Source organism: Microtus pennsylvanicus, assembly GCF_037038515.1.
Source record: "Microtus pennsylvanicus isolate mMicPen1 chromosome Y unlocalized genomic scaffold, mMicPen1.hap1 SUPER_Y_unloc_3, whole genome shotgun sequence".
NCBI classification, from domain to species: Eukaryota; Metazoa; Chordata; class Mammalia; order Rodentia; family Cricetidae; genus Microtus; species Microtus pennsylvanicus.
In genome coordinates, this window is record NW_027460881.1 from 6,528,969 (window position 1) to 6,673,147 (window position 144,179).

Consider the following 144,179-nt stretch of genomic DNA (forward strand, 5'->3'; position numbering starts at 1 on the left):
TTGTGGACAACTGAATCCATTGAAAGCCTGAGAAAGCTTGGGAAAGAGTAAAGCATGTTTTCTTGGTAGCAGCGATTTCTTTGTCTGCTCTGCTTGCTAGAAGAAAGCAAGGGCTCTCATCTAAAAGAGGCTTGCTGACTCAGCTTCAGCTGCAAAACCCTGCAGCCCTTAAGAGGTCCTGCCACAAAACATTTAAATGGTGTTGATAAAAGCCAACTGAATGCTTGTATGTTTTCAGCAGTAGCAGGGAAAAAAACTGTGTTGTTTTAAAATGCCGACTTTCTGGGCCATCCTGCCTGGGCAAACTCTGACTGTTTGAGGAAGGAGGGCCAGCTACAGAAAGAGGGCTTGAGTGTTGTCTGTTGCAGCCTCTTTGATGGCGAGGACCTTGAAACACTGTAGACTTGTGGCACTGAATGCGGCTCTGTTCGGTACCTCAGCCACAAGGTTGGAATGGCAGAAAGCTAAGGAATGGGCTACATCTGGCCAGCAAAGCCACGGCTTTAGTCCTACTGAGATTGCTTGGTAAATGAAAGACTCATGTGGTCAGAAAAACAGAGAGAGAAATAGAGTAAAGAGAGATTCAAAGACAAAGAAAATTTTTAAATGATTTACAGTGTGTTAAAAATATGTGCAGGCTAAAATTTGAAGTTCTTAAAGTTAAAAAAAGGAAGAGAGTTGTTGGGTGTGATAGTACACACTTGTAAACCCAACACATGGGAGCCAGAGGGAGATTGACCTCTGTACCTTCAGGGTGAGGTAGCACACGCCTTTAATCCCAGTGCCTTGAAGGCAGAGACAAACAGATCTTTGTGAGTTCAATGTGTAGTAGCATACACCTTTAATCACAATGCCTGAAAGGCAGAGAGAGGCAGATCTCTGAGACTTCAAGGACAGACAGGTATACAGAGTTATTCCAGGTCAAAGATACAGAGAACCTGTCTCAAAAGGCAAAAAATAAAAAGGAAAAATAAACAAAATAGAGGTTAAATTGAAGCGCACAAAGATGCAAAATTCACAGCGAATTTTGATATTGTATGCTATTATGCTCTTTTTGAATCATTTGAATTTTGAGGCAGTAGCAATAGCTGCTAAAAGATGTTTCTTTATAAAAGCTGCTGAAATAATCCAACATAGATATTTTGAAAATGCCTTGACTTTGAAATTTGGATCTAAGGACATGATGCTTTGGAAAGGAGTTTCTATTTTGTTTTCACGGAGGGTAATAGTCTGTGGATGCCTCTATCCTAATATGGTAGGATGGACCATGCCCTACTTAAAGGTTACTCTGAACACCTTTAAAAAATTGCTTCACTCAACTGCCAACTGAGATAAATCAATAATGATGCCACCATTCAGCAGGAAGCATTTTGGAGAGAAAAAACTGCACCCACATTCCCAAATATGGCTTATAAACGTTCTTTTACATTTAAAGTGGGATGTGATATAGATATGAATATTTGCATTAGTATAGATTTTGCTTTACTGATAGAGATTTTAGGTCAATTGTGTTATATGTATATGCATTTTTGATCTTAATTAAGGTATTGTGATTGTGTAGTTCATTTAAAAATATAATGTATATAGGTTATTAATGGATAATCATTAATAATAGTCAAGTTTGTAGTCATGTTAGTTAGACTTTCTAGCTACATAGATATATATATTTCAGTTAGATAGGCATTATTCATATCTCTCTAGACTACAAAATATGCTATTTAATGTTTTAGTACCTTAGGGTTTTTCATGACAGTGAGACACTCTACTCTTGGCAGCACATATCTACTTCAGGAAGAAGATGGGCATCACAGAGGATCCTTATGGAGTTTGATAGCCATTTGGGGAAGAAACTGCTCTTGCCTGGATTGTTGCATAAACTGTACACAGAAAACACTCAGAGAGAGGACTACTGAACTTGCCTAAAGGTGAGATGATCTTTTCGTGTTCCTGATTCAGGAAAGGGTCAGCAAAACATTCTTCCAGACAAGCAGATAGTGACTGCCTTTGAAATTTCCTGCTTCATGGAAATGTCTGCTGGAAACTATGGGCCTGTAGGCTGATTATGGAAACACCAATGGTACAGAGGAACTTTGGGTGACTGTCCAGGCAGCGAGATGTCTCTGTCATTTCTAGAGTTTGAAAATGGCTTACTTTTTGTTTGCTTAGGTAATACTGTATTATTCTGGAGTCTCTGATGGAGTTGAAGAATAGATAGATAGTTATAGTTTTCCATTGTTATGATAAAAGATAAAATAGATATAAATATTGTAACTGTAATTCTTGCTTGATAACTGTTTTGTTATATGTAATTTTGCTTTGTTAAAGTTAAAGATTCCGTTCTTGTTTAAACAGAAATAGGAGTAATGATGGAGTATAGGTCATTGGTTAATTAAATAAAGAAACTGTTTGGCCTGAAAGGTTAGAACATAGGTGGGTGGAATAAACATAAGAGAATGCTGGTAGGAATAGGAATTGAGATTACGGATGCCATGCACCTCTCCCATGGGCAGAAATGGTAGCTCTGCACTCTGAGGCAGATGGCGATACAGCCAGCCACCAAGTCAGACATGCTAAATCTTTCCTTCTAAGCGCACCTCGTGCTGCAACATACATTATTAGACATGGGTTAAGAGGCTGAAAATAATGGGGCAGGCAGTGTTGAAATGAATAGTTTTGTGTTGTTATTTCGGAGCATAACCTTACAAGGCGGCCCCATGGGGATGCAGCCCTGCTGCTCAAATTTCTACAATCAAGGGGGAAATGGAAGAAGGGAAGAAAGAAGAGAGAGAGACAAGGAAGAATGGATGAATTCAATCATTCATTGGAAAAATGAGTGAACCAATGAATGAGGAGACCTAGTAGGAAAAAATGTGCTGCATTCCCTCAGAGAGTCAGGTCAAATTAAGGATTGACAAGGTTTTCCACTAAGGAGGAGGCTTATTCCATTTTACCTTCTTTGTGCTCCAGGCCCACCCACAAGAGTGATGATGAGGACAGGGAGAAGAAGAGGAGAGGGTGTACCAGAATTCCCTGGTACAATTTCTCACCCAAATTGTAGCCAAATCACCTGACCTGGGACAGCTGATCTACATGCTGGACCCTAACTCCCAGTTTGACAACCCTAACATTTTAACCAAGTTTGTGAAGATGAAGGAACCAAAAATAGCCCAGTTACAGGACGGCAGGTTCCTTACAGGATGGGAGTCAGACATCAGTACCATACTGGTATTTGGCGGTTTGATGGGTGTGTGGGGTCTTTGCCAGACTCCACCTAGCATCATAGATTCCCTACTTTACTGATATTATGGAGTTCGGTGCATTCATCATATGTGTGCATGTCACACACTAGTGGGCATCATATGTACATGTTTATCCTGTGTGTGGGTGAGTGTGTTCATGAGTTTTATAGCCCAAGTACTACAGAACATGATCAATGAAAGGGAACACTGTTTTCCAGATATGGCAGGGCAATTATTTAAATGAACTGACAAGGGTTGGATGGCATGGATAAGACCTATGAGAGTTCAAGGCATACCGAATCCAGGCATGACAAAGTAGGTGGCAGACAGAATTCTGGCAAAACTAAGTAGGTAGCTTGATGTCCAACTTACTGGAGAAGAGCAACTGAGCGGAGACACTTTTCACTAAGCAACATGCTCTAGTGGAGATCAAACATCCTTTGACTTACAGCCAGTACGAATTAAACCATTCATCAAAGAAACATAATTTTCTCTGATTTTGAGTATACATTTGTGTCCCTTCCTGATTAATCTACTCTTTATCCTCTTAAGTCCCAATACCTCACGCTGATATCGGTCACATCTTTCCATTTGACATGGTTTTCCCTCAAGCTTCATACCGCCCCGAGATCATACAACTTTTTGTCCCCTCTCCACTGCTTCCTTGACAGCCATCTTGTCCTTTACCACACCACGCATCCCCAGTCCTTTACTCTCCAAGGGGAAAAGACCATAAATCCTGCTTTGTTTTGAGGCATGTATTTCTGTGATGCCCCATCCACCAAACACAATCCATCATTGACCAAATAACACAACATGTTAACAAATTTTTATTCTTTGAGAAAGAATAATCCATTGGAAAAGATACCAGGATTCATAGAAGACCTGAAGTATCTCTGAAAAAACACATTCCCAAAGAGAGAATTACGTCTGCCCCTCAAAATTTGAGAATTTCACTTTAACAGATCTTCACCAAATCATAGACATAGATATGGAAGTCATTATCAAACTTGATGAAATACACAGAAGGTTTGTTGGGAACTTGGCAAATAATTTTACCTATCTCTTGGGTTCCATCTTTTTTGTTGTACTGCACTCTTTTGCCCTCCAAGGAATCCCTGTCTAATTCCACAGTCACCTCTACTGGAGGACATTCAGGCGTGATGTGGAGGTTGCCTTCAATGGAATCATCATGATGGTGGTAAAGGTACAGGACCGGATCATTCTCGTTGACAGTGTAGAAACAGGTCTTTATGGTCTGCACCTCATCTGGGACCACGCCACTCCACTCTTCCTTAGAGCCTGGCATGATGTGGAGGTTGCCTTCCAGGTAGTCATCCAGGAGGTGGTAAATGTACAAGACCGGATCTTTTTTGTAGGTAATATAAAACCAGGTCTTCATGATTGGCACCTCTTCTAGGACCATCCCGTTCCAGTCATTCTTAGAGCCATTTGTGCCCATGAAAGTATGTTTCACTGCTCTGCCAACTATGGTGTTTGAGAGATGAGTGTCTGTCACCTGAGGAAATGGCACATTATTAGGCAGGATCTTCAGGTTTAAAATCCTTTCATCACTATGAAGCTCCAAGCCATAGACACAATCAATCCCATCATATTTCAACAAATAGAGAGAGGGATATGTTGGCAGTTGATCTAGAATGATGGCTTTCCAATGGGTGACTGGTTCATTGGCTTCCTTCCAGCCATGAGAAATTCTGCGGCCAACAATATTCTCCAGGGCCTCAAAAGGCTTACTAAGTTTTTGCTTCTGGAGCGATGGCCCATTCTTCTTCTGGAGATGTGGCATGCAACTCATACTGAGAGGCATCTTCATCATGACGGGAGACTTTCTGAGATAGGCCACAGCACTCCTGTTCCACTGTCTCTTGGCTCTGTTTCTGTGCTTGGGCTTCATAGCTGCCAATCTCTGCATAGGAAGAACTCTTCAGTTTAAATCAGACACAAAGTGGTTTCCTCCACCATAAGTGCCTGCAAGGATAAGAAGGTGAGGATGTGAGGTCAAGGCTCTTTTTAGGAATAACTTTGGAGCAGGTGAAAAAGGCAGGGCTGAATAGATTTGGATACCTAAATGGAATATGTTCTTAAGAAATTAATAGGAAAATTATCAAACTCTTGTCTACAGCTCAGTATATGTGTATCAGAGACATATTCCTGCTGCAAAATGCAATTGACCTCTACTGAGAAACCTACTTCCTGACTTACTATATCAATGAGAGAGGAAGCTATGCCTATACCTAAAGTGAGAAAGAAATATCTGAACAGATGGCAAAGAATTCAAAGAACAGCCACTCCTCTCCTTACCACTCAAGCTACTGGTTAGTTGGCTGATCTATAACCACCTGCCCAAGGTCATGGCACTCCAGTCCACTGGCTCTCTCTATTGTGTCTCCTGATCCAGATCCAGGTTGATTACATAAAGATATTCTGTATCTTCATTAGAGAAGTGAGTACTGTGAGTCAAACTGCCAAAAGAAAGAAACCTTAATCTGTGCAACAGCACCTATTAGAAATAATTATCTTTTAAAACACATATGGACGAAGAGGATCTTTGCCATTTAAGTGGACTGAAATTGGACATTTTTAGCAAAGATAGAGTGGGGAGAATACCCGACATTTACCGTCCCCCAGCTATCAAATATAGGAGCTGTTAACGACATAAATTTTGGACCCAGAGCAGATTTGAAAGAAACCTTTCTTTGACTACAGAGGTCCTAGTTGCTTCCTAAACATATTTACCAAAAGAAAATACCTTGGTTCTCTAGATTCCAACTTCTGGAAATTCGGTTGAACAGTTGTGGTGCCCAAGAGCTGAAATGACCTCCTCAGCCACCGTGAAGATAGTAAGCCCACCTTCACAGAAGACCAGTGCTTCATGTGGAACAGAGTTGAGACACCCAACCAAAGCTTTGTGACATCATCAAGGCTCTACTTATGTCATAGAACTCTTAATAGCCAGGTTTCTTCCCTACTAACCCCCAGAAATATCCAGCATACAGGTCCTAAAATGCTGCTCATACAGCCCCAGGAAGACCCAAAATAAAAACCCCAATCTTCTTCCCAATTCTTGAGTCATATTTTCCACGTAACTCAACCCCTTTATGTGTTTTTTTTTTCTGTAAAATAATTTTTGGTCTGCGTCAACAACTCACATGAATGTTTTTTTTTTTTCCTATCTCCAATGTCCTCATTGGTTATTTCTATTACTTCATAATAATAATTATCAAACTTTCCACTTCTCTTCCTCCTCCCACATTCTTCTTGCTCCGCAAATAAACCTCTCCACTCAAACACCAGTCCAAATAGAGGGCAGGGTACTTTGAGCTGTGGGAAGTCCAAGCCCACCCTTCATCCATCCAGATTTAGCAAGGTATGCATCCACAAAAAATATGATCACAAAAAGCCAGTGTATGATATGCAGACAATTGCAAGTGCCATTATCTTTGGCTTCTCCGTCTGCCCCAATTGTCAGCCACATTCAGAGCTTCCAGTTTGATCCCATGTTCTTTCATTCCCAGGTCACTGGATTAGTTGAAATCCCCTTAGTTCAGGCACAGTGTCTCATAGTGTGGACCAAGCCCTTATATTCCTGACATCCTTGCTCTTTTTCTCCATCCATCTGCTCTTCCACTGGAGCTTGGAAGCTCCATCTAGCCTTCTGATTTTGACCCTGACTTGATCTCCATCATTTGCCAAACAAAAGTTCCATGGTGGTTTTCAAGATAGTCAGTCATCAGTCTGACTATGGGACAAGGCACACATAGTTCCTAGGGACATGTCACAGTGCGGTCAAATTCTCCTCCCTGCTTAAGTACCTAGAGAGGGTCACCCTATGGCCTTCTGAGAACCACTCGAGAGATATCTATCTTGACATCCCCAGAATGGCCCCATAAATTGAGATATCATCAGTGTATGTGCATTAACTTGTGTGTGTTTGTGTGTGTGTATTTAAATCACAATAACAAATGGATTGTAATATTGAAGTTTCTTCTCATCTTGAGAAGAATATTTGCTACAGAAACACTCTCACAGTAATAGTGAGAGTGTAAACTATCTAAGAAAGGAGAAATAACTGGAGGAATCCCCCAGGAGTTAGGCTCAGTGTCCCAGGAATTACCCCCAAGGAAAGTCAATGAACTCAGTGATGGAAGATAAAACCCAGCCTAAATAGAACCCTAAATCATTTAGGTGGAACATGAGATACTCTTACAACAGTTACAAGAGGTCTAAAATGCCTGGACTGGAACCTAAGGGGAACATAATGACGTGGAGCTGAGAGTGCATGGCAAAACTGATTGGATCTTGCAAAAATTAGGTAAGCATACCAAGGAAACCACCAGTGGGACAAAACCCTAAGAACTCTGTATGACAACATATCATGTGAACATAATGAGATTTATAGACAAAGGAAAGATCTTAATTATGTCACTGTCACACAGGTGATGATGAACCAGTTCCATCGTAGAGTGACTCCCTGCTGTGTTTAAGATAACCTGTCAATTCTGTCTAGTGAGTTACAAGGAAATTTGCATTAATTGCACAGATTAACTATCAGCATCATTTACTGCACAATCAAAGGCAAGGCAAAGAAATCATAGACATGTTGTTGAATGCTGATGATGTTATTGGGAGTTTTGATGGGTTTTTTTCTTAAAGGGAAATCATCGGTGACTCTCATGCATGAAGCAGATCCTTTCTCTGTGATGTTTCCTGAATAGCCACTGAGATACCAGCCCATTGAGTTGTGGTCTCTCTCTCTTTTAAAAATCGACTTCTACCTTCAGCTTGATCTCTTGCTTGAGCTTCCCTTCCGGCTACTAGGCTCCTTTTCTGATGCTGCAGAGGGCTTTTGTAAGGGATTGTGATCTCTAAGTTTTTCCCCTTTCAAGAACTAATCATTCTATTAATCACAATTCTAAACTGCTGTGGGAGTTTGTTTGTGACATATGCCTTCACATGTGATACAAGCGACCTGTGTGTATAGGGTCTTCTCTCTGTTCATGTGGGGAAGGCATGGCATCAGGAGTAGATGGCTGCTCATTCTCTGTAAGGAAATCAGTAAACAGTGGGGACCAAGTACAAGGATGTCCTGAAATATTAAGTCTTGTCCTTTCAAGGCCCCAAAGCCTCCAGCTAGGTTCAGGGTCACGACAATCTCCAAAACCCACCGAGCATGAAGTATTCAGAACCAGAAGCCTGTGTGTGCCATATCACATAAATTCATCGTGAGTACACCAATCTGTTTTTTTTTAATTCTAAATTATTTTGTCCCATCAGAATGATCTATATTACCAATTAACCAAATTTGCTGCATCTTTGGTGTTCTAGAATTGCTTTTAATTGTTGCTGGGACAGTCTTACAAACCTTCCTGTGCTGTTATGAGACCTTAAGGGGACAGCACTTATTTCAGAAATCAAAGGCAGTTGGGTTCAATCCTATGGTTAGCTGTTAGCTAGACACTGGAAGGATGGATTTGACTAAGAAAGGGAGACAGCATACATGGAGGCAGGTAACCTTTCCTTTGCAAAATGACCCATTTTGAGGCCTTACTTCAGGCTCTTCTCTTCTCCAAATCTTTGTTTCTTTATTAGTTTAGGAGAAGAATTAAAACTCCATTTACAGTATCTGCGAACTCGAATGAGTTAAGTATGTGTGACCAACTTGATGTCTGCCTGTCTGTCAACAGGGCCAGAGTTCAGGGGCATCTGATGCACAGGAATGTCATCATCAATCTCTGGTCCACCTAACTCTACAGCATTAGAGTTGTCATGGTTGCTCATCTGATCTTCCTCATATGATCTCCATCCACAGAGATGTCAGAAAAATCCTCCCCTGAGAGTGCAAGTTCTTTACAAATGAAAGATTATACAACAGAAGACACATGGGAGATTTATATGGGCAAGCTGTTGAAAGTATAAAGTGACAGAAGAAGTTTATTGATTAATTAAAGAAAGAATCCGCTTCAGCTGATAGGTTAGAACATAGGTAGGTGGAGTAAACAAAATAGAATGCCGGGAGGAAGAGGTAGTGATCTCAGAGAAGCCATGCTCCCCTCTCCCCGGAAGATGCCATAGCTCTGCTCTCTGAGGCAGATGTCAATGCAGCCAGCCACCATGTCAGACATGCTGAATTTTTCCTGGTAAGTGCACCTCGTTATACTACACTGATTATTAGAAATGGGTTAAAATGCTGAATCTAATGGGCCATCAGTGTTTAAAAGAATACAGTTTTGGTGTATTTATTTCAGGCATAACCTTCATGCGGCCGTGGTGCTGGGGACACAGCCTCGCTGCTCAAATAACTACAGAATGGCTTGCAGCCTTGTGGACAACTGAATCCACTGAAAGCCTGAGAAAGCTTGGGAAAGAGTAAAGCATGTTTTCTTGGTAGCAGGGATTTCTCGGTCTGCTCTGCTTGCTAGAAGAAAGCAAGGGCTCTCATCTAAAAGAGGCTTGAAGACTCAGCTTCAGCTGCAAAACCCTGCAGCCCTTAAGAGGTCCTGCCACAAAACATTGAAATGGTGTTGATAAAAGCCAACTGAATGCTTGTATGTTTTCAGCAGTAGCAGAAAAAAAAAACTGTGTTGTTTTAAAATGCCGGGATTCTGGGCCATCCTGCCTGGGCAAACTCTGACTGTTTGAGGAAGGAGGGCCAGCTACAGAAAGAGGGCTTGAGTGTTGTCTGTTGCAGCGTCTTTGATGGCAAGGACCTTGAAGCACAGCAGACTTGTGGTACTGAATGCGGCTCTGTTCCGTACCTCAGCCACAAGCTTGGAATGGTAGAAATCTAAGGAATGTGCTACATCTGGCCAGCAAAGCCATGGCTTTAGTCCTACTGAGATTGCTTGGTAAATGAAAGACTCATGTGGTCAGAAAAACACAGAGAGAAATAGAGTAAAGAGAGATTCAAAAACAAAGAAAATTTTTAAATGATTTACAGTGTGTTAAAAATATGTGCAGGCTAAAATTTGAAGTTCTTAAAGTTAAAAAAAGGAAGAGAGTTGTTGGGTGTGGTAGTACACACCTGTAAACCCAACACATGGGAGGCAGAGGAAGATTGACCTCTGTACCTTCAGGGTGAGGTAGCACACGCCTTTAATCCCAGTGCCTTGAAGGCAGAGACAAACAGATCTTTGTGAGTTCAATGTGTAGTAGCATACACCTTTAATCCCAATGCCTGAAAGGCAGAGAGAGGCAGATCTCTGAGACTTCAAGGACAGACAGGTATACAGAGTTATTCCAGGTCAAAGATACAGAGAACCTGTCGCAAAAGCCAAAAAATAAAAAAGAAAATAAACAAAAGAGGTTAAATTGAAGCGCACAAAGATGGAAAATTCACAGCGAATTTTGATATTGTATGCTATTATGCTCTTTTTGAATCATTTGAATTTTGAGGAAGTAGCAATAGCTGCTAAAAGATGTTTCTTTATAAAAGCTGCTGAAATAATCCAACATAGATATTTTGAAAATGCCTTGACTTTGAAATTTGGATCTAAGGACATGATGCTTTGGAAAGGAGTTTCTATTTTGTTTTCACAGAGGGTGATAGTCTGTGGATGCCTCTATCCTAATATGGCAGGATGGACCACGCCCTACTTAAAGGTTGCTGTGAACACCTTTAAAAAATTGCTTCGCTCAACTGCCAACTGAGATAAATCAATAATGATGCCACCATTCAGCAGGAAGCATTTTGGAGAGAAAAAACTGCACCCACGTTCTCAATATGGATTATAAACGTTCTTTTACATTTAAAGTGGGATGTGATATAGATATGAATATTTGCATTAGTATAGATTTTGCTTTACTGATAGAGATTTTACGTCAATTTTGTTATATGTATATGCATTTTTGATCTTAATTAAGGTATTGTGATTGTGTAGTTCATTTAAAAATATAATGTATATAGGTTATTAATGGATAATCATTAATAATAGTCAAGTTTGTAGTCATGTTAGTTAGATTTTCTAGCTACATAGATATATATATTTCAGTCAGATAGGCATTATTCATAACTCTCTAGACTACAAAATAGGGTATTTAATGTTTTAGTACCTTAGGGTTTTTCATGACAGTGAGACACTCTACTCTTGGCAGCACATATCTACTTCAGGAAGAAGATGGGCATCAAAGAGGATCCTTATGGAGTTTGATAGCCATTTGGGGAAGAAACTGCTCTTGCCTGGATTGTTGCATAAACTGTACACAGAAAACACTCAGAGAGAGGTCTACTGAACTTGCCTAAAGGTGAGATGATCTTTTCGTGTTCCTGATTCAGGAAAGGGTCAGCAAAACATTCTTCCAGACAAGCAGAGAGTGACTGCCTTTGAAATTTCCTGCTTCATGGAAATGTCTGCTGGAAACTATGGGCCTGTAGGCTGAGGATGGAAACACCAACGGTACAGAGGAACTTTGGGTGACTGTCCAGGCAGCGAGATGTCTCTGTCATTTCTAGAGTTTGAAAATGGCTTACTTTTTGTTTGCTTAGGTAATACTGTATTATTCTGTAGTCTCTGATGGAGTTGAAGAATAGATAGATAGTTATAGTTTTCCATTGTTATGATAAAAGATAAAATAGATATAAATATTGTAACTGTAATTCTTGCTTGATAACTGTTTTGTTATATGTAATTTTGCTTTGTTAAAGTTAAAGATTCCGTTCTTGTTTAAACAGAAATAGGAGTAATGATGGAGTATAGGTCATTGGTTAATTAAATAAAGAAACTGTTTGGCCTGAAAGGTTAGAACATAGGTGGGTGGAATAAACATAAGAGAATGCTGGGAGGAATAGGAATTGAGCTTAGAGATGCCATGCACCTCTCCCATGGGCAGAAATGGTAGCTCTGCACTCTGAGGCAGATGGCGATACAGCCAGCCACCAGGTCAGATATGCAAAATCTTTCCTTCTAAGCGCACCTCGTGCTGCAACATACATTATTAGACATGGGTTAAGAGGCTGAAAATAATGGGGCAGGCAGTGTTGAAATGAATAGTTTTGTGTTGTTATTTCGGAGCATAACCTTACAAGGCGGCCCCATGGGGATGCAGCCCTGCTGCTCAAATTTCTACAATCAAGGGGGAAATGGAAGAAGGGAAGAAAGAAGAGAGAGAGACAAGGAAGAATGAATGAATTTAATCATTCATTGGAAAAATGAGTGAACCAATGAATGAGGAGACCTAGTAGGAAAAAATGTGCTGCATTCCCTCAGAGAGTCAGGTCAAATTAAGGATTGACAAGGTTTTCCACTAAGGAGGAGGCTTATTCCATTTTACCTTCTTTGTGCTCCAGGCCCACCCACAAGAGTGATGATGAGGACAGGGAGAAGAAGAGGAGAATTCTGGTGTACCAGAATTCCCTGGTACAATTTCTCACCCAAATTGTAGCCAAATCACCTGACCTGGGACAGCTGATCTACATGCTGGACCCTAACTCCCAGTTTGACAACTCTAACATTTTAACCAAGTTTGTGAAGATGAAGGAACCAAAAATAGCCCAGTTACAGGATGGTAGGTTCCTTACAGGATGGGAGTCAGACATCAGTACCATACTGGTGTTTGGCGGTTTGATGGGTGTGTGGGGTCTTTGCCAGACTCCACCTAGCATCATGGATTCCCTACTTTACTGATATTATGGAGTTTGGTGCATTCATCATATGTGTGCATGTCACACACTAGTGGGCATCATATGTACATGTTTATCCTGTGTGTGGGTGAGTGTGTTCATGAGTTTTATAGCCCAAGTGAAGGGGTTAAATCAGCTCCCTTTAGAGGGCGGGGTTTGCCTCAGGCGAATCCCTGCCAATAAAGGGTGCGCGGAGAGGCGGCTCGCCCCTTTTTTGTTCCTCGCTACCTGTGCTACGCTGGAACTTTGGTTCAGTAAGTTTAACAATAAACTGGTAAATATTCTTTGATATCTGCATTGCCTTTATTTTGTGCGGGAACATCTGGCGCCTGCCCCGTGGGGCTTTGCCGAGAACCGGCCCCGAATCGGAGTCTCTTGCACCCCAGGTCGCAGCGGCCGTCTCTCTGGGCGCGCGCGGAAGAAGTTGAGATTCTGAGCAGTCTCTCTGGGCGCGCGCTGAAACAGCTGAGATTCTGAGCGACTCGATTTTCCCTGCTGTTTGTTAGAGTATCAAGCAGTGAGTTTGATATCGACAGAGCCTTTTTAACAGCGCCTAAGCCTCTGTTCCGAGCCGCCCCGGCCAGATTTCCCGTGCCCGCCCGCCGGCGCGCGTGCTGCCTTTGTCTGCTGCTCCCCCTCCGACCGCCGCCAGCGCTCAGGTCACGTGACAGCGGCCTGAGAGCCCCGGCAAAAAATTCTTATCAGCCTGGTGTCTGTTTCAATTTTGTTTTTGAGTCGTTTTATTTCAGATTTAGGACACGTGGATTCAACTGGACTCTTTTGCCACCACTGGCAGGAACCAGTTATTACAGGTAAGAGAACTTTTTCTTTTCTAAATAATGTCTGAGAACGAGACCGCAGCCTATTTCAATAGTTCTTTTGAGTGCACCATTTGGGAGATCTTACAAGAGGTGTCTACCACACCACATATATGGATATTCCTGGGATTCTTAATTTTCCTTAGCACTATTTGGTTTGATAATAGGAAAATGATCAAATCTCTTAAGGCAGAGGTTGAACGTTTGAAAACTATTGAGAGCGACAACAATCTTCTCAAGAATCAGTTTGAAGTTCTCCAGGAAGAAAACAAATCTTTGTTTAACATGACTTGGTTAACTGAGCAAAATCTAGAAAAAGTACAGGTTGATGTTAAGGAGAAATTCATTACTATGGAAGAAGGAACAGCTGAATTAGATCGTAAGTTTCAGCAGTCCCTTTCTGATGTTAAGGAGAAATTCATTACTATGGAAGAAGGAACAGCTGAATTAGATCGTAAGTTTCAGCAGTCCCTTTCTGTAGGAACTGAAACGTTAACTGAGAGAATCAAAACTGCTGAATGTGACAATCGAATTTTGTCTAAAGCTTATGACAGATTGGCGGAAAGATTGTCAATACAAGAAGGCACGGTTTATGCCATAAAAATTATGTCCAAAGATGACAAGTTATCTCTACTGGACAAATTTCATACTCTAGAATCCTCAATGAAGGCTTTAGAACATAATTCTGGGCAGGAGATTCAGACATTACAAAAAGCAATGGTGAATAGAATTGAAAAGATTGAGGAATTTCTAAATTCTGATGAAGAAGAGCAAAGGGTAGAAAGGCAAATTTTAACTACATCTGTGGATAAATCCCTCCGGGAAAATTTTCACAAAGCTCTACCTACAGCTCTACATGCCTTTCCTGTAATAACAACAGAAAAGGTGGTTGGTTCCAGAAACCCTAGGGTCATCAAGGAAGATACATGGGAGCCTGTCCGTATGAATGATCTCAAAGAAATTAAACAGGCCATCATGTCTTTTGGGATGCACTCCCCTTTTGTTAAAGAGATGCTAAAATCTTGGGCCACAACAAGCAAAGCAACCCCCTTGGACTGGCTCCAGCTGAGCTCCGCGGTCCTTGAGAGTGGACCGCAATTAAAATGGAAATGCTTATTCAGGCAAGAGGCTAGACTTTTAGAACAGCAGGAAAAGGCGAAGGGAATTGACGTTTCCCTAGATAAAATTCTAGGTGAAGGGCTCTTTTCAGACCCTCAGGAACAAGCTAATTTGGATGAAAACATACTCTCCATGTGTACTACAGCAGCCTTAAGGGCTTGGGACAGAGTACAAGACCCAGGACAGAGAATGGAATCATTTGTCACAGTTAAACAGGGTCAGAGAGAACCCTTTAGTGACTTTTTACAAAGATTAACTAAGGCTGTACAAATGGGGATACCTGACCCAGAAGCAAGACGTATAATAATTGAGTCTTTGGCTTACGAAAATGCTAATGTGGAATGCAAAAGGATCTTGAGGCCTTTAATGTTCAGATCAGCGTCCTTGGAAGAATGGGTCTTGCATACACTAGATGTTGACACATTTGACTATGGCACTGAAGCATGGGTAGAAGAAGCAATTTCCAATGGTAAAAGGAGACACCAGAATACCAAATGTTTTAATTGTGGCAAAATGGGTCATATGAAAAGGAATTGTAAACAACGGGTTTTCAGAAATAATAATAATGTGTCTTCTAGAAATAACAGGAATAGAAGGAATCAGCCTTCAGGTTTATGTAGAAGATGTGGGAAGGGCAGACACTGGACGAATGAATGCAGGTCTACAAGAGATAGACAAGGCAACCTGATACAGATGGGAAACGTGAGAGGGGGGGCCTCTCAGGCCCCCATGGCAAACATGGTTCAGACACTCCCAGTTTCTGCAGAGAACATGCCTCGTCAGGACAATTAGAAAGCCACATGCCTGCTGTTACAAGCAATAGTAATCAGAAAGATGAGTTACGTGTGTTTTGGCAAACTTCTATAAATGATCAAAGACCTAAGCTGAGAGTGTGTGTAAATGGCATTTTTATTACTGGCCTACTGGACACAGGTGCTGATGTAAGTATCATTACCCCCAGAATCTTGGCATCCATATTGGCCTCTTCAGAATGTAAATGTTCAGCTCCTGGGAATTGGAACCCTATCTCGAGTAAGGCAGAGCACGAGATGGGTTGAATGTATAGGGCCTGAGGGACAAATAGGAAAATTAAGGCCTTATGTAGCCAATATTGCAATGAATTTATGGGGTCGTGACCTATTACAACAATGGAATACTCAAATTAACATTCCTGCTACTTCTAGAGCCCATATTTCTGAAAGGAATATTAAAAGTTATTACAAAAGGACAAAACCGGCCATTAGGGCTGTGCAGGAACAAGCAATTGATGTCCCTTCAGAAATACCAACAGCCTTGCCTCTAAAATGGTTGACTGAGAAACCAATATGGACAAAGCAATGGCCTTTAGCTGAGGAAAAGCTACAGGCTTTAGAACAGCTGGTACAAGAGCAACTAGATGCTGGACATATAGAAGAATCTACCAGCCCTTGGAATTCTCCTGTATTTGTGGTTAAGAAAAAATCAGGTAAATGGAGAATGGTGACAGATCTCAGGGCCATCAACAAGGTTATTCAACCTATGGGCCCTCTGCAATCTGGAATTCCATTGCCCTCTTTATTACCAAAAGGATGGCCTCTCATAGTTATTGATTTAAAGGATTGTTTTTTCACTATACCTTTGCAAAAAGAAGATAGAGAAAAATTTGCCTTCACAGTGCCTACTTATAATAATTCTCAACCTTCGAGGAGGTACCACTGGACCGTCCTCCCCCAGGGTATGTTAAATAGCCCCTCCCTGTGCCAATATTTTGTGAACCAACCATTGCAAATAATACGCAAGAAATTTCCCAAATCTATTGTATACCATTACATGGACGACATATTGTTATCTGATTCAAACATAGATACCTTGAACAGACTGTTTGAAGAAATACAGATACTGTTACCTAAATGGGGATTGCAAATTGCTCCTGAAAAGATTCAGAAGGGAGATTCTGTTAATTATTTAGGTTATAGAATAGGTTTGCAAAAAATTAAGACACAGAAGGCACAAATTTGGAGAGATCGCTTACGGACTCTTAATGACTTTCAAAGACTGTTAGGAGACATTTCCAGTTTACGACCAACTATTGGGATAACACCTGATCTAATAATTCATTTGAACAAGACCTTGGATGGTGATAAAGATTTAAACAGTCCCAGAGAATTAACAGCTGAAGCAGAAAAGGAACTGACAAAATAAAGGCAATGCAGATATCAAAGAATATTTACTAGTTTATTGTTAAACTTACTGAACCAAAGTTCCAGCGTAGCACAGGTAGCGAGGAACAAAAAAGGGGCGAGCCGCCTCTCCGCGCACCCTTTATTGGCAGGGATTCGCCTGAGGCAAACCCCGCCCTCTAAAGGGAGCTGATTTAACCCCTTCATCTCCCCCTTTTGTCTAAATAAGACACAACTAAACCAAATATAACTATAACAATAATAACAAATGATAAATATAACAAACAATATTGAGAGCAAAAGTTTTGCTAAAGAGTAACTACAATTAAATAATCTTCAACTCCATCAAAGATCTGAGAAGGGAGTAAATATTACTTAACAAAAAAGAGATATCCAAAATGTGCAACAAATGACAGAGACAACTGACTGCCTGGGCAATCACCCAAAATCTCGTTTGCAATGTTGAGTCAACCAACTTTGGCTAAGGCCTAACATAACTGACATACCATTCTCAAATGCAAGGAACTTTCTTAGGATTATCCTACCCTGTCTTGGCAAGATAAGACAATCCTGTTTATATCTTAGTCAGTAGTTGAGGTATGGGTTTTTCTTAACCCAAAGGCCAGTTCTGCCAGGAAGACAAGCTCCCAGTGGAGTGTCTTTGGTGCTCAACGTTCTCTCGGGAGTAGAGTGGTGTTTCCAGGAGTAAATTGTGTCTCAATGGCACATAATTTTAGGTTAGATTAAAGGCCATTTTCTACAGCTCTTCAAAGAGGCTGAAGATTATACTATCTATACTGAAAATAATCTCTATGTATCTAAAAAACCTGATTAACCTAAAAATAATATGACAAACATGTAATTCTCAATACCTATCTAATTTGAAAACTAAGGGAATAAACAATTGTGCAATGTATGAAGACAATGATCTTCACCTGTAAACAATGTCATTACTTATCAAATGTAAACAATGTTATTACATAAATAGTACCAGAGGTAGAAATGTACATTGTGATATGATAGATGTATCCATACAATATAAGCATACTCTTATACCAAAATAGAGGTAGGAACACTCACATTCAATATTCAATATATCAATATACAAGAAACAGTACCAACATAATTTTCTAAAAACAGTAAGTCACAAATACCAATCATCCCATCAACCCAGTTAATCCCCCTTTTTTTCATCCCTAATTACATACAATATCTCCCCATCCCCTCACTCCTAAACCAACCACTAAAAGATGTCCCTAACCCTGTGGGCAAACTCTGTTGGGAGAGGGGACGTCGTCCTCTTAGATTGCTTCTAGCTGACATGGGGGCGACGTTCTTCTTAGGGGCCCCTGTGAAAGCAAACGATGGTAAAATTCCCAAATTAACCTTTGACTTAAGAAAATTATAACTAGTCTCTGTGTGTTTCGAGAAGGTCCGGCCAGAGCGTTGTCAAAAATGTGCATCATATGAAATTGTCTCTTGCAGTTGGTAACAAAAAACAGGTCTAAAATTAGTGCTTAAAAAAAAAATTCATGACGTCATAAAAACCAGATTGAGTTGATGTTGTGGGGCCCCATCTTCATCCTGGAAACTTCAAAAATTACTGTAGGAAAATATGTTGCTTGTTATGGGAAATTTAAACATTAACAACAAGGACTTATACTGACATATAAAGAAAGACACAGATGTGAGGGAAGGCAAAGAAAGTTTATCAAGTATAAAATTATTCTTATTCTGTCCCATTTCATGGCTCCTGACCTGAGACAGAAAATTTGAAATACCTCTTATCAACAGGCTTGGAATTGAAGAAGGACTGAGCCATAGTCCAACTCCAAAACCAGCTCTACACATTTATAAAGAAGTGTTCAATAAAACATATATATATATATATATATATGTATATATATATATGAAATCAATACTTACGATATGTATAGAATTTTATTGTTGATGTTTAATGGGTCGTAACTATTTTCCATCCATCAGTAATTAAATATTCAGGGTCCCTCAAATTCTTTGGAGATGAATATTTTCCTGTGGAGATAAGAAAAGAACCCTGCCCCCATCCTATTAGTAATCCTTACCATCTGTACGTCGGTCATCCTTGTGAATGAATTGTTATTTATCTTTTCCAAGTGACTTCCCTTCCTCAAACCGAACCTTTATTAATTTTGACGGTATCCATAATTTTTCCTCACCTGTGGAGATAAGAGCAAAACCTCTTCCCCAACGCAGCACATCTCCTGGCTTCCATTGTGAGGTCAGTACATCCTTGAAATAAACTGGTTGATTTAGTTCAGCAGACTTTTCCATTATCCAATGTCTTTCTGCAGCCGTCGTTCCCTTCTGATTAGCATTGAGAAAATTCAAGGTTAACAAAGCATTATGTAACCTATTTCTAGGGGTGTTTTCCACTCCTTTCTGTTTGTTCAACATATCCTTTATAGTTCGATTTGATCTTTCTATGACTGCTTGACCTGTAGGTTTGTATGGTATACCTGTAACATGCTTGATATTGTAATGATCAAAAAACCGTTTCATCTTCCTAGAGACATAAGCAGGACCATTATCTGTCTTTATTTGTGTAGGTATACCCATGATAGCCATGACTTCTAATAAATGAGTGATTACTGAATCAGCTTTTTCTGAACTTAAAGCAGTTGCCCACTGAAAGCCTGAATAAGTGTCGATGGTGTGATGAACATACTTCAATTTGCCAAATTCTGCAAAGTGGAACACATCCATCTGCCAGATTTCATTTCTATGAGTGCCCTTTGGATTAACTCCTGCTGGCAGTGGCCTTTGGTTATAGAAAGAGCAGGTAGGGCATTTCTTCACAATCTCCTTAGCTTGTTGCCATGTAATAGAAAACTCTTTCTTCAAAACTTTGCTATTAACATGATGTTTTTTATGATATTCAGAGGCTTGAAGCACACTACCAATCAATAATTGATCAATTTCTGCATTACCTTGTGCTAGAGGACCTGGCAGACCCGTATGGGATCGGATGTGTGTTATGTACATAGGGCAAAGCCGGTTTCTTACAGGATGGGAGTCAGACATCAGTACCATACTGGTATTTGGCGGTTTGATGGGTGTGTGGGGTCTTTGCCAGACTCCACCTAGCATCATGGATTCCCTACTTTACTGATATTATGGAGTTCTGTGCATTCATCATATGTGTGCATGTCACACACTAGTGGGCATCATATGTACATGTTTATCCTGTGTGTGGGTGAGTGTGTTCATGAGTTTTATAGCCCAAGTACTACAGAACATGATCAATGAAAGGGAACACTGTTTTCCAGATATGGCAGGGCAATTATTTAAATGAACTGACAAGGGTTGGATGGCATGGATAAGACCTATGAGAGTTCAAGGCATACCGAATCCAGGCATGACAAAGTAGGTGGCAGACAGAATTCTGGCAAAACTAAGTAGGTAGCTTGATGTCCAACTTACTGGAGAAGAGCAACTGAGCGGAGACACTTTTCACTAAGCAACATGCTCTAGTGGAGATCAAACATCCTTTGACTTACAGCCAGTATGAATTAACACTTTCATCAAATGAAACCTAATTTTCTCTGATTTTGAGTATACATTTGTGTCCCTTCCTGATTAATCTACTCTTTATCCTCTTAAGTCCCAATACCTCACGCTGATAGCGGTCACATCTTTCCATTTGACATGGTTTTCCCTCAAGCTTCGTACCGCCCCGAGATCATACAACTTTTTGTCCCCTCTCCACTGCTTCCTTGACAGCCATCTTGTCCTTTACCACACCACGCATCCCCAGTCCTTTACTCTACAAGGGGAAAAGACCATAAATCCTGCTTTGTTTTGAGGCATGTGTTTCTGTGATGCCCCATCCACCAAACACAATTCATCATTGACCAAATAACACAACATGTTAACAAATTTTTATTCTTTGAGAAAGAATAATCCATTGGAAAAGATACCAGGATTCATAGAAGACCTGAGGTATCTCTGAAAAAACACATTCCCAAAGAGAGAAGTAAGTCTGCCCCTCAAAATTTGAGAATTTCACTTTAACAGATCTTCACCAAATCATAGACATAGATATGGAAGTCATTATCAAACTTGATGAAATACACAGAAGGTTTGTTGGGAACTTGGCAAATAATTTTACCTATCTCTTGGGTTCCATCTTTTTTGTTGTACTGCACTCTTTTGCCCTCCAAGGAATCCCTGCCTAATTCCAAAGTCACCTCTACTGGAGGACATTCGGGCGTGATGTGGAGGTTGCCTTCAATGGAATCATCATGATGGTGGTAAAGGTACAGGACCGGATCATTCTCGTTGACAATGTAGAAACAGGTCGTTATGGTCTGCACCTCATCTGGGACCATGCCACTCCACTCTTCCTTAGAGCCTGGCATGATGTGGAGGTTGCCTTCCAGGTAGTCATCCAGGAGGTGGTAAATGTACAAGACCGGATCTTTCTTGTAGGTAATATAAAACCAGGTCTTCATGATTGGCATCTCTTCTAGGACCATCCCGTTCCAGTCATTCTTAGAGCCATTTGTGCCCATGAATGTATGTTTCACTGCTCTGCCAACTATGGTGTTTGAGAGATGAGTTTCTGTCACCTGAGGAAATGGCACATTGTTAGGCAGGATCTTCAGGTTTAAAATCCTTTCATCACTATGAAGCTCCAAGCCATAGACACAATCAATCCCATCATATTTCAACAAATAGAGAGAGGGATATGTTGGCAGTTGATCTAGAATGATGGCTTTCCAATGGGTGACTGGTTCATTGGCTTCCTTCCAGCCATGAAAAATTCTGCGGCCAACAATATTCTCCAGGGCCTCAAAAGGCTTACTAAGTTTTTGCTTCTGGAGCGATGGCCCATTCTTCTTCTGGAGATATGGCATGCCACTCATACTGAGAGGCATCTTCATCATGGCGGGAGACTTTCTGAGATAGGCCACAGCACTCTCGTTCCACTGTCTCTTGGCTCTGTTTCTGTGCTTGGGCTTCATAGCTGCCAATCTCTGCATAGGAAGAACTCTTCAGTTTAAATCAGACACAAAGTGGTTTCCTCCACCATAAGTGCCTGCAAGGATAAGAAGGTGAGGATGTGAGGTCAAGGCTCTTTTTAGGAATAACTTTGGAGCAGGTGATAAAGGCAGGGCTGAATAGATTTGGATACCTAAATGTAATATGTTCTTAAGAAATTAATAGGAAAATTATCAAACTCTGGTCTACAGCTCAGTATATGTGTATCAGAGACATATTCCTGCTGCAAAATGCAATTGACCTCTACTGAGAAACCTACTTCCTGACTTACTATATCAATGAGAGAGGAAGCTATGCCTATACCTAAAGTGAGAAAGAAATATCTGAACAGATGGCAAAGAATTCAAAGAACAGCCACTCCTCTTCTTACCACTCAAGCTACTGGTTAGTTGGCTGATCTATAACCACCTGCCCAAGGTCATGGCACTCCAGTCCACTGGCTCTCTCTATTGTGTCTCCTGATCCAGATCCAGGTTGATTACATAAAGATATTCTGTATCTTCATTAGAGAAGTGAGTAATGTGAGTCAAACTGCCAAAAGAAAGAAACCTTAATCTGTGCAACAGCACCTATTAGAAATAATTACCTTTTAAAACACATATGGACAAAGAGGATCTTTGCCATTTAAGTGGACTGAGGAATTGGACATTTTTAGCAAAGATATAGTGGGGAGAATACCTGACATTAACCGTCCCCAGCTTTCAAATATAGGAGCTGTTAACGACATAAATTTTGGACCAAGAGCAGATTTGAAAGAAACCTTTCTTTGACTACAGAGGTCCTAGTTGCTTCCTAAACATATTTACCAAAAGAAAATATCTTGGCTCTCTAGATTCCAACTTCTGGAAATTCGCTTGAACAGTTGTGGAGCCCAAGAGCTGAACTGACCTCCTCAGCCACCGTGAAGATAGTAAGCCCACCTACAAAAAAGACCAGTGCTTCATGTGGAACAGAGTTGCCACCCCCAACCAAAGCTTTGTGACATCATCAAGGCTCTACTTATGTCATAAAACTCCTCCTAGCCAGGTTTCTTCCCTACTAACCCCCAGAAATATCCAGCATACAGGTCCTAAAATGCTGCTCATACAGCCCCATGAAGACCCAAAATAAAAACCCCAATCTTCTTCCCAATTACTTGAGTCATATTTTCCAAGTAACTCAACACCTTTATGTGTTTTTTTTTTCTGTAAAATAATTTTTGGTTTGAGTCAACAACTCACATGAATGTTTTTTTTTCCTAGCTCCAATGTCCTCATTGGTTATTTTCTATTGATTTTTCCATTACTTCATAATAATAATTATCAAACTTTCCACTTCTCTTCCTCCTCCCACTTTCTTCTTGCTCCGCAAATAAACCTCTCCACTCAAACACCAGTCCAAATAGAGGGCAGGGTACTTTGAGCTGTGGGAAGTCCAAGCCCACCTTTCATCCATCCAGATTTAGCAAGGTATGCATGCACAAAAAATATGATCACAAAAAGCCAGTGTATGATATGCAGACAATTGCAAGTGCCATTATCTTTGGCTACTCCGTCTGCCCCAATTGTCAGCCACATTCAGAGCTTCCAGTTTGATCCCATGTTCTTTAATTCCCAGGTCACTGGATTAGTTGAAATCCCCTTAGTTCAGGCACAGTGTCTCATAGTGTGGACCAAGCCCTTATATTCCTGACATCCTTGTTCTTTTTCTCAATCCATCTGCTCTTCCACTGGAGCTTGGAAGCTCCATCTAGTTTTCTGATTTTGATCTCCATCATTTGCCAAACAAAAGTTCCATGGTGGTTTTCAAGATAGTCAGTCATCAGTCTGACTATGGGACAAGGCACACATAGTTCCTAGGGATATGTCACAGTGCGGTCAACTTCTCCTCCCTGCTTAAGTACCTAGAGAGGGTCACCCTATGGCCTTCTGAGAACCACTCGAGAGATATCGATCTTGACATCCCCAGAATGGCCCCATTAATTGAGATATCATCAGTGTATGTGCATTAACTTGTGTGTGTTTGTGTGTGTGTATTTAAATCACAATAACAAATGGATTGTAACATTGAAGTTTCTTCTCATCTTGAGAAGAATATTTGCTACAGAAACACTCTCACAGTAATAGTGAGAGTGTAAACTATCTAAGAAAGGAGACATAACTGGAGGAATCCCCCAGGAGTTAGGCTCAGTGTCCCAGGAATTACGCCCAAGGAAAGTCAATGAACTCAGTGATGGAAGATAAAACCCAGCCTAAATAAAACCCTAAATCATTTAGGTGGAACATGAGATACTCTTTCAACAGTTACAAGAGGTCTAAAATGCCTGGACTGGAACATAAGGGGAACACAATGACGTGGAGCTGAGAGTGCATGGCAAAACTGATTGGATCTCGCAAAAATTATGTAAGCATACCAAGGAAATCAGGAGTGGGACAAAACCCTAAGAAATCTGTATGACAACATATCATGTTGAACATAATGAGATTTATAGACAAAGGAAAGATCTTAATTATGTCACTGTCACACAGGTGATGATGAACCAGTTCCATCGGTGTTTAAGATAACCTGTTAATTCTGTCTAGCCAGTTACAAGGAAATTTGCATAATTTCACAGATTAACTATCAGCATCATTTACTGCACAATCAAAGGCAAGGCAAAGAAATCATAGACATGTTGTTGAATGCTGATGATGTTATTGGGAGTTTTGATGGGTTTTTTTCTCAAAGGGAAATCATCGGTGACTCTCATGCATGAAGCAGATCCTTTCTCTGTGATGTTTCCTGAATAGCCACTGAGATAGCAGCCCATTGAGTTGTGGTCTCTCTCTCTTTTGAAAAGCAACTTCTACCTTCAGCTTGATCTCTTGCTTGAGCTTCCTTTCCGGCTAATAGGCTCCTTTTCTGATCCTGCAGAGGGCAGCTTCCCTTCCGGCTACTAGGCTCCTTTTCTGATCCTGCAGAGGGCTTTTGTCAGGGATTGTGATCTCTAAGTTTTTCCCCTTTCAAGAACTAATCATTCTATTAATCACAATTCTAAACTGCTGTGGGAGTTTGTTTGTGACTTATGCCTTCACATGTGATACAAGCGACCTGTGTGTATAGGGTCTTCTCTCTGTTCATGTGGGGAAGGCATGGCAGCAGGAGTAGATGGCTGCTCATTCTCTGTAAGGAAATCAGTAAACAGTGGGGACCAAGTACAAGGATGTCCTGAAATATTAAGTCTTGTCCTTTCAAGGCCCCAAAGCCTCCAGCTAGGTTCAGGGTCACAACAATCTCCAAAACCCACCGAGCATGGAGTATTCAGAACCAGAAGCCTGTGTGTGCCATATCACGTAAATTCATCGTGAGTACACCAATCTGTTTTTTTTCAATTCTAAATTATTTTGTCCCATCAGAACGATCTATATTACCAATTAACCAAATTTGCTGCATCTTTGGTGTCCTAGAATTGCTTTAAATTGTTGCTGGGACAGTCTTACAAACCTTCCTGTGCTGTTATGAGACCTTAAGGGGACAGCACTTATTTCAGAAATCAAAGGCAGTTGGGTTCAATCCTATGGTTAGCTGTTAGCTAGACACTGGAAGGATGGATTTGACTAAGAAAGGGAGACAGCATACATGGAGGCAGGTAACCTTTCCTTTGCAAAATGACCCATTTTGAGGCCTTACTTCAGGCTCTTCTCTTCTCCTAATCTTGGTTTCTTTATTAGTTTAGGAGAAGAATTAAAACTCCATTTACAGTATCTGTGAACCCGAATGAGTTAAGTATGTGTGACCAACTTGATGTCTGCCTGTCTGTCAACAGGGCCAGAGTTCAGGGGCATCTGATGCATACACAGGAATGTCAGCCATCAATCTCTTTTCCACCTAACTCTACAGCATTAGAGTTGTCATGGTTGCTCATCTGATCTTCCTCATATGATCTCCATCCACAGAGATGTCAGAAAAATCCTCCCCTGAGAGTGCAAGTTCTTTACAAATGAAAGATTATACAACAGAAGACACATGGGAGATTTATATGGGCAAGCTGTTGAAAGGATAAAGTGACAGAAGAAGTTTATTGATTACTTAAAGAAAGAATCCGCTTCAGCTGATAGGTTAGAACATAGGTAGGTGGAGTAAACAAAATAGAATGCCGGGAGGAAGAGGTAGTGAGCTCAGAGAAGCCATGCTCTCCCCTCTCCCCGGCAGATGCCATAGCTCTGCTCTCTGAGGAAGATGTCGATGCAGCCAGCCACCATGTCAGACATGCTGAATTTTTCCTGGTAAGTGCACCTCATAATACTACACTGATTATTAGAAATGGGTTAAAATCCTGAAACTAATGGGCCAGCAGTGTTTAAAAGAATACAGGTTTTGTGTATTTATTTTAGGCATAACCTTCATGCGGCCGTGGTGCTGGGGACATAGCCTCGCTGCTCAAATAACTACAGAATGGCTTGCAGCCTTGTGGACAACTGAATCCACTGAAAGCCTGAGAAAGCTTGGGAAAGAGTAAAGCATGTTTTCTTGGTAGCAGGGATTTCTCGGTCTGCTCTGCTTGCTAGAAGAAAGCAAGGGCTCTCATCTAAAAGAGGCTTGCTGACTCAGCTTCAGCTGCAAAAACCTGCAGCCCTTAAGAGGTCCTGCCACAAAACATTTAAATGGTGTTGATAAATGCCAACTGAATGCTTGTATGTTTTCAGCAGTAGCAGGAAAAAAAACTGTGTTGTTTTAAAATGCCGGCTTTCTGGGTCATCCTGCCTGGGCAAACTCTGACTGTTTGAGGAAGGAGGGCCAGCTACAGAAAGAGGGCTTGAGTGTTGTCTGTTGCAGCCTCTTTGATGGCAAGGACCTTGAAACACTGTAGACTTGTGGCACTGAATGCGGCTCTGTTCGGTACCTCAGCCACAAGGTTGGAATGGCAGAAAGCTAAGGAATGGGCTACATCTGTCCAGAAAAGCCACGGCTTTAGTCCTACTGAGATTGCTTGGTAAATGAAAGATTCATGTGGTCAGAAAAACAGAGAGAGAAATAGAGTAAAGAGAGATTCAAAGACAAAGAAAAATTTTAAATGACTTACAGTGTGTTAAAAATATGTGCAGGCTAAAATTTGAAGTTCTTAAAGTTAAAAAAAGGAAGAGAGTTGTTGGGTGTGGTAGTACACACCTGTAAACCCAACACATGGGAGGCAGAGGGAGATTGACCTCTGTACCTTCAAGGTGAGATAGCACACGCCTTTAATCCCAGTGCCTTGAAGGCAGAGACAAACAGATCTTTGTGAGTTCAATGTGTAGTAGCATACACCTTTAATCCCAATGCCTGAAAGGCAGAGAGAGGCAGATCTCTGAGACTTCAAGGACAGACAGGTATACAGAGTTATTCCAGGTCAAAGATACAGAGAAACTGTCTCAAAAGGCAAAAAATAAAAAGGAAAAATAAACAAAATAGAGGTTAAATTGAAGCGCACAAAGATGGAAAATTCACAGCGAATTTTGATATGGTATGCTATTATGCTCTTTTTGAATCATTTGAATTTTGAGGCAGTAGCAATAGCTGCTCAAAGATGTTTCTTTATAAAAGCTGCTGAAATAATCCAACATAGATATTTTGAAAATGCCTTGACTTTGAAATTTGGATCTAAGGACATGATGCTTTGGAAAGGAGTTTCTATTTTGTTTTCACAGAGGGTGATAGTCTGTGGATGCCTCTATCCTAATATGGTAGGATGGACCACGCCCTACTTAAAGGTTGCTGTGAACACCTTTAAAAAATTGCTTCGCTCAACTACCAACTGAGATAAATCAATAATGATGCCACCATTCAGCAGGAAGCATTTTGGAGAGAAGAAACTGCACCCACATTCCCAAATATGGCTTATAAACGTTCTTTTACATTTAAAGTGGGATGTGATATAGATATGAATATTTGCATTAGTATAGATTTTGCTTTACTGATAGAGATTTTAGGTCAATTTTGTCATATGTATATGGATTTTTGATCTTAATTAAGGTATTGTGATTGTGTAGTTCATTTAAAAATATAATGTATATAGGTTATTAATGGATAATCATTAATAATAGTCAAGTTTGTAGTCATGTTAGTTAGATTTTCTAGCTACATAGATATATATATTTCAGTCAGAGGGGCATTATTCATAACTCTCTAGACTACAAAATAGGCTATTTAATGTTTTAGTACCTTAGGGTTTTTCATGACAGTGAGACACTCTACTCTTGGCAGCACATATCTACTTCAGGAAGAAGGTGGGCATCAAAGGGGATCCTTAAGGAGTTTGATAGCCATTTGGGGAAGAAACTGCTCTTGCCTGGATTGTTGCATAAACTGTACACAGAAAACACTCAGAGAGAGGACTACTGAACTTGCCTAAAGGTGAGATGATCTTTTAGTGTTCCTGATTCAGGAAAGGGTCAGCAAAACATTCTTCAAGACAAGCAGATAGTGACTGCCTTTGAAATTTCCTGCTTCATGGAAATGTCTGCTGGAAACTATGGGCCTGTATGCTGAGTATGGAAACACCAACGGTACAGAGGAACTTTGGGTGACTGTCCAGGCAGCGAGATGTCTCTGTCATTTCTAGAGTTTGAAAATGGCTTACTTTTTGTTTGCTTAGGTAATACTGTATTATTCTGGAGTCTCTGATGGAGTTGAAGAATAGATAGATAGTTATAGTTTTCCATTGTTATGATAAAAGATAAAATAGATATAAATATTGTAACTGTAATTCTTGCTTGATAACTGTTTTGTTATATGTAATTTTGCTTTGTTAAAATTAAAAATCCGTTCTAGTTTAAACAGAAATAGGAGTAATGATGGAGTATAGGTCATTGGTTAATTAAATAAAGAAACTGTTTGGCCTGAAAGGTTAGAACATAGGTGGGTGGAATAAACATAAGAGAATGCTGGGAGGAATAGGAATTGAGCTTAGAGATGCCATGCACCTCTCCCATGGGCAGAAATGGTAGCTCTGCACTCTGAGGCAGATGGCGATACAGCCAGCCACCAGGTCAGACATGCTAAATCTTTCCTTCTAAGCGCACCTCGTGCTGCAACATACATTATTAGACATGGGTTAAGAGGCTGAAAATAATGGGGCAGGCAGTGTTGAAATGAATAATTTTGTGTTGTTATTTCGGAGCATAACCTTACAAGGCGGCCCCATGGGGATGCAGCCCTGCTGCTCAAATTTCTACAATCAAGGGTGAAATGGAAGAATGGAAGAAATAAGAGAGAGAGACAAGGAAGAATGGATGAATTCAATCATTCCTTGGAAAAATGAGTGAACCAATGAATGAGGAGACCTAGTAGGAAAAAATGTGCTGCATTCCCTCAGAGAGTCAGGTCAAATTAAGGATTGACAAGGTTTTCCACTAAGGAGGAGGCTTATTCCATTTTACCTTCTTTGTGCTCCAGGCCCACCCACAAGAGTGATGATGAGGACAGGGAGAAGAAGAGGAGAGGGTGTACCAGAATTCCCTGGTACAATTTCTCACCCAAATTGTAGCCAAATCACCTGACCTGGGACAGCTGATCTACATGCTGGACCCTAACTCCCAGTTTGACAACTCTAACATTTTAACCAAGTTTGTGAAGATGAAGGAACCAAAAATAGCCCAGTTACAGGATGGCAGGTTCCTTACAGGATGGGAGTCAGACATCAGTACCATACTGGTATTTGGCGGTTTGATGGGTGTGTGGGGTCTTTGCCAGACTCCACCTAGCATCATGGATTCCCTACTTTACTGATATTATGGAGTTCGGTGCATTCATCATATGTGTGCATGTCACACACTAGTGGGCATCATATGTACATGTTTATCCTGTGTGTGGGTGAGTGTGTTCATGAGTTTTATAGCCCAAGTACTACAGAACATGATCAATGAAAGGGAACACTGTTTTCCAGATATGGCAGGGCAATTATTTAAATGAACTGACAAGGGTTGGATGGCATGGATAAGACCTATGAGAGTTCAAGGCATACCGAATCCAGGCATGACAAAGTAGGTGGCAGACAGAATTCTGGCAAAACTAAGTAGGTAGCTTGATGTCCAACTTACTGGAGAAGAGCAACTGAGCGGAGACACTTTTCACTAAGCAACATGCTCTAGTGGAGATCAAACATCCTTTGACTTACAGCCAGTACGAATTAAACCATTCATCAAATGAAACCTAATATTCTCTGATTTTGAGTATACATTTGTGTCCCTTCCTGATTAATCTACTCTTTATCCTCTTAAGTCCCAATACCTCACGCTGATAGCGGTCACATCTTTCCATTTGACATGGTTTTCCCTCAAGCTTCATACCGCCCCGAGATCATACAACTTTTTGTCCCCTCTCCACTGCTTCCTTGACAGCCATCTTGTCCTTTACCACACCACGCATCCCCAGTCCTTTACTCTCCAAGGGGAAAAGACCATAAATCCTGCTTTGTTTTGAGGCATGTATTTCTGTGATGCCCCATCCACCAAACACAATCCATCATTGACCAAATAACACAACATGTTAACAAATTTTTATTCTTTGAGAAAGAATAATCCATTGGAAAAGATACCAGGATTCATAGAAGACCTGAGGTATCTCTGAAAAAACACATTCCCAAAGAGAGAATTAAGTCTGCCCCTCAAAATTTGAGAATTTCACTTTAACAGATCTTTACCAAATCATAGACATAGATATGGAAGTCATTATCAAACTTGATGAAATACACAGAAGGTTTGTTGGGAACTTGGCAAATAATTTTACCTATCTCTTGGTTTCCATCTTTTTTGTTGTACTGCACTCTTTTGCCCTCCAAGGAATCCCTGCCTAATTCCAAAGTCACCTCTACTGGAGGACATTCAGGCGTGATGTGGAGGTTGCCTTCAATGGATTCATCATGATGGTGGTAAAGGTACAGGACCGGATCATTCTCGTTGACAATGTAGAAACAGGTCGTTATGGTCTGGACCTCATCTTGGACCACGCCACTCCACTCTTCCTTAGAGCCTGGCATGATGTGGAGGTTGCCTTCCAGGTAGTTATCCAGGAGGTGGTAAATGTACAAGACCGGATCTTTCTTGTAGTAATATAAAACCAGGTCTTCATGATTGGCACCTCTTCTAGGACCATCCCGTTCCAGTCATTCTTAGAGCCATTTGTGCCCATGAATGTATGTTTCACTGCTCTGCCAACTATGGTGTTTGAGAGATGAGTGTCTGTCAACTGAGGAAATGGCACATTATTAGGCAGGATCTTCAGGGTAAAATCCTTTCATCACTATGAAGCTCCAAGCCATAGACACAATCAATCCCATCATATTTCAACAAATAGAGAGAGGGATATGTTGGCAGTTGATCTAGAATGATGGCTTTCCAATGGGTGACTGGTTCATTGGCTTCCTTCCAGCCATGAGAAATTCTGCGGCCAACAATATTCTCCAGGGCCTCAAAAGGCTTACTAAGTTTTTGCTTCTGGAACGATGGCCCATTCTTCTTCTGGAGATGTGGCATGCAACTCATACTAAGAGGCATCTTCATCATGGCGGGAGACTTTCTGAGATAGGCCATAGCACTCCTGTTCCACTGTCTCTTGGCTCTGTTTCTGTGCTTGGGCTTCATAGCTGCCAATCTCTGCATAGGGAGAACTCTTCAGTTTAAATCAGACACAAAGTGGTTTCCTCCACCATAAGTGCCTGCGAGGATAAGAAGGTGAGGATGTGAGGTCAAGGCTCTTTTTAGGAATAACTTTGGAGCAGGTGAAAAAGGCAGGGCTGAATAGATTTGGATACCTAAATGGAATATGTTCTTAAGAAATTAATAGGAAAATTATCAAACTCTTGTCTACAGCTCAGTATATGTGTATCAGAGACATATTCCTGCTACAAAATGCAATTGACCTCTACTGAGAAACCTACTTCCTGACTTACTATATCAATGAGAGAGGAAGCTATGCCTATACCTAAAGTGAGAAAGAAATATCTGAACAGATGGCAAAGAATTCAAAGAACAGCCACTTCTCTCCTTACCACTCAAGCTACTGGTTAGTTGGCTGATCTATAACCACCTGCCCAAGGTCATGGCACTCCAGTCCACTGGCTCTCTCTATTGTGTCTGCTGATCTAGATCCAGGTTGATTACATAATGATATTCTGTATCTTCATTAGAGAAGTGTGTACTGTGAGTCAAACTGCCAAAAAAAAAGAAACATTAATCTGTGAATCAGCACCTATTAGAAATAATTATCTTTTAAAACACATATGGACAAAGAGGATCTTTGCCATTTAAGTGGACTGAGGAATTGGACATTTTTAGCAAAGATAGAGTGGGGAGAATACCTGACATTAACCGTCCCCCAGCTATCAAATATAGGAGCTGTTAACGACATAAATTTTGGACCCAGAGCAGATTTGAAAGAAACCTTTCTTTGACTACAGAGGTCCTAGTTGCTTCCTAAACATATTTACCAAAAGAAAATATCTTGGCTCTCTAGATTCCAACTTCTGGAAATTCGGTTGAACAGTTGTGGAGCCCAAGAGCTGAACTGACCTCTTCAGCCACCGTGAAGATAGTAAGCCCACCTTCACAGAAGACTAGTGCCTCATGGGGAACAGAGTTGCCACCCCCAACCAAAGCTTTGTGACATCATCAAGGCTCTACTTATGTCATTAAACTCCTCCTAGCCAGGTTTCTTCCCTACTAACCCCCAGAAATATGCAGCATACAGGTCCTCAAATGCTGCTCATACAGCCCCATGAAGACCCAAAATAAAAACCGCAATCTTCTTCCCAATTACTTGAGTCATATTTTCCAAGTAACTCAACCCCTTTATGTGTTTTTTTTTCTGTAAAATAATTTTAGGTCTGAATCAACAACTCTCATGTATTTTTTTTTCCTAGCTCCAATGTCCTCATTGGTTATTTTCTATTGATTTTTCCATTACTTCATAATAATAATTATCAAACTTTCCACTTCTCTTCCTCCTCCCACATTCTTCCTGCTCCGCAAATACACCTCTCCAGTCAAAAACCAGTCCAAATAGAGGGCAGGGTACTTTGAGCTGTGGGAAGTCCAAGCCCACCCTTCATCCATCCAGATTTAGCAAGGTATGCATCCACAAAAAATATGATCACAAAAAGCCAGTGTATGATATGCAGACAATTGCAAGTGCCATTATCTTTGGCTTGTCCGTCTGCCACAATTGTCAGCCACATTCAGAGCTTCCAGTTTGATCCCATGTTCTTTCATTCCCAGGTCACTGGATTAGTTGAAATCCCCTTAGTTCAGGCACAGTGTCTCATAGTGTGGACCAAGCCCTTATATTCCTGACTTCCTTGCTCTTTTTCTCCATCCATCTGCTCTTCCACTGGAGCTTGGAAGCTCCATCTAGTTTTCTGATTTTGACCCTGACTTGGTCTCCATCATTTGCCAAACAAAAGTTCCATGGTGGTTTTCAAGATAGTCAGTCATCAGTCTGACTATGGGACAAGGCACACATAGTTCCTAGGGACATGTCACAGTGCGGTCCACTTCTCCTCCATGTTTAAGGACCTAGAGATGGTCACCCTATGGCCTTCTGAGAACCACTCAAGAGATATCGATCTTGACATCCCCAGAATGGCCCCATAAATTGAGATATCATCAGTGTATGTGCATTAACTTGTGTGTGTTTGTGTGTGTATTTAAAGCACAATAACAAATGGATTGTAATATTTAAGTTTCTTCTCATCTTGAGAAGAATATTTGCTACAGAAACACTCTCACAGTAATAGTGAGAGTGTAAACTATCTAAGAAAGGAGAAATAACTGGAGGAATCCCCCAGGAGTTAGGCTCAGTGTCCCAGGAATTACGCCCAAGGAAAGTCAATGAACTCAGTGATGGAAGATAAAACCCAGCCTAAATAAAACCCTAAATCATTTAGGTGGAACATGAGATACTCTTACAACAGTTACAAGAGGTCTAAAATGCCTGGACTGGAACATAAGGGGAACACAATAACGTGGAGCTGAGAGTGCATGGCAAAATTGATTGGATCTGGCAAAAATTATGTAAGCATACCAAGGAAACCACCAGTGGGACAAAACCCTAAGAAATCTGTATGACAACATATCATGTTAAACATAATGAGATTTATAGACAAAGGAAAGATCTTAATTATGTCACTGTCACACAGGTGATGATGAACCAGTTCCATCGTAGAGTGACTCCCTGCTGTGTTTAAGATAACCTGTCAATTCAGTCTAGTCAGTTACAAGGAAATTTGCATTAATTGCACAGATTAACTATCAGCATTATTTACTGCACAATCAAAGGCAAGGCAAAGAAATCATAGACATGTTGTTGAATGCTGATGATGTTATTGGGAGTTTTGATGGGTTGTTTTCTTAAAGGGAAATCATCGGTGACTCTCATGCATGAAGCAGATCCTTTCTCTGTGATGTTTCCTGAATAGCCACTGAGATACCAGCCCATTGAGTTGTGGTCTCTCTCTCTTTTAAAAAGCAACTTCTACCTTCAGCTTGATCTCTTGCTTGAGCTTCCCTTCCGGCTACTAGGCTCCTTTTCTGATCCTGCAGAGGGCTTTTGTAAGGGATTGTGATCTCTAAGTTTTTCCCCTTTCAAGAACTAATCATTCTATTAATCACAATTCTAAACTGCTGTGGGAGTTTGTTTGTGACTTATGCCTTCACATGTGATACAAGCGACCTGTGTGTATAGGGTCTTCTCTCTGTTCATGTGGGGAAGGCATGGCAGCAGGAGTAGATGGCTGCCTATTCTCTGTAAGGAAATCAGTAAACAGTGGGGACGAAGTACAAGGATGTCCTGAAATATTAAGTCTTGTCCTTTCAAGGCCCCAAAGCCTCCAGCTAGGTTCAGGGTCACGACAATCTCCAAAACCCACCGAGCATGAAGTATTCAGAACCAGAAGCCTGTGTGTGCCATATCACATAAATTCATCGTGAGTTCACAAATCTGTTTTTTTTAATTCTAAACTATTTTGTCCCATCAGAACGATCTATATTACCAATTAACCAAATTTGCTGCATCTTTGGTGTCCTAGAATTGCTTTAAATTGTTGCTGGGACAGTCTTACAAACCTTCCTGTGCTGTTATGAGACCTTAAGGGGACAGCACTTATTTCAGAAATCAAAGGCAGTTGGGTTCAATCCTATGGTTAGCTGTTAGCTAGACACTGGAAGGAAGGATTTGACTAAGAAAGGGAGACAGCATACATGGAGGCAGGTAACCATTCCTTTGCAAAATGACCCATTTTGAGGCCTTACTTCAGGCTCTTCTCTTCTCCTAATCTTGGTTTTTTTATTAGTTTAGGAGAAGAATTAAAACTCCATTTACAGTATCTGTGAACCCGAATGAGTTACGTATGTGTGACCAACTTGATGTCTGCCTGTCTGTCAACAGGGCCAGAGTTCAGGGGCATCTGATGCATAGCACAGGAATGTCAGCCATCAATCTCTGGTCCACCTAACTCTACAGCATTAGAGTTGTCATGGTTGCTCATCTGATCTTCCTCATATGATCTCCATCCACAGAGATGTCAGAAAAATCCTCCCCTGAGAGTGCAAGTTCTTTACAAATGAAAGATTATACAACAGAAGACACATGGGAGATTTCTATGGGCAAGCTGTTGAAAGTATAAAGTGACAGAAGAAGTTTATTGATTAATTAAAGAAAGAATCCGCTTCAGCTGATAGGTTAGAACATAGGTAGGTGGAGTAAACAAAATAGAATGCCGGGAGCAAGAGGGAGTGAGCTCAGAGAAGCCATGCTCCCCTCTCCCCGGCAGATGCCATAGCTCTGCTCTCTGAGGCAGATGTCCATGCAGCCAGCCACCATGTCAGACATGCTGAATTTTTCCTAATATGTGCACCTCGTTATACTACACTGATTATTAGAAATGGGTTAAAATGCTGAATCTAATGGGCCAGCAGTGTTTAAAAGAATACAGTTTTTGTGTATTTATTTCAGGCATAACCTTCATGCAGCCGTGGTGCTGGGGACACAGCCTCGCTGCTCAAATAACTACAGAATGGCTTGCATCCTTGTAAACAACAGAATCCACTGAAAGCCTGAGAAAGCTTGGGAAAGAGTAAAGCATGTTTTTTGGTAGCAGGGATTTCTCGGTCTGCTCTGCTTGCTAGAAGAAAGCAAGGGCTCTCATCTAAAAGAGGCTTGCTGACTCAGCTTCAGCTGCAAAACCCTGCAGCCCTTAAGAGGTCCTGCCACAAAACAGTTAAATGGTGTTGATAAAAGCCAACAGAATGCTTGTATGTTTTCAGCAGGAGCAGGAAAACAAACTGTGTTGTTTTAAAATGCCGGGTTTCTGGGCCATCCTGCCTGGGTAAACTCTGACTGTTTGATGAAGGAGGGCCAGCTACAGAAAGAGGTCTTGAGTGTTGTCTGTTGCAGCCTCTTTGATGGCAAGGAACTTGAAACACTGTAGACTTGTGGCACTGAATTGGCTCTGTTCGGTACCTCAGCCACAAGGTTGGGATGGCAGAAAGCTAAGGAATGGGCTACATCTGGCCAGCAAAGCCACGGCTTTAGTCCTACTGAGATTGCTTGGTAAATGAAAGACTCATGTGGTCAGAAAAACAGAGAGAGAAATAGAGTAAAGAGAGATTCAAAGACAAAGAAAAATTTGAAATGATTTACAGTGTGTTAAAAATATGTGCAGGCTAAAATTTGAAGTTCTTAAAGTTAAAAAAAGGAAGAGAGTTGTTGGGTGTGGTAGTACACAGCTGTAAACCCAACACATGGGAGGCAGAGGGAGATTGACCTCTGTACCTTCAAGGTGAGGTAGCACACGCCTTTAATCCCAGTGCCTTGAAGGCAGAGACAAACAGATCTTTGTGAGTTCAATGTGTAGTAGCATACACCTTTAATCCCAATGCCTGAAAGGCAGAGAGAGGCAGATCTCTGAGACTTCAAGGACAGACAGGTATACAGAGTTATTCCAGGTCAAAGATACAGAGAACCTGTCTCAAAAGGCAAAAAATAAAAAGGAAAAATAAACAAAATAGAGGTTAAATTGAAGCGCACAAAGATGGAAAATTCACAGCGAATTTTGATAATGTATGCTATTATGCTCTTTTTGAATCATTTGAATTTTGAGGCAGTAGCAATAGCTGCTCAAAGATGTTTCTTTATAAAAGCTGCTGAAATAATCCAACATAGATATTTTGAAAATGCCTTGACTTTGAAATTTGGATCTAAGGACATGATGCTTTGGAAAGGAGTTTCTATTTTGTTTTCACAGAGGGTGATAGTCTGTGGATGCCTCTATACTAATATGGTAGGATGGACCACGCCCTACTTAAAGGTTGCTGTGAACACCTTTAAAAATTTCCTTCGCTCAACTGCCAACTGAGATAAATCAATAATGATGCCCCCATTCCGCAGGAAGCATTTTGGAGAGAAAAAAACTGCACCCACGTTCCCAAATATGGCTTATAAATGTTCTTTTACATTTAAAGTGGGATGTGATATAGATATGTATATTTGCATTAGTATAGATTTTGCTTTACTGATAGAGATTTTAGGTCAATTTTGTTATATGTATATTCATTTTTGATCTCAATTAAGGTATTGTGATTGTGTAGTTCATTTAAAAATATAATGTATATAGGTTATTAATGGATAATCATTAATAATAGTCAAGTTTATAGTCATGTTAGTTAGACTTTCTAGCTACATAGATATATATATTTCAGTCAGATAGGCATTATTCATATCTCTCTAGACTACAAAATAGGCTATTTAATGTTTTAGTACCTTAGGGTTTTTCATGACAGTGAGACACTCCACTCATGGCAGCACATGTCTACTTCAGGAAGAAGATGGGCATCAAAGAGGATCCTTATGGAGTTTGATAGCCATTTGGGGAAGAAACTGCTCTTGCCTGGATTGTTGCATAAACTGTACACAGAAAACACTCAGAGAGAGGACTACTGAACTTGCCTAAAGGTGAGATGATCTTTTCGTGTTCCTGATTCAGGAAAGGGTCAGCAAAACATTCTTCAAGACAAGCAGATAGTGACTACCTTTGAAATTTCCTGCTTCATGGAAATGTCTGCTGGAAACTATGGGCCTGTAGGCTGAGGATGGAAACACCAACGGTACAGAGGAACTTTGGGTGACTGTCCAGGCAGCGAGATGTCTCTGTCATTTCTAGAGTTTGAAAATGGCTTACTTTTTGTTTGCTTAGGTAATACTGTATTATTCTGGAGTCTCTGATGGAGTTGAAGGATAGATAGATAGTTATAGTTTTCCATTGTTATGATAAAAGATAAAATAGATATAAATATTGTAACTGTAATTCTTGCTTGATAACTGTTTTGTTATATGTAATTTTGCTATGTTAAAATTAAAGATTCCGTTCTTGTTTAAACAGAAATAGGAGTAATGATGGAGTATAGGTCATTGGTTAATTAAATAAAAAAACTGTTTTGCCTGAAAGGTTAGAACATAGGTGGGTGGAATAAACATAAGAGAATGCTGGGAGGAATAGGAATTGAGCTTAGAGATACCATGCACCTCTCCCATGGGCAGAAATGGTAGCTCTGCACTCTGAGGCAGATGGCGATACAGCCAGCCACCAGGTCAGACATGCTAAATCTTTCCTTCTAAGCGCACCTCGTGCTGCAACATACATTATTAGACATGGGTTAAGAGGCTGAAAATAATGGGGCAGGCAGTGGTGAAATGAATAGTTTTGTGTTGTTATTTCGGAGCATAACCTTACAAGGCGGCCCCATGGGGATGCAGCCCTGCTGCTCAAATTTCTACAATCAAGGGGGAAATGGAAGAAGGGAAGAAAGAAGAGAGAGATACATGGAAGAATGGATGAATTCAATCATTCCTTGGAAAAATGAGTGAACCAATGAATGAAGAGTCCTAGTAGGAAAAAATGTGCTGCATTCCCTCAGAGAGTCAGGTCAAATTAAGGATTGACAAGGTTTTCCACTAAGGAGGAGGCTTATTCCATTTTACCTTCTTTGTGCTCCAGGCCCACCCACAAGAGTGATGATGAGGACAGGGAGAAGAAGAGGAGAGGGTGTACCAGAATTCCCTGGTACAATTTCTCACCCAAATTGTAGCCAAATCACCTGACCTGGGACAGCTGATCTACATGCTGGACCCTAACTCCCAGTTTGACAACTCTAACATTTTAACCAAGTTTGTGAAGATGAAGGAACCAAAAATAGCCCAGTTACAGGATGGCAGGTTCCTTACAGGATGGGAGTCAGACATCAGTACCATACTGGTATTTGGCGGTTTGATGGGTGTGTGGGGTCTTTGCCAGACTCCACCTAGCATCATAGATTCTCTACTTTACTGATATTATGGAGTTTGGTGCATTCATCATATGTGTGCATGTCACACACTAGTGGGCATCATATGTACATGTTTATCCTGTGTGTGGGTGAGTGTGTTCATGAGTTTTATAGCCCAAGTACTACAGAACATGATCAATGAAAGGGAACACTGTTTTCAAGATATGGCAGTGCAATTATTTATATGAACTGACAAGGGTTGGATGGCATGGATAAGACCTATGAGAGTTCAAGGCATACCGAATCAAGGCATGACAAAGTAGGTGGCAGACAGAATTCTGGCAAAAGTAAGTAGGTAGCTTGATGTCCAACTTGCTGGAGAAGAGCAACTGAGCGGAGACACTTTTCACTAAGCAACATGCTCTAGTGGAGATCAAACATCCTTTGACTTACAGCCAGTATGAATTAAACCATTCATCAAATGAAACCTAATTTTCTCTGAATTTGAGTATACATTTGTGTCCCTTCCTGATTAATCTACTCTTTATCCTCTTAAGTCCCAATACCTCACGCTGATAGCGGTCACATCTTTCCATTTGACATGGTTTTCCCTCAAGCTTCATACCGCCCCGAGATCATACAACTTTTTGTCCCCTCTCCACTGCTTCCTTGACAGCCATCTTGTCCTTTACCACACCACGCATCCCCAGTCCTGTACTCTCCAAGGGGAAAAGACCATAAATCCTGCTTTGTTTTGAGGCATGTATTTCTGTGATGCCCCATCCACCAAACACAATCCATCATTGACCAAATAACACAACATGTTAACAAATTTTTATTCTTTGAGAAAGAATAATCCATTGGAAAAGATACCAGCATTCATAGATGACCTGAGGTATCTCTGAAAAAACACATTCCCAAAGAGAGAAGTAAGTCTGCCCCTCAAAATTTGAGAATTTCACTTTAACAGATCTTCACCAAATCATAGACATAGATATGGAAGTCATTATCAAACTTGATGAAATACACAGAAGGTTTGTTGGGAACTTGGCAAATAATTTTACCTATCTCTTGGGTTCCATCTTTTTTGTTGTACTGCACTCTTTTGCCCTCCAAGGAATCCCTGCCTAATTCCAAAGTCACCTCTCCTGGAGGACATTCAGGCGTGAGGTGGAGGTTGCCTTCAATGGTATCATCATGATGGTGGTAAAGGTACAGGACCGGATCATTCTCGTTGACAATGTAGAAACAGGTCGTTATGGTCTGCACCTCATCTGGGACCACGCCACTCCACTCTTCCTTAGAGCCTGGCATGATGTGGAGGTTGCCTTCCAGGTAGTCATCCAGGAGGTGGTAAATGTACAAGACCGGATCTTTCTTGTAGGTAATATAAAACCAGGTCTTCATGATTGGCACCTCTTCTAGGACCATCCCGTTCCAGTCATTCTTAGAGCCATTTGTGCCCATGAATGTATGTTTCACTGCTCTGCCAACTATGGTGTTTGAGAGATGAGTGTCTGTCACCTGAGGAAATGGCACATTATTAGGCAGGATCTTCAGGTTTAAAATCCTTTCATCACTATGAAGCTCCAAGCCATAGACACAATCAATCCCATCATATTTCAACAAATAGAGAGAGGGATATGTTGGCAGTTGATCTAGAATGATGGCTTTCCAATGGGTGACTGGTTCATTGGCTTCCTTCCAGCCATGAGAAATTCTGCTGCCAACAATATTCTCCAGGGTCTCAAAAGGCTTACTAAGTTTTTGCTTCTGGAGCGATGGCCCATTCTTCTTCTGGAGATGTGGCATGCAACTCATACTAAGAGGCATCTTCATCATGGCGGGAGACTTTCTGAGATAGGCCACAGCACTCCTGTTCCACTGTCTCTTGGCTCTTTTCTGTGCTTGGGCTTCATAGCTGCCAATCTCTGCATAGGAAGAACTCTTCAGTTTAAATCAGACACAAAGTGGTTTCCTCCACAATAAGTGCCTGCAAGGATAAGAAGGTGAGGATGTGAGGTCAAGGCTCTTTTTAAGGAATAACTTTGGAGCAGGTGAAAAAGGCAGGGCTGAAGAGATTTGGATACCTAAATGGAATATGTTCTTAAGAAATTAATTAGAAAATTATCAAACCCTTGTCTACAGCTCAGTATATGTGTATCAGAGACATATTCCTGCTGCAAAATGCAATTGACCGCTACTGAGAAACCTACTTCCTGACTTACTATATCAATGAGAGAGGAAGCTATGCCTATACCTAAAGTGAGAAAGAAATATCTGAACAGATGGCAAAGAATTCAAAGAACAGCCATTCCTCTCCTTACCACTCAAGCTACTGGTTAGTTGGCTGATCTATAACCACCTGCCCAAGGTCATGGCACTCCAGTCCACTGGCTCTCTCTATTGTGTCTCCTGATCCAGATCCAGGTTGATTACATAATGATATTCTGTATCTTCATTAGAGAAGTGAGTACTGTGAGTCAAACTGCCAAAAGAAACATTAATCTGTGCCACAGCACCTATTAGAAATAATTATCTTTTAAAACACATATGGACGAAGAGGATCTTTGCCATTTAAGTGGACTGAGGAATTGGACATTTTTAGCAAAGATAGAGTGGGGAGAATACCTGACATTAACCGTCCCCCAGCTATCAAATATAGGAGCTGTTAACGACATAAATTTTGGACCCAGAGCAGATTTGAAAGAAACCTTTCTTTGACTACAGAGGTCCTAGTTGCTTCCTAAACATATTTACCAAAAAAAAAAAATCTTGGCTCTCTAGATTCCAACTTCTGGAAATTCGGTTGAACAGTTGTGGAGCCCAAGAGCTGAACTGACCTCCTCAGTAAGATAGTAAGCCCACCTTCACAGAAGACTAGTGCTTCATGTGGAACAGAGTTGCCACCCCCAACCAAAGCTTTGTGACATCATCAAGGCTCTACTTATGTCATAAAACTCCTCCTAGCCAGGTTTCTTCCCTACTAACCCCCAGAAATATGCAGCATACAGGTCCTCAAATGCTGCTCATACAGCCCCATGAAGACCCAAAATAAAAACCGCAATCTTCTTCCCAATTACTTGAGTCATATTTTCCAAGTAACTCAACCCCTTTATGTGTTTTTTTTTTTCTGTAAAATAATTTTTGGTCTGAGTCAACAACTCACATGAATGTTTTTTTTTCCTAGCTCCAATGTTATTGGTTATTTTCTATTGATTTTTCCATTACTTCATAATAATAATTATCAAACTTTCCACTTCTCTTCCTCCTCCCACATTCTTCTTGCTCCGCAAATAAACCTCTCCACTCAAACACCAGTCCAAATAGAGGGCAGGGTACTTTGAGCTGTGGGAAGTCCAAGCCCACCCTTCATCCATCCAGATTTAGCAAGGTATGCATCCACAAAAAATATGATCACAAAAAGCCAGTGTATGATATGCAGACAATTGCAAGTGCCATTATCTTTGGCTTCTCTGTCTGCCCCAATTGTCAGCCACATTCAGAGCTTCCAGTTTGATCCCATGTTCTTTCATTCCCAGGTCACTGGATTAGTTGAAATCCCCTTAGTTCAGGCACAGTGTCTCATAGTGTGGACCAAGCCCTTATATTCCTGACATCCTTGATCTTTTTCTCCATCCATCTGCTCTTCCACTGGAGCTTGGAAGCTCCATCTAGTTTTCTGATTTTGACCCTGACTTGATCTCCATCATTTGCCAAACAAAAGTTCCATGGTGGTTTTCAAGATAGTCAGTCATCAGTCTGACTATGGGACAAGGCACACATAGTTCCTAGGGACATGTCACAGAGCGGTCAACTTCTCCTCCCTGCTTAAGTACCTAGAGAGGGTCACCCTATGGCCTTCTGAGAACCACTCGAGAGATATCGATCTTGACATCCCCAGAATGGCCCCATAAATTGAGATATCATCAGTGTATGTGCATTAACTTGTGTGTGTTTGTGTGTGTGTATTTAAATCACAATAACAAATGGATTGTAATATTGAAGTTTCTTCTCATCTTGAGAAGAATATTTGCTACAGAAACACTCTCACAGTAATAGTGAGAGTGTAAACTATCTAAAAAAGAGGAAATAACTGGAGGAATCCCCCAGGAGTTAGGCTCAGTGTCCCAGGAATTACGCCCAAGGAAAGTCAATGAACTCAGTGATGGAAGATAAAACCCAGCCTAAATAAAACCCTAAATCATTTAGGTGGAACATGAGATACTCTTACAACAGTTACAAGAGGTCTAAAATGCCTGGACTGGAACATAAGGGGAACACAATGACGTGGAGGTGAGAGTGCATGTCAAAACTGATTGGATCTGGCAAAAATTATGTAAGCATACCAAGGAAACCACCAGTGGGACAAAACCCTAAGAAATCGTTATGACAACATATCATGTTGAACATAATGAGATTTATAGACAAAGGAAAGATCTTAATTATGTCACTGTCACACAGGTGATGATGAACCAGTTCCATCGTAGAGTGACTCCCTGCTGTGTTTAAGATAACCTGTCAATTCAGTCTAGTCAGTTACAAGGAAATTTGCATTAATTGCACAGATTAACTATCAGCATTATTTATTGCACAATCAAAGGCAAGGCAAAGAAATCATAGACATGTTGTTGAATGCTGATGATGTTATTGGGAGTTTTGATGGGTTTTTTTCTTAAAGGGAAATCATCGGTGACTCTCAGGCATGAAGCAGATCCTTTCTCTGTGATGTTTCCTGAATAGCCACTGAGATACCAGCCCATTGAGTTGTGGTCTCTCTCTTTTAAAAAGCAACTTCTACGTTCAGCTTGATCTCTTGCTTGAGCTTCCCTTCCGGCTACTAGGCTCCTTTTCTGATCCTGCAGAGGGCTTTTGTAAGGGATTGTGATCTCTAAGTTTTTCCCCTTTCAAGAACTAATCATTCTATTAATCACAATTCTAAACTGCTGTGGGAGTTTGTTTGTGACTTATGCCTTCACATGTCATACAAGCGACCTGTGTGTATAGGGTCTTCTCTCTGTTCATGTGGGGAAGGCATGGCAGCAGGAGTAGATGGCTGCTCATTCTCTTTAAGGAAATCAGTAAACAGTGGGGACCAAGTACAAGGATGTCCTGAAATATTAACTCTTGTCCTTTCAAGGCCCCAAAGCCTCCAGCTAGGTTCAGGGTCACGACAATCTCCAAAACCCACCGAGCATGAAGTATTCAGAACCAGAAGCCTGTGTGTGCCATATCACATAAATTCATCGTGAGTACACCAATCTGTTTTTTTTTAATTCTAAACTATTTTGTCCCATCAGAACGATCTATATTACCAATTAACCAAATTTGCTGCATCTTTGGTGTCCTAGAATTGCTTTAAATTGTTGCTGGGACAGTCTTACAAACCTTCCTGTGCTGTTATGAGACCTTAAGGGGACAGCACTTATTTCAGAAATCAAAGGCAGTTGGGTTCAATCCTATGGTTAGCTGTTAGCTAGACACTGGAAGGATGGATTTGACTAAGAAAGGGAGACAGCATACATGGAGGCAGGTAACCTTTCCTTTGCAAAATGACCCATTTTGAGGCCTTACTTCAGGCTCTTCTCTTCTCCTAATCTTGGTTTCTTTATTAGTTTAGGAGAAGAATTAAAACTCCATTTACAGTATCTGTGAACCCGAATGAGTTAAGTATGTGTGACCAACTTGATGTCTGCCTGTCTGTCAACAGGGCCAGATTTCAGGGGCATCTGATGCATAGCACAGGAATGTCAGCCATCAATCTCTGGTCCACCTAACTCTACAGCATTAGAGTTGTCATGGTTGCTCATCTGATCTTCCTCATATGATCTCCATCCACAGAGATGTCAGAAAAATCCTCCCCTGAGAGTGCAAGTTCTTTACAAATGAAAGATTATAAAACAGAAGACACATGGGAGATTTATATGGGCAAGCTGTTGAAAGGATAAAGTGACAGAAGAAGTTTATTGATTAATTAAAGAAAGAATCCGCTTCAGCTGAAAGGTTAGAACATAGGTAGGTGGAGTAAACAAAATAGAATGCCGGGAGGAAGAGGTAGTGAGCTCAGAGAAGCCATGCTCCCCTCTCCCCGGCAGATGCCATAGCTCTGCTCTCTGAGGCAGATGTCGATGCAGCCAGCCACCATGTCAGACATGCTGAATTTTTCCTGGTAAGTGCACCTCGTTATACTATACTGATTATTAGAAATGGGTTAAAATGCTGAATCTAATAAGCCAGCAGTGTTTAAAAGAATACAGTTTTTGTGTATTTATTTCAGGCATAACCTTCATGCGGCCATGGTGCTGGGGAAACAGCCTCGCTGCTCAAATAACTACAGAATGGCTTGCAACCTTGTAAACAACTGAATCCACTGAAAGCCTGAGAAAGCTTGGGAAAGAGTAAAGCATGTTTTCTTGGTAGCAGCGATTACTCGGTCTGCTCTGCTTGCTAGAAGAAAGCAAGGGCTCTCATCTAAAAGAGGCTTGCTGACTCAGCTTCAGCTGCAAAACCCTGCAGCCCTTAAGAGGTCCGGCCACAAATCATTTAAATGGTGTTGATAAAAGCCAACTGAATGCTTGTATGTTTTCAGCAGTAGCATGAAAACAAACTGTGTTGTTTTAAAATGCCGGCTTTCTGGGCCATCCTGCCTGGGCAAACTCTGACTGTTTGAGGAAGGAGGGCCAGCTACAGAAAGAGGGCTTGAGTGTTGTCTGTTGCAGCCTCTTTGATGGCAAGGACCTTGAAACACTGTAGACTTGTGGCACTGAATGCGGCTCTGTTCGGTACCTCAGCCACAAGGTTGGAATGGCAGAAAGCTAAGGAATGGGCTACATCTGGCCAGCAAAGCCCCGGCTTAGTCCTACTGAGATTGCTTGGTAAATGAAAGACTCATGTGGTCAGAAAAACAGAGAGAGAAATAGAGTAAAGAGAGATTCAAAGACAAAGAAAAATTTGAAATGATTTACAGTGTGTTAAAAATATGTGCAGGCTAAAATTTGAAGTTCTTAAAGTTAAAAAAAGGAAGAGAGTTGTTGGGTGTGGTAGTACACAGCTGTAAACCCAACACATGGGAGGCAGAGGGAGATTGACCTCTGTACCTTCAAGGTGAGGTAGCACACGCCTTTAATCCCAGTGCCTTGAAGGCAGAGACAAACAGATCTTTGTGAGTTCAATGTGTAGTAGCATACACCTTTAATCCCAATGCCTGAAAGGCAGAGAGAGGCAGATCTCTGAGACTTCAAGGACAGACAGGTATACAGAGTTATTCCAGGTCAAAGATACAGAGAACCTGTCTCAAAAGGCAAAAAATAAAAAGGAAAAATAAACAAAATAGAGGTTAAATTGAAGCGCACAAAGATGGAAAATTCACAGCGAATTTTGATATTGTATGCTATTATGCTCTTTTTGAATCATTTGAATTTTGAGGCAGTAGCAATAGCTGCTAAAAGATGTTCCTTTACAAAAGCTGCTGAAATAATCCAACATAGATATTTTGAAAATGCCTTGACTTTGAAATTTGGATCTAAGGACATGATGCTTTGGAAAGGAGTTTCTATTTTGTTTTCAAAGAGGGTGATAGTCTGTGGATGCCTCTATCCTAATATGGTAGGATGGACCACGCCCTATTTAAAGGTTGCTGTGAACACCTTTAAAAAATTGCTTCGCTCAACTGCCAACTGAGATAAATCAATAATGATACCACCATTCAGCAGGAAGCATTTTGGAGAGAAAAAAACTGCACCCACATTCCCAAATATGGCTTATAAATGTTCTTTTACATTTAAAGTGGGATGTGATATAGATATGAATATTTGCATTAGTATAGATTTTGCTTTACTGATAGAGATTTTACGTCAATTTTGTTATATGTATATGCATTTTTGATCTCAATTAAGGTATTGTGATTGTGTAGTTCATTTAAAAATATAATGTATATAGGTTATTAATGGATAATCATTAATAATAGTCAAGTTTGTAGTCATGTTAGTTAGATTTTCTAGCTACATAGATATATATATTTCAGTTAGATAGCCATTATTCATATCTCTCTAGACTACAAAATAGGCTATTTAATGTTTTAGTACCTTAGGGTTTTTCATGACAGTGAGACACTCTACTCTTGGCAGCACATGTCTACTTCAGGAAGAAGATGGGCATCAAAGAGGATCCTTATGGAGTTTGATAGCCATTTGGGGAAGAAACTGCTCTTGCCTGGATTGTTGCATAAACTGTACACAGAAAACACTCAGAGAGAGGACTACTGAACTTGCCTAAAGGTGAGATGATCTTTTCGTGTTCCTGATTCAGGAAAGGGTCAGCAAAACATTCTTCCAGACAAGCAGATAGTGACTGCCTTTGAAATTTCCTGCTTCATGGAAATGTCTGCTGGAAACTATGGGCCTGTAGGCTGAGGATGGAAACACCAATGGTACAGAGGAACTTTGGGTGAATGTCCAGGCAGCGAGATGTCTCTGTCATTTCTAGAGTTTGAAAATGGCTTACTTTTTCTTTGCTTAGGTAACACTGTATTATTCTGGAGTCTCTGAAGAGTTGATAGTTATAGTTTTCCATTGTTATGATAAAAGATAAAATAGATATAAATATTGTAACTGTAATTCTTGCTTGATAACTGTTTTGTTATATGTAAATTTGCTATGTTAAAGTTAAAGATTCCGTTCTTGTTTAAACAGAAATAGGAGTAACGATGGAGTATAGGTCATTGGTTAATTAAATAAAGAAACTGTTTGGCCTAAAAGGTTAGAACATAGGTGGGTGGAATAAACATAAGAGAATGCTGGGAGGAATAGGAATTGAGCTTAGAGATGCCATGCACCTCTCCCATGGGCAGAAATGGTAGCTCTGCACTCTGAGGCAGATGGCGATACAGCCAGCCACCAGGTCAGACATGCTAAATCTTTCCTTCTAAGCGCACCTCGTGCTGCAACATACATTATTAGACATGGGTTAAGAGGCTGAAAATAATGGGGCAGGCAGTGTTGAAATGAATAGTTTTGTGTTGTTATTTCGGAGCATAACCTTACAAAGCGGCCCCATGGGGATGCAGCCCTGCTGCTCAAATTTCTACAATCAAGGGGGAAATGGAAGAAGGGAAGAAAGAAGAGAGAGAGACAGGGAAGAATGGATGAATTCAATCATTCATTGGAAAAATGAGTGAACCAATGAATGAGGAGACCTAGTAGGAAAAAATGTGCTGCATTCCCTCAGAGAGTCAGGTCAAATTAAGGATTGACAAGGTTTTCCACTAAGGAGGAGGCTTATTCCATTTTACCTTCTTTGTGCTCCAGGCCCACCCACAACAGTGATGATGAGGACAGGGAGAAGAAGAGGAGAGGGTGTACCAGAATTCCCTGGTACAATTTCTCACCCAAATTGTAGCCAAATCACCTGACCTGGGACAGCTGATCTACATGCTGGACCCTAACTCCCAGTTTGACAACTCTAACATTTTAACGAAGTTTGTGAAGATGAAGGAACCAAAAATAGCCCAGTTACAGGATGGCAGGTTCCTTATAGGATGGGAGTCAGACATCAGTACCATACTGGTATTTGGCGGTTTGATGGGTGTGTGGGGTCTTTGCCAGACTCCACCTAGCATCATGGATTCCCTACTTTACTGATATTATGGAGTTCGGTGCATTCATCATATGTGTGCATGTCACACACTAGTGGGCATCATATGTACATGTTTATCCTGTGTGTGGGTGAGTGTGTTCAGGAGTTTTATAGCCCAAGTCCTACAGAACATGATCAATGAAAGGGAACACTGTTTTCCAGATATGGCAGGGCAATTATTTAAATGAACTGACAAGGGTTGGATGGCATGGATAAGACCTATGAGAGTTCAAGGCATACCGAATCCAGGCATGACAAAGTAGGTGGCAGACAGAATTCTGGCAAAACTAAGTAGGTAGCTTGATGTCCAACTTACTGGAGAAGAGCAACTGAGCGGAGACACTTTTCACTAAGCAACATGCTCTAGTGGAGATCAAACATCCTTTGACTTACAGCCAGTACGAATTAAACCATTCATCAAATGAAACCTAATTTTCTCTGATTTTGAGTATACATTTGTGTCCCTTCCTGATTAATCTACTCTTTATCCTCTTAATTCCCAATACCTCACGCTGATATCGGTCACATCTTTCCATTTGACATGGTTTTCCCTCAAGCTTCATACAGCCCCGAGATCATACAACTTTTTGTCACCTCTCCACTGCTTCCTTGACAGCCATCTTGTCCTTTACCACACCACGCATCCCCAGTCCTGTACTCTCCAAGGGGAAAAGACCATAAATCCTGCTTTGTTTTGAGGCATGTATTTCTGTGATGCCCCATCCACCAAACACAATCCATCATTGACCAAATAACACAACATGTTAACAAATTTTTCTTCTTTGAGAAAGAATAATCCATTGGAAAAGATACCAGGATTCATAGAAGACCTGAGGTATCTCTGAAAAAACACATTCCCAAAGAGAGAATTAAGTCTGCCCCTCAAAATTTGAGAATTTCACTTTAACAGATCTTCACCAAATCATAGACATAGATATGGAAGTCATTATCAAACTTGATGAAATACACAGAAGGTTTGTTGGGAACTTGGCAAATAATTTTACCTATCTCTTGGTTTCCATCATTTTTGTTGTACTGCACTCTTTTGCCCTCCAAGGAATCCCTGCCTAATTCCAAAGTCACCTCTACTGGAGGACATTCAGGCGTGATGTGGAGGTTGCCTTCAATGGAATCATCATGATGGTGGTAAAGGTACAGGACCGGATCATTCTCGTTGACAATGTAGAAACAGGTTGTTATGGTCTGCACCTCATCTGGGACCACGCCACTCCACTCTTCCTTAGAGCCTGGCATGATGTGGACGTTGCCTTCCAGGTAGTCATCCAGGAGGTGGTAAATGTACAAGACCGGATCTTTCTTGTAGGTAATATAAAACCAGGTCTTCATGATTGGCACCTCTTCTAGGACCATCCCGTTCCAGTCATTCTTAGAGCCATTTGTGCCCATGAATGTATGTTTCACTGCTCTGCCAACTATGGTGTTTGAGAGATGAGTGTCTGTCACCTGAGGAAATGGCACATTATTAGGCAGGATCTTCAGGTTTAAAATCCTTTCATCACTATGAAGCTCCAAGCCATAGACACAATCAATCCCATCATATTTCAACAAATAGAGAGAGGGATATGTTGGCAGTTGATCTAGAATGATGGCTTTCCAATGGGTGACTGGTTCATTGGCTTCCTTCCAGCCATGAAAAATTCTGCGGCCACCAAAATTCTCCAGGGCCTCAAAAGGCTTACTAAGTTTTTGCTTCTGGAGCGATGGCCCATTCTTCTTCTGGAGATGTGGCATGCAACTCATACTAAGAGGCATCTTCATCATGGCGGGAGACTTTCTGAGATCGGCCACAGCACTCTTGTTCCACTGTCTCTTGGCTCTGTTTCTGTGCTTGGGCTTCATAGCTGCCAATCTCTGCATAGGAAGAACTCTTCAGTTCAAATCAGACACAAAGTGGTTTCCTCCACCATAAGTGCCTGCAAGGATAAGAAGGTGAGCATGTGAGGTCAAGGCTCTTTTTAGGAATAACTTTGGAGCAGGTGAAAAAGGCAGGGCTGAATAGATTTGGATACCTAAATGTAATATGTTCTTAAGAAATTAATAGGAAAATTATCAAACTCTTGTCTACAGCTCAGTATATGTGTATCAGAGACATATTCCTGCTGCAAAATGCAATTGACCTCTACTGAGAAACCTACTTCCTGACTTACTATATCAATGAGAGAGGAAGCTATGCCTATACCTAAAGTGAGAAAGAAATATCTGAACAGATGGCAAAGAATTCAAAGAACAGCCACCCCTCTCCTTACCACTCAAGCTACTGGTTAGTTGGCTGATCTATAACCACCTGCCCAAGGTCATGGCACTCCAGTCCACTGGCTCTCTCTATTGTGTCTCCTGATCCAGATCCAGGTTGATTACATAAAGATATTCTGTATCTTCATTAGAGAAGTGAGTACTGTGAGTCAAACTGCCAAAAGAAAGAAACATTAATCTGTGCAACAGCACCTCTTAGAAATAATTATCTTTTAAAACACATATGGACAAAGAGGATCTTTGCCATTTAAGTGGACTGAGAAATTGGACATTTTTAGCAAAGATAGAGTGGGGAGAATACCTGACATTAACCGTCCCCCAGCTATCAAATATAGGAGCTGTTAACGACATAAATTTTGGACCCAGAGCAGATTTGAAAGAAACCTTTCTTTGACTACAGAGGTCCTAGTTGCTTCCTAAACATATTTACCAAAAGAAAATATCTTGGCTCTCTAGATTCCAACTTCTGGAAATTCGGTTGAACAGTTGTGGAGCCCAAGAGCTGAACTGACCTCCTCAGTAAGATAGTAAGCCCACCTTCACAGAAGACTAGTGCTTCATGTGGAACAGAGTTGCCACCCCCAACCAAAGCTTTGTGACATCATCAAGGCTCTACTTATGTCATAAAACTCCTCCTAGCCAGGTTTCTTCCCTACTTACCCCCAGAAATATCCAGCATACAGGTCCTAAAATGCTGCTCATACAGCCCCATGAAGACCCAAAATAAAAACCCCAATCTTCTTCCCAATTACTTGAGTCATATTTAACAAGCAACTCAACCCCTTTATGTGTTTTTTTTTCTGTAAAATAATTTTTGGTCTGAGTCAACAACTCACATGAATGTTTTTTTTCCTAGCTCCAATGTCCTCATTGGTTATTTTCTATTGATTTTTCCATTACTTCATAATAATAATTATCAAACTTTCCACTTCTCTTCCTCCTCCCACATTCTTCTTGCTCCGCAAATAAACCTCTCCACTCAAACACCAGTCCAAATAGAGGGCAGGGTACTTTGAGCTGTGGGAAGTCCAAGCCCACCCTTCATCCATCCAGATTTAGCAAGGTATGCATCCACAAAAAATATGATCACAAAAAGCCAGTGTATGATATGCAGACAATTGCAAGTGCCATTATCTTTGGCTTCTCCGTCTGCCCCAATTGTCAGCCACATTCAGAGCTTCCAGTTTGATCCCATGTTCTTTCATTCCCAGGTCACTGGATTAGTTGAAATCCCCTTAGTTCAGGCACAGTGTCTCATAGTGTGGACCAAGCCCTTATATTCCTGACATCCTTGATCTTTTTCTCCATCCATCTGCTCTTCCACTGGAGCTTGGAAGCTCCATCTAGTTTTCTGATTTTGACCCTGACTTGATCTCCATCATTTGCTAAACAAAAGTTCCATGGTGGTTTTCAAGATAGTCAATCATCAGTCTGACTATGGGACAAGGCACACATAGTTACTAGGGACATTTCACAGTGCGGTCAACCTCTCCTCCCTGCTTAAGTACCTAGAGAGGGTCACCCTATGGCCTTCTGAGAACCACTCGAGAGATATCGATCTTGACATCCCCAGAATGGCCCCATAAATTGAGATATCATCAGTGTATGTGCATTAACTTGTGTGTGTTTGTGTGTGTGTATTTAAATCACAATAACAAATGGATTGTAATATTGAAGTTTCTTCTCATCTTGAGAAGAATATTTGCTACAGAAACACTCTCACAGTAATAGTGAGAGTGTAAACTATCTAAAAAAGAGGAAATAACTGGAGGAATCCCCCAGGAGTTAGGCTCAGTGTCCCAGGAATTACGCCCAAGGAAAGTCAATGAACTCAGTGATGGAAGATAAAACCCAGCCTAAATAAAACCCTAAATCATTTAGGTGGAACATGAGATACTCTTACAACAGTTACAAGAGGTCTAAAATGCCTGGACTGGAACATAAGGGGAACACAATGACGTGGAGCTGAGAGTGCATGTCAAAACTGATTGGATCTGGCAAAAATTATGTAAGCATACCAAGGAAACCACCAGTGGGACAAAACCCTAAGAAATCTGTATGACAACATATCATGTTGAACATAATGAGATTTATAGACAAAGGAAAGATCTTAATTATGTCACTGTCACACAGGTGATGATGAACCAGTTCCATCGTAGAGTGACTCCCTGCTGTGTTTAAGATAACCTGTCAATTCTGTCTAGTCAGTTACAAGGAAATTTGCATTAATTGCACAGATTAACTATCAGCATCATTTACTGCACAATCAAAGGCAAGGCAAAGAAATCATAGACATGTTGTTGAATGCTGATGATGTTATTGGGAGTTTTGATGGGTTTTTTTCTCAAAGGGAAATCATCGGTGACTCTCATGCATGAAGCAGATCCTTTCTCTGTGATGTTTCCTGAATAGCCACTGAGATACCAGCCCATTGAGTTGTGGTCTCTCTTTCTTTTATAAAGCAACTTCTACCTTTAGCTTGATCTCTTGCTTGAGCTTCCCTTCCGGCTACTAGGCTCCTTTCCTGATCCTGCAGAGGGCTTTTGTAAGGGATTGTGATCTCTAAGTTTTTCCCCTTTCAAGAACTAATCATTCTATTAATCACAATTCTAAACTGCTGTGGGAGTTTGTTTGTGACTTATGCCTTCACATGTGATACAAGCGACCTGTGTGTATAGGGTCTTCTCTCTGTTCATGTGGGGAAGGCATGGCAGCAGGAGTAGATGGCTGCTCATTCTCTGTAAGGAAATCAGTAAACAGTGGGGACCAAGTACAAGGATGTCCTGAAATATTAAGTCTTGTCCTTTCAAGGCCCCAAAGCCTCCAGCTAGTTTCAGGGTCACGACAATCTCCAAAACCCACCGAGCACGAAATATTCAGAACCAGAAGCCTGTGTGTGCCATATCACATAAATTCATCGTGAGTACACCAATCTGTTTTTTTTTCAATTCTAAATTATTTTGTCCCATCAGAACGATCTATATTACCAATTAACCAAATTTGCTGCATCTTTGGTGTCCTAGAATTGCTTTAAATTGTTGCTGACAGTCTTACAAACCTTCCTGTGCTGTTATGAGACCTTAAGGGGACAGCACTTATTTCAGAAATCAAAGGCAGTTGGGTTCAATCCCATGGTTAGCTGTTAGCTAGACACTGGAAGGATGGATTTGACTAAGAAAGGGAGACAGCATACATGGAGGCAGGTAACCTTTCCTTTGCAAAATGACCCATTTTGAGGCCTTACTTCAGGCTCTTCTCTTCTCCTAATCTTGGTTTTTTTTTATTAGTTTAGGAGAAGAATTAAAACTCCATTTACAGTATCTGTGAACCCGAATGAGTTAAGTATGTGTGACCAACTTGATGTCTGCCTGTCTGTCAACAGGGCCAGAGTTCAGGGGCATCTGATGCATAGCACAGGGATGTCAGCCATCAATCTCTGGTCCACCTAACTCTACAGCATTAGAGTTGTCATGGTTGCTCATCTGATCTTCCTCATATGACTTCCATCCACAGAGATGTCAGAAAAATCCTCCCCTGAGAGTGCAAGTTCTTTACAAATGAAAGATTATACAACAGAAGACACATGGTAGATTTATATGGGCAAGCTGTTGAAAAGATAAAGTGACAGAAGAAGTTTTTTGATTAATTAAAGAAAGAATCCTATTCAGCTGATAGGTTAGAACATAGGTAGGTGGAGTAAACAAAATAGAATGCCGGGAGGAAGAGGTAGTGAGCTCAGAGAAGCCATGCTGCCCTCTCCCCGGCAGATGCCATAGCTCTGCTCTCTGAGGCAGATGTCGATGCAGCCAGCCACCATGTCAGACATGCTGAATTTTTCCTGGTAAGTGCACCTCGTTATACTACACTGATTATTAGAAATGGGTTAAAATGCTGAATCTAATGGGCCAGCAGTGTTTAAAAGAATACAGTTTTGGTGTATTTATTTCAGGCATAACCTTCATGTGGCCGAGGTGCTGGGGACACAGCCTCGCTGCTCAAATAACTACAGAATGGCTTGCTGCCTTGTGGACAACTGAATCCACTGAAAGCCTGAGAAAGCTTGGGAAAGAGTAAAGCATGTTTTCTTGGTAGCAGCGATTTCTCGGTCTGCTCTGCTTGCTAGAAGAAAGCAAGGGCTCTCATCTAAAAGAGGCTTGCTGACTCAGCTTCAGCTGCAAAACCCTGCAGCCCTTAAGAGGTCCTGCCACAAAACATTTAACTGTTCTTGATAAAAGCCAACTCAATGCTTGCATGTTTTCAGCAGTAGCATGAAAACAAACTGTGTTGTTTTAAAATGCTGGCTTTCTGGGCCATCCTGCCTGGGCAAACTCTGACTGTTTGAGGAAGGAGGGCCAGCTACAGACAGAGGGCTTGAGTGTTGTCTGTTGCAGCCTCTTTGATGGCAAGGACCTTGAAACACTGTAGACTTGTGGCACTGAATGCGGCTCTGTTCGGTACCTCAGCCACAAGGTTGGAATGGCAGAAAGCTAAGGAATGGGCTACATCTGGCCAGAAAAGCCACGGCTTTAGTCCTACTGAGATTGCTTGGTAAATGAAAGACTCATGTGGTCAGAAAAACAGAGAGAGAAATAGAGTAAAGAGAGATTCAAAGACAAAGAAAATTTTTACATGATTTACAGTGTGTTAAAAAATATGTGCGGGCTAAAATTTGAAGTTCTTAAAGTTAAAAAAAGGAAGAGAGTTGTTGGGTGTGGTAGTACACACCTGTAAACCCAACACATGGGAGGCAGAGGTAAATTGACCTCTGTACCTTCAAGGTGAGGTAGCACACGCCTTTAATCCCAGTGCCTTGAAGGCAGAGACAAACAGATCTTTGTGAGATCAATGTGTAGTAGCATACTACTTTAATCCCAATGCCTGAAAGGCAGAGAGAGGCAGATCTCTGAGACTTCAAGGACAGACAGGTATACAGAGTTATTCCAGGTCAAAGATACAGAGAACCTGTCTCAACAGGCAAAAAAATAAAAAGGAAAATAATCAAAATAGAGGTTAAATTGAAGCACACAAAGATGGAAAATTCACAGCGAATTTTGATATTGTATACTATTATGCTCTTTTTGAATCATTTGAATTTTGAGGCAGTAGCAATAGCTGCTAAAAGATGTTTCATATAAAAGCTGCTGAAATAATCCAACATAGATATTTTGAAAATGCCTTGACTTTGAAATTTGGATCTAAGGACATGATGCTTTGGAAAGGAGTTTCTATTTTGTTTTCACAGAGGGTGATAGTCTGTGGATGCCTCTATCCTAATATGGTAGGATGGACCACGCCCTACTTAAAGGTTGTTGTGAACACCTTTAAAAATTTGCTTCGCTCAACTGCCAACTGAGATAAATCAATAATGATGCCACCATTCAGCAGGAAGCATTTTGGAGAGAAAAAACTGCACCCACGTTCCCAAATATGTCTTATAAATGTTCTTTTATATTTAAAGTGGGATGTGATATAGATATGAATATTTGCATTAGTATAGATTTTGCTTTACTGATAGAGATTTTACGTCAATTTTGTTATATGTATATGCATTTTTGATCTTAATTAAGGTATTGTGATTGTGTAGTTCATTTAAAAATATAATGTATATAGGTTATTAATGGATAATCATTAATAATAGTCAAGTTTGTAGTCATGTTAGTTAGATTTTCTAGCTACATATATATATATATTTCAGTTAGATAGGCATTATTCATATCTCTCTAGACTACAAAATATGCTATTTAATGTTTTAGTACCTTAGGGTTTTTCATGACAGTGAGACACTCTACTCTTGGCAGCACATATCTACTTCAGGAAGAAGATGGGCATCAAAGAGGATCCTTATGGAGTTTGATAGCCATTTGGGGAAGAAACTGCTCTTGCCTGGATTGTTGCATAAACTGTACACAGAAAACACTCAGAGAGAGGACTACTGAACTTGACTAAAGGTGAGATGATCTTTTCGTGTTCCTGATTCAGGAAAGGGTCAGCAAAACATTCTTCAAGACAAGCAGATAGTGACTGCCTTTGAAATTTCCTGCTTCATGGAAATGTCTGCTGGAAACTATAGGCCTGTAGGCTGAGGATGGAAACACCAATGGTACAGAGGAACTTTGGGTGACTGTCCAGGCAGCGAGATGTCTCTGTCATTTCTAGAGTTTGAAAATGGCTTACTTTTTGTTTGCTTAGGTAATACTGTATTATTCTGGAGTCTCTGATGGAGTTGAAGAAGAGAGAGATAATAATAGTTTTCCATTGTTATGATAAAAGATAAAATAGATATAAATATTGTAACTGTAATTCTTGCTTGATAACTGTTTTGTTATATGTAATTTTGCTATGTTAAAGTTAAAGATTCCGTTCTTGTTTAAACAGAAATAGGAGTAATGATGGAGTATAGGTCATTGGTTAATTAAATAAAGAAACTGTTTGGCCTGAAAGGTTAGAACATAGGTGGGTGGAATAAACATAAGAGAATGCTGGGAGGAATAGGAATTGAGCTTAGAGATGCCATGCACCTCTCCCATGGGCAGAAATGGTAGCTCTGCACTCTGAGGCAGATGGCGATACAGCCAGCCACCAGGTCAGACATCCTAAATCTTTCCTTCTAAGCGCACCTCGTGCTGCAACATACATTATTAGACATGGGTTAAGAGGCTGAAAATAATGGGGCAGGCAGTGTTGAAATGAATAGTTTTGTGTTGTTATTTCGGAGCATAACCTTACAAGGCGGCCCCATGGGGATGCAGCCCTGCTGCTCAAATTTCTACAATCAAGGGGGAAATGGAAGAAGGGAAGAAAGAAGAGAGAGAGACAAGGAAGAATGGATGAATTCAATCATTCATTGGAAAAATGAGTGAACCAATGAATGAGGAGACCTAGTAGGAAAAAAATGTGCTGCATTCCCTCAGAGAGTCAGGTCAAATTAAGGATTGACAAGGTTTTCCACTAAGGAGGAGGCTTATTCCATTTTACCTTCTTTTTTCTCCAGCCCCACCCACAAGAGTGATGATGAGGACAGGGAGAAGAAGAGGAGAATTCTGGTGTACCAGAATTCCCTGGTACAATTTCTCACCCAAATTTTAGCCAAATCACCTGACCTGGGACAGCTGATCTACATGCTGGACCCTAACTCCCAGTTTGACAACTCTAACATTTTAACCAAGTTTGTGAAGATGAAGGAACCAAAAATAGCCCAGTTACAGGACGGCAGGTTCCTTACAGGATGGGAGTCAGACATCAGTACCATACTGGTATTTGGCGGTTTGATGGGTGTGTGGGGTCTTTGCCAGACTCCACCTAGCATCATGGATTCCCTACTTTACTGATATTATGGAGTTCGGTGCATTCATCCTATGTGTGCATGTCACACACTAGAGGCCTTAATATGTACATGTTTATCCTGTGTGTGCGTGAGTGTGTTCATGAGTTTTATAGCCCAAGTCCTACAGAACATGATCAATGAAAGGGAACACTGTTTTCCAGATATGGCAGGGCAATTATTTAAATGAACTGACAAGGGTTGGATGGCATGGATAAGACCTATGAGAGTTCAAGGCATACCGAATCCAGGCATGACAAAGTAGGTGGCAGACAGAATTCTGTCAAAACTAAGTAGGTAGCTTGATGTCCAACTTACTGGAGAAGAGCAACTGAGCGGAGACACTTTTCACTAAGCAACATGCTCTAGTGGAGATCAAACATCCTTTGACTTACAGCCAGTACGAATTAAACCATTCATCAAATGAAACCTAATTTTCTCTGATTTTGAGTATACATTTGTGTCCCTTCCTGATTAATCTACTCTTTATCCTCTTAAGTCCCAATACCTCACGCTGATAGCGGTCACATCTTTCCATTTGACATGGTTTTCCCTCAAGCTTCATACCGCCCCGAGATCATACAACTTTTTGTCCCCTCTCCACTGCTTCCTTGACAGCCATCTTGTCTTTTACCACACCACGCATCCCCAGTCCTTTACTCTCCAAGGGGAAAAGACCATAAATCCTGCTTTGTTTTAAGGCATGTATTTCTGTGATGCCTCATCCACCAAACACAATCCATCATTGACCAAATAACACAACATGTTAACAAATTTTTATTCTTTGAGAAAGAATAATCCATTGGAAAAGATACCAGGATTCATAGAAGACCTGAGGTATCTCTGAAAAAACACATTCCCAAGGAGAGAATTAAGTCTGCCCCTCAAAATTTGAGAATTTCACTTTAACAGATCTTCACCAAATCATAGACATAGATATGGAAGTCATTATCAAACTTGATGAAATACACAGAAGGTTTGTTGGGAACTTGGCAAATAATTTTACCTATCTCTTGGTTTCCATCTTTTTTGTTGTACTGCACTCTTTTGCACTCCAAGGAATCCCTGCCTAATTCCAAAGTCACCTCTACTGGAGGAAATTCAGGCGTGATGTGGAGGTTGCCTTCAATGGAATCATCATGATGGTGGTAAAGGTACAGGACCGGATCATTCTCGTTGACAATGTAGAAACAGGTCGTTATGGTCTGCACCTCATCTGGGACCACGCCACTCCACTCTTCCTTAGAGCCTGGCATGATGTGGAGGTTGCCTTCCAGGTAGTCATCCAGGAGGTGGTAAATGTACAAGACCGGATCTTTCTTGTAGGTAATATAAAACCAGGTCTTCAAGATTGGCACCTCTTCTAGGACCATCCCGTTCCAGTCATTCTTAGAGCCATTTGTGCCCATGAATGTATGTTTCACTGCTCTGCCAACTATGGTGTTTGAGAGATGAGTGTCTGTCACCTGAGGAAATGGCACATTATTAGGCAGGATCTTCAGGTTTAAAATCCTTTCATCACTATGAAGCTCCAAGCCATAGACACAATCAATCCCATCATATTTCAACAAATAGAGAGAGGGATATGTTGGCAGTTGATCTAGAATGATGGCTTTCCAATGGGTGACTGGTTCATTGGCTTCCTTCCAGCCATGAGAAATTCTGCGGCCAACAATATTCTCCAGGGCCTCAAAAGGCTTACTAAGTTTTTGCTTCTGGAGCGATGGCCCATTCTTCTTCTGGAGATGTGGCATGCAACTCATACTAAGAGGCATCTTCATCATGGCGGGAGACTTTCTGAGATAGGCCACAGCACTCCTGTTCCTCTGTCTCTTGGCTCTGTTTCTGTGCTTGGGCTTCATAGCTGCCAATCTCTGCATAGGAAGAACTCTTCAGTTTAAATCAGACACAAAGTGGTTTCCTCCACCATAAGTGCCTGCAAGGATAAGAAGGTGAAGATGTGAGGTCAAGGCTCTTTTTAGGAATAACTTTGGAGCAGGTGAAAAAGGCAGGGCTGAATAGATTTGGATACCTAAATGTAATATGTTCTTAAGAAATTAATAGGAAAATTATCAAACTCTTGTCTACAGCTCAGTATATGTGTATCAGAGACATATTCCTGCTGCAAAATGCAATTGACCTCTACTGAGAAACCTACTTCCTGACTTACTATATCAATGAGAGAGGAAGCTATGCCTATACCTAAAGTGAGAAAGAAATATCTGAACAGATGGCAAAGAATTCAAAGAACAGCCACTCCTCTCCTTACCACTCAAGCTACTGGTTAGTTGGCTGATCTATAACCACCTGCCCAAGGTCATGGCACTCCAGTCCACTGGCTCTCTCTATTGTGTCTCCTGATCCAGATGCAGGTTGATTACATAAAGATATTCTGTATCTTCATTAGAGAAGTGAGTACTGTGAGTCAAACTGCCAAAAGAAAGAAACCTTAATCTGTGCAACAGCACCTATTAGAAATAATTATCTTTTAAAACACATATGGACAAAGAGGATCTTTGCCATTTAAGTGGACTGAGGAATTGGACATTTTTAGCAAAGATAGAGTGGGGAGAATACCCGGCATTAACCGTCCCCCAGCTATCAAATATAGGAGCTGTTAACGACATAAATTTTGGACCCAGAGCAGATTTGAAAGAAACCTTTCTTTCACTACAGTGGTCCTAGTTGCTTCCTAAACATATTTACCAAAAGAAAATATCTTGGCTCTCTAGATTCCAACTTCTGGAAATTCGGTTGAACAGTTGTGGAGCCCAAGAGCTGAACTGACCTCCTCAGCCACCGTGAAGTTAGTAAGCCCACCTTCACAGAAGACTAGTGCCTCATGTGGAACAGAGTTGCCACCCCCAACCAAAGCTTTGTGACATCATCAAGGCCCTACTTATGTCATAAAACTCCTCCTAGCCAGGTTTCTTCCCTACTAACCCCCAGATATGCAGCATACAGGTCCTAAAATGCTGCTCATACAGCCCCATGAAGACCCAAAATAAAAACCCCAATCTTCTTCCCAATTACTTGAGTCATATTTTCCAAGTAACTCAACGCCTTTATGTGTTTTTTTTTCTGTAAAATAATTTTTGGTTTGAGTCAACAACTCACATGAATGTTTTTTTTTCCTAGCTCCAATGTCCTCATTGGTTATTTTCTATTGATTTTTCCATTACTTCATAATAATAATTATCAAACTTTCCACTTCTCTTCCTCCTCCCACATTCTTCTTGCTCCGCAAATAAACCTCTCCACTCAAACACCAGTCCAAATAGAGGGCAGGGTACTTTGAGCTGTGGGAAGTCCAAGCCCCCCTTTATCCATCTAGATTTAGCAAGGTATGCATCCACAAATAATATGATCACAAAAAGCCAGTGTATGGTATGCAGACAATTGCAAGTGCCATTATCTTTGGCTTCTCCGTCTGCCCCAATTGTCAGCCACATTCAGAGCTTCCAGTTTGATCCCATGTTCTTTCATTCCCAGGTCACTGGATTAGTTGAAATCCCCTTAGTTCAGGCACAGTGTCTCATAGTGTGGACCAAGCCCTTATATTCCTGACATCCTTGCTCTTTTTCTCCATCCATCTGCTCTTCCACTGGAGCTTGGAAGCTCCATCTAGGTTTCTGATTTTGACCCTGACTTGATCTCCATCATTTGCCAAACAAAAGTTCCATGGTGGTTTTCAAGATAGTCAGTCATCAGTCTGACTATGGGACAAGGCACACATAGTTCCTAGGGACATGTCACAGAGCGGTCAACTTCTCCTCCCTGCTTAAGTACCTAGAGAGGGTCACCCTATGGCCTTCTGAGAACCACTCGAGAGATATCGATCTTGACATCCCCAGAATGGCCCCATTAATTGAGATAACATTAGTGTATGTGCATTAACTTGTGTGTGTTTGTGTGTGTGTATTTAAATCACAATAACAAATGGATTGTAACATTGAAATTTCTTCTCATCTTGAGAAGAATATTTGCTACAGAAACACTCTCACAGTAATAGTGAGAGTGTAAACTATCTAAGAAAGGAGAAATAACTGGAGGAATCCCCCAGGAGTTAGGCTCAGTGTCCCAGGAATTACGCCCAAGGAAAGTCAATGAACTCAGTGATGGAAGATAAAACCCAGCCTAAATAAAACCCTAAATCATTTAGGTGGAACATGAGATACTCTTACATCAGTTACAAGAGGTCTAAAATGCCTGGACTGGAACATAAGGGGAACACAATGACGTGGAGCTGAGAGTGCATGGCAAAACTGATTGGATCTTGCAAAAATTATGTAAGCATACCAAGGAAACCACCAGTGGGACAAAACCCTAAGAAATCTGTATGACAACATATCATGTTGAACATAATGAGATTTATAGACAAAGGAAAGGTCTTAATTATGTCACTGTCACACAGGTGATGATGAACCAGTTCCATCGTAGAGTGACTCCCTGCTGTCTTTAAGATAACCTGTCAATTCTGTCTAGACAGTTACAAGGAAATTTGCATTAATTGCACAGATTAACTATCAGCATCATTTACTGCACAATCAAAGGCAAGGCAAAGAAATCATAGACATGTTGTTGAATGCTGATGATGTTATTGGGAGTTTTGATGGGTTTTTTTCTCAAAGGGAAATCATCGGTGACTCTCATGCATGAAGCAGATCCTTTCTCTGTGATGTTTCCTGAATAGCCACTGAGATACCAGCCCATTGAGTTGTGGTCTCTCTCTCTTTTAAAAATCAACTTCTACCTTCAGCTTGATCTCTTGCTTGAGCTTCCCTTCCGGCTACTAGGCTCCTTTTCTGATCCTGCAGAGGGCTTTTGTAAGGGATTGTGATCTCTAAGTTTTTCCCCTTTCAAGAACTAATCATTCTATTAATCACAATTCTAAACTGCTGTGGGAGTTTGTTTGTGACTTATGCCTTCACATGTGATACAAGCGACCTGTGTGTATAGGGTCTTCTCTCTGTTCATGTGGGGAAGGCATGGCAGCAGGAGTAGATGGCTGCTCATTCTCTGTAAGGAAATCAGTAAACAGTGGGAACCAAGTACAAGGATGTCCTGAAATATTAAGTCTTGTCCTTTCAAGGCCCCAAAGCCTCCAGCTAGTTTCAGGGTCACGACAATCTCCAAAACCCACCGAGCATGAAGTATTCAGAACCAGAAGCCTGTGTGTGCCATATCACATATTCATCGTGAATACACCAATCTGTTTTTTTTTTAATGCTCCATCATTTTTTCCCATCAGAACTATCTATATTACCAATAAACCAAATTTGCTGCATCTTTGGTGTCCTAGAATTGCTTTAAATTGTTGCTGACAGTCTTACAAACCTTCCTGTGCTGTTATGAGACCTTAAGGGGACAGCACTTATTTCAGAAATCAAAGGCAGTTGGGTTCAATCCTATGGTTAGCTGTTAGCTAGACACTGGAAGGATGGATTTGACTCAGAAAGGGAGACAGCATACATGGAGGCAGGTAACCTTTCCTTTGCAAAATGACCCATTTTGAGGCCTTACTTCAGGCTCTTCTCTTCTCCTAATCTTGGTTTCTTTATTAGTTTAGGAGAAGAATTAAAACTCCATTTACAGTATCTGTGAACCCGTATGAGTTAAGTATGTGTGACCAACTTGATGTCTGCCTGTCTGTCAACAGGGCCAGAGTTCAGGGGCTTCTGATGCATAGCACAGGGATGTCAGCCATCAATCTCTGGTCCACCTAACTCTACAGCATTAGAGTTGTCATGGTTGCTCATCTGATCTTCCTCATATGATCTCCATCCACAGAGATTTCAGAAAAATCCTCCCCTGAGAGTGCAAGTTCTTTACAAATGAAAGATTATACAACAGAAGACACATGGGAGATTTATATGTGCAAGCTGTTGAAAGGATAAAGTGACAGAAGAAGTTTTTTGATTAATTAAAGAAAGAAACCGCTTCAGCTGATAGGTTAGAACATAGGTAGGTGGAGTAATCAAAATAGAATGCCGGGAGGAAGAGGTAGTGAGCTCAGAGAAGCCATGCTGCCCTCTCCCCGGCAGATGCCATAGCTCTGCTCTCTGAGGCAGATGTCCATGCAGCCAGCCACCATCTCAGACATGATGAATTTTTCCTGGTAAGTGCACCTTGTTATACTACACTGATTATTAGAAATGGGTTAAAATGCTGAATCTAATGGGCCAGCAGTGTTTAAAAGAATACAGTTTTTGTGTATTTATTTCAGGCACAACTTTCATGCGGCCGTGGTGCTTGGGACACAGCCTCGCTGCTCAAATAACTACAGAATGGCTTGCAGCCTTGTGGACAACTGAATCCACTGAAAGCCTGAGAAAGCTTGGGAAAGAGTAAAGCATGTTTTCTTGGTAGCAGCGATTTCTCGGTCTGCTCTGCTTGCTAGAAGAAAGCAAGGGCTCTCATCTAAAAGAGGCTTGCTGACTCAGCTTCAGCTGCAAAACTCTGTAGCCCTTAAGAGGTCCTGCCACAAATCATTTAAATGGTGTTGATAAAAGCGAACAGAATGCTTGTATGTTTTCAGCAGTAGCAGGAAAAAAAAAACTGTGTTGTTTTAAAATGCCGGCTTTCTGGGCCATCCTGCCTGGGCAAACTCTGACTGTTTGAGGAAGGAGGGCCAGCTACAGAAAGAGGGCTTGAGTGTGTGTGTTGCAGCCTCTTTGATGGCGAGGACCTTGAAACACTGAAGACTTGTGGCACTGAATGCGGCTCTGTTCGGTACCTCAGCCACAAGGTTGGAATGGCAGAAAGCTAAGGAATGGGCTACATCTGGCCAGCAAAGCCACAGCTTTAGTCCTACTGAGATTGCTTGGTAAATGAAAGACTCATGTGGTCAGAAAAACAGAGAGAGAAATAGAGTAAAGAGAGATTCAAAGACAAAGAAAATTTTTAAATGATTTACAGTGTGTTAAAACTATGTGCAGGCTAAAATTTGAAGTTCTTAAAGTTAAAAAAAGGAAGAGAGTTGTTGGGTGTGGTAGTACACACCTGTAAACCCAACACATGGGAGGCAGAGGGAGATTGACCTCTGTACCTTCAAGGTGAGGTAGCACACGCCTTTAATCCCAGTGCCTTGAAGGCAGAGACAAACAGATCTTTGTGAGTTCAATGTGTAGTAGCATACACCTTTAATCCCAATGCCTGAAAGGCAGAGAGAGGCAGATCTCTGAGACTACAAGGACAGACAGGTATACAGAGTTATTCCAGGTCAAAGATACAGAGACCCTGCCTAAAAGGCAAAAAATAAAAAGGAAAAATTAACAAAATAGAGGTTAAATTGAAGCGCACAAAGATGGAAAATTCACAGCGAATTTTGATATTGTATGCTATTATGCTCTTTTTGAATCATTTGAATTTTGAGGCAGTAGCAATAGCTGCTAAAAGATGTTTCTTTATAAAAGCTGCTGAAATAATCCAACATAGATATTTTGAAAATGCCTTGACTTTGAAATTTGGATCTAAGGACATGATGCTTTGGAAAGGAGTTTCTATTTTGTTTTCACAGAGGCTGATAGTCTGTGGATGCCTCTATCCTAATATGGTAGGATGGACCACGCCCTACTTAAAGGTTGCTGTGAACACCTTTAAAAAATTGCTTCGCTCAACTGCCAACTGAGATAAATCAATAATGATGCCACCATTCAGCAGGAAGCATTTTGGAGAGAAAAAACTGCACCCACGTTCCCAAATATGGCTTATAAATGTTCTTTTACATTTCAAGTGGGATGTGATATAGATATGAATATTTGCATTAGTATAGATTTTGCTTTACTGATAGAGATGTTAGGTCAATTTTGTTACATGTATATGCATTTTTGATCTTAATTAAGGTATTGTGATTGTGTAGTTCATTTAAAAATATAATGTATATAGGTTATTAATGGATAATCATTAATAATAGTCAATTTGAGGTCATGTTAGTTAGATTTTCTAGCTACATAGATATATATATTTCAGTTAGATAGGCATTATTCATATCTCTCTAGACTACAAAATAGGCTATTTAATGTTTTAGTACCTTAGGGTTTTTCATGACAGTGAGACACTCTACTCTTGGCAGCACATATCTACTTCAGGAAGAAGATGGGCATCAAAGAGGATCCTTATGGAGTTTGATAGCCATTTGGGGAAGAAACTGCTCTTGCCTGGATTGTTGCATAAACTGTACACAGAAAACACTCAGAGAGAGGACTACTGAACTTGCCTAAAGGCGAGATGATCTTTTCGTGTTCCTGATTCAGGAAAGTGTCAGCAAAACATTCTTCAAGACAAGCAGATAGTGACTGCCTTTGAAATTTCCTGCTTCATGGAAATGTCTGCTGGAAACTATGGGCCTGTAGGATGAGGATGGAAACACCAACGGTACAGAGGAACTTTGGGTGACTGTCCAGGCAGCGAGATGTCTCTGTCATTTCTAGAGTTTGAAAATGGCTTACTTTTTGTTTGCTTAGGTAATACTGTATTATTCTGGAGTCTCTGATGGAGTTGAAGAATAGATAGATAGTTATAGTTTTCCATTGTTATGATAAAAGATAAAATAGATATAAATATTGTAACTGTAATTCTTGCTTGATATCTGTTTTGTTATATGTAATTTTGCCATGTTAAAGTTAAAGATTCCGTTCTTGTTTAAACAGAAATAAGAGTAATGATGGAGTATAGGTCATTGGTTAATTAAATAAAGAAACTATTTGGCCTGAAAGGTTAGAACATAGGTGGGTGGAATAAACATAAGAGAATGCTGGGAGGAATAGGAATTGAGGTTAGAGATGCCATGCACCTCTGCCATGGGCAGAAATGGTAGCTCTGCACTCTGAGGCAGATGGCGATACAGCCAGCCACCAGGTCAGACATGCTAAATCTTTCCTTCTAAGCGCACCTCGTGCTGCAACATACATTATTAGACATGGGTTAAGAGGCTGAAAATAATGGGGCAGGCAGTGTTGAAATGAATAGTTTTGTGTTGTTATTTCGGAGCATAACCTTACAAGGTGGCCCCATGGGGATGCAGCCCTGCTGCTCAAATTTCTAAAATCAAGGGGGAAATGGAAGAAGGGAAGAAAGAAGAGAGAGAGACAGGGAAGAATGGATGAATTCAATCATTCATTGGAAAAATGAGTGAACCAATGAATGAGGAGACCTAGTAGGAAAAAATGTGCTGCATTCCCTCAGAGAGACAGGTCAAATTAAGGATTGACAAGGTTTTCCACTAAGGAGGAGGCTTATTCCATTTTACCTTCTTTGTGCTCCAGGCCCACCCACAAGAGTGATGATGAGGACAGGGAGAAGAAGAGGAGAGGGTGTACCAGAATTCCCTGGTACAATTTCTCACCCAAATTGTAGCCAAATCACCTGACCTGGGACAGCTGATCTACATGCTGGACCCTAACTCCCAGTTTGACAACTCTAACATTTTAACCAAGTTTGGGAAGATGAAGGAACCAAAAATAGCCCAGTTACAGGATGGCAGGTTCCTTACAAGTTGGGAGTCTGACATCAGTACCATACTGGTATTTGGCGGTTTGATGGGTGTGTGGGGTCTTTGCCAGACTCCACCTAGCATCATGGATTCCCTACTTTACTGGTATTATGGAGTTCGGTGCATTCATCATATGTGTGCATGTCACACACTAGTGGGCATCATATGTACATGTTTATCCTGTGTGTGGGTGAGTGTGTTCATGAGTTTAATAGCCCAAGTACTACAGAACATGATCAATGAATGGGAACACTGTTTTCCAGATATGGCAGGGCAATTATTTAAATGAACTGACAAGTGTTGGATGGCATGGATAAAACATATGAGAGTTCAAGGCATCGAATCCAGGCATGACAAAGTAGGTGGCAGACAGAATTCTGGCAAAACTAAGTAGGTAGCTTGATGTCCAACTTACTGGAGAAGAGCAACTGAGCGGAGACACTTTTCACTAAGCAACATGCTCTAGTGGAGATCAAACATCCTTTGACTTACAGCCAGTACGAATTAAACCATTCATCAAATGAAACCTAATTTTCTCTGATTTTGAGTATACATTTGTGTCCCTTCCTGATTAATCTACTCTTTATCCTCTTAAGTCCCAATACCTCACGCTGATATCGGTGACATCTTTCGATTTGACATGGTTTTCCCTCAAGCTTCATACCGCCCCGAGATCATACAACTTTTTGTCCCCTCTCCACTGCTTCCTTGACAGCCGTCTTGTCCTTTACCACACCACGCATCCCCAGTCCTTTACTCTCCAAGGGGAAAAGACCATAAATCCTGCTTTGTTTTGAGGCATGTATTTCTGTGATGCCCCATCCACCAAACACAATCCATCATTGACCAAATAACACAACATGTTAACAAATTTTTATTCTTTGAGAAAGAATAATCCATTGGAAAAGATACCAGCATTCATAGAAGACCTGAGGTATCTCTGAAAAAACACATTCCCAAAGAGAGAAGTAAGTCTGCCCCTCAAAATTTGAGAATTTCACTTTAACAGATCTTCAACAAATCATAGACATAGATATGGAAGTCATTATCAAACTTGATGAAATACACAGAAGTTTTGTTGGGAACTTGGCAAATAATTTTACCTATCTCTTGGGTTCCATCTTTTTTGTTGTACTGCACTCTTTTGCCCTCCAAGGAATCCCTGCCTAATTCCAAAGTCACCTCTACTGGAGGACATTCAGGCGTGATGTGGAGGTTGCCTTCAATGGAATCATCATGATGGTGGTAAAGGTACAGGACCGGATCATTCTCGTTGACAATGTAGAAACAGGTCGTTATGGTCTGCACCTCATCTGGGACCACGCCACTCCACTCTTCCTTAGAGCCTGGCATGATGTGGAGGTTGCCTTCCAGGTAGTCATCCAGGAGGTGGTAAATGTACAAGACCGGATCTTTCTTGTAGGTAATATAAAACCAGGTCTTCATGATTGGCACCTCTTCTAGGACCATCCCGTTCCAGTCATTCTTAGAGCCATTTGTGCCCATGAATGTATGTTTAACTGCTCTGCCAACTATGGTGTTTGAGAGATGAGTGTCTGTCACCTGAGGAAATGGCACATTATTAGGCAGGATCTTCAGGTTTAAAATCCTTTCATCACTATGAAGCTCCAAGCCATAGACACAATCAATCCCATCATATTTCAACAAATAGAGAGAGGGATATGTTGGCAATTGATCTAGAATGATGGCTTTCCAATGGGTGACTGGGTCATTGGCTTCCTTCCAGCCATGAGAAATTCTGCGGCCAACAATATTCTCCAGGGCCTCAAAAGGCTTACTAAGTTTTTGCTTCTGGAGCGATGGCCCATTCTTCTTCTGGAGATGTGGCATGCAACTCATTCTGAGAGGCATCTTCATCATGACGGCAGACGTTCTGAGATAGGCCACAGCACTCCTGTTCCACTGTCTCTTGGCTCTGTTTCTGTGCTTGGTCTTCATAGCTGCCAATCTCTGCATAGGAAGAACTCTTCAGTTTAAATCAGACACAAAGTGGTTTCCTCCACCATAAGTGCCTGCAAGGATAAGAAGGTGAGGATGTGAGGTCAAGGCTCTTTTTAGGAATAACTTTGGAGCAGGTGAAAAAGGCAGGGCTGAATAGATTTGGATACCTAAATGGAATATGTTCTTAAGAAATTAATAGGAAAAGTATCAAACTCTTGTCTACAGCTCAGTATATGTGTATCAGAGACATATTCCTGCTGCAAAATGCAATTGACCTCTACTGAGAAACCTACTTCCTGACGTACTACATCAATGAGCGAGGAAGCTATGCCTATACCTAAAGTGAGAAAGAAATATCTGAACAGATGGCAAAGAATTCAAAGAACAGCCACTCCTCTCCTTACCACTCAAGCTACTTGTTAGTTGGCTGATCTATAACCACCTGCCCAAGGTCATGGCACTCCAGTCCACTGGCTCTCTCTTTTGTGTCTCCTGATCCAGATGCAGGTTGATTACATAAAGATATTCTGTATCTTCATTAGAGAAGTGAGTACTGTGAGTCAAACTGCCAAAAGAAAGAAACATTAATCTGTGCAACAGCACCTATTAGAAATAATTATCTTTTAAAACACATATGGACAAAGAGAATCTTTGCCATTTAAGTGGACTGAGGAATTGGACATTTTTAGCAAAGATAGAGTGGGGAGAATACCTGACATTAACCGTCCCCCAGCTATCAAATATAGGAGCTGTTAAGGACATAAATTTTGGACCCAGAGCAGATTTGAAAGAAACCTTTCTTTGACTACAGAGGTCCTAGTTGCTTCCTAAACATATTTACCAAAAGAAAATATCTTGGCTCTCTAGATTCCAACTTCTGGAAATTCGGTTGAACTGTTGTGGAGCCCAAGACCTGAAATGACCTCCTCAGCCGCCATGAAGATAGTAAGCCCACCTTCACAGAAGACTAGTGCTTCAAGTGCAACACAGTAGCCACCCCCAAACAAAGCTTTGTGACATCATCAAGGCTCTACTTATGTCATAAAACTCCTCCTAGCCAGGTTTCTTCCCTACTAACCCCCAGAAATATCCAGCATACAGGTCCTAAAATGCTGCTCATACAGCCCCATGAAGACCCAAAATCAAAACCCCAATCTTCTTCCTAATTTCTTGAGTCATATTTTCCAAGTAACTCAACCCCTTTATGTGTTTTTTTTTTTTCTGTAAAATAATTTTTGGTCTGAATCAACAACTCACATGAATGTTTTTTTTCCTAACTCCAATGTCCTCATTGGTTATTTTCTATTGATTTTTCCATTACTTCATAATAATAATTATCAAACTTTCCACTTCTCTTCCTCCTCCCACATTCTTCTTGCTCCGCAAATAAACCTCTCCACTCAAACACCAGTCCAAATAGAGGGCAGGGTACTATGAGCTGTGGGAAGTCCAAGCCCACCCTTCATCCATCCAGATTTAGCAAGGTATGCATCCACAAAAAATATGATCACAAAAAGCCAGTGTATGATATGCAGACAATTGCAAGTGCCATTATCTTTGGCTTCTCCGTCTGCCCCAATTGTCAGCCACATTCAGAGCTTCCAGTTTGATCCCATGTTCTTTCATTCCCAGGTCACTGGATTAGTTGAAATCCCCTTAGTTCAGGCACAGTGTCTCATAGTGTGGACCAAGCCCTTATATTCCTGACATCCTTGCTCTTTTTCTCCATCCATCTGCTCTTCCACTGGAGCTTGGAAGCTCCATCTAGTTTTCTGATTTTGACCCTGACTTGATCTCCATCATTTGCCAAACAAAAGTTCCATGGTGGTTTTCAAGATAGTCAGTCATCAGTCTGACTATGGGACAAGGAACACATAGTTCCTAGGGACATGTCACAGTGCGGTCAAATTCTCCTCCCTGCTTAAGGACCTAGAGAGGGTCACCGTATGGCCTTCTGAGAACCTCTCGAGAGATATCGATCTTGACATCCCCAGAATGGCCCCATAAATTGAGATATCATCAGTTTATGTGCATTAACTTGTGTGTGTTTGTGTGTGTGTATTTAAATCACAATAACAAATGGATTGTAACATTGAAGTTTCTTCTCATCTTGAGAAGAATATTTGCTACAGAAACACTCTCACAGTAATAGTGAGAGTGTAAACTATCTAAGAAAGGAGAAATAACTGGAGGAATCCCCCAGGAGTTAGGCTCAGTGTTTCAGGAATTACGCCCATGGAAAGTCAATGAACTCAGTGATGGAAGATAAAACCCAGCCTAAATAAAACCCTAAATCATTTAGGTGGAACATGAGATACTCTTACAACAGTTACAAGAGGTCTAAAATACCTGGACTGGAACATAAGGGGAACACAATGACGTGGAGCTGAGAGTGCATGGCAAAACTGATTGGATCTTGCAAAAATTATATAAGCATATCAAGGAAACCACCAGTGGGACAAAACCCTAAGAAATCTGTATGACAACATATCATGTTGAACATAATGAGATTTATAGACAAAGGAAAGATCTTAATTATGTCACTGTCACACAGGTGATGATGAACCAGTTCCATCGTAGAGTGACTCCCTGCTGTGTTTAAGATAACCTGTCAATTCTGTCTAGTCAGTTACAAGGAAATTTGCATTAATTGCACAGATTAACTATCAGCATCATTTACTGCACAATCAAAGGCAAGGCAAAGAAATCATAGACATGTTGTTAATGCTTATGATGTTATTGGGAGTTTTGATGGGTTTTTTTCTTAAAGGGTGACTCTCATCGGTGACTCTCATGCATGAAGCAGATCCTTTCTCTGTGATGTTTCCTGAATAGCCACTGAGATACCAGCCCATTGAGTTGTGGTCTCTCTCTCTTTTAAAAAGCAACTTCTACCTTCAGCTTGATCTCTTGCTTGAGCTTCCCTTCCGGCTACTAGGCTCCTTTTCTGATCCTGCAGAGGGCTTTTGTAAGGGATTGTGATCTCTAAGTTTTTCCCCTTTCAAGAACTAATCATTCTATTAATCACAATTCTAAACTGCTGTGGGAGTTTGTTTGTGACTTATGCCTTCACATGTGATACAAGCGACCTGTGTTTATAGGGTCTTCTCTCTGTTCATGTGGGGAAGAGATGGCAGCAGGAGTAGATGGCTGCTCATTCTCTGTAAGGAAATCAGTAAACAGTGGGGACCAAGTACAAGGATGTCCTGAAATATTAAGTCTTGTCCTTTCAAGGCCCCAAAGCCTCCAGCTAGGTTCAGGGTCACGACAATCTCCAAAACCCACCGAGCATGAAGTATTCAGAACCAGAAGCCTGTGTGTGCCATATCACATAAATTCATCGTGAGTACACCAATCTGTTTTTTTTTTTTAATTCTAAATTATTTTGTCCCATCGGAACGATCTATATTACCAATTAACCAAATTTGCTGCATCTTTGGTGTCATAGAATTGCTTTAAATTGTTGCTGACAGTCTTACAAACCTTTCTGTGCTGTTATGAGACCTTAAGGGGACAGCACTTATTTCAGAAATCAAAGGCAGTTGGGTTCAATCCTATGGTTAGCTGTTAGCTAGACACTGGAAGGATGGATTTGACTAAGAAAGGGAGACAGCATACATGGAGGCAGGTAACCTTTCCTTTGCAAAATGACCCATTTTGAGGCCTTACTTCAGGCTCTTCTCTTCTCCTAATCTTGGTTTCTTTATTAGTTTAGGAGAAGAATTAAAACTCCATTTACAGTATCTGTGAACCTGAATGAGTTAAGTATGTGTGACCAACTTGATGTCTACCTGTCTGTCAACAGGGCCAGAGTTCAGGGGCATCTGATGCATAGCACAGGAATGTCAGCCATCAATCTCTGGTCCACCTAACTCTACAGCATTAGAGTTGTCATGGTTGCTCATCTGATCTTCCTCATATGATCTCCATCCACAGAGATGTCAGAAAAATCCTCCCCTGAGAGTGCAAGTTCTTTACAAATGAAAGATTATACAACAGAAGACACATGGGAGATTTATATGGGCAAGCTGTTGAAAGGATAAAGTGACAGAAGAAGTTTATTGATTAATTAAAGAAAGAATCCACTTCAGCTGATAGGTTAGTACATAGGTATGTGTAGTAAACAAAATAGAATGCCGGGAGGAAGAGGTAGTGAGCACAGAGAAGCCATGCTCCCCTCTCCCCGGCAGATGCCATAGCTCTGCTCTCTGAGGCAGATGTCGATGCAGCCAGCCACCATGTCAGACATGCTGAATTTTTCCTGGTATCTGCAACTCGTTAACTACACTGATTATTAGAAATGGGTTAAAATGCTGAATCTAATGGGCCAGCAGTGTTTAAAAGAATAAAGTTTTTGTGTATTTATTTCAGGCATAACCTTCATGCGGCCGTGGTGCTGGAGACACAGCTTCGCTGCTCAAATAACTACAGAATGGCTTGCAGCCTTGTGGACAACTGAATCCACTGAAAGCCTGAGAAAGCTTGGGAGAGAGTAAAGCATGTTTCCTTGGTAGTAGCAATTTCTCGATCTGCTTTGCTTTCTAGAAGAAAGCAAGGGCTCTCATCTAAAAGAGGCTTGCTGACTCAGCTTCAGCTGCAAAACCCTGCAGCCCTTAAGAGTTCCTGCCACAAAACATTTAAATGGTGTTGATAAATGCCAACTGAATGCTTGTATGTTTTCAGCAGTAGCAGGAAAAAAAACTGTGTTGTTTTAAAATGCCGGCTTTCTGGGCCATCCTGCCTGGGCAAACTCTGACTGTTTGAGGAAGGAGGGCCAGCTACAGAAAGAGGGCTTGAGTGTTGTCTGTTGCAGCCTCTTTGATGGCAAGGACCTTGAAACACTGTAGACTTGTGGCACTGAATGCGGCTCTGTTCGGTACCTCAGCCACAAGGTTGGAATGGCAGAAAGCTAAGGAATGGGCTACATCTGGCCAGCAAAGCCACGGCTTTAGTCCTACTGAGATTGCTTGGTAAATGAAAGACTCATGTGGTCAGAAAAACAGAGAGAGATATTGAGTAAAGAGAGATTCAAAGACAAAGAAAATTTTTAAATGATTTACAGTGTGTTAAAAATATGTGCAGGCTAAAATTTGAAGTTCTTAAAGTTAAAAAAAGGAAGAGAGTTGTTGGGTGTGGTAGTACACACCTGTAAACCCAACACATGAGAGGTAGAGGGAGATTGACCTCTGAACCTTCACGGTGAGGTAGCACACGCCTTTAATCCCAGTGCCTTGAAGGCAGAGACAAACAGATCTTTGTGAGTTCAATGTGTAGTCCATACACCTTTAATACCAATGCCTGAAAGGCAGAGAGAGGCAGATCTCTGAGACTACAAGGACAGACAGGTATACAGAGTTATTCCAGGTCAAAGATACAGAGAACCTGTCTCAAAAGGCAAAAAAATAAAAAAGAAAAATAAACAAAATAGAGGTTAAATTGAAGTGCACAAAGACGGAAAATTCACAGCGAATTTTGATATTGTATGCTATTATGCTCTTTTTGAATCATTTGAATTTTGAGGCAGTAGCAATAGCTGCTAAAAGATGTTTCATATAAAAGCTGCTGAAATAATCCAACATAGATATTTTGAAAATGCCTTGACTTTGAAATTTGGATCTAAGGACATGATGCTTTGGAAAGGAGTTTCTATTTTGTTTTCACAGAGGGTGATAGTCTGTGGATGCCTCTATCCTAATATGGTAGGATGGACCACGCCCTACTTAAAGGTTGCTGTGAACACCTTTAAAAAATTGCTTCGCTCAACTGCCAACTGAGATAAATCAATAATGATGCCACCATTCAGCAGGAAGCATTTTGGAGAGAAAAAACTGCACCCACGTTCCCAAATATGGCTTATAAACATTCTTTTACATTTAAAGTGGGATGTGATATAGATATGAATATTTGCATTAGTATAGATTTTGCTTTACTGATAGAGAGTTTAGGTCAATTTTGTTATATGTATATGCATTTTTGATCTTAATTAAGGTATTGTGATTGTGTAGTCCATTTAAAAATATAATGTATATAGGTTATTAATGGATAATCATTAATAATAGTCAAGTTTGTAGTCATGTTAGTTAGATTTTCTAGCTACATAGATATATATATTTCTGTCAGATAGGCATTATTCATATCTCTCTAGACTACAAATCAGGCTATTTAAAGTTTTAATACCTTAGGGTTTTTCATGACAGTGAGACACTCTACTCTTGGCAGCACATATCTACTTCAGGAAGAAGATGGGCATCAAAGAGGATCCTTCTGGAGTTTGATAGCCATTTGGGGAAGAAACTGCTCTTGCCTGGATTGTTGCATAAACTGTACACAGAAAACACTCAGAGAGAGGACTACTGAACTTGCCTAAAGGCGAGATGATCTTTTCGTGTTCCTGATTCAGGAAAGGGTCAGCAAAACATTCTTCAAGACAAGCAGATAGTGACTGCCTTTGAAATTTCCTGCTTCATGGAAATGTCTGCTGGAAACTATGGGCCTGTAGGCTGAGGATGGAAACACCAACGGTACAGAGGAACTTTGGGTGACTGTCCAGGCAGCGAGATGTCTCTGTCATTTCTAGAGTTTGAAAATGGCTTACTTTTTGTTTGCTTAGGTAACACTGTATTATTCTGGAGTCTCTGATGGAGTTGATAGTTATAGTTTTCCAATGTTATGATAAAAGATAAAATAGATATAAATATTGTAACTGTAATTCTTGCTTGATAACTGTTTTGTTATATGTAATTTTGCTATGTTAAATTTAAAGATTTCGTTCTTGTTTAAACAGAAATAGGAGTAATGATGGAGTATAGGTCATTGGTTAATTAAATAAAGAAACTGTTTGGCCTGAAAGGTTAGAGCATAGGTGGGTGGAATAAACATAAGAGAATGCTGGGAGGAATAGGAATTGAGCTTAGAGATGCCATGCACCTCTCCCATGGGCAGAAATGGTACCTTGAGGCAGATGGCGATACAGCCAGCCACCAGGTCAGACATGCTAAATCTTTCCTTCTAAGCGCACCTCGTGCTGCAACATACATTATTAGACATGGGTTAAGAGGCTGAAAATAATGGGGCAGGCAGTGTTGAAATGAATAGTTTTGTGTTGTTATTTCGGAGCATAACCTTACAAGGCGGCCCCATGGGGATGCAGCCCTGCTGCTCAAATTTCTACAATCAAGGGGGAAATGGAAGAAGGGAAGAAAGAAGAGATAGAGACAGGGATGAAAGGATGAATTCAATCATTCATTGGAAAAATGAGTGAACCAATGAATGAGGAGACCTAGTAGGAAAAAATGTGCTGCATTCCCTCAGAGAGTCAGGTCAAATTAAGGATTGACAAGGTTTTCCACTAAGGAGGAGGCTTATTCCATTTTACCTTCTTTGTGCTCCAGCCCACCCACAAGATTGATGATGAGGACAGGGAGAAGAAGAGGAGAGGGTGTACCAGAATTCCCTGGTACAATTTCTCACCCAAATTGTAGCCAAATCACCTGACCTGGGACAGCTGATCTACATGCTGGACCCTAACTCCCAGTTTGACAACTCTAACATTTTAACCAAGTTTGTGAAGATGAAGGAACCAAAAATAGCCCAGTTACAGGATGGCAGGTTCCTTACAGGATGGGAGTCAGACATCAGTACCATACTGGTATTTGGCGATTTGATGAGTGTGTGGGGTCTTTGCCAGACTCCACCTAGCATCATGGATTCCCTACTTTACTGATATTATGGAGTTCGGTGCATTCATCATATGTGTGCATGTCACACACTAGTGGGCATCATATGTACATGTTTATCCTGTGTGTGGGTGAGTGTGTTCATGAGTTTTATAGCCCAAGTACTACAGAACATGATCAATGAATGGGAACACTGTTTTCCAGATATGGCAGGGCAATTATTTAAATGAACTGACAAGGGTTGGATGGCATGGATAAGACCTATGAGAGTTCAAGGCATACCGAATCCAGGCATGACAAAGTAGGTGGCAGACAGAATTCTGTCAAAACTAAGTAGGTAGCTTGATGTCCAACTTACTGGAGAAGAGCAACTTAGCGGAGACACTTTTCACTAAGCAACATGCTCTAGTGGAGATCAAACATCCTTTGACTTACAGCCAGTACGAATTAAACCATTCATCAAATGAAACCTAATTTTCTCTGATTTTGAGTATACATTTGTATCCCTTCCTGATTAATCTACTCTTTATCCTCTTAAGTCCATATACCTCACGCTGATAGCGGTCACATCTTTCCATTTGACATGGTTTTCCCTCAAGCTTCATACCGCCCCGAGATCATACAACTTTTTGTCCCCTCTCCACTGCTTCCTTGACAGCCATCTTGTCCTTTACCACACCACGCATCCCCAGTCCTTTACTCTCCAAGGGGAAAAGACCATAAATCCTGCTTTGTTTTAAGGCATGTATTTCTGTGATGCCCCATCCACCAAACACAAACCATCATTGACCAAATAACACAACATGTTAACAAATTTTTATTCTTTGAGAAAGAATAATCCATTGGAAAAGATACCAGGATTCATAGAAGACCTGAGGTATCTCTGAAAAAACACATTCCCAAGGAGAGAATTAAGTCTGCCCCTCAAAATTTGAGAATTTCACTTTAACAGATCTTTACCAAATCATAGACATAGATGTGGAAGTCATTATCAAACTTGATGAAATACACAGAAGGTTTGTTGGGAACTTGGCAAATAATTTTACCTATCTCTTGGGTTCCATCTTTTTTGTTGTACTGCACTCTTTTGCCCTCCAAGGAATCCCTGCCTAATTCCAAAGTCACCTCTACTGGAGGACATTCAGGCGTGATGTGGAGGTTGCCTTCAATGGAATCATCATGATGGTGGTAAAGGTACAGGACCGGATCATTCTCGTTGACAATGTAGAAACAGGTCGTTATGGCCTGCACCTCATCTGGGACCACGCCACTCCACTCTTCCTTAGAGCCTGGCATGATGTGGAGGTTGCCTTCCAGGTAGTCATCCAGGAGGTGGTAAATGTACAAGACCGGATCTTTCTTGTAGGTAATATAAAACCAGGTCTTCATGATTGGCACCTCTTCTAGGACCATCCCGTTCCAGTCATTCTTAGAGCCATTTGTGCCCATGAATGTATGTTTCACTGCTCTGCCAACTATGGTGTTTGAGAGATGAGTGTCTGTCACCTGAGGAAATGGCACATTATTAGGCAGGATCTTCAGGTTTAAAATCCTTTCATCACTATGAAGCTCCAAGCCATAGACACAATCAATCCCATCATATTTCAACAAATAGAGAGAGGGATATGTTGGCAGTTGATCTAGAATGATGGCTTTCCAATGGGTGACTGGTTCATTGGCTTCCTTCCAGCCATGAGAAATTCTGCGGCCAACAATATTCTCCAGGGCCTGAAAAGGCTCACTAAGTTTTTGCTTCTGGAGCGATGGCCGATTCTTCTTCTGGAGATGTGGCATGCCACTCCTACTAAAAGGCATCTTCATCATGGTGGGAGACTTTCTGAGATAGGCCACAGCACTCCTGTTCCACTGTCTCTTGGCTCTGTTTCTGTGCTTGGGCTTCATAGCTGCCAATCTCTGCATAGGAAGAACTCTTCAGTTTAAATCAGACACAAAGTGGTTTCCTCCACCATAAGTGCCTGCAAGGATAAGAAGGTGAGGATGTGAGGTCAAGGCTCTTTTTAGGAATAACTTTGGAGCAGGTGAAAAAGGCAGGGCTGAATAGATTTGGATACCTAAATGGAATATGTTCTTAAGAAATTAATAGGAAAAGTATCAAACTCTTGTCTACAGCACAGTATATGTGTATCAGAGACATATTCCTGCTGCAAAATGCAATTGACCTCTACTGAGAAACCTACTTCCTGACTTACTATATCAATGAGAGAGGAAGCTATGCCTATACCTAAAGTGAGAAAGAAATATCTGAACAGATGGCAAAGAATTCAAAGAACAGCCACTCCTCTCCTTACCACTCAAGCTACTGGTTAGTTGGCTCATCTATAACCACCGGCTCAGGTCATGGCACTCCAGTCCACTGGCTCTCTCTATTGTGTCTCCTGATCCAGATCCAGGTGGATTACATAAAGATATTCTGTATCTTCATTAGAGAAGTGAATACTGTGAGTCAAACTGCCAAAAGAAAGAAACATTAATCTGTGCAACAGCACCTATTATAAATAATTATCTTTAAAACACATATGGACAAAGAGGATCTTTGCCATTTAAGTGGACTGAGGAATTGGACATTTTTAGCAAAGATAGAGTGGGGAGAATACTGACATTAACCGTCCCCCGCTATCAAATATAGGAGCTGTTAACAACATAAATTTTGGACCCAGAGCAGATTTGAAAGAAACCTTTCTTTGACTACAGAGGTCCTAGTTGCTTCCTAAACATATTTACCAAAAGAAAATATCTTGGCTCTCTAGATTCCAACTTCTGGAAATTCGTTTGAACTGTTGTGGAGCCCAAGACCTGAAATGACCTCCTCAGCCACCGTGAAGATAGTAAGCCCACCTTCACAGAAGACTAATGCTTCATGTGGAACAGAGTTGCCACCCCCAACCAAAGCTTTGTGACATCATCAAGGCTCTACTTATGTCATAAAACTCCTCCTAGCCAGGTTTCTTCCCTACTAACCCCCAGAAATATCCAGCATACAGGTCCTAAAATGCTGCTCATACAGCCCCATGAAGACCCAAAATAAAATCCCCAATCTTCTTCCCAATTACTTGAGTCATATTTTCGAAGTACTCAACCTTTTTATGTGTTTTGTTTTTTCTGTAAAATAATTTTTGGTCTGAGTCAACAACTCACATGAATGTTTTTTTTTTCCTAACTCCAATGTTCTCATTGGTTATTTTCTATTGATTTTTCCATTACTTCATAATAATAATTATCAAACTTTCCACTTCTCTTCCTCCTCCCACATTCTTCTTGCTCCGCAAATAAACCTCTCCACTCAAACACCAGTCCAAATAGAGGGCAGGGTACTTTGAGCTGTGGGAAGTCCAAGCCCACCCTTCATCCATCCAGATTTAGCAAGGTATGCATCCACAAAAAATATGATCACAAAAAGCCAGTGTATGATATGCAGACAATTGCAAGTGCCATTATCTTTGGCTTCTCCGTCTGCCCCAATTGTCAGCCACATTCAGAGCTTCCAGTTTGATCCCATGTTCTTTCATTCCCAGGTCACTGGATTAGTTGAAATCCCCTTAGTTCAGGCACAGTGTCTCATAGTGTGGACCAAGCCCTTATATTCCTGACATCCTTGCTCTTTTTCTCCATCCATCTGCTCTTCCACTGGAGCTTGGAAGCTCCATCTAGTTTTCTGATTTTGATCTCCATCATTTGCCAAACAAAAGTTCCATGGTGGTTTTCAAGATAGTCAGTCATCAGTCTGACTATGGGACAAGGCACACATAGTTCCTAGGGATATGTCACAGTGCGGTCAACTTCTCCTCCCGGCTTAAGTACCTAGAGAGGGTCACCCTATGGCCTTCTGAGAACCACTCGAGAGATATCGATCTTGACATCCCCAGAATGGCCCCATAAATTGAGATATCATCAGTGTATGTGCATTAACTTGTGTGTGCTTGTGTGTGTGTATTTAAATCACAATAACAAATGGATTGTAACATTGAAGTTTCTTCTCATCTTAGAAGAATATTTGCTACAGAAACACTCTCACAGTAATAGTGAGAGTGTAAACTATCTAAGAAAGGAGAAATAACTGGAGGAATCCCCCAGGAGTTAGGCTCAGTGTCCCAGGAATTACGCCCAAGGAAAGTCAATGAACTCAGTGATGGAAGATAAAACCCAGCCTAAATAAAACTCTAAATCATTTAGGTGGAACATGAGATACTCTTTCAACAGTTACAAGAGGTCTAAAATGCCTGGACTGGAACATAAGGGGAACACAATGACGTGGAGCTGAGAGTGCATGCCAAAACTGATTGGATCTGGCAAAAATTAGGTAAGCATACCAAGGAAACCACCAGTGGGACAAAACCCTAAGAAATCTGTATGACAACATATCATGTTGAACATAATGAGATTTATAGACAAAGGAATGATCTTAATTATGTCACTGTCACACAGGTGATGATGAACCAGTTCCATCGGTGTTTAAGATAACCTGTCAATTCTGTCTAGCCAGTTACAAGGAAATTTGCATAATTGCACAGATTAACTATCAGCATCATTTACTGCACAATCAAAGGCAAAGCAAAGAAATCATAGACATGTTGTTGAATGCTGATGATGTTATTGGGAGTTTTGATGGGTTTTTTTCTCAAAGGGAAATCATCGGTGACTCTCATGCATGAAGCAGATCCTTTCTCTGTAATGTTTCCTGAATAGCCACTGAGATACCAGCCCATTGAGTTGTGGTCTCTCTCTCTTTTGAAAAGCAACTTCTACCTTCAGCTTGATCTCTTGCTTGAGCTTCCCTTCCGGCTACTAGGCTCCTTTTCTGATCCTGCAGAGGGCAGCTTCCCTTCCGGCTACTAGGCTCCTTTTCTGATCCTGCAGAGGGCTTTTGTCAGGGATTGTGATCTCTAAGTTTTTCCCCTTTCAAGAACTAATCATTCTATTAATCACAATTCTAAACTGCTGTGGGAGTTTGTTTGTGACTTATGCCTTCACATGTGATACAAGCGACCTGTGTGTATAGGGTCTTCTCTCTGTTCATGTGGGGAAGGCATGGCAGCAGGAGTAGATGGCTGCTCATTCTCTGTAAGGAAATCAGTAAACAGTGGGCACCAAGTACAAGGATGTCCTGAAATATTAAGTCTTGTCCTTTCAAGGCCCCAAAGCCTCCAGCTAGGTTCAGGGTCACGACAATCTCCAAAACCCACCGAGCATGAAGTATTCAGAACCAGAAGCCTGTGTGTGCCATATCACATAAATTCATCGTGAGTACACCAATCTGTTTTTTTTAATTCTAAATTATTTTCTCCCATCAGAACGATCTATATTACCAATTACCCAAATTTGCTGCATCTTTGGTGTCCTAGAATTGCTTTAAATTGTTGCTGGGACAGTCTTACAAACCTTCCTGTGCTGTTACGAGACCTTAAGGGGACAGCACTTATTTCAGAAATCAAAGGCAGTTGGGTTCAATCCTATGGTTAGCTGTTAGCTAGACACTGGAAGGATGGATTTGACTAAGAAGGGGAGACAGCATACATGGAGGCAGGTAACCTTTCCTTTGTAAAATGACCCATTTTGAGGCCTTACTTCAGGCTCTTCTCTTCTCCTAATCTTGGTTTTTTATTAGTTTAGGAGAAGAATTAAAACTCCATTTACAGTATCTGTGAACCTGAATGAGTTAAGTATGTGTGACCAACTTGATGTCTGCCTGTCTGTCAACAGGGCCAGAGTTCAGGGGCATCTGATGTATAGCACAGGAATGTCAGCCATCAATCTCTGGTCCACCTAACTCTACAGCATTAGAGTTGTCATGGTTGCTCATGTGATCTTCCTCATATGATCTCCATCCACAGAGATATCAGAAAAATCCTCCCCTGAGAGTGCAAGTTTTTTACAAATGAAAGATTATACAACAGAAGACACATGGGAGATTTATATGGGTAAGCTGTTGAAAGGATAAAGTGACAGAAGAAGTTTATTGATTAATTAAAGTAAGAATCCGCTTCAGCTGATAGGTTAGAATATAGGTAGGTGGAGTAAACAAAATAGAATGCCGGGAGGAAGAGGTAGTGAGCTCAGAGAAGCCATGCTCCCCTCTCCCCGGCAGATGCCATAGCTCTGCTCTCTGAGGCAGATGTCGATGCAGCCAGCCACATTGTCAGACATGCTGAATTTTTCCTGGTAAGTGCAACTCGTTATACTACACTGATTATTAGAAATGGGTTAAAATGCTGAATCTAATGGGCCAGCAGTGTTTAAAAGAATACAGTTTTTGTGTATTTATTTCAGGCATAACCTTCATGCGGCTGTGGTGCTGGGAACACAGCCTTGCTGCTCAAATAACTACAGAATGGCTTGCAGCCTTGTGGACAACTGAATCCACTGAAAGCCTGAGAAAGCTTGGGAAAGAGTAAAGCATGTTTTCTTGGTAGCAGCGATTTCTCGGTCTGCTCTGCTTGCTAGAAGAAAGCAAGGGCTCTCATCTAAAAGAGGCTTGCTGACTCAGCTTCAGCTGCAAAACCCTGCAGCCCTTAAGAGGTCCTGCCACCAAACATTTAAATGGTGTTGATAAAAGCCAACTGAATGCTTGTATGTTTTCAGCAGTAGCAGGAAAAAAAACTGTGTTGTTTTAAAATGTCGGCTTTCTGGGCCATCCTGCCTGGGCAAACTCTGACTGTTTGAGGAAGGAGGGCCAGCTACAGAAAGAGGGCTTGAGTGTTGTCTGTTGCAGCCTCTTTGATGGCAAGGACCTTGAAACACTGTAGACTTGTGGCACTGAATGCGGCTCTGTTCGGTACCTCAGCCACAAGGTTGGAATGGCAGAAAGCTAAGGAATGGGCTACATCTGGCCAGCAAAGCCACGGCTTTAGTCCTACTGAGATTGCTTGGTAAATGAAAGACTCATGTGGTCAGAAAAGCAGAGAGAGAAATAGAGTAAAGAGAGATTCAAAGACAAAGAAAATTTTTAAATGATTTACAGTGTGTTAAAAATATGTGCAGGCTAAAATTTGAAGTTCTTAAAGTTAAAAAAAGGAAGGGAGTTGTTGGGTGTGGTAGTACACACCTGTAAACCCAACACATGGGAGGCAGAGGGAGATTGACCTCTGTATTTTCAAGGTGAGGTAGCACACGCCTTTAATCCCAGTGCCTTGAAGGCAGAGACAAACAGATCTTTGTGAGTTCAATGTGTAGTAGCATACACCTTTAATCCCAATGCCTGAAAGGCAGAGAGAGGCAGATCTCTGAGACTTCAAGGACAGACAGGTATACAGAGTTATTCCAGGTCAAAGATACAGAGAACCTGTCTCAAAATGCAAAAAATAAAAAGGAAAAATAAACAAAATAGAGGTTAAATTGAAGCGTACAAAGATGGAAAATTCACAGCGAATTTTGATATTGTATGCTATTATGCTCTTTTTGAATCATTTGAATTTTGAGGCAGTAGCAATAGCTGCTAAAAGATGTTTCTTTATAAAAGCTGCTGAAATAATCCAACATAGATATTTTGAAAATGCCTTGACTTTGAAATTTGGATCTAAGGACATGATGCTTTGGAAAGGAGTTTCTATTTTGTTTTCACAGAGGGTGATAGTCTGTGGATGCCTCTATCCTAATATGGCAGGATGGAACACGCCCTACTTAAAGGTTGCTGTGAACACCTTTAAAAAATTGCTTCGCTCAACTGCCAACTGAGATAAATCAATAATGATGCCACCATTCAGCAGGAAGCATTTTGGAGAGAAAAAACTGCACCCACATTCTCAAATATGGCTTATAAACGTTCTTTTCCATTTAAAGTGGGATGTGATATAGATATGAATATTTGCATTAGTATAGATTTTGCTTTACTGGTAGAGATTTTAGGTCAATTTCGTTATATGTATATGCATTTTTGATCTTCATTAAAGTATTGTGATTGTGTAGTTCATTTAAAAATATAATGTATATAGGTTATTAATGGATAATCATTCATAATAGTCAAGTTTGTAGTCATGTTAGTTAGATTTTCTAGCTACATAGATATATATATTTCAGTTAGATAGGCATTATTCATATCTCTCTAGACTACAAAATAGGGTATTTAATGTTTTAGTACCTTAGGGTTTTTCATGACAGTGAGATACTCTACTCTTGGCAGCACATATCTACTTCAGGAAGAAGATGGGCATCAAAGAGGATCCTTATAGAGTTTGATAGCCATTTGGGGAAGAAACTGCTCTTGCCTGGATTGTTGCATAAACTGTACACAGAAAACACTCAGAGAGAGGACTACTGAACTTGCCTAAAGGTGAGATGATCTTTTCGTGTTCCTGATTCAGGAAAGGGTCAGCAAAACATTCTTCAAGACAAGCAGATAGTGACTGCCTTTGAAATTTCCTGCTTCATGGAAATGTCTGCTGGAAACTATGGGCCTGTAGGCTGAGGATGGAAACACCAACGGTACAGAGGAACTTTGGGTGACTGTCCAGGCAGCGAGATGTCTCTGTCATTTCTAGAGTTTGAAAATGGCTTACTTTTTGTTTGCTTAGGTAACACTGTATTATTCTGGAGTCTCTGATGGAGTTGAAGAAGAGATAGATAGTTATAGTTTTCCATTGTTATGATAAAAGATAAAATAGATATAAATATTGTAACTGTAATTCTTGTTTGATAACTGTTTTGTTATATGTAATTTTGCTATGTTAAAGTTAAAGATTCCGTTCTTGTTTAAACAGAAATAGGAGTAATGATGGAGTATAGGTCATTGGTTAATTAAATAAAGAAACTGTTTGGCCTGAAAGGTTAGAACATAGGTGGGTGGAATAAATATAAGAGAATGCTGGGAGGAATAGGAATTGAGCTTAGAGATGCCATGCACCTCTGCCATGGGCAGAAATGGTAGCTCTGCACTCTGAGGCAGATGGCGATACAGCCAGCCACCAGGTCAGACATGCTAAATCTTTCCTTCTAAGCCCACCTCGTGCTGCAGCATACATTATTAGACATGGGTTAAGAGGCTGAAAATAATGGGGCAGGCAGTGTTGAAATGAATAATTTTGGGTTGTTATTTCGGAGCATAACCTTACAAGGCGGCCCCATGGGGATGCAGCCCTGCTGCTCAAATTTCTACAATCAAGGGGGAAATGGAAGAAGGGAAGAATGAAGAGAGAGAGACAAGGAAGAATGGATGAATTCAATTATACATTGGAAAAATGAGTGAACCAATGAATGAGGAGACCTAGTAGGAAATAATGTTCTGCATTCCCTCAGAGAGTCAGGTCAAATTAAGGATTGACAAGGTTTTCCACTAAGGAGGAGGCTTATTCCATTTTACCTTCTTTGTGCTCCAGGCCCACCCACAAGAGTGATGATGAGGACAGGGAGAAGAAGAGGAGAGGGTGTACCAGAATTCCCTGGTACAATTTCTCACCCAAATTGTAGCCAAATCACCTGACCTGGGACAGCTGATCTACATGCTGGACCCTAACTCCCAGTTTGACAACTCTAACATTTTAACCAAGTTTGTGAAGATGAAGGAACCAAAAATAGCTCAGTTACAGGATGGCAGTTTCCTTACAGGATGGGAGTCAGACATCAGTACCATACTGGTGTTTGGCGGTTTGATGGGTGTGTGGGGTCTTTGCCAGACTCCACCTAGCATCATGGATTCCCTACTTTACTGATATTATGGAGTTCGGTGCATTCATCATATGTGTGCATGTCACACACTAGTGGGCATCATATGTACATGTTTATCCTGTGTGTGGGTGAGTGTGTTCATGAGTTTTATAGCCCAAGTACTACAGAACATGATCAATGAAAGGGAACACTGTTTTCCACATATGGCAGGGCAATTATTTAAATGAACTGACAGGGGTTGGATGGCATGGATAAGACCTATGAGATTTCAAGGCATACCGAATCCAGGCATGACAAAGTAGGTGGCAGACAGAATTCTGGCAAAACTAAGTAGGTAGCTTGATGTCCAACTTACTGGAGAAGAGCAACTGAGCGGAGACACTTTTCACTAAGCAACATGCTCTAGTGGAGATCAAACATCCTTTGACTTACAGCCAGTACGAATTAACCATTCATCAAATGAAACCTAATTTTCTCTGATTTTGAGTATACATTTGTGTCCCTTCCTGATTAATCTACTATTTATCCTCTTAAGTCCCAATACCTCATGCTGATATCGGTCACATCTTTCCATTTGACATGGTTTTCCCTCAAGCTTTATACCACCACGAGATCATACAACTTTTTGTCCCCTCTCCACTGCTTTCTTGACAGCCATCTTGTCCTTTACCACACCACGCATCCCCATTCCTTTTCTCTCCAAGGGGAAAAGACCATAAATCCTGCTGTTTTGAGGCATGTATTTCTGTGATGCCCCATCCACCAAACACAATCCATCATTGACCAAATAACACAACATGTTAACAAATTTTTATTCTTTCAGAAAGAATAATCCATTGGAAAAGATACCAGGATTCATAGAAGACCTGAGGTATCTCTGAAAAAACACATTCCCAAAGAGAGAATTAAGTCTGCCCCTCAAAATTTGAGAATTTCACTTTAACAGATCTTCACCAAATCATACACATAGATATGGAAGTCATTATCAAACTTGATGAAATACACAGAAGGTTTGTTGGGAACTTGGCAAATAATTTTACCTATCTCTTGGGTTCCATCTTTTTTGTTGTACTGCACTCTTTTGCCCTCCAAGGAATCCCTGCCTAATTCCAAAGTCACCTCTACTGGAGGACATTCAGGCGTGATATGGAGGTTGCCTTCAATGGAATCATCATGATGGTGGTAAAGGTACAGGACCGGATCATTCTCGTTGACAATGTAGAAACAGGTCGTTATGGTCTGCACCTCATCTGGGACCACGCCACTCCACTCTTCCTTAGAGCCTGGCATGATGTGGAGGTTGCCTTCCAGGTAGTCATCCAGGAGGTGGTAAATGTACAAGACCGGATCTTTCTTGTAGGTAATATAAAACCAGGTCTTCATGATTGGCACCTCTTCTAGGACCATCCCGTTCCAGTCATTCTTAGAGCCATTTGTGCCCATGAATGTATGTTTCACTGCTCTGCCAACTATGGTGTTTGAGAGATGAGTGTCTGTCACCTGAGGAAATGGCACATTATTAGGCAGGATCTTCAGGTTTAAAATCCTTTCATCACTATGAAGCTCCAAGCCATAGACACAATCAATCCCATCATATTTCAACAAATAGAGAGAGGGATATGTTGGCAGTTGATCTAGAATGATGGCTTTCCAATGGGTGACTGGTTCATTGGCTTCCTTCCAGCCATGAGAAATTCTGCGGCCAACAATATTCTCCAGGGCCTCAAAAGGCTTACTAAGTTTTTGCTTCTGGAGCGATGGCCCATTCTTCTTCTGGAGAGGTGGCATGCAACTCATACTAAGAGGCATCTTCATCATGGCGGGAGACTTTCTGAGATAGGCCACAGCACTCCTGTTCCACTGTCTCTTGGCTCTGTTTCTGTGCTTGGGCTTCATAGCTGCCAATCTCTGCATAGGAAGAACTCTTCAGTTTAAATCAGACACAAAGTGGTTTCCTCCACCATAAGTGCCTGCAAGGATAAGAAGGTGAGGATGTGAGGTCAAGGCTCTTTTTAGGAATAACTTTGGAGCAGGTGAAAAAGGCAGGGCTGAATAGATTTGGATACCTAAATGGAATATGTTCTTAAGAAATTAATAGGAAAATTATCAAACTCTTGTCTACAGCTCAGTATATGTGTATCAGAGACATATTCCTGCTGCAAAATGCAATTGACCTCTACTGAGAAACCTACTTCCTGACTTACTATATCAATGAGAGAGGAAGCTATGCCTATACCTAAAGTGAGAAAGAAATGATGTGGAAGTGTCATAACAATCTGTTGATTTCTTTGGCTAAGCAATAAAGAAACTGCTAGGCCCATTGGATAGGCCCATCTTAGGTGTGTGGAGTAAATAGAACAGAACACTGGGAGGAAGAGGAAGTGAGGTCAGACTCCGCAGCTCTCCTCTCCAGAGCAGACGCAAGAGAGACGCCATGCTACCTGCTCCAGGGAAGACGCACGCTATGAAGCTCCAACCCAGGATGGACTTAGGCTAGAATCTTCCCGGTAAGCGCACCTAGGGGCGCTACACAGATGATTAGAAATGGGCTAAATTAATATGTGAGAATTAGACAGTAAGGGCTAGAGCTAAGGGCCAAAGCAATGTTTAAATGAATACAGTGTCTGTGTAATTATTTCGGGGCATAAGCTAGCACTTACCAGGAAAAATTCAGCATGTCTGACATGGTGGCTGGCTGCATTGACATCTGCCTCAGAGAGCAGAGCTATGGCATCTGCCGGGGAGAGGGGAGCATGGCTTCTCTGAGCTCACTACCTCTTCCTCCCGGCATTCTATTTTGTTTACTCCACCTACCTATGTTCTAACGTATCAGCTGAAGCGGATTCTTTCTTTAATTAATCAATAAACTTCTTCTGTCACTTTATCCTTTCAACAGCTTGCCCATATAAATCTCCCATGTGTCTTCTGTTGTATAATCTTTCATTTGTAAAGAACTTGCACTTTCAGGGGAGGATTTTTCTGACATCTCTGTGGATGGAGATCATATGAGGAAGATCACATGAGCAACCATGACAACTCTAATGCTGTAGAGTTAGGTGGACCAGAGATTGATGGCTGACATTCCTGTGCTATGCATCAGATGCCCCTGAACTCTGGCCCTGTTGACAGACAGGCAGACATCAAGTTGGTCACACATAGTTAACTCATTCAGGTTCACAGATACTGTAAATGGAGTTTTAATTCTTCTCCTAAACTAATAAAGAAACCAAGATTAGGAGAAGAGAGGAGCCTGAAGTAAGGCCTCAAAATGGGTCATTTTGCAAAGGAAAGGTTACCTGCCTCCATGTATGCTGTCTCCCTTTCTTAGTCAAATCCATCCTTCCAGTGTCTAGCTAACAGCTAACCATAGGATTGAACCCAACGGCCTTTGATTTCTGAAATAAGTGCTGTTCCCTTAAGGTCTCCTAACAGCACAGGAAGTTTTGTAAGACTGTCCCAGCAAAAATTTAAAGCAATTCTAGGAAACCAAAGATGCAGCAAATTTGGTTAATTGGTAATATAGATCGTTCTGATGGGACAAAATAATTTAGAATTAAAAAAAAAACAGATTGGTGTACTCACGATGAATTTATGTGATATGGCAGACACAGGCTTCTGGTTCTGAATACTTCATGCTCGGTGGGTTTTGGAGATTGTCGTGACCCTGAACCTAGCTGGAGGCTTTGGGGCCTTGAAAGGACAAGACTTAATATTTCAGTACATCCTTGTACTTGGTCCCCACTGTTTACTGATTTCCTTTCAGAGAATGAGCAGCCATCTACTCCTGCTGCCATGCCTTCCCCACATGAACAGAGAGAAGACCCTATACACACAGGTCGCTTGTATCACATGTGAAGGCATAAGTCACAAACAAACTCCCACAGCAGTTTAGAATTGTGATTAATTGAATGATTAGTTCTTGAAAGGGGAAAAACTTAGAGATCACAATCCCTTACAAAAGCCCTCTGCAGGATCAGAAAAGGAGCCTAGTAGCCAGAAGGGAAGCTCAAGCAAGAGATCAAGCTGAAGGTAGAAGTTGCTTTTTAAAAGAGAGAGAGACCACAACTCAATAGGCTGGTATCTCAGTGGCTATTCAGGAAACATCACAGAGAAAGGATCTGCTTCATGCATGAGAGTCACCGATAATTTCCCTTTAAGAGAAAAACCCATCAAAACTCCCAATAACATCATCAGCATTCAAGAACATGTCTATGATTTCTTTGCCTTGCCTTTGATTGTGCAGTAAATGATGCTGATAGTTAATCTGTGCAATTAATGCAAATTTCCTTGTAACTGACTAGACAGAATTGACAGGTTATCTTAAACACAGCAGGGAGTCAATCTACGATGGAACTGGTTCATCATCACCTGTGTGACAGTGACATAATTAAGATCTTTCCTTTGTCTATAAATCTCATTATGTTCAACATGATATGTTGTCATACAGATTTCTTAGGGTTTTGTCCCACTGGTGGTTTCCTTGGTATGCTTACATATTTTTTGCCAGATCCAATCAGTTTTGCCATGCACTCTCAGCTCCACGTCATTGTGTTCCCCTTATGTTCCAGTCCAGGCATTTTAGACCTCTTGTAACTGTTGTAAGAGTATCTCATGTTCCACCTAAATGATTTAGGGTTTTATTTAGGCTGGGTTTTATCTTCCATCACTGAGTTCATTGACTTTCCTTGGGCGTAATTCCTGGGACACTGAGCCTAACTCCTGGGGGATTCCTCCAGTTATTTCTCCTTTCTTAGATAGTTTACACTCTCACTATTACTGTGAGAGTGTTTCTGTAGCAAATATTCTTCTCAAGATGAGAAGAAACTTCAATGTTACAATCCATTTGTTATTGTGATTTAAATACACACACACACAAACACACACAAGTTAATGCACATACACTGATGATATCTCAATTTATGGGGCCATTCTGGGGATGTCAAGATCGATATCTCTCGAGTGGTTCTCAGAAGGCCATAGGGTGACCCTCTCTAGGTACTTAAGCAGGGAGGAGAAGTTGACCGCACTGTGACATGTCCCTAGGAACTATGTGTGCCTTGTCCCATAGTCAGACTGATGACTGACTATCTTGAAAACCACCATGGAAATTTTGTTTGGCAAATGATGGAGATCAAGTCAGGGTCAAAATCAGAAAACTAGATGGAGCTTCCAAGCTCCAGTGGAAGAGCAGATGGATGGAGAAAAAGAGCAAGGATGTCAGGAATATAAGGGCTTGGTCCACACTATGAGACACTGTGCCTGAACTAAGGGGATTTCAACTAATCCAGTGACCTGGGAATGAAAGAACATGGGATCAAACTGGAAGCTCTGAATGTGGCTGACAATTGTGGCAGACGGAGAAGCCAAAGATAATGGCACTTGCAATTGTCTGCATATCATACACTGGCTTTTTGTGATCATATTTTTTGTGGATGCATACCTTGCTAAATCTGGATGGATGAAGGGTGGGCTTGGACTTCCCACAGCTCAAAGTACCCTGCCCTCTATTTGGACTGGTGTTTGAGTGGAATGGTTTATTTGCGGAGCAAGAAGAATGTGGGAGGAGGAAGAGAAGTGGACAGTTTGATAATTATTATTATGAAGTAATGGAAAAATCAATAGAAAATAACCAATGAGGACATTGGAGTTAGAAAAAAAAACATTCACGTGAGTTGTTGACTCAGACGAAAAATTATTTTACAGAAAAAAAAAAACACATAAAGGGGTTGAGTTACTTGGAAAATATGACTCAAGTAATTGGGAAGAAGATTGGGGTTTTTATTTTGGGTCTTCATGGGGCTGTATGAGCAGCATTTTAGGACCTGTATGCTGGATATTTCTGGGGGTTAGTAGGGAATAAACCTGGCTAGGAGGAGTTTTATGACATAAGTAGAGCCTTGATGATGTCACAAAGCTTTGGTTGGGGGTGGCAACTCTGTTCCACATGAAGCACTAGTCTTCTGTGAAGGTGGGCTTACTATCTTCACGGTGGCTGAGGAGGTCAGTTCAGCTCTTGGGCTCCACAACTGTTCAACCGAATTTCCAGAAGTTGGAATCTAGAGAGCCAAGATATTTTCTTTTGGTAAATATGTTTAGGAAGCAACTAGGACCTCTATAGTCAAAGAAAGGTTTCTTTCAAATCTGCTCTGGGTCCAAAATTTATGTCGTTAACAGCTCCTATATTTGATAGCTGGGGGTCGGTTAATGTCAGGTATTCTCCCAACTCTATCTTTGCTAAAAATGTCCAATTCCTCAGTCCACTTAAATGGCAAAGATCCTCTTTGTCCCTATGTGTTAAAAGATAATTATTTCTAATAGGTGCTGTTGCACAGATTAATGTTTCTTTCTTTTGGCAGTTTGACTCACAGTACTCACTTCTCTAATGAAGATACAGAATATCTTTATGTAATCAACCTGGATCTGGATCAGGAGACACAATAGAGAGAGCCAGTGGACTGGAGTGCCATGACCTTGGGCAGGTGGTTATAGATCAGCCAACTAACCAGTAGCTTGAATGGTAAGGAGAGGAGTGGCTATTCTTTGAATTCTTTGCCATCTGGTCAGATATTTCTTTCTCACTTTAGGTATAGGCATAGCTTCGTCTCTCATTGATATAGTAAGTCAGGAAGTAGGTTTCTCAGTAGAGGTCAATTGCATTTTGCAGCAGGAATATGTCTCTGATACACATATACTGAGCTGTAGACAAGAGTTTGATAATTTTCCTATTAATTTCTTAAGAACATATTCCATTTAGGTATCCAAATCTATTCAGCCCTGCCTTTTTCACCTGCTCCAAAGTTATTCCTAAAAAGAGCCTTGACCTCACATCCTCACCTTCTTATCCTTGCAGGCACTTATGGTGGAGGAAACCACTTTGTGTCTGATTTAAACTGAAGAGTTCTTCCTATGCAGAGATTGGCAGCTATGAAGCCGAAGCACAGAAACAGAGCCAAGAGACAGTGGAACAGGAGTGCTGTGGCCTATCTCAGAAAGTCTCCCGCCATGAAGAAGATGCCTCTTAGTATGAGTGGCAAGCCACATCTCCAGAAGAAGAATGGGCCATCGCTCCTGAAGAAAAAACTTAGAAAGCCTTTTGAGGCCCTGGAGAATATTGTTGGCCGCAGAATTTCTCATGGCTGGAAGGAAGCCAATGAACCAGTCACCCATTGGAAAGCCATCATTCTAGATCAACTGCCAACATATCCCTCTCTCTATTTGTTGAAATATGATGGGATTGATTGTGTCTATGGCTTGGAGCTTCATAGTGATGAAAGGATTTTAAACCTGAGGATCCTGCCTAATAATGTGCCATTTCCTCAGGTGACAGACACTCATCTCTCAAACACCATAGTTGGCAGAGCAGTGAAACATACATTCATGGGCACAAATGGCTCTAAGAATGACTGGAACGGGATGGTCCTAGAAGAGGTGCCAATCATGAAGACCTGGTTTTATATTACCTACAAGAAAGATCCGGTCTTGTACATTTACCAACTCCTGGATGTCTACCTGGAAGGCAACCTCCACATCATGCCAGGCTCTAAGGAAGAGTGGAGTGGCGTGGTCCCAGATGAGGTGCAGACCATAACGACCTGTTTCTACATTGTCAACGACAATGATCCGGTCCTGTACCTTTACCACCATCATGATGATTCCATTGAAGGCAACCTCCACATCACGCCTGAATGTCCTCCAGTAGAGGTGACTTTGGAATTAGGCAGGGATTCCTTGGAGGACAAAAGAGTGCAGTACAACAAGAAAGATGGAACCCAAGAGATAGGTAAAATTATTTGCCAAGTTCCCAACAAACCTTCTGTGTATTTCATCAAGTTTGATAATGACTTCCATATCTATGTCTATGATTTGGTGAAGATCTGTTAAAGTGAAATTCTCAAATTTTGAGGGGCAGACTTAATTCTCTCCTTGGGAATGTGTTTTTTCAGAGATACCTCAGGTCTTCTATGAATCCTGGTATCTTTTCCAATGGATTATTCTTTCTCAAAGAATAAAAATTTGTTAACATGTTGTGTTATTTGGTCAATGATGGATTGTGTTTGGTGGATGGGGCATCACAGAAATACATGCCTCAAAACAAAGCAGGATTTATGGTCTTTTCCCCTTGGGGAGTAAAGGACTGGGGATGCGTGTTGCGGTAAAGGACAAGATGGCTGTCAAGGAAGCAGTGGAGAGGGGACAAAAAGTTGTATGATCTCGTGGTGGTATGAAGCTTGAGGGAAAACCATGTCAAATGGAAAGATGTGACCGATATCAGCGTGAGGTATTGGGACTTAAGAGGATAAAGAGTAGATTAATCAGGAAGGGACACAAATGTATACTCAAAATCAGAGAAAATTAGGTTTCATTTGATGAATGGTTTAAATCGTACTGGCTGTAAGTCAAAGGATGTTTGATCTCCACTAGAGCATGTTGCTTAGTGAAAAGTGTCTCCGCTCAGTTGCTCTTCTCCAGTAATTTGGACATCAAGCTACCTACTTAGTTTTGCCAGAATTCTGTCTGCCACCTACTTTGTCATGCCTGGATTCGGTATGCCTTGAACTCTCATAGGTCTTATCCATGCCATCCAACCCTTGTCAGTTCATTTAAATAATTGCCCTGCCATATCTGGAAAACAGTGTTCCCTTTCATTGATCATGTTCTGTAGTACTTGGGCTATAAAACTCATGAACACACTCACCCACACACAGGATAAACATGTACATATGATGCCCACTAGTGTGTGACATGCACACATATGATGAATGCACTGAACTCCATAATATCAGTAAAGTAGGGAATCCATGATGCTAGGTGGAGTCTGGCAACGACCCCACACACCCATCAAACCGCCAAATACCAGTATGGTACTGATGTCTGACTCCCATCTTGTAAGGAACCTGCCATCCTGTAGCTGGGCTATTTTTGGTTCCTTCATCTTCACAAACTGGGTTAAAATATTAGAGTTGTCAAACTGGGAGTTAGGGTCCAGCATGTAGATCAGCTGTCCCAGGTCAGGTGATTTGGCTACAATTTGGGTGAGAAATTGTACCAGGGAATTCTGGTACACCCTCTCCTCTTCTTCTCCCTGTCCTCATCATCACTCTTGTGGGTGGGCCTGGAGCACAAAGAAGGTAAAATGGAATAAGCCTCCTCCTTAGTGGAAAACCTTGTCAATCCTTAATTTGACCTGACTCTCTGAGGGAATGCAGCACATTTTTTCCTACTAGGTCTCCTCATTCATTGGTTCACTCATTTTTCCAAGGAATGATTGAATTCATCCATTCTTCCTTGTCTCTCTCTCTTATTTCTTCCCTTCTTCCATTTCCCCCTTGATTGTAGAAATTTGAGCAGCAGGGCTGCATCCCCATGGGGCCGCCTTGTAAGGTTATGCTCCGAAATAACAACACAAAACTATTCATTTCAACACTGCCTGCCCCATTCTTTTCAGCCTCTTAACCCATGTCTAATAATGTATGTCGCAGCACGAGGTGCGCTTAGAAGGAAAGATTTAGGATGTCTGACTTGGTGGCTGGCTGAATCGCCATCTGCCTCAGAGTGCAGAGCTACCATTTCTGCCCATGGGAGAGGTGCATGGCATCTCTAAGCTCAATTCCTATTCCTCCCAGCATTCTCTTATGTTTATTCCACCCACCTATGTTCTAACCTTTCAGGCCAAACAGTTTCTTTATTTAATTAACCAATGACCTATACTCCATCATTACTCCTATTTCTGTTTAAACAAGAACGGAATCTTTAACTTTAACATAGCAAAATTACATATAACAAAACAGTTATCAAGCAAGAATTACAGTTACAATATTTATATCTATTTTATCTTTTATCATAACAATGGAAAACTATAACTATCTATCTATTCTTCAACTCCATCAGAGACTCAAGAATAATACAGTATTACCTAAGCAAACAAAAAGTAAGCCATTTTCAAACTCTAGAAATGACAGAGACATCTCGCTGCCTGGACAGTCACCCAAAGTTCCTCTGTACCGTTGGTGTTTCCATCCTCAGCATACAGGCCCATAGTTTCCAGCAGACATTTCCATGAAGCAGGAAATTTCAAAGGCAGTCACTATCTGCTTGTCTTGAAGAATGTTTGCTGACCCTTTCCTGAATCAGGAACACGAAAAGATCATCTCACCTTTAGGCAAGTTCAGTAGTCCTCTCTCTGAGTGTTTTCTGTGTACAGTTTATGCAACAATCCAGGCAAGAGCAGTTTCTTCCCCAAATGGCTATCAAACTCCATAAGGATCCTCTTTGATGCCCAACTTCTTCCTGAAGTAGATATGTGCTGCCAAGAGTAGAGTGTCTCACTGTCATGAAAAACCCTAAGGTAATAAAACATTAAATAGCCTATTTTGTAGTCTAGAGAGATATGAATAATGCCTATCTAACTGAAATATATATATATATCTCTATGTAGCTAGAAAATCTTACTAACATGACTACAAACTTGACTATTATTAATGATTATCCATTAATAACCTATATACATTATATTTTTAAATGAACTACACAATCAAAATACCTTAATTAAGATCAAAAATGCATATACCTATAACACAATTGACCTAAAATCCCTATCAGTAATGCAAAATCTATACTAATGTAAATATTCATGTCTATATCACATCCCACTTTAAATGTAAAAGAATGTTTATAAGCCATATTTGGGAATGTGGGTGCAGTTTTTTCTCTCCAAAATGTTCCCTGCTGAATGGTGGCATCATTATTGATTTATCTCAGTTGGCAGTTGATCGAAGCAATTTTTTAAAGGTGTTCACAGCAACCTTTAAGTAGGGCGTGGTCCATCCTACCATATTAGGATAGAGGCATCCACAGACTATCACCCTCTGTGAAAACAAAATAGAAACTCCTTTCCAAAGCATCATGTCCTTAGATCCAAATTTCAAAGTCAAGGCATTTTCAAAATATCTATGTTGGATTATTTCAGCAGCTTTTATAAAGAAACATCTTTTAGCAGCTATTGCTACTGCCTCAAAATTCAAATGATTCAAAAAGAGCATAATAGCATACAATATCAAAATTCGCTGTGAATTTTCCATCTTTGTGTGCTTCAATTTAACCTCTATTTTGTTTACTTTTCCTTTTTATTTTTTGCCTTTTGAGACAGGTTCTCTGTATCTTTGACCTGGAATAACTCTGTATACCTGTCTGTCCTTGAAGTCTCAGAGATCTGCCTCTCTCTGCCTTTCAGGCATTGGGATTAAAGGTGTATGCTACTGCACATTGAACTCACAAAGATCTGTTTGTCTCTGCCTTCAAGGCACTGGGATTAAAGGCGTGTGCTACCTCACCCTGAAGGTACAGAGGTCAATCTCCCTCTGCCTCCCATGTGTTGGGTTTACAGGTGTGTACTACCACACCCAACAACTCTCTTCCTTTTTTTAACTTTAAGAACTTCAAATTTTAGGCTGCACATATTTTTAACACACTGTAAATCATTTAAAAATTTTCTTTGTCTTTGAATCTCTCTTTACTCTATTTCTCTCTCTGTTTTTCTGACCACATGAGTCTTTCATTTACCGAGCAATCTCAGTAGGACTAAAGTCGTGGCTTTGCTGGCCAGATGTAGCCCATTCCTTAGCTGTCTGCCATTCCAACCTTGTGGCTGAGGTACCGAACAGAGCCCCATTCAGTGCCAGAAGTCTACAGTGTTTAAAGGTACTTGACATCAAAGAGGCTGCAACAGACAACACTCAAGCCCTCTTTCTGTAGCTGGCCCTCCTTCCTCAAACAGTCAGAGTTTGCCCAGGCAGGATGGCCCAGAAAGCCGGCATTTTAAAACAACACAGTTTTTTTTTCCTGCTACTGCTGAAAACATACAAGCATTCAGTTGGCTTTTATCAACACCATTTAAATGTTTTGTGGCAGGACCTCTTAAGGGCTGCAGGGTTTTGCAGCTGAAGCTGAGTCAGCAAGCCTCTTTTAGATGAGAGCCCTTGCTTTCTTCTAGCAAGCAGAGCAGACCGAGAAATCGCTGCTACCAAGAAAACATGCTTTACTCTTTCCCAAGCTTTCTCAGGCTTTCAGTGGATTCAGTTGTCCACAAGGCTGCAAGCCATTCTGTAGTTATTTGAGCAGCGAGGCTGTGTCCCCAGCACCACGGCCGCATGAAGGTTATGCCTGAAATAAATACACAAAAACTGTATACTTTTATACACTGCTGGCCCATTAGATTCAGCATTTTAACCCATTTCGAATAATAGTGTAGTATAACGAGGTGCACTTATCAGGAAAAATTCAGCATGTCTGACATGGTGGCTGGCTGCATCGACATCTGCCTCAGAGAGCAGAGCTATGGCATCTGCCGGGGAGAGGTGAGCATGGCTTCTCTGAGCTCACTACCTCTTCCTCCCGGCATTCTATTTTGTTTACTCCACCTACCTATGTTCTAACCTATCAGCTGAAGCGGATTCTTTCTTTAATTAATCAATAAACTTCTTCTGTCACTTTATCCTTTCAACAGCTTGCCCATATAAATCTCCCATGTGTCTTCTGTTGTATAATCTTTCATTTGTAAAGAACTTGCACTCTCAGGGGAGGATTTTTCTGACATCTCTGTGGATGGAGATCATATGAGGAAGATCACAAGAGCAACCATGACAACTCTAATGCTGTAGAGTTAGGTGGACCAGAGATTGATGGCTGACATTCCTGTGCTATGCATCAGATGCCCCTGAACTCTGGCACTGTTGACAGACAGGCAGACATCAAGTTGGTCACACATACTTAACTCATTCGGGTTCACAGATACTGTAAATGGAGTTTTAATTCTTCTCCTAAACTAATAAAAAAACCAAGATTAGGAGAAGAGAAGAGCCTGAAGTAAGGCCTCAAAATGGGTCATTTTGCAAAGGAAAGGTTACCTGCCTCCATGTATGCTGTCTCCCTTTCTTAGTAAAATCCATCCTTCCAGTTTCAAGCTAACAGCTAACCATAGGATTGGACCCAACTGCCTTTGATTTCTGAAATAAGTGCTGTCCCCATAAGGTCTCATAACAGCACAGGAAGGTTTGTAAGACTGTCCCAGCAACAATTTAAAGCAATTCTAGGACACCAAACATGCAGCAAATTTGGTTAATTTGTAATATAGATCGTTTGATGGGGCAAAATATTTTAGAATTAAAAAAAAAAACAGATTGGTGTACTCACGATGAATTTATGTGATATGGCACACACAGGCTTCTGGTTCTGAATACTTGATGCTCGGTGGGTTTTGGAGATTGTCGTGACCCTGAACCTAGCTGGAGGCTTTGGGGCCTTGAAAGGACAAGACTTAATATTTCAGGACATCCTTGTACTTGGTGCCCACTGTTTACTGATTTCCTCACAGAGAATGAGCAGCCATCTACTCCTGCTGCCATGCCTTCCCCACATGAACAGAGAGAAGACCCTATACACACAGGTCGCTTGTATCACATGTGAAGGCATAAGTCACAAACAAACTCCCACAGCAGTTTAGAATTGTGATTAATTGAATGATTAGTTCTTGAAAGGGGAAAAACTTAGAGATCACAATCCCTTACAAAAGCCCTCTGCAGGATCAGAAAAGGAGCCTAGTAGCCGGAAGGGAAGCTCAAGCAAGAGATCAAGCTGAAGGTAGAAGTTGCTTTTTAAAAGAGAGAGAGACCACAACTCAATGGGCTGGTATCTCAGTGGCTATTCAGGAAACATCACAGAGAAAGGATCTGTTCATGCATGAGAGTCACCGATGATTTCCCTTTAAGAAAAAAACCCATCAAAACTCCCAATAACATCATCAGCATTCAACAACATGTCTATGATTTCTTTGCCTTGCCTTTGATTGTGCAGTAAATGATGCTGATAGTTAATCTGTGCAATTAATGCAAATTTCCTTGTAACAGACTAGACAGAATTGACAGGTTATCTTAAACACAGCAGGGAGTCACTCTACGATGGAACTGGTTCATCATCACCTGTGTGACAGTGACATAATTAAGATCTTATCTTTGTCTATGAATCTCATTATGTTCAACATGATATGTTGTCATACAGATTTCTTAGGGTTTTGTCCCACTGGTGGTTTCCTTGGTATGCTTACATAATTTTTGCCAGATCCAATCAGTTTTGCCATGCACTCTCAGCTCCATGTCCTTGTGTTCCACTTATGTTCCAGTCCAGGCATTTTAGACCTCTTGTAACTGTTGTAAGAGTATCTCATGTTCCACCTAAATGATTTAGGGTTTTATTTAGGCTGGGTTTTATCTTGCATCACTGAGTTCATTGACTTTCCTTGGGCGTAATTCCTGGGACACTGAGCCTAACTCCTGGGGGATTCCTCCAGTTATTTCTCCTTTCTTAGATAGTTTACACTCTCACTCTTACTGTGAGAGTGTTTCTGTAGCAAATATTCTTCTCAAGATGAGAAGAAACTTCAATGTTACAATCCATTTGTTATTGTGATTTAAATACACACACACAAACACACACAAGTTAATGCACATACACTGATGATATCTCAATTTATGGGGCCATTCTGGGGATGTCAAGATCGATATCTCTCTAGTGGTTCTCAGAAGGCCATAGGGTGACCCTCTCTAGGTACTTAAGCAGGGAGGAGAAGTTGACAGCACTGTGACATGTCCCTAGGAACTATGTGTGCCTTGTCCCATAGTCAGACTGATGACTGACTATCTAGAAAACCACCATGGAACTTTGTTTGGCAAATGATGGAGATCAAGTCAGGGTCAAAATCAGAAAACTAGATGGAGCTTCCAAGCTCCAGTGGAAGAGCAGATGGGTGGAGAAAAAGAGCAAGGATGTCAGGAATATAAGGGCTTGGTCCACACTATGAGACACTGTGCCTGAACTAAGGGGATTTCAACTAATCCAGTGACCTGGGAATGAAAGAACATGGGATCAAACTGGAAGCTCTGAATGTGGCTGACAATTGGGGCAGACGGAGAAGCCAAAGATAATGGCACTTGCAATTGTCTGCATATCATACACTGGCTTTTTGTGATCATATTTTTTGTGGATGCATACCTTGCTAAATCTGGATGGATGAAGGGTGGGCTTGGACTTCCCACAGCTCAAAGTACCCTGCCCTCTATTTGGACTGGTGTTTGAGTGGAGAGGTTTATTTGCGGAGCAAGAAGAATGTGGGAGGAGGAAGAGAAGTGGAAAGTTTGATAATTATTATTATGAAGTAATGGAAAAATCAATAGAAAATAACCAATGAGGACATTGGAGCTAGGAAAAAAAAACATTCATATGAGTTGTTGACTCAGACCAAAAATTATTTTACAGAAAAAAAAAAACACACATAAAAAGGTTGAGTTACTTGGAAAATATGACTCAAGTAATTGGGAAGAAGATTGGGGTTTTTATTTTGGGTCTTCATGGGGCTGTATGAGCAGCATTTTAGGACCTGTATGCTGGATATTTCTGGGGGTTAGTAGGGAAGAAACTTGGCTAGGAGGAGTTTTATGACATAAGTAGAGCCTTGATGATGTCACAAAGCTCTGGTTGGGGGTGGCAACTCTGTTCCACATGAAGCACTGGTCTTCTGTGAAGGTGGGCTTACTATCTTCCCAAAAGCTGAGGAGGTCAGTTCAGCTCTTGGGCTCCACAACTGTTCAACCGAATTTCCAGAAGTTGGAATCTAGAGAGCCAAGATATTTTCTTTTGGTAAATATGTTTAGGAAGCAACTAGGACCTCTGTAGTCAAAGAAAGGTTTCTTTCAAATCTGCTCTGGGTCCAAAATTTATGTCGTTAACAGCTCCTATATTTGATAGCTGGGGGACGGTTAATGTCAGGTATTCTCCCCACTCTATCTTTGCTAAAATTGTCCAATTCCTCAGTCCACTTAAATGGCAAAGGTCCTCTTTGTCCATATGTGTTTTAAAAGATAATTATTTCTAATAGGTGCTGTTGCACAGATTAATGTTTCTTTCTTTTGGCAGTTTGACTCACAGTACTCACTTCTCTAATGAAGATACAGAATATCTTAATGTAATCAACCTGGATCTGGATCAGGAGACACAATAGAGAGAGCCAGTGGACTGGAGTGCCATGACCTTGGGCAGGTGGTTATAGATCAGCCAACTAACCAGTAGCTTGAGTGGTAAGGAGAGGAGTGGCTGTTCTTTGAATTCTTTGCCATCTGTTCAGATATTTCTTTCTCATTTTAGGTATAGGCATAGCTTCGTCTCTCATTGATATAGTAAGTAAGGAAGTAGGTTTCTCAGTAGAGGTCAATTGCATTTTGCAGCAGGAATATGTCTCTGATACACATATACTGAGCTGTAGACAAGAGTTTGATAATTTTCCTATTAATTTCTTAAGAACATATTCCATTTAGGTATCCAAATCTATTCAGCCCTGCCTTTTTCACCTGCTCCAAAGTTATTCCTAAAAAGAGCCTTGACCTCACATGCTCACCTTCTTGTCCTTGCAGGCACTTATGGTGGAGGAAACCACTTTGTGTCTGATTTAAACTGAAGAGTTCTTCCTATGCAGAGATTGGCAGCTATGAAGCCCAAGCACAGAAACAGAGCCAAGAGACAGTGGAACAGGAGTGCTGTGGCCTATCTCAGAAAGTCTCCCGCCATGATGAAGATGCCTCTTAGTATGAGTTGCATGCCACATCTCCAGAAGAAGAATGGGCCATCGCTCCAGAAGCAAAAACTTAGTAAGCCTTTTGAGGCCCTGGAGAATATTGTTGGCCGCAGAATTTCTCATGGCTGGAAGGAAGCCAATGAACCAGTCACCCATTGGAAAGCCATCATTCTAGATCAACTGCCAACATATCCCTCTCTCTATTTGTTGAAATATGATGGGATTGATTGTGTCTATGGCTTGGAGCTTCATAGTGATGAAAGGATTTTAAACCTGAAGATCCTGCCTAATAATGTGCCATTTCCTCAGGTGACAGACACTCATCTCTCAAACACCATAGTTGGCAGAGCAGTGAAACATACATTCATGGGCACAAATGGCTCTAAGAATGACTGGAACAGGAGGGTCCTAGAAGAGGTGCCAATCATGAAGACCTGGTTTTATATTACCTACAAGAAAGATCCGGTCTTGTACATTTACCACCTCCTGGATGACTACCTGGAAGGCAACCTCCACATCATGCCAGGCTCTAAGGAAGAGTGGAGTGGCGTGGTCCCAGATGAGGTGCAGACCATAACGACCTGTTTCTACATTGTCAACGAGAATGATCCGGTCCTGTACCTTTACCACCATCATGATGATTCCATTGAAGGCAACCTCCACATCACGCCTGAATGTCCTCCAGTAGAGGTGACTTTGGAATTAGGCAGGGATTCCTTGGAGGGCAAAAGAGTGCAGTACAACAAAAAAGATGGAACCCAAGAGATAGGTAAAATTATTTGCCAAGTTCCCAACAAACCTTCTGTGTATTTCATCAAGTTTGATAATGACTTCCATATCTATGTCTATGATTTGGTGAAGATCTGTTAAAGTGAAATTCTCAAATTTTGAGGGGCAGACTTAATTCTCTCTTTGGGAATGTGTTTTTTCAGAGATACCTCAGGTCTTCTATGAATCCTGGTATCTTTTCCAATGGATTATTCTTTCTCAAAGAATAAAAATTTGTTAACATGTTGTGTTATTTGGTCAATGATGGATTGTGTTTGGTGGATGGGGCATCACAGAAATACATGCCTCAAAACAAAGCAGGATTTATGGTCTTTTCCCCATGGAGAGTAAAGGACAGGGGATGCGTGGTGTGATAAAGGACAAGATGGATGTCAAGGAAGCAGTGGAGAGGGGACAAAAAGTTGTATGATCTCGGGGTGGTATGAAGCTTGAGGGAAAACCATGTCAAATGGAAAGATGTGACCGATATCAGCGTGAGGTATTGGGACTTAAGAGGATAAAGAGTAGATTAATCAGGAAGGGACACAAATGTATACTCAAAATCAGAGAAAATTAGGTTTCATTTGATGAATGGTTTAATTCGTACTGGCTGTAAGTCAAAGAATGTTTGATCTCCACTAGAGCATGTTGCTTAGTGAAAAGTGTCTCCGCTCAGTTGCTCTTCTCCAGTAAGTTGGACATCAAGCTACCTTCTTAGTTTTGCCAGAATTCTGTCTGCCACCTACTTTGTCATGCCTGGATTCGGTATGCCTTGAACTCTCATAGGTCTAATCCATGCCATCCAACCCTTGTCAGTTCATTTAAATAATTGCCCTGCCATATCTGGAAAACATTGTTCCCTTTCATTGATCATGTTCTGTAGTACTTGGGCTATAAAACTCATGAACACACTCACCCACACACAGGATAAACATGTACATATGATGCCCACTAGTGTGTGACATGCACACATATGATGAATGCACCGAACTCCATAATATCAGTAAAGTAGGGAATCCATGATGCTAGGTGGAGTCTGGCAAAGACCCCACACACCCATAAAACTGCCAAATACCAGTATGGTACTGATGTCTGACTCCCATCCTGTAAGGAACCTGCCATCCTGTAACTGGGCTATTTTTGGTTCCTTCATCTTCACAAACTTGGTTAAAATGTTAGAGTTGTCCAACTGTGAGTTAGGGTCCAGCATGTAGATCAGCTGTCCCAGGTCAGGTGATTTGGCTACAATTTGGGTGAGAAATTGTACCAGGGAATTCTGGTACACCCTCTCCTCTTCTTCTCCCTGTCCTCATCATCACTCTTGTGGGTGGGCCTGGAGCACAAAGAAGGTAAAATGGAATAAGCCTCCTCCTTAGTGGAAAACCTTGTCAATCCTTAATTTGACCTGACTCTCTGAGGGAATGCAGCACATTTTTTCCTACTAGGACTCCTCATTCATTGGTTCACTCATTTTTCCAATGAATGATTGAATTCATCCATTCTTCCTTGTCTCTCTCTCTTCTTTCTTCGCTTCTTCCATTTCCCCCTTGATTGTAGAAATTTGAGCAGCAGGGCTGCATCCCCATGCGGCCGCCTTGTAAGGTTATGTTCCGAAATAACAACACAAAACTATTCATTTCAACACTGCCTGCCCCATTCTTTTCAGCCTCTTAACCCATGTCAAATAATGTATGTTGCAGCACGAGGTGCGCTTAGAAGGATAGATTTAGCATGTCTGACCTGGTGGCTGGCTGTATCGCCATCTGCCTCAGAGTGCAGAGCTACCATTTCTGCCCATGGGAGAGGTGCATGGCATCTCTAAGCTCAATTCCTATTCCTCCCAGCATTCTCTTATGTTTATTCCACCCACCTATGTTCTAACCTTTCAGGCCAAACAGTTTCTTTATTTAATTAACCAATGACCTATACTCCATCATTACTCCTATTTCTGTTTAAACAAGAACGGAATCTTTAACTTTAACATAGCAAAATTACATATAACAAAACAGTTATCAAGCAAGAATTACAGTTACAATATTTATATCTATTTTATCTTTTATCATAACAATGGAAAACTATAACTATCTATCTATTCTTCAACTCCATCAGAGACTCAAGAATAATACAGTATTACCTAAGCAAACAAAAAGTAAGCCATTTTCAAACTCTAGAAATGACAGAGACATCTCGCTGCCTGGACAGTCACCCAAAGTTCCTCTGTACCGTTGGTGTTTCCATCCTCAGCCTACAGGCCCATAGTTTCCAGCAGACATTTCCATGAAGCAGGAAATTTCAAAGGCAGTCACTATCTGCTTGTCTTGAAGAATGTTTGCTGACCCTTTCCTGAATCAGGAACACAAAAAGATCATCTCACCTTTAGGCAAGTTCAGTAGTCCTCTCTCTGAGTGTTTTCTGTGTACAGTTTATGCAACAATCCAGGCAAGAGCAGTTTCTTCCCCAAATGGCTATCAAACTCCATAAGGATCCTCTTTGATGCCCATCTTCTTCCTGAAGTAGATATGTGCTGCCAAGAGTAGAGTGTCTCACTGTCATGAAAAACCCTAAGGTACTAAAACATTAAATAGCCTGTTTTGTAGTCTAGAGAGATATGAATAATGCCTATCTAACTGAAATATATATATCTCTATGTAGCTAGAAAATCTAACTAACATGACTACAATCTTGACTATTATTAATGATTATCCATTAATAACCTATATACATTATATTTTTAAATGAACTACACAATCACAATACCTTAATGAAGATCAAAAATGCATATACATATAACAAAATTGACCTAAAATCTCTATCAGTAAAGCAAAATCTATACTAATGCAAATATTCATATCTATATCACATCCCACTTTAAATGTAAAAGAACGTTTATAAGCCATATTTGGGAACGTGGGTGCTGTTTTTTCTCTCCAAAATGCTTCCTGCTGAATGGTGGCATCATTATTGATTTATCTCAGTTGGCAGTTGAGCGAAGCAATTTTTTAAAGGTGTTCACAGCAACCTTTAAGTAGGGCGTGGTCCATCCTACCATATTAGGATAGAAGCATCCACAGACTATCACCCTCTGTGAAAACAAAATAGAAACTCCTTTCCAAAGCATCATGTCCTTAGATCTAAATTTCAAAGTCAAGGCATTTTCAAAATATCTATGTTGGATTATTTCAGCAGCTTTTATAAAGAAACATCTTTTAGCAGCTATTGCTACTGCCTCAAAATTCAAATGATTCAAAAAAAGCATAATAGCATACAATATCAAAATTCGCTGTGAATTTTCCATCTTTGTGCGCTTCAATTTAACCTCTATTTTGTTTATTTTTCCTTTTTACTTTTTGCCTTTTGAGACAGGTTCTCTGTATCTTTGACCAGGAATAACTCTGTATACCTGTCTGTCCTTGAAGTCTCAGAGATCTGCCTCTCTCTGCCTTTCAGGCATTGTGATTAAAGGTGTATGCTACTACACATTGAACTCACAAAGATCTGTTTGTCTCTGCCTTCAAGGCACTGGGATTAAAGGCGTGTGCTACCTCACCTTGAAGGTACAGAGGTCAATCTCCCTCTGCCTCCCATGTGTTGGGTTTACAGGTGTGTACTACCACACCCAACAACTCTCTTCCTTTTTTTAACTTTAAGAACTTCAAATTTTAGCCTGCACATATTTTTAACACACTGTAAATCATTTAAAAATTTTCTTTGTCTTTGAATCTCTCTTTACTCTATTTCTCTCTCTGTTTTTCTGACCACATAAGTCTTTCATTTACCAAGCAATCTCAGTAGGACTAAAGCCGTGGCTTTGCTGGCCAGATGTAGCCCATTCCTTAGCTTTCTGCCATTCCAACCTTGTGGCTGAGGTACCGAACAGAGCCGCATTCAGTGCCACAAGTCTACAGTGTTTCAAGGTCCTTGCCATCAAAGAGGCTGCAACAGACCACACTCAAGCCCTCTTTCTGTAGCTGGCCCTCCTTCCTCAAACAGTCAGAGTTTGCCCAGGCTGGATGGCCCAGAAATCCGGCATTTTAAAACAACACAGTTTGTTTTCCTGCTACTGCTGAAAACATACAAGCATTCAGTTGGCTTTAATCAACACCATTTAAATGTTTTGTGGCAGGACCTCTTAAGGGCTGCAGGGTTTTGCAGCTGAAGCTGAGTCAGCAAGCCTCTTTTAAATGAGAGCTCTTGCTTTCTTCTAGCAAGCAAAGCAGACCGAGAAATCGCTGCTATCAAGAAAACATGCTTTACTCTTTCCCAAGCTTTCTCAGGGTTTCAGTGGATTCAGTTGTCCACAAGGCTGCAAGCCATTCTGTAGTTATTTGAGCAGCGAGGCTGTGTCCCCAGCACCATGGCCGCATGAAGGTTATGCCTGAAATAAATACACAAAAACTGTATTCTTTTAAACACTGCTGGCACATTAGATTCAGCATTTTAACCCATTTCTAATAATCAGTGTAGTATAATGAGGTGCACTTACCAGGAAAAATTCAGCATGTCTGACATGGTGGCTGGCTGCATCGACATCTGACTCAGAGAGCAGAGCTATGGCATCTGCCGGGGAGAGGGGAGCATGGCTTCTCTGAGCTCACTACCTCTTCCTCCCGGCATTCTATTTTGTTTACTCCACCTACCTATGTTCTAACCTATCAGCGGAAGCGGATTCTTTCCTTAATTAAGCAATGACATTCTTCCATCACTTTAACCTTTCAACAGCTTGCCCAAATTAATCTCCCTGTGTCTTCTGTTGTATAATCTTTCATTTGTAAAGAACTTGCTCTCTCAGGGGACTATTTTTTGACATCTCTGTGGATGGAGATCAGATGAGGAAGATCAGATGAGCAACCATGATAACCCTTATGCTGTAGAGTTAGGTGGAGCAGAGGTTGATGGCTGACATTCCTGTGCTATGCATCAGATGCCCATGAACTCTAGCCGTATTGACAGACAGGCAGACATCAAGTTGTTCACATATACTTAACTCATTCAGGTTCACAGATACTGTAAATGGAGTTTTAATTCTTCTCCTAAACTAATAAAGAAACCAAGATTAGGAGAAGAGAAGAGCCTGAAGTAAGGCCTCAAAATGGGTCATTTTGCAAAGGAAAGGTTACCTGCCTCCATGTATGCTGTCTCCCTTTCTTAGTCAAATCCATCCTTCCACTGTCTAGCTAACAGCTAACCATAGGATTGAACCCAACTGCCTTTGATTTCTGTAATAAGTGCTGTATCCTTAAGGTCTCATAACAGCACAGGAAGGTTTGTAAGACTGTCCCAGCAACAATTTAAAGCAATTCTAGGACACCAAAGATGCAGCAAATTTGGTTAATTGGTAATATAGATCGTTCTGATGGGACAAAATAATTTAGAATTAAAAAAAAACAGATTGGTGTACTCACGATGAATTTACGTGATATGGCACACACAGGCTTCTGGTTCTGAATACTTCATGCTCGGTGGGTTTTGGAGATTGTCGTGACCCTGAACCTAGCTGGAGGCTTTGGGGCCTTGAAAGGACAAGACTTAATATTTCAGGACATCCTTGTACTTGGTGCCCACTGTTTACTGATTTCCTTACAGAGAATGAGCAGCCATGTACTCCTGCTGCCATGCCTTCCCCACATGAACAGAGAGAAGACCCTATACACACAGGTCGCTTGTATCACATGTGAAGGCATAAGTCACAAACAAACTCCCACAGCAGTTTAGAATTGTGATTAATAGAATGATTAGTTCTTGAAAGGGGAAAAACTTAGAGATCACAATCCCTTACAAAAGCCCTCTGCAGGATCAGAAAAGGAGCCTAGTAGCCGGAAGGGAAGCTCAAGCAAGAGATCAAGCTGAAGGTAGAAGTTGCTTTTTAAAAGAGAGAGAGACCACAACTCAATGGGCTGGTATCTCAGTGGCTATTCAGGAAACTTCACAGAGAAAGGATCTGTTCATGCGTGAGAGTCACCGATGATTTCCCTTTAAGAAAAAAACCCATCAAAACTCCCAATAACATCATCAGCATTCAACAACATGTCTATGATTTCTTTGCCTTGCCTTTGATTGTGCAGTAAATGATGCTGATAGTTAATCTGTGCAATTAATGCAAATTTCCTTGTAACAGACTAGACAGAATTGACAGGTTATCTTATAAACAGCAGGGAGTCACTCCTCGATGGAACTGGTTCATCATCACCTGTGTGACAGTGACATAATTAAGATCTTTCCTTTGTCTATAAATCTCATTATGTTCAACATGATATGTTGTCATACAGATTTCTTAGGGTTTTGTCCCACTGGTGGTTTCCTTGGTATGCTTACATAATTTTTGCCAGATCCAATCAGTTTTGCCATGCACTCTCAGCTCCACGTCATTGTGTTCCCCTTATGTTCCAGTCCAGGCATTTTAGACCTCTTGTAACTGTTGTAAGAGTATCTCATGTTCCACCTAAATGATTTAGGGTTTTATTTAGGCTGGGTTTTATCTTCCATCACTGAGTTCATTGACTTTCCTTGGGCGTAATTCCTGGGACACTGAGCCTAACTCCTGGGGGATTCCTCCAGTTATTTCTCCTTTCTTAGATAGTTTACACTCTCACTATTACTGTGAGAGTGTTTCTGTAGCAAATATTCTTCTCAAGATGAGAAGAAACTTCAATATTACAATCCATTTGTTATTGTGATTTAAATACACACACACAAACACACACACACAAGTAAATGCACATACACTGATGATATCTCAATTTATGGGGATATTGTGGGGATGTCAAGATCGATATCTCTCGAGTGGTTCTCAGAAGGCCATAGGGTGACCCTCTCTAGGTACTTAAGCAGGGAGGAGAAGTTGACCGCACTGTGACATGTCCCTAGGAACTATGTGTGCCTTGTCCCATAGTCAGACTGATGACTGACTATCTTGAAAACCACCATGGAACTTTTGTTTGGCAAATGATGGAGATCAAGTCAGGGTCAAAATCAGAAAACTAGATGGAGATTCCACGCTCCAGTGGAAGAGCAGATGGATGGAGAAAAAGAGCAAGGATGTCAGGAATATAAGGGCTTGGTCCACACTATGAGACACTGTGCCTGAACTAAAGGGATTTCAACTAATCCAGTGACCTGGGAATGAAAGAACATGGGATCAAACTGGAAGCTCTGAATGTGGCTGACAATTGGGGCAGACGGAGAAGCCAAAGATAATGGCACTGTCACTTGTCTGCATATCATACACTGGCTTTTTGTGATCATATTTTTTGTGGATGCATACCTTGCTAAATCTGGATGGATGAAGGGTGGGCTTGGACTTCCCACAGCTCAAAGTACCCTGCCCTCTATTTGGACTGGTGTTTGAGTGGAGAGGTTTATTTGCGGAGCAAGAAGAATGTGGGAGGAGGAAGAGAAGTGGAACGTTTGATAATTATTATTATGAAGTAATGGAAAAATCAATAGAAAATAACCAATGAGGACATTGGAGGTAGGAAAAAAAACATTCACGTGAGTTGTTGACTCAGACGAAAAATTATTTTACAGAAAAAAAAACAAAACACATAAAGGGGTTGAGTTACTTGGAAAATATGACTCAAGTAATTGGGAAGAAGATTGGGGATTTTATTTTGGGTCTTCATGGGGCTGTATGAGCAGCATTTTAGGACCTGTATGCTGGATATTTCTGGGGGTTAGTAGGGAAGAAACCTGGCTAGGAGGAGTTTTATGACATAAGTAGAGCCTTGATGATGTCACAAAGCTTTGGTTGGGGGTGGCAACTCTGTTCCACATGAAGCACTAGTCTTCTGTGAAGGTGGGCTTACTATCTTCACGGTGGCTGAGGAGGTCAGTTCAGCTCTTGGGCTCCACATCTGTTCAACCGAATTTCCAGAAGTTGGAATCTAGAGAGCCAAGATATTTTCTTTTGGTAAATATGTTTAGGAAGCAACTAGGACCTCTGTAGTCAAAGAAAGGTTTCTTTCAAATCTGCTCTGGGTCCAAAATTTATGTCGTTAACAGCTCCTATATTTGATAGCTGGGGGACGGTTAATGTCAGGTATTCTCCCCACTCTATCTTTGCTAAAAATGTCCAATTCCTCAGTCCACTTAAATGGCAAAGATCCTCTTTGTCCCTATGTGTTTTAAAAGATAATTATTTCTAATAGGTGCTGTTGCACAGATTAATGTTTCTTTCTTTTGGCAGTTTGACTCACAGTACTCACTTCTCTAATGAAGATACAGAATATCTTAATGTAATCAACCTGGATCTGGATCAGGAGACACAATAGAGAGAGCCAGTGGACTGGAGTGCCATGACCTTGGGCAGGTGGTTATAGATCAGCCAACTAACCAGTAGCTTGAGTGGTAAGGAGAGGAGTGGCTGTTCTTTGAATTCTTTGCCATCTGTTCAGATATTTCTTTCTCACTTTATGTATAGGCATAGCTTCGTCTCTCATTGATATAGTAAGTCAGGAAGTAGGTTTCTCAGTAGAGGTCAATTGCATTTTGCAGCAGGAATATGTCTCTGATACACATATACTGAGCTGTAGACAAGAGTTTGATAATTTTCCTATTAATTTCTTAAGAACATATTCCATTTAGGTATCCAAATCTATTCAGCCCTGCCTTTTTCACCTGCTCCAAAGTTATTCCTAAAAAGAGCCTTGACCTCACATGCTCACCTTCTTGTCCTTGCAGGCACTTATGGTGGAGGAAACCACTTTGTGTCTGATTTAAACTGAAGAGTTCTTCCTATGCAGAGATTGGCAGCTATGAAGCCCAAGCACAGAAACAGAGCCAAGAGACAGTGGAACAGGAGTGCTGTGGCCTATCTCAGAAAGTCTCCCGCCATGATGAAGATGCCTCTTAGTATGAGTTGCATGCCACATCTCCAGAAGAAGAATGGGCCATCGCTCCAGAAGCAAAAACTTAGTAAGCCTTTTGAGGCCCTGGAGAATATTGTTGGCCGCAGAATTTCTCATGGCTGGAAGGAAGCCAATGAACCAGTCACCCATTGGAAAGCCATCATTCTAGATCAACTGCCAACATATCCCTCTCTCTATTTGTTGAAATATGATGGGATTGATTGTGTCTATGGCTTGGAGCTTCATAGTGATGAAAGGATTTTAAACCTGAAGATCCTGCCTAATAATGTGCCATTTCCTCAGGTGACAGACACTCATCTCTCAAACACCATAGTTGGCAGAGCAGTGAAACATACATTCATGGGCACAAATGGCTCTGAGAATGACTGGAACGGGAGGGTCCTAGAAGAGGTGCCAATCATGAAGACCTGGTTTTATATTACCTACAAGAAAGATCCGGTCTTGTACATTTACCACCTCCTGGATGACTACCTGGAAGGCAACCTCCACATCATGCCAGGCTCTAAGGAAGAGTGGAGTGGCGTGGTCCCAGATGAGGTGAAGACCATAACGACCTGTTTCTACATTGTCAACGAGAATGATCCGGTCCTGTACCTTTACCACCATCATGATGATTCCATTGAAGGCAACCTCCACATCACGCCTGAATGTCCTCCAGTAGAGGTGACTTTGGAATTAGGCAGGGATTCCTTGGAGGGCAAAAGAGTGCAGTACAACAAAAAAGATGGAACCCAAGAGATAGGTATAATTATTTGCCAAGTTCCCAACAAACCTTCTGTGTATTTCATCAAGTTTGATAATGACTTCCATATCTATGTCTATGATTTGGTGAAGATCTGTTAAAGTGAAATTCTCAAATTTTGAGGGGCAGACTTAATTCTCTCTTTGGGAATGTGTTTTTTCAGAGATACCTCAGGTCTTCTATGAATCCTGGTATCTTTTCCAATGGATTATTCTTTCTCAAAGAATAAAAATTTGTTAACATGTTGTGTTATTTGGTCAATGATGGATTGTGTTTGGTGGATGGGGCATCACAGAAATACATGCCTCAAAACAAAGCAGGATTTATGGTCTTTTCCACTTGGAGAGTAAAGGACTGGGGATGCATGGTGTGGTAAAGGACAAGATGGATGTCAAGGAAGCAGTGGAGAGGGGACAAAATTGTATGATCTCGGGGCGGTATGAAGCTTGAGGGAAAACCATGTCAAATGGAAAGATGTGACCGATATCAGCGTGAGGTATTGGGACTTAAGAGGATAAAGAGTAGATTAATCAGGAAGGGACACAAATGTATACTCAAAATCAGAGAAAATTAGGTTTCATTTGATGAATGGTTTAATTCGTACTGGCTGTAAGTCAAAGAATGTTTGATCTCCACTAGAGCATGTTGCTTAGTGAAAAGTGTCTCCGCTCAGTTGCTCATCTCCAGTAAGTTGGACATCAAGCTACCTTCTTAGTTTTGCCAGAATTCTGTCTGCCACCTACTTTGTCATGCCTGGATTCGGTATGCCTTGAACTCTCATAGGTCTAATCCATGCCATCCAACCCTTGTCAGTTCATTTAAATAATTGCCCTGCCATATCTGGAAAACAGTGTTCCCTTTCATTGATCATGTTCTGTAGTACTTGGGCTATAAAACTCACGAACACACTCACCCACACACAGGATAATCATGTACATATGATGCCCACTAGTGTGTGACATGCACACATATGTTGAATGCACCGAACTCCATAATATCAGTAAAGTAGGGAATCCATGATGCTAGGTGGAGTCTGGCAAAGACTCAACACACCCATCAAACCGCCAAATACCAGTATGGTACTGATGTCTGACTCCCATCCTGTAAGGAACCTGCCATCCTGTAACTGGGCTATTTTTGGTTCCTTCATCTTCACAAACTTGGTTAAAATGTTAGAGTTGTCAAACTGGGAGTTAGGGTCCAGCATGTAGATCAGCTGTCCCAGGTCAGGTGATTTGGCTACAATTTGGGTGAGAAATTGTACCAGGGAATTCTGGTACACCCTCTCCTCTTCTTCTCCCTGTCCTCATTATCACTCTTGTGGGTGGGACTGGAGCACAAAGAAGGTAAAATGGAATAAGCCTCCTCCTTAGTGGAAAACCTTGTCAATCCTTAATTTGACCTGACTCCCTGAGGGAATGCAGCACATTTTTTCCTACTAGGTCTCCTCATTCATTGGTTCACTCATTTTTCCAATGAATGATTGAATTCATCCATTCTTCGTTGTCTCTCTCTCTTCTTTCTTCCCTTCTTCATTTTCCCCCTTGATTGTAGAAATTTGAGCAGCAGGGCTTCATCCCCATGGGGCCGCCTTGTAAGGTTATGCTCCGAAATAACAACACAAAACTATTCATTTAAACACTGCCTGCCCCATTATTTTCAGCCTCTTAACCCATGTCTAATAATGTATGTTGCAGCACGAGGTGCACTTAGAAGGAAAGATTTAGCATGTCTGACCTGGTGGCTGGCTGTATCGCCATCTGCCTCAGAGTGCAGAGCTACCATTTCTGCCCATGGCAGAGGTGCATGGCATCACTAAGCTCAATTCCTATTCCTATTCCACCCACCTATGTTCTAACCTTTCAGGCCAAACAGTTTCTTTATTTAATTAACCAATGACCTATACTCCATCATTACTCCTATTTCTGTTTAAACAAGAATGGAATCTTTAAATTTAACATAGCAAAATTACATATAACAAAACAGTTATCAAGCAAGAATTACAGTTACAATATTTATATCTATTTTATCTTTTATCATAACAATGGAAAACTATAACTATCTATCTATTCTTCAACTCCATCAGAGACTCCAGAATAGTACAGTATTACCTAAGCAAACAAAAAGTAAGCCATATTCAAACTCTAGAAATGACAGAGACATCTCGCTGCCTGGACAGTCACCCAAAGTTCCTCTGTACCGTTGGTGTTTCCATCCTCAGCCTACAGGCCCATAGTTCCCAGCAGACATTTCCTTGAAGCAGGAAATTTCAAAGGCAGTCACTATCTGCTTGTCTTGAAGAATGTTTTGCTGACCCTTTCCTGAATCAGGAACACGAAAAGATCATCTCACCTTTAGGCAAGTTCAGTAGTCCTCTCTCTGAGTGTTTTCTGTGTACAGTTGATGCAACAATCCAGGCAAGAGCAGTTTCTTCCCCAAATGGCTATCAAACTCCATAAGGATCCTCTTTGATGCCCATCTTCTTCCTGAAGTAGATATGTGCTGCCAAGAGTAGAGTGTCTCACTGTCATGAAAAACCCTAAGGTACTAAAATATTAAATAGCCTGTTTTGTAGTCTAGAGAGATATGAATAATGCCTATCTAACTGAAATATATATATATATATATATCGATGTAGCTAGAAAATCTAACTAACATGACTACAAACTTGACTATTATTAATGATTATCCATTAATAACCTATATACATTATATTTTTCAATGAACTACACAATCACAATACCTTAATGAAGATCAAAAATGCATATACATATAACAAAATTGACCTAAAATCTCTATCAGTAAAGCAAAATCTATACTAATGCAAATATTCATATCTATATCACATCCCACTTTAAATGTAAAAGAACGTTTATAAGCCATATTTGGGAATTTGGGTGCTGTTTTTTCTCTCCAAAATGCTTCCTGCTGAATGGTGGCATCATTATTGATTTATCTCAGTTGGCAGTTGAGCGAAGCAATTTTTTAAAGGTGTTCACAGCAACCTTTAAGTAGGGCGTGGTCCATCCTACCATATTAGGATAGAGGCATCCACAGACTATCACCCTCTGTGAAAACAAAATAGAAACTCCTTTCCAAAGCATCATGTCCTTAGATCCAAATTTCAAAGTCAAGGCATTTTCAAAATATCTATGTTGGATTATTTCAGCAGCTTTTATAAAGAAACATCTTTTAGCAGCTATTGCTACTGCCTCAAAATTCAAATGATTCAAAAAGAGCATAATAGCATACAATATCATAATTCGCTGTGAATTTTCCATCTTTGTGCGCTTCAATTTAACCTCTATTTTGTTTATTTTTCCTTTTTATTTTTTGCCTTTTGAGACAGGTTCTCTGTATCTTTGACCTGGAATAACTCTGTATACCTGTCTGTCCTTGAAGTCTCAGAGATCTGCCTCTCTCTGCTTTTCAGGCATTGGGATTAAAGGTGTATGCTACTACACATTGAACTCACAAAGATCTGTTTGTCTCTGCCTTCAAGGCACTGGGATTAAAGGCGTGTGCTACCTCACCTTGAAGGTACAGAGGTCAATCTCCCTCTGCCTCCCATGTGTTGGGTTTACAGGTGTGTACTACCACACCCAACAACTCTCTTCCTTTTTTTAACTTTAAGAACTTCAAATTTTAGCCTGCACATATTTTTAACACACTGTAAATCATTAAAAAATTTTCTTTGTCTTTGAATCTCTCTTTACTCTATTTCTCTCTCTGTTTTTCTGACCACATGAATCTTTCATTTACCAAGCAATCTCAGTAGGACTAAAGCCGTGGCTTTGCTGGCCAGATGTAGCCCATTCCTTAGCTTTCTGCCATTCCAACCTTGTGGCTGAGGTACCGAACAGAGCCGCATTCAGTGCCACAAGTCTACAGTGTTTCAAGGTCCTTGCCATCAAAGAGGCTGCAACAGACCACACTCAAGCCCTCTTTCTGTAGCTGGCCCTCCTTCCTCAAACAGTCAGAGTTTGCCCAGGCAGGATGGCCCAGAAATCCGGCATTTAAAAACAACAAAGTTTGTTTTCCTGCTACTGCTGAAAACATACAAGCATTCAGTTGGCTTTTATCAACACCATTTAAATGTTTTGTGGCAGGACCTCTTAAGGGCTGCAGGTTTTTGCAGCTGAAGCTGAGTCAGCAAGCCTCTTTTAGATGAGAGCTCTTGCTTTCTTCTAGCAAGCAGAGCAGACCGAGAAATCGCTGCTACCAAGAAAACATGCTTTACTCTTTCCCAAGCTTTCTCAGGGTTTCAGTGGATTCAGTTGTCCACAAGGCTGCAAGCCATTCTGTAGTTATTTGAGCAGCGAGGCTGTGTCCCCAGCACCACGGCCGCATGAAGGTTATGCCTGAAATAAATACACAAAAACTGTATTCTTTAAACACTGCTGGCCCATTAGATTCAGCATTTTAACCCATTTCTAATAATCAGTGTAGTATAACGAGGTGCACTTACCAGGAAAAATTCAGCATGTCTGACATGGTGGCTGGCTGCATCGACATCTGCCTCAGAGAGCAGAGCTATGGCATCTGCCGGGGAGAGGGGAGCATGGCTTCTCTGAGCTCACTACCTCTTCCTCCCGGCATTCTATTTTGTTTACTCCACCTACCTATGTTCTAACCTATCAGCGGAAGCGGATTCTTTCCTTAATTAAGCAATGACATTCTTCCATCACTTTAACCTTTCAACAGCTTGCCCAAATTAATCTCCCTTGTGTCTTCTGTTGTATAATCTTTCATTTGTAAAGAACTTGCTCTCTCAGGGGACTATTTTTTGACATCTCTGTGGATGGAGATCAGATGAGGAAGATCAGATGAGCAACCATGATAACCCTTATGCTGCAGAGTTAGGTGGAGCAGAGGTTGATGGCTGACATTCCTGTGCTATGCATCAGATGCCCATGAACTCTAGCCGTATTGACAGACAGGCAGACATCAAGTTGTTCACATATACTTAAGTCATTCAGGTTCACAGATACTGTAAATGGAGTTTTAATTCTTCTCCTAAACTAATAAAGAAACCAAGATTAGGAGAAGAGAGGAACCTGAAGTAAGGCCTCAAAATGGGTCATTTTTCAAAGGAAAGGTTACCTGCCTCCATGTATGCTGTCTCCCTTTCTTAGTCAAATCCATCCTTCCAGTGTCTAGCTAACAGCTAACCATAGGATTGAACCCAACTGCCTTTGATTTCTGTAATAAGTGCTGTCCCCTTAAGGTCTCATAACAGCACAGGAAGGTTTGTAAGACGGTCCCAGCAACAATTTAAAGCAATTCTAGGACACCAAAGATGCAGCAAATTTGGTTAATTGGTAATATAGATCGTTCCGATGGGACAAAATAATTTAGAATTAAAAAAAAAACAGATTGGTGTACTCACGATGAATTTACGTGATATGGCACACACAGGCTTCTGGTTCTGAATACTTCATGCTCGGTGGGTTTTGGAGATTGTCGTGACCCTGAACCTAGCTGGAGGCTTTGGGGCCTTGAAAGGACAAGACTTAATATTTCAGGACATCCTTGTACTTGGTGCCCACTGTTTACTGATTTCCTTACAGAGAATGAGCAGCCATCTACTCCTGCTGCCATGCCTTCCCCACATGAACAGAGAGAAGACCCTATACACACAGGTCGCTTGTATCACATGTGAAGGCATAAGTCACAAACAAACTCCCACAGCAGTTTAGAATTGTGATTAATTGAATGATTAGTTCTTGAAAGGGGAAAAACTTAGAGATCACAATCCCTTACAAAAGCCCTCTGCAGGATCAGAAAAGGAGCCTAGTAGCCGGAAGGGAAGCTCAAGCAAGAGATCAAGCTGAAGGTAGAAGTTGCTTTTTAAAAGAGAGAGAGACCACAACTCAATGGGCTGGTATCTCAGTGGCTATTCAGGAAACATCACAGAGAAAGGATCTGTTCATGCGTGAGAGTCACCGATGATTTCCCTTTAAGAAAAAAACCCATCAAAACTCCCAATAACATCATCAGCATTCAACAACATGTCTATGATTTCTTTGCCTTGCCTTTGATTGTGCAGTAAATGATGCTGATAGTTAATCTGTGCAATTAATGCAAATTTCCTTGTAACTGACTAGACAGAATTGACAGGTTATCTTAAACACAGCAGGGAGTCACTCTACGATGGAACTGGTTCATCATCACCTGTGTGACAGTGACATAATTAAGATCTTTCCTTTGTCTATAAATCTCATTATGTTCAACATGATATATTGTCATACAGATTTCTTAGGGTTTTGTCCCACTGGTGGTTTCCTTGGTATGCTTACATAATTTTTGCCAGATCCAATCAGTTTTGCCATGCACTCTCAGCTCCACGTCATTGTGTTCCCCTTATGTTCCATTCCAGGCATTTTAGACCTCTTGTAACTGTTGTAAGAGTATCTCATGTTCCACCTAAATGATTTAGGGTTTTATTTAGGCTGGGTTTTATCTTCCATCACTGAGTTCATTGACTTTCCTTGGGCGTAATTCCTGGGACACTGAGCCTAACTCCTGGGGGATTCCTCCAGTTATTTCTCCTTTCTTAGATAGTTTACACTCTCACTATTACTGTGAGAGTGTTTCTGTAGCAAATATTCTTCTCAAGATGAGAAGAAACTTCAATATTACAATCCATTTGTTATTGTGATTTAAATACACACACACAAACATACACACACAAGTAAATGCACATACACTGATGATATCTCAATTTATGGGGATACTCTGGGGATGTCAAGATCGATATCTCTCGAGTGGTTCTCAGAAGGCCATAGGGTGACCCTCTCTAGGTACTTAAGCAGGGAGGAGAAGTTGACCGCACTGTGACATGTCCCTAGGAACTATGTGTGCCTTGTCCCATAGTCAGACTGATGACTGACTATCTTGAAAACCACCATGGAACTTTTGTTTGCCAAATGATGGAGATCAAGTCAGGGTCAAAATCAGAAAACTAGATGGAGCTTCCAAGCTCCAGTGGAAGAGCAGATGGATGGAGAAAAAGAGCAAGGATGTCAGGAATATAAGGGCTTGGTCCACACTATGAGACACTGTGCCTGAACTAAGGGGATTTCAACTAATCCAGTGACCTGGGAATGAAAGAACATGGGATCAAACTGGAAGCTCTGAATGTGGCTGACAATTGGGGCAGACGGAGAAGCCAAAGATAATGGCACTTGCAATTGTCTGCATATCATACACTGGCTTTTTGTGATCATAATTTTTGTGGATGCATACCTTGCTAAATCTGGATGGATGAAGGGTGGGCTTGGACTTCCCACAGCTCAAAGTACCCTGCCCTCTATTTGGACTGGTGTTTGAGTGGAGAGGTTTATTTGCGGAGCAAGAAGAATGTGGGAGGAGGAAGAGAAGTGGACAGTTTGATAATTATTATTATGAAGTAATGGAAAAATCAATAGAAAATAACCAATGAGGACATTGGAGGTAGGAAAAAAAATATTCACGTGAGTTGTTGACTCAGACCAAAAATTATTTTACAGAAAAAAAAAAACAAAACACATAAAGGGGTTGAGTTACTTGGAAAATATGACTCAAGTAATTGGGAAGAAGATTGGGGTTTTTATTTTGGGTCTTCATGGGGCTGTATGAGCAGCATTTTAGGACCTGTATGCTGGATATTTCTGGGGGTTAGTAGGGAAGAAACCTGGCTAGGAGGAGTTTTATAACATAAGTAGAGCCTTGATGATGTCACAAAGCTTTGGTTGGGGGTGGCAACTCTGTTCCACATGAAGCACTAGTCTTCTGTAAAGGTGGGCTTACTATCTTCAAGGTGGCTGAGGAGGTCAGTTCAGCTCTTGGGCTCCACAACTGTTCAACCGAATTTCCAGAAGTTGGAATCGAGAGAGCCAAGATATTTTCTTTTGGTAAATATGTTTAGGAAGCAACTAGGACCTCTATAGTCAAAGAAAGGTTTCTTTCAAATATGCTCTGGGTCCAAAATTTATGTCGTTAACAGCTCCTATATTTGATAGCTGGGGGACGGTTAATGTCAGGTATTCTCCCCACTCTATCTTTGCTAAAAATGTCCAATTCCTCAGTCCACTTAAATGGCAAAGATCCTCTTTGTCCCTATGTGTTTTAAAAGATAATTATTTCTAATAGGTGCTGTTGCACAGATTAATGTTTCTTTCTTTTGGCAGTTTGACTCACAGTACTCACTTCTCTAATGAAGATACAGAATATCTTTATGTAATCAACCTGGATCTGGATCAGGAGACACAATAGAGAGAGCCAGTGGACTGGAGTGCCATGACCTTGGGCAGGTGGTTATAGATCAGCCAACTAACCAGTAGCTTGAGTGGTAAGGAGAGGAGTGGCTGTTCTTTGAATTCTTTGCCATCTGTTCAGATATTTCTTTCTCACTTTATGTATAGGCATAGCTTCGTCTCTCATTGATATAGTAAGTCAGGAAGTAGGTTTCTCAGTAGAGGTCAATTGCATTTTGCAGCAGGAATATGTCTCTGATACACATATACTGAGCTGTAGACAAGAGTTTGATAATTTTCCTATTAATTTCTTAAGAACATATTCCATTTAGGTATGCAAATCTATTCAGCCCTGCCTTTTTCACCTGCTCCAAAGTTATTCCTAAAAAGAGCCTTGACCTCACATGCTCACCTTCTTGTCCTTGCAGGCACTTATGGTGGAGGAAACCACTTTGTGTCTGATTTAAACTGAAGAGTTCTTCCTATGCAGAGATTGGCAGCTATGAAGCCCAAGCACAGAAACAGAGCCAAGAGACAGTGGAACAGGAGTGCTGTGGCCTATCTCAGAAAGTCTCCCGCCATGATGAAGATGCCTCTTAGTATGAGTTGCATGCCACATCTCCAGAAGAAGAATGGGCCATCGCTCCAGAAGCAAAAACTTAGTAAGCCTTTTGAGGCCCTGGAGAATATTGTTGGCCGCAGAATTTCTCATGGCTGGAAGGAAGCCAATGAACCAGTCACCCATTGGAAAGCCATCATTCTAGATCAACTGCCAACATATCCCTCTCTCTATTTGTTGAAATATGATGGGATTGATTGTGTCTATGGCTTGGAGCTTCATAGTGATGAAAGGATTTTAAACCTGAAGATCCTGCCTAATAATGTGCCATTTCCTCAGGTGACAGACACTCATCTCTCAAACACCATAGTTGGCAGAGCAGTGAAACATACATTCATGGGCACAAATGGCTCTAAGAATGACTGGAACGGGAGGGTCCTAGAAGAGGTGCCAATCATGAAGACCTGGTTTTATATTACCTATAAGAAAGATCTGGTCTTGTACATTTACCACCTCCTGGATGACTACCTGGAAGGCAACCTCCAAATCATGCCATGCTCTAAGGAAGAGTGGAGTGGCGTGGTCCCCGATGAGGTGCAGACCATAACGACCTGTTTCTACATTGTCAACGAGAATGATCCGGTCCTGTACCTTTACCACCATCATGATGATTCCATTGAAGGCAACCTCCACATCACGCCTGAATGTCCTCCAGTAGAGGTGACTTTGGAATTAGGCAGGGATTCCTTGGAGGGCAAAAGAGTGCAGTACAACAAAAAAGATGGAACCCAAGAGATAGGTAAAATTATTTGCCAAGTTCCCAACAAACCTTCTGTGTATTTCATCAAGTTTGATAATGACTTCCATATCTATGTCTATGATTTGGTGAAGATCTGTTAAAGTGAAATTCTCAAATTTTGAGGGGGAGACTTAATTCTCTCTTTGGGAATGTGTTTTTTCAGTGATACCTCAGGTCTTCTATAAATCCTGGTATCTTTTCCAATGGATTATTCTTTCTCAAAGAATAAAAATTTGTTAACATGTTGTGTTATTTGATCAACGATGGATTGTGTTTGGTGGATGGGGCATCACAGAAATACATGCCTCAAAACAAAGCAGGATTTATGGTCTTTTCCCCTTGGAGAGTAAAGGACTGGGGATGCGTGGTGTGGTAAAGGACAAGATGGCTGTCAAGGAAGCAGTGGAGAGGGGACAAAAAGTTGTATTATCTCGGGGTGGTATGAAGCTTGAGGGAAAACCATGTCAAATGGAAAGATGTGACCGATATCAGCGTGAGGTATTGGGACTTAAGAGGATAAAGAGTAGATTAATCAGGAAAGGACACAAATGTATACTCAAAATCAGAGAAAATTGGGTTTCATTTGATGAATGGTTTAATTCGTACTGGCTGTAAGTCAAAGAATGTTTGATCTCCACTAGAGCATGTTGCTTAGTGAAAAGTGTCTCCGCTCAGTTGCTCTACTCCAGTAAGTTGGACATCAAGCTACCTACTTAGTTTTGCCAGAATTCTGTCTGCCACCTACTTTGTCATGCCTGGATTCGGTATGCCTTGAACTCTCATAGGTCTTATCCATGCCATCCAACCCTTGTCAGTTCATTTAAATAATTGCCCTGCCATATCAGGAAAACAGTGTTCCCATTCATTGATCATGTTCTATAGTACTTGGGCTATAAAACTCATGAACACACTCACCCACACACAGGATAAACATGTACATATGATGCCCACTAGTGTGTGACATGCACACATATGATGAATGCACCGAACTCCATAATATCAGTAAAGTAGGGAATCCATGATGCTAGGTGGAGTCTGGCAAAGACCCCTCACACCCATCAAACCGCCAAATACCAGTATGGTACTGATGTCTGACTCCCATCCTGTAAGGAACCTGCCATCCTGTAACTGGGCTATTTTTGGTTCCTTCATCTTCACAAACTGGGTTAAAATGTTAGAGTTGTCCAACTGGGAGTTAGGGTCCAGCATGTAGATCAGCTGTCCCAGGTCAGGTGATTTGGCTACAATTTGGGTGAGAAATTGTACCAGGGAATTCTGGTACACCCTCTCCTCTTCTTCTCCCTGTCCTCATCATCACTCTTGTGGGTGGGCCTGGAGCACAAAGAAGGTAAAATGGAATAAGCCTCCTCCTTAGTGGAAAACCTTGTCAATCCTTAATTTGACCTGACTCTCTGAGGGAATGCAGCACATTTTTTCCTACTAGGACTCCTCATTCATTGGTTCACTCATTTTTCCAAGGAATGATTGAATTCATCCATTCTTCCCTGTCTCTCTCTATTCTTTCTTCCCTTCTTCCATTTCCCCCTTGATTGTAGAAATTTGAGCAGCAGGGCTGCATCCCCATGGGGCCGCCTTGTAAGGTTATGCTCTGAAATAACAATACAAAACTATTCATTTCAACTCTGCCTGCCACATTATTTTCAGCCTCTTAACACATTTCTAATAATGTATGTTGCAGCACGAGGTGCGCTTAGAAGGAAAGATTTAGCATGTCTGACCTGGTGGCTGGCTGTATCGCCATCTGCCTCAGAGTGCAGAGCTACTATTTCTGCCCATGGGAGAGGTGCATGGCATCTCTAAGCTCAATTCCTATTCCTCCCAGCATTCTCTTATGTTTATTCCACCCACCTATGTTCTAACCTTTCAGGCCAAACAGTTTCTTTATTTAATTAACCAATGACCTATACTCCATCATTACTCCTATTTCAGTTTAAACAAGAATGGAATCTTTAACTTTAACTAGCAAAATTACACATAACAAAACAGTTATCAAGCAAGAATTACAGTTACAATATTTATATCTATTTTATCTTTTATCATAACAATGGAAAACTATAACTATCTATCTATTCTTCAACTCCATCAGAGACTCCAGAATAATACAGTATTACCTAAGCAAAAAAAATTAAGCCGTTTTCAAACTCTAGAAATGACAGAGACATCTCGCTGCCTGGACAGTCACCCAAAGTTCCTCTGTACCGTTGGTGTTTCCATCCTCAGCCTACAGGCCCATAGTTTCCAGCAGACATTTCCATGAAACAGGAAATTTCAAAGGCAGTCACTATCTGCTTGTCTTGAAGAATGTTTTGCTGACCCTTTCCTGAATCAGGAACACGAAAAGATCATCTCACCTTTAGTCAAGTTCAGTAGTCCTCTCTCTGAGTGTTTTCTGTGTACAGTTTATGCAACAATCCAGGCAAGAGCAGTTTCTTCCCCAGATGGCTATCAAACTTCATAAGGATCCTCTGTGATGCCCATCTTCTTCCTGAAGTAGATATGTGCTGCCAAGAGTAGAGTGTCTCACTGTCATGAGAAACCCTAAGGTACTAAAACATTAAATACCCTATTTTGTAGTCTAGAGAGATATGAATAATGCCTATCTAACTGAAATATATATATCTATGGAGCTAGAAAATCTAACTAACATGACTACAAACTTGACTATTATTAATGATTATCCATTAATAACCAATATGCATTATATTTTTAAATGAACTACACAATCACAATACCTTAATTAAGATCAAAAATGCATATACATATAACAAAATTGACCTAAAATCTCTATCAGTAAAGCAAAATCTATACTAATGCAAATATTCATATCTATATCACATCCCACTTTAAATGTAAAAGAACGTTTATAAGCCATATTTGGGAACGTGATTGCAGTTTTTTTCTCTCCAAAATGCTTCCTGCTGAATGGTGGCATCATTATTGATTTATCTCAATTGGCAGTTGAGCGAAGCAATTTTTTTAAGGTGTTCACAGCAACCTTTAAGTAGGGCGTGGTCCATCCTACCATATTAGGATAGAGGCATCCACAGACTATCACCCTCTGTGAAAACAAAATAGAAACTCCTTTCCAAAGCATCATGTCCTTAGATGTAAATTTCAAAGTCAAGGCATTTTCAAAATATCTATGTTGGATTATTTCAGCAGCTTTTATAAAGAAACATCTTTTAGCAGCTATTGCTACTGCCTCAAAATTCAAATGATTCAAAAAAAGCATAATAGCATACAATATCAAAATTCGCTGTGAATTTTCCATCTTTGTGCGCTTCAATTTAACCTCTATTTTGTTTATTTTTCCTTTTTATTTTTTGCCTTTTGAGACAGGTTCTCTGTATCTTTGACCTGGAATAACTCTGTATACCTGTCTGTCCTTGAAGTCTCAGAGATCTGCCTCTCTCTGCCTTTCAGGCATTGGGATTAAAGGTGTATGCTACTACACATTGAACTCACAAAGATCTGTTTGTCTCTGCCTTCAAGGTACTGGGATTAAAGGCGTGTGCTACCTCACCTTGAAGGTACAGAGGTCAATCTCCCTCTGCCTCCCATGTGTTGGGTTTACAGGTGTGTACTACCACACCCAACAACTCTCTTCCTTTTTTTAACTTTAAGAACTTCAAATTTTAGCCTGCACATATTTTTAACACACTGTAAATCATTTAAAAATTTTCTTTGTCTTTGAATCTCTCTTTACTCTATTTCTCTCTCTGTTTTTCTGACCACATGAGTCTTTCATTTACCAAGCAATCTCAGTAGGACTAAAGCCGTGGCTTTGCTGGCCAGATGTAGCCCATTCCTTAGCTTTCTGCCATTCCAACCTTGTGGCTGAGGTACCGAACAGAGCCGCATTCAGTGCCACAAGTCTACAGTGTTTCAAGGTCCTTGCCATCAAAGAGGCTGCAACAGACAACACTCAAGCCCTCTTTCTGTAGCTGGCCCTTCTTCCTCAAACAGTCAGAGTTTGCCCAGGCAGGATGGCCCAGAAAGCCGGCATTTTAAAACAACACAGTTTTTTTTTTCCTGCTACTGCTGAAAACATACAAGCATTCAGTTGGCTTTTATCAACACCATTTAAATGTTTTGTGGCAGGACCTCTTAAGGGCTGCAGGGTTTTGCAGCTGAAGCTGAGTCAGCAAGCCTCTTTTAGATGAGAGCCCTTGCTTTCTTCTAGCAAGCAGAGCAGACCGAGAAATCGCTGCTACCAAGAAAACATGCTTTACTCTTTCCCAAGCTTTCTCAGGGTTTCAGTGGATTCAGTTGTCCACAAGGCTGCAAGCCATTCTGTAGTTGTTTGAGCAGCGAGGCTGTGTCCCCTGCACCACGGCCGCATGAAGGTTATGCCTGAAATAAATACACAAAAACTGTATTCTTTTAAACACTGCTGGCCCATTAGATTCAGCATTTTAACCCATTTCTAATAATCAGTGTAGTATAACGAGTTGCACTTACCAGGAAAAATTCAGCATGTCTGACATTGTGGCTGGCTGCATAGACAACTGCCTCAGAGAGCAGAGCTATGGCATCTGCCGGGGAGAGGGGAGCATGGCTTCTCTGAGCTCACTACCAATTCCTCCCGGCATTCTATTTTGTTTACTCCACCTACCTATGTTCTAACCTATCAGCTGAAGCGGATTCTTTCTTTAATTAATCAATAAACTTCTTTGTCACTTTATCCTTTCAACAGCTTGCCCAAATTAATCTCCCATGTGTCTTCTGTTGTATAATCTTTCATTTGTAAAGAACTTGCACTCTCAGGGGAGGATTTTTCTGACATCTCTGTGGATGGAGATCATATGAGGAAGATCAGATGAGCAACCATGACAACTCTAATGCTGTAGAGTTAGTTGGACCAGAGATTGATGGCTGACATTCCTGTGCTATGCATCAGATGCCCCTGAACTCTGGCCCTGTTGACAGACAGGCAGACATCAAGTTGATCACACATACTTAACTCATTCGGGTTCACAGATACTGTAAATGGAGTTTTAATTCTTCTCCTAAACTAATAAAAAAACCAAGATTAGGAGAAGAGAAGAGCCTGAAGTAAGGCCTCAAAATGGGTCATTTTGCAAAGGAAAGGTTACCTGCCTCCATGTATGCTGTCTCCCTTTCTCAGTCAAATCCATCCTTCCAGTGTCTAGCTAACAGCTAACCATAGGATTGAACCCAACTGCCTTTGATTTCTGAATTAAGTTCTGTCCCCTTAAGGTCTCATAACAGCACAGGAAGATTTGTAAGACTGTCCCAGCAACAATTTAAAGCAATTCTAGGACACCAAAGATGGAGCAAATTTGGTTAATTGGTAATATAGATCGTTCTGATGGGACAAAATAATTTAGAATTAAAAAAAAACAGATTGGTGTACTCACGATGAATTTATGTGATATGGCACACACAGGCTTCTGGTTCTGAATACTTCATGCTCGGTGGGTTTTGGAGATTGTCGTGACCCTGAAACTAGCTGGAGGCTTTGGGGCCTTGAAAGGACAAGACTTAATATTTCAGGACATCCTTTTACTTGGTGCCCACTGTTTACTGATTTCCTATTAGAGAATGAGCAGCCATCTACTCCTGCTGCCATGCATTCCCCCCATGAACAGAGAAAAGACCCTATACACACAGGTCGCTTGTATCACATGTGAAGGCATAAGTCACAAACAAAGTCCCACAGCAGTTTAGAATTGTGATTAATAGAATGATTAGTTCTTGAAAGGGGAAAAACTTAGAGATCACAATCCCTGACAAAAGCCCTCTGCAGGATCAGAAAAGGAGCCTAGTAGCCGGAAGCGAAGCTCAAGCAAGAGATCAAGCTGAAGGTAGAAGTTGCTTTGTAAAAGAGAGAGAGACCACAACTCAATGGGCTGGTATCTCAGTGGCTATTCAGGAAACATCACAGAGAAAGGATCTGCTTCATGCGTGAGAGTCACCGATGATTTCCCTTTAAGAAAAAAACCCATCATAACTCCCAATAACATAATCAGCATTCAACAACATGTCTATGATTTCTTTGCCTTGCCTTTGATTGTGCAGTAAATGATGCTGATAGTTAATCTGTGCAATTAATGCAAATTTCCTTGTAACTGACTAGACAGAATTGACAGGTTATCTTAAACACAGCAGGGAGTCACTCTACGATGGAACTGGTTCATCATCACCTGTGTGACAGTGACATAATTGAGATCTTTCCTTTGTCTATAAATCTCATTATGTTCAACATGATATGTTGTCATACAGATTTCTTAGGGTTTTGTCCCACTGGTGGTTTCCTTGGTATGCTTACATAATTTTTGCCAGATCCAATCAGTTTTGCCATGCACTCTCAGCTCCACGTCACTGTGTTCCCCTTATGTTCCAGTCCAGGCATTTTAAACCTCTTGTAACTGTTGTAAGAGTATCTCATGTTCCACCTAAATGATTTAGGGTTTTATTTAGGCTGGGTTTTATCTTCCATCACTGTGTTCATTGACTTTCCTTGGGCGTAATTCCTGGGACACTGAGCCTAACTCCTGGGGGATTCCTCCAGTTATTTCTCCTTTCTGAGATAGTTTCCACTCTCACTATTACTGTGAGAGTGTTTCTGTAGCAAATATTCTTCTCAAGATGAGAAGAAACTTCAATATTACAATCCATTTGTTATTGTGATTTAAATACACACACACAAACACACACAAGTTAATGCACATACACTGATGATATCTCTATTTATGGGGCCATTCTGGGGATGTCAAGATCGATATCTCTCTAGTGGTTCTCAGAAGGCCATAGGGTGACCCTCTCTAGGTACTTAAGCAGGGAGGAGAAGTTGACCGCACTGTGACATGTCCCTAGGAACTATGTGTGCCTTGTCCCATAGTCAGACTGATGACTGACTATCTTGAAAAACACCATGGAACTTTTGTTTGGCAAATGATGGAGATCAAGTCAGGGTCAAAATCAGAAAACTAGATGGAGCTTCCAAGCTCCAGTGGAAGAGCAGATGGATGGAGAAAAAGAGCAAGGATGTCAGGAATATAAGGGCTTGGTCCACACTATGAGACACTGTGCCTGAACTAAGGGGATTTCAACTAATCCAGTGACCTGGGAATGAAAGAATATGGGATCAAACTGGAAGCTCTGAATGTGGCTGACAATTGTGGCAGACGGAGAAGCCAAAGATAATGGCACTTGCAATTGTCTGCATATCATACACTGGCTTTTTGTGATCATAATTTTTGTGGATGCATACCTTGCTAAATCTGGATGGATGAAGGGTGGGCTTGGACTTCCCACAGCTCAAAGTACCCTGCCCTCTATTTGGACTGGTGTTTGGGTGGAGAGGTTTATTTGCGGAGCAAGAAGAATGTGGGAGGAGGAAGAGAAGTGGAAAGTTTGATAATTATTATTATGAAGTAATGGAAAAATCAATAGAAAATAACCAATGAGGACATTGGAGCTAGGAAAAAAAAACATTCATGTGAGTTGTTGACTCAGACCAAAAATTATTTTACAGAAAAAAAAACAAAACACATAAAGGGGTTGAGTTACTTGGAAAATATGACTCAAGTAATTGGGAAGAAGATTGGGGTTTTTATTTTGGGTCTTCATGGGGCTGTATGAGCAGCGTTTTAGGACCTGTGTGCTGGATATTTCTGGGGGTTAGTAGGGAAGAAACCTGGCTAGGAGGAGTTTTATGACATAAGTAGAGCCTTGATGATGTCACAAAGCTTTGTTTGGGGGTGGCAACTCTGTTCCACATGAAGCACTAGTCTTCTGTGAAGGTGGGCTTACTATCTTCACGGTGGCTGAGGAGGTCAGTTCAGCTCTTGGGCTCCACAACTGTTCAACCGAATTTCCAGAAGTTGGAATCTAGAGAGCCAAGATATTTTCTTTTGGTAAATATGTTTAGGAAGCAACTAGGACCTCTGTAGTCAAAGAAAGGTTTCTTTCAAATCTGCTCTGGGTCCAAAATTTATTTCGTTAACAGCTCCTATATTTGATAGCTGGGGGACGGTTAATGTCAGGTATTCTCCCCACTCTATCTTTGCTAAAAATGTCCAATTCCTCAGTCCACTTAAATGGCAAAGATCCTCTTTGTCCATATGTGTTTTAAAAGCTAATTATTTCTAATAGGTGCTGTTGCAAAGATTAATGTTTCTTTCTTTTGGCAGTTTGACTCACAGTACTCACTTCTCTAATGAAGATACAGAATATGTTTATGTAATCCACCTGGATCTGGATCAGGAGACACAATAGAGAGAGCCAGTGGACTGGAGTGCCATGACCTTGGGCAGGTGGTTATAGATCAGCCAACTAACCAGTAGCTTGAGTGGTAAGGAGAGGAGTGGCTGTTCTTTGAATTCTTTGCCATCTGTTCAGATATTTCTTTCTCACTTTAGGTATATGCATAGCTTCCTCTCTCATTGATATAGTAAGTCAGGAAGTAGGTTTCTCAGTAGAGGTCAATTGCATTTTGCAGCAGGAATATGTCTCTGATACACATATACTGAGCTGTAGACAAGAGTTTGATAATTTTCCTATTAATTTCTTAAGAACATATTCCATTTAGGTATCCAAATCTATTCAGCCCTGCCTTTTTCACCTGCTCCAAAGTTATTCCTAAAAAGAGCCTCGACCTCACATCCTCACCTTCTTATCCTTGCAGGCACTTATGGTGGAGGAAACCACTTTGTGTCTGATTTAAACTGAAGAGTTCTTCCTATGCAGAGATTGGCAGCTATGAAGCCCAAGCACAGAAACAGAGCCAAGAGACAGTGGAACAGGAGTGCTGTGGCCTATCTCAGAAAGTCTCCCACCTTGATGAAGATGCCCCTTAGTATGAGTTGCATGCCACATCTCCAGAAGAAGAATGGGCCATCGCTCCAGAAGCAAAAACTTAGTAAGCCTTTTGAGGCCCTGGAGAATATTGTTGGCCGCAGAATTTCTCATGGCTGGAAGGAAGCCAATGAACCACTCACCATTGGAAAGCCATCATTCTAGATCAACTGCCAACATATCCCTCTCTCTATTTGTTGAAATATGATGGGATTGATTGTGTCTATGGCTTGGAGCTTCATAGTGATGAAAGGATTTTAAACCTGAAGATCCTGCCTAATAATGTGCCATTTCCTCAGGTGACAGACACTCATCTCTCAAACACCATAGTTGGCAGAGCAGTGAAACATACATTCATGGGCACAAATGGCTCTAAGAATGACTGGAACGGGATGGTCCTAGAAGAGGTGCCAATCATGAAGACCTGGTTTTATATTACCTACAAGAAAGATCCGGTCTTGTACATTTACCACCTCCTGGATGACTACCTGGAAGGCAACCTCCACATCATGCCAGGCTCTAAGGAAGAGTGGAGTGGCGTGGTCCCAGATGAGGTGCAGACCATAACGACCTGTTTCTACATTGTCAACGAGAATGATCCGGTCCTGTACCTTTACCACCATCATGATGATTCCATTGAAGGCAACCTCCACATCACGCCTGAATGTCCTCCAGTAGAGGTGACTTTGGAATTAGGCAGGGATTCCTTGGAGGGCAAAAGAGTGCAGTACAACAAAAAAGATGGAACCCAAGAGATAGGTAAAATTATTTGCCAAGTTCCCAACAAACCTTCTGTGTATTTCATCAAGTTTGATAATGACTTCCATATCTATGTCTATGATTTGGTGAAGATCTGTTAAAGTGAAATTCTCAAAATTTGTGGGGCAGACTTAATTCTCTCCTTGGGAATGTGTTTTTTCAGAGATACCTCAGGTCTTCTATGAATCCTGGTATCTTTTCCAATGGATTATTCTTTCTCAAAGAATAAAAATTTGTTAACATGTTGTGTTATTTGGTCAACGATGGATTGTGTTTGGTGGATGGGGCATCACAGAAGTACATGCCTCAAAACAAAGCAGGATTTATGGTCTTTTCCCCTTGGAGACTAAAGGACTGGGAATGCGTGGTGTGGTAAAGGACAAGATGGCTGTCAAGGAAGCAGTGGAGAGGGGACAAAAAGTTGTATGATCTCGGGGCGGTATGAAGCTTGAGGGAAAACCATGTCAAATGGAAAGATGTGACCGATATCAGCGTGAGGTATTGGGACTTAAGAGGATAAAGAGTAGATTAATCAGGAAGGGACACAAATGTATACTCAAAATCAGAGAAAATTAGGTTTCATTTGATGAATGGTTTAATTCGTACTGGCTGTAAGTCAAAGGATGTTTCATCTCCACTAGAGCATGTTGCTTAGTGAAAAGTGTATCCACTCAGTTGCTCTTCTCCAGTAAGTTGGACATCAAGCTACCTACTTAGTTTTGCCAGAATTCTGTCTGCCACCTACTTTGTCATGCCTGGATTCGGTATGCCTTGAACTCTCATAGGTCTTATCCATGCCATCCAACCCTTGTCAGTTCATTTAAATAATTGCCCTGCCATATCTGGAAAACAGTGTTCCCTTTCATTGATCATGTTCTGTAGTACTTGGGCTATAAAACTCATGAACACACTCACCCACACACAGGATAAACATGTACATATGATGCCCACTAGTGTGTGACATACACACATATGATGAATGCACCGAACTCCATAATATCAGTAAAGTAGGGAATCCATGATGCTAGGTGGAGTCTGGCAAAGACCCCACACACCCATCAAACCGCCAAATACCACTATGGTACTGATGTCTGACTCCCATCCTGTAAGGAACCTGCCATCCTGTAACTGGGCTATTTTTGGTTCCTTCATCTTCACAAACATGATTAAAATGTTAGAGTTGTCCAACTGGGAGTTAGGGTCCAGCATGTAGATCATCTGTCCCAGGTCAGGTGATTTGGCTACAATTTGGGTGAGAAATTGTACCAGGGAATTCTGGTACACCCTCTCCTCTTCTTCTCCCTGTCCTCATTATCACTCTTGTGGGTGGGCCTGGAGCACAAAGAAGGTAAAATGGAATAAGCCTCCTCCTTAGTGGAAAACCTTGTCAATCCTTAATTTGACCTGACTCTCTGAGGGAATGCAGCACATTTTTTCCTACTAGGTCTCCTCATTCATTGGTTCACTCATTTTTCCAAGGAATGATTGAATTCATCCATTCTTCCTTGTCTCTCTCTCTCTTCTTTCTTCCCTTCTTCCATTCCCCCCTTGATTGTAGAAATTTGAGCAGCAGGGCTGCATCCCCATGGGGCCGCCTTGTAAGGTTATGCTCCGAAATAACAACACAAAACTATTCATTTCAACACTGCCTGCCCCATTATTTTCAGCCTCTTAACCCATGCCTAATAATGTATGTTGCAGCACGAGGTGCGCTTAGAAGGAAAGATTTAGCATGTCTGACCTGGTGGCTGGCTGTATCGCCATCTGCCTCAGAGTGCAGAGCTACCATTTCTGCCCATGGGAGAGGTGCATGGCATCTCTAAGCTCAATTCCTATTCCTCCCAGCATTCTCTTATGTTTATTCCACCCACCTATGTTCTAACCTTTCAGGCCAAACAGTTTCTTTAGTTACTTAACCAATGACCTATACTCCATCATTACTCCTATTTCTGTTTAATCAAGAACGGAATCTTTAACTTTAACATAGCAAAATGACATAGAACAAAACAGTTATCAAGCAAGAATTACAGTTACAATATTTATATCTATTTTATCTTTTATCATAACAATGGAAAACTATAACTATCTATCTATTCTTCAACTCCATCAGAGACTCCAGAATAATACAGTATTACCTAAGCAAACAAAAAGTAAGCCATTTTCAAACTCTAGAAATGACAGAGACATCTCGCTACCTGGACAGTCACCCAAAGTTCCTCTGTACCGTTGGTGTTTCCATCCTCAGCCTACAGGCCCATAGTTTCCAGCAGACATTTCCATGAAGCAGGAAATTTCAAAGGCAGACACTATCTGCTTGTCTTGAAGAATGTTTGCTGACCCTTTCCTGAATCAGGAACACAAAAAGATCATCTCACCTTTAGGCAAGTTCAGTAGTCCTCTCTCTGAGTGTTTTCTGTGTACAGTTTATGCAACAATCCAGGCAAGAGCAGTTTCTTCCCCAAATGGCTATCAAACTCCATAAGGATCCTCTTTGATGCCCATCTTCTTCCTGAAGTAGATATGTGCTGCCAAGAGTAGAGTGTCTCACTGTCATGAAAAACCCTAAGGTACTAAAACATTAAATAGCCTGTTTTGTAGTCTAGAGAGATATGAATAATGCCTATCTAACTGAAATATATATATCTCTATGTAGCTAGAAAATCTAACTAACATGACTACAAACTTGACTATTATTAATGATTATTTATTAATAACCTATATACATTATATTTTTAAATGAACTACACAATCACAATACCTTAATTAAGATCAAAAATGCATATACATATAACAAAATTGACCTAAAATCTCTATCAGTAAAGCAAAATCTATACTAATGCAAATATTCATATCTATATCACATCCCACTTTAAATGTCAAAGAACGTTTATAAGCCATATTTGGGAACGTGATTGCAGTTTTTTCTCTCCAAAATGCTTCCTGCTGAATGGTGGCATCATTATTGATTTATCTCAGTTGGCAGTGGAGCGAAGCAATTTTTTAAAGGTTTTCAGAGTAACCTTTAAGTAGGGTGTCGTCCATCCTACCATATGAGGATAGAGGCATCCACAGACTATCACCCTCTGTGAAAACAAAATAGAAACTCCTTTCCAAAGCATCATGTCCTTAGATCCAAATTTCAAAGTCAAGGCATTTTCAAAATATCTATGTTGGATTATTTCAGCAGCTTTTATAAAGAAACATCTTTTAGCAGCTATTGCTACTGCCTCAAAATTCAAATGATTCAAAAAGAGCATAATAGCATACAATATCAAAATTCGCTGTGAATTTTCCATCATTGTGCGCTTCAATTTAACCTCTATTTTGTTTACTTTTCCTTTTTATTTTTTGCCTTTTGAGACAGGTTCTCTGTATCTTTGACCTGGAATAACTCTGTATACCTGTCTGTCCTTGAAGTCTCAGAGATCTGCCTCTCTCTGCCTTTCAGGCATTGGGATTAAAGGTGTATGCTACTACACATTGAACTCACAAAGATCTGTTTGTCTCTGCCTTCAAGGCACTGGGATTAAAGGCGTGTGCTACCTCACCATGAAGGTACAGAGGTCAATCTCCCTCTGCCTCCCATGTGTTGGGTTTACAGGTGTATCCTACCACACCCAACAACTCTCTTCCTTTTTTTAACTTTAAGAACTTCAAATTTTAGCCTGCACATATTTTTAACACACTGTAAATCATTTAAAAAATTTCTTTGTCTTTGAATCTCTCTTTACTCTATTTCTCTCTCTGTTTTTCTGACCACATGAGTCTTTCATTTACCAAGCAATCTCAGTAGGACTAAAGCCGTGGCTTTGCTGGCCAGATGTAGCCCATTCCTTAGCTTTCTGCCATTCCAACCTTGTGGCTGAGGTACCGAACAGAGCCGCATTCAGTGCCACAAGTCTACAGTGTTTCAAGGTCCTTGCCATCAAAGAGGCTGCAACAGACCACACTCAAGCCCTCTTTCTGTAGCTGGCCCTCTTTCCTCAAACAGTAAGAGTTTGCCCAGGCAGGATGGCCCAGAATGCCGGCATTTTAAAACAACACAGTTTTTTTTCCTGCTACTGCTGAAAACATACAAGCATTCAGTTGGCTTGTATCAACACCATTTAAATGTTTTGTGGCAGAACCTCTTAAGGGCTGCAGGGTTTTGCAGCTGAAGCTGAGTCAGCAAGCCTCTTTTAGATGAGATCCCTTGCTTTCTTCTAGCAAGCAGAGCAGACCGAGAAATCGCTGCTACCAAGAAAACATGCTTTACTCTTTCCCAAGCTTTCTCAGGCTTTCAGTGGATTCAGTTGTCCACAAGGCTGCAAGCCATTCTGTAGTTATTTGAGCAGCGAGGCTGTGTCCCCAGCACCACGGCCGCATGAAAGTTATGCCTGAAATAAATACACAAAATCTGTATTCTTTTAAACACTGCTGGCCCATTAGATTCAGCATTTTAACCCATTTCTAATAATCAGTGTAGTATAACGAGGTGCACTTACCAGGAAAAATTCAGCATGTCTGACATGGTGGCTGGCTGCATCGACATCTGCCTCAGAGAGCAGAGCTATGGCATCTGCCGGGGAGAGGGGAGCATGGCTTCTCTGAGCTCACTACCTCTTCCTCCCGGCATTCTATTTTGTTTACTCCACCTACCTATGTTCTAACCTATCAGCTGAAGCGGATTCTTTCTTTAATTAATCAATAAACTTCTTCTGTCACTTTATCCTTTCAACAGCTTGCCCATATAAATCTCCCATGTGTCTTCTGTTGTATAATCTTTCATTTGTAAAGAACTTGCACTCTCAGGGGAGGATTTTTCTGACATCTCTGTGGATGGAGATCATATGAGGAAGATCACATGAGCAACCATGACAACTCTAATGCTGTAGAGTTAGGTGGACCAGAGATTGATGGCTGACATTCCTGTGCTATGCATCAGATGCCCCTGAACTCTGGCCCTGTTGACAGACAGGCAGACATCAAGTTGGTCACACATACTTAACTCATTCAGGTTCACAGATACTGTAAATGGAGTTTTAATTCTTCTCCTAAACTAATAAAAAATCCAAGATTAGGAGAAGAGAAGAGCCTGAAGTAAGGCCTCAAAATGGGTCATTTTGCAAAGGAAAGGTTACCTGCCTCCATGTATGCTGTCTCCCTTTCTTAGTCAAATCCATCCTTCCAGTGTTTAGCTAACAGCTAACCATAGGATTGAACCCAACTGCCTTTGATTTCTGAAATAAGTGCTGTCCCCTTAAGGTCTCATAACAGCACAGGAAGGTTTGTAAGACTGTCCCAGCAACAATTTAAAGCAATTCTAGGACACCAAAGATGCAGCAAATTTGGTTAATTGGTAATATAGATCGTTCTGATGGGACAAAATAATTTAGAATTAAAAACAAAAACAGATTGGTGTACTCACGATGAATTTATGTGATATGGCACACACAGGCTTCTGGTTCTGAATACTTCATGCTTGGTGGGTTTTGGAGATTGTCGTGACCCTGAACCTAGCTGGAGGCTTTGGGGCCTTGAAAGGACAAGACTTAATATTTCAGGACATCCTTGTACTTGGTGCCCACTGTTTACTGATTTCCTTACAGAGAATGAGCAGCCATCTACTCCTGCTGCCATGCCTTCCCCACATGAACAGAGAGAAGACCCTATACACAGGTCGCTTGTATCACATGTGAAGGCATAAGTCACAAACAAACTCCCACAGCAGTTTAGAATTGTGATTAATAGAATGATTAGTTCTTGAAAGGGGAAAAACTTAGAGATCACAATCCCTTACAAAAGCCCTCTGCAGGATCAGAAAAGGAGCCTAGTAGCCGGAAGGGAAGCTCAAGCAAGAGATCAAGCTTAAGGTAGAAGTTGCTTTTTAAAAGAGAGAGAGACCACAACTCAATGGGCTGGTATCTCAGTGGCTATTCAGGAAACATCACAGAGAAAGGATCTGCTTCATGCATGAGAGTCACCGATGATTTCCCTTTAAGAAAAAAACCCATCAAAACTCCCAAAAACATCATCAGCATTCAACAACATGTCTATGATTTCTTTGCCTTGCCTTTGATTGTGCAGTAAATGATGCTGATAGTTAATCTGTGCAATTAATGCAAATTTCCTTGTAACTGACTAGACAGAATTGACAGGTTATCTTAAACACAGCAAGGAGTCACTCTATGATGGAACTGGTTCATCATCACCTGTGTGACAGTGACATAATTAAGATCTTTCCTTTGTCTATAAATCTCATTATGTTCAACATGGTATGTTGTCATACAGATTTCTTAGGGTTTTGTCCCACTGGTGGTTTCCTTGGTATGCTTACATAATTTTTGCCAGATCCAATCAGTTTTGCCATGCACTCTCAGCTCCACGTCATTGTGTTCCCCTTATGTTCCATTCCAGGCATTTTAGACCTCTTGTAACTGTTGTAAGAGTATCTCATGTTCCACCTAAATGATTTAGGGTTTTATTTAGGCTGGGTTTTATCTTCCATCACTGAGTTCATTGACTTTCCTTGGGCGTAATTCCTGGGACACTGAGCCTAACTCCTGGGGGATTCCTCCAGTTATTTCTCCTTGCTGAGGGAGTTTACACTCTCACTATTACTGTGAGAGTGTTTCTGTAGCAAATATTCTTCTCAAGATGAGAAGAAACTTCAATATTACAATCCATTTGTTATTGTGATTTAAATACACACACACAAACACACACAAGTTAATGCACATACACTGATGATATCTCAATTTATGGGGCCATTCTGGGGATGTCAAGATCGATATCTCTCGAGTGGTTCTCAGAAGGCCATAGGGTGACCCTCTCTAGGTACTTAAGCAGGGAGGAGAAGTTGACCGCACTGTGACATGTCCCTAGGAACTATGTGTGCCTTGTCCCATAGTCAGACTGATGACTGACTATCTTGAAAACCACCATGGAACTTTTGTTTGGCAAATGATGGAGATCAAGTCAGGGTCAAAATCAGAAAACTAGATGGAGCTTCCAAGCTCCAGTGGAAGAGCAGACGGATGGAGAAAAAGAGCAAGGATGTCAGGAATATAAGGGCTTGGTCCACACTATGAGACACTGTGCCTGAACTAAGGGGATTTAAACTAATCCAGTGACCTGGGAATGAAAGAACATGGGATCAAACTGGAAGCTCTGAATGTGGCTGACAATTGGGGCAGACGGAGAAGCCAAAGATAATGGCACTTGCAATTGTCTGCATATCATACACTGGCTTTTTGTGATCATATTTTTTGTGGATGCATACCTTGCTAAATCTGGATGAATGAAGGGTGGGCTTGGACTTCCCACAGCTCAAAGTACCCTGCCCTCTATTTGGACTGGTGTTTGAGTGGAGAGGTTTATTTGCGGAGCAAGAAGAATGTGGGAGGAGGAAGAAAAGTGGAAAGTTTTATAGTTATTATTATGAAGTAATGGAAAAATCAATAGAAAATTACCAATGAGGACATTGGAGCTAGGAGAAAAAAACATTCATGTGAGTTGTTGACTCAGACCAAAAATTATTTTACAGAAAAAAAAAAACACATAAAGGGGTTGAGTTACTTGAAATATATGACTCAAGTAATTGGGAAGAAGATTGGGGTTTTTATTTTGGGTCTTCATGGGGCTGTATGAGCAGCATTTTAGGACTTGTATGCTGGATATTTCTGGGGGTTAGTAGGGAAGAAACCTGGCTAGGAGAAGTTTTATGACATAAGTAGAGCCTTGATGATGTCACAAAGCTTTGGTTGGGGGTGGCAACTCTGTTCCACATGAAGCACTAGTCTTCTGTGAAGGTGGGCTTACTATCTTCACGGTGGCTGAGGAGGTCAGTTCAGCTCTTGGGCTCCACGACTGTTCAACCACATTTCCAGAAGTTGGAATCTAGAGAGCCAAGATATTTTCTTTTGGTAAATATGTTTAGGAAGCAACTAGGACCTCTGTAGTCAAAGAAAGGTTTCTTTCAAATCTGCTCTGGGTCCAAAATTTATGTCGTTAACAGCTCCTATATTTGATAGCTGGGGGACGGTTAATGTCGGGTATTCTCCCCACTCTATCTTTGCTAAAAATGTTCAATTCCTCAGTCCACTTAAATGGCAAAGATCCTCTTTGTCCATATGTGTTTTAAAAGATAATTATTTCTAATAGGTGCTGTTGCACAGATTAATGTTTCTTTCTTTTGGCAGTTTGACTCACAGTACTCACTTCTCTAATGAAGATACAGAATATCTTTATGTAATCAACCTGGATCTGGATCAGGAGACACAATAGAGAGAGCCAGTGGACTGGAGTGCCATGACCTTGGGCAGGTGGTTATAGATCAGCCAACTAACCAGTAGCTTGAGTGGTAAGGTGAGGAGTGGCTGTTCTTTGAATTCTTTGCCATCTGTTCAGATATTTCTTTCTCACTTTAGGTATAGGCATAGCTTCCTCTCTCATTGATATAGTAAGTCAGGAAGTAGGTTTCTCAGTAGAGGTCAATTGCATTTTGCAGCAGGAATATGTCTCTGATACACATATACTGAGCTGTAGACAAGAGTTTGATACTTTTCCTATTAATTTCTTAAGAACATATTCCATTTAGGTATCCAAATCTATTCAGCCCTGCCTTTTTCACCTGCTCCAAAGTTATTCCTAAAAAGAGCCTTGACCTCACATCCTCACCTTCTTATCCTTGCAGGCACTTATGGTGGAGGAAACCACTTTGTGTCTGATTTAAACTGAAGAGTTCTTCCTATGCAGAGATTGGCAGCTATGAAGCCCAAGCACAGAAACAGAGCCAAGAGACAGTGGAACAGGAGTGCTGTGGCCTATCTCAGAAAGTCTCCCGCCATGATGATGATGCCTCTTAGTATGAGTTGCATGCCACATCTCCAGAAGAAGAATGGGCCATCGCTCCAGAAGCAAAAACTTAGTAAGCCTTTTGAGGCCCTGGAGAATATTGTTGGCCGCAGAATTTCTCATGGCTGGAAGGAAGCCAATGAACCAGTCACCATTGGAAAGCCATCATTCTAGATCAACTGCCAACATATCACTCTCTCTATTTGTTGAAATATGATGGGATTGATTGTGTCTATGGCTTGGAGCTTCATAGTGATGAAAGGATTTTAAACCTGAAGATCCTGCCTAATAATGTGCCATTTCCTCAGGTGACAGACACTCATCTCTCAAACACCATAGTTGGCAGAGCAGTGAAACATACATTCATGGGCACAAATGGCTCTAAGTATGATTGGAACGGGATGGTCCTAGAAGAGGTGCCAATCATGAAGACCTGGTTTTATATTACCTACAAGAAAGATCCGGTCTTGTACATTTACCACCTCCTGGATGACTACCTGGAAGGCAACCTCCACATCATGCCAGGCTCTAAGGCAGAGTGGAGTGGCGTGGTCCCAGATGAGGTGCAGACCATAACGACCTGTTTCTACATTGTCAACGAGAATGATCCGGTCCTGTACCTTTACCACCATCATGATGATTCCATTGAAGGCAACCTCCACATCACGCCTGGATGTCCTCCAGTAGAGGTGACTTTGGAATTAGGCAGGGATTCCTTGGAGGGCAAAAGAGTGCAGTACAACAAAAAAGATGGAACCCAAGAGATAGGTAAAATTATTTGCCAAGTTCCCAACAAACCTTCTGTGTATTTCATCAAGTTTGATAATGACTTCCATATCTATGTCTATGATTTGGTGAAGATCTGTTAAAGTGAAATTCTCAAATTTTGAGGGGCAGACTTAATTCTCTCTTTGGGAATGTGTTTTTTCAGAGATACCTCAGGTCTTCTATGAATCCTGGTATCTTTTCCAATGGATTATTCTTTCTCAAAGAATAAAAATTTGCTAACATGTTGTGTTATTTGGTCAATGATGGATTGTGTTTGGTGGATGGGGCATCACAGAAATACATGCCTCAAAACAAAGCAGGATTTATGGTCTTTTCCCCTTGGGGAGTAAAGGACTGGGGATGCGTGGTGTGGTAAAGGACTAGATGGCTGTCAAGGAAGCAGTGGAGAGGGGACAAAAAGTTGTATGATCTCGGGGCGGTATGAAGCTTGAGGGAAAACCATGTCAAATGGAAAGATGTGACCGATATCAGCGTGAGGTATTGGGACTTAAGAGGATAAAGAGAAGATTAATCAGGAAGGGACACAAATGTATACTCAAAATCAGAGAAAATTAGGTTTCATTTGATGAATGGTTTAATTCGTACTGGCTGTAAGTCAAAGGATGTTTGTTCTCCACTAGAGCATGTTGCTTAGTGAAAAGTGTCTCTGCTCAGTTGCTCTTCTCCAGTAAGGTGGACATCAAGCTACCTACTTAGTTTTGCCAGAATTCTGTATGCCACCTACTTTGTCATGCCTGGATTCGGTATGCCTTGAACTCTCATAGGTCTTATCCATGCCATCCAACCCTTGTCAGTTCATTTAAATAATTGCCCTGCCATATCTGGAAAACAGTGTTCCCTTTCATTGATCATGTTCTGTAGTACTTGGGCTATAAAACTCATGAACACACTCACCCACACACAGGATAAACATGTACATATGATGCCCACTAGTGTGTGACATGCACACATATGATGAATGCACCGAACTCCATAATATCAGTAAAGTAGGGAATCCATGATGCTAGGTGGAGTCTGGCAAAGACCCCACACACCCATCAAACCGCCAAATACCAGTATGGTACTGATGTCTGACTCCCATCCTGTAAGCAACCTGCCATCCTGTAACTGGGCTATTTTTGGTT